The sequence below is a fragment of the Jaculus jaculus genome, chromosome 1, assembly GCF_020740685.1.
Source record: "Jaculus jaculus isolate mJacJac1 chromosome 1, mJacJac1.mat.Y.cur, whole genome shotgun sequence".
NCBI classification, from domain to species: Eukaryota; Metazoa; Chordata; class Mammalia; order Rodentia; family Dipodidae; genus Jaculus; species Jaculus jaculus.
In genome coordinates, this window is record NC_059102.1 from 46,995,108 (window position 1) to 47,139,286 (window position 144,179).

The following is a 144,179-nucleotide window of genomic DNA, read 5'->3' on the forward strand; positions in this document are numbered from 1 at the left end:
GAGAATCACACACCTTCAGCTTATACACCTATATCTGAAATGAAACAGAGTTTGAGAAGTCCACTTTTGGGCACAAAGCAGTTTTGGAATGGGAAAGTCTCCAAATGCAGCCTTTTCAGGATCACAGCCAAATAGTAGGCAAATATTGGCTGCACTGGCAATCATGCTGTATTTCTCAAATTGTTACATGACAGGAATTCTTATGACTCTCCAAGTTTAGTTCCAAAGAAAAGAGATTATCATGTCTTTGAGAGACAGGCTTTAAGTTCCAGGCTCTTAGAAGTTTGTGACATTCAGCAAACATACACCAGATGGCACTCTTATGTGCTAATTATGCTTTTGTTTTCCTCCAACTAAATTGAATGGTCTCTCTCTCTCTCTCTCTCTCTCTCTCTCTCTCTCTCTGTGTGTGTGTGTGGGGGGGGAGGGGCAGGGGCAAATCAACACACGTCAGAATCCTCCCAGTAAAAGAAGTGACACGTGACCAGATCCCAGCTTTTCCTGTTACACTTTTCAAAAGAGACAAATTCCTATGATGCTATTGGTGACTCAGGGCTTGGATGAAGCATGTGCAAAACATGGCCAAGCCCTTGAATGACAATAAATGAGACCTAGTCACCTCCACCTGAGGAAACAAGAGGAGGACAAGACTGAGGGGCAGGAATTCTACGAGACAAGGGTTTGTTTGTGGGAGTGGGAAGAAGAGAAACAGTACCCATAGAAAAGGATTCTATTTTATTCTGTTTCTTATTTATTTGAGAAAAGGACAGGAGGCCAGATAGAGAGAGATAATGGGCACACCAGGGCCTTCGACCACTGCAAATGAACTCCAGGCACATGTACTGCCTTATGTATCTGGCCTATGTGGGTCCTGGGGAATTGAACCTGGGCTCTTTGGCTTTGTAGGCAAGTGCCTTAATCACTAAGCAATTTCTCTAGCCCAGAAAAGTATTTTAGAAAATCAAATATTTGTGGACTCAGTTGAGTGCTTAGGTCCACTTGTCTTAGAAAATAAACAGAGACTTAGAGAAAAAGTAAAAAGATAGATATAGAGGCAGACAGAGAGACTATTTATATAAGTATTATAAATAGGAGGCTATTTATAATTCAAGAGCAGCAGGAATATCTACAGATCATGTTGAATTACTTATCCTAAAGTGAATATATTGGTGAAATTATAACTCAGATCAAGAAATAGAATATTTCTTACATCTAATAAACACCTTAAAGCTTTCTCCCAAATTATTTTCTCTTCTTATCCTTCAAAAATAATATGCAGAATCACCACTCAAAACTTATCTTTAAGATGAGGGCCATAAACTATCATAGTTAGTAGGATAATGCTTGCCAAGTATGCTTGCGGTCCTAGATTCAATTGCTACCACTAAAAAAACAAGCTGTAAAAACAGAATTATACATTTTGAAATTTTGTATTGAAATATTTTGATTTTTCTTCACAAACTAAGAAATATCATATATTCTAGATATTTAAATTTTAACAGTGCATAAAGATTAGCACAGTATATATGTTCTGGTAGATCAGAGACATTATCAGTATTATTTGCTACTGTATTCTGAGCATTTATAATAGTTCCTTACATATAGCAGGCACTGATTACATATTTATGGACTGAAGTAATAATTTGAAATCATGTTCAAGGTTCTCTGGTGATGGGGACAACCTTGCAACTAGAGCATGTGCTTGTCACTTCTGTATTGCTTGTAGCACAGAAAAGCGAAATACTTCATTGAGTCTCAAATTAATCTTAGCCCACCAAGAAGAGGACCCCAAAAGAGCTCCTGAGACCAGAGATAAGGAGAGGTTGAAATGAGGTAAGATTTGTTAAAAGCAGAGCTGGAGAGATGGCACAGCAGTTAAGGTGCTTGTCAGCAAAGCCCAGTGCTCTGGATTCTGTTCCCCAGTTCTCTACTAAAGCCAGATGTGCAAAGTAGTGCGTGCATCTAGAGTTCATTTGCAGAGGCTAGAGGCCCTGGCATGACCATTTTTTATCTCTGTCTCTCTTCTCTGTCTTTCTCTGCTTGCAAATATATAGACAAAAACTTAAAGCAAAGATCTGTTAAAAGTAATATCCAGGTCTGAGGAAATGGCTTAGTGGTTAAGGCATCTGCCTGTGAAGCCTAAGGACCTTGGGCAATGGAAGGCAGATGCACAAGGGGGCACATGTATCCGCCGTTCCTTTGCAGCAGCTAGAGTCCCTGGTGTGCCCATTCTCTCTTTCTGTCTCTCTGCCTCTTTCTCTCTCTCTCAAATAAATAAATAAAATATATTTTTTAAAAAGTAATATCCAAATGTTTTCTGTGGTCTACAAATTTCTGAACATGTTGATGTAACTATGTTAATGACAATCATTCATACAAGCATCTGCGATTGAGCACTTAGAATCCTGGCTCCATTGTGCAAATAATCCAGCTCTAAGTCTAATGGATTGGAGATTTGGGAGCTGAAGGGAGCATTCAGGATCAATGATTGGCTCTTTCTTCCTCAAGCCAGGTTTAGCCTCTCTCGAATCTAGAGAGTTCATTTCATTATATTAGCTCTCCTGCTTCCAGGGGAAGTTTTGGGAATAAACTTTGAATGTAAGTATCACAGTCACATCTCACTCTCTGGTAGTGTTAATTTTTAGAGAAACACTGAAGGCAGGGAAACCCAGTGTTTTCTCATCCTTAGTGTTCTAGTCAGTTTCCTAGGTACATCATAATGAAAATACCTATCATCATTAACTCATTTATGTTTTGCTTCATTTTGTTTATGGGAAAAGGTTTAACTATGTAGCCCTAGGTTGGTCTTGAACTTGTGACCTTCCTACCTCAACTTCCTTACTGGGATTAGCAAGTATGTTCACCATGTACATAAGCTCCTTAATTTTGATTTTGATGACTATTCTTCTTTTCAAGTGAAGAAACTGGTGCTCAAGCCAGGCAGCATGGTAGAGACACGCTCCTGTAAACACGGCACTCAGGAGCCAGTGGTGGGAGGACCTCCAGCCCAGGGCCAGCCTGGGCTCTGTAGCCAGACCTTGTCTCAATATAAGAAATGATGCTCAGAGATCCGCAGGTGATAGCCCAGTGCCCTGAAGAGTGTAATTGACAAGCCAGGGCAGAACCCTGCTGTGTCCCCAAAGACTGATGCTTTCTAGTTATGCTGTAGCATATCTTACCTTGTGTTCAGGATTTGAGAGGGGCAGGGCTTGGATGTAAATTTAATCAAGTGTGAGCTTATGAGCTTGTTAGCTTAAAGCTGGTGAAAGCAAAGCCTTCCATACAGATTTCCGTAGGGTCGGAGCTGGGGTCCCCTGTTGCATGGTGGGTCTGAAGCCTCGCCGGAGCCCCTGTTCCCTAGCCCACCGAGCAACCTGCGTCCATGTCTGTCTTTGCAGGGTTTACTATTTCCTCATCTAGTGTACAACCTCCCAGCCACCAGGCCTGTGCATGTTCCCCGCTAAGCAAGAGCCAGAGGGGAAGTAATGTGGGATTTCCACCTGAACTGTGTGATCAGGAGCCACAGAAGACAGAAAGATCCTGAGGGAGAGAAAGGACTGAAAAATGTACAGAAAATCTAATATTTGCTTCTGGCTAATTCGTCCTTCTTGTTGGACCATTGGCCAAAGATGTTGCCTGATGCCATTTGTCTCCGGCATCAGGAGGGCTGTGCTCTGACAGAGAAGCATTCTGACCCTTCTGGTTTTGTCAGCTGTGACATTTGGACGGCTGGAGTTGAGAGTAGCAGTGTTGTGGACGACAGAACACTAGGTCACCAAACCGACTTCTAAAAAGATCAGGAAGCTGCACTGGGGAAATGACTCAGAGGATAAAGGTACTTGTTATAAGCTTAGCAGCCAGAGTTCAATCCCCCAACAGCCATGTGGAACCAGATGTGAAGGCGCACACATCTGTGATGCTGAAGAACCTAGTCAATGGCAGACAGAGCCAGGAAGAATCCAGAGCTGGCAGGATTAAGTTCTTTAGATATGTCCAGTGGGTAGTAACACTTATTAAAAGCTAGCATTTGTCATTATTACCTCAAGGAATTATTATGTAGATTAAACTACAAAATATACAATGTGGTAGCCATATAGTGGAAAGCTGTCAGCATATGCTAAGTGCTAAGTAAAAGGAAGTTGTTTTGAACATTGAGAAAATACTAGACAGTTACTAAAATGATACCAAAATACTTGTAATTTGAAAAAGATATCACTATTATTTTTGTAAATAATTTAATTGTGTACATATATAAGGAAGATATTGGAAGGATATAGAGGTCACATATTGTAATGGTCAAAATCATAGATTCTGAAGCCAAATCTCCTGACTTTTCTCTCTTATATTGCTATGTATTATGCTATAATAATTTTTGTTTTGATTTTTCAAGGTAGGGTCTGCTCTTGCTCTGGCCCAGGCTGACCTGGAATTTTACTATCTAGTCTCAGGGTGGCCTAAAACTCATGGTGATCCTCCTATCTCTGTGTTGGAGTGCTGGGATTACAGGCATGTACCATCATGCCTAAGTAATAATAAATTTTATTATGAGATAATAAATGCTAGATTTATCAGCTCTGACATTTGGATAGCTGTGAGGCTTTGGGCAAGTTACTTACGCTCTCTGAATCTCAGCTTCCTCACCTATTCAAAGGGTACTGAAGTAATTACCTTCATGTTGCTGGGTCAAAGCACTCTACCGGAAGCAGCTCATGGAAAGAAAGGGTTTATTTCAACTTACAGTTTTGAGGGGCAGTTTCATCATGGCAGGGAAACCATGACAGATATGAGCAAGAAATGTGGGTCACATCTTCCTACCGGCAGGGAGAAAGCAGCAAGTGCAAACTCTGTGGCAAGCTGGACTGGACTGTAACACCCGAGGCCACCGCCAGTGACACACCTCAAACTAGGCTCCACTAGATGGGGAATAAACACCAGGCACATCAAGCTATGAGGAGGGCATTTCACATTTGTTTTCCATTTATTTTACATTCAAACCACCACAGGTAGCACCTACCTCACACCACGCTGGCTATACTCAGGATGTTAACAAGTGTAAAGAGCTCAAACTTGTCCCAGGCACAATGAGCACTACATATGTTTAAGGACTCTATGTGTGTTGTGTTTTTTTGTATGTCAAGATGCTTGGAATTCTTTTCATTCATGAATGTTAAAATTTAAATGTATTGTTGTGAAGTAGAAGGTCAATTAAAATGAGTGACAATTCCATATCTTGTTTTTTTTTTTTTTTCACTTTCTTTCTCTAGGAAGCTTATAGCTAATTTTTTGCCAATTGTCCTTCCTCATGAAAATTTAGTAACTAAAATGAATCAGGATATGCCACCTAAATCAGGCCACATAATATAAAGAAAAATTTAAGCTGAAGATCTTTGAGATTCAATTTGAAATTCAATAGATTTAGTGGCGGGGGGTGGGGGAGCAAAAGTTTTTAAGGCTTCATTTTGAGACTAATGGCACCAACTCCCGGAAAATGAAACTAGTATAAATGCTTCTTGGGACAAATCTACTTCCAGAGAGCAGATTAAAAAATATACACTTTCTTCAGGGTAGAACTATAGTCATAGAGAAAATAGAAATACCATTCAAAACCTACATGGACAAATGTTTTCACAAAAATACCTTCTATCTATTCTCTTGATAGTCTATTTAGTTTTCTAAAAATTCAGTCATTTTCTGTGCTGGTACCATCTCCTCTTCATCTATCATAGTGGCATATAATCTCCCAATTCCAACCACCCTTGAGTTACTTGAGTCTGAAGTCTTTCATGTAAATGCTTGTTCCACAGTAAGTTATTTTTTTCTATGCTACCGTTTTTTATTTTAATTCAAAGCCTTGTGTGACAGAACACAAGAGAACAGAACAATAATGCACGCTCTCCCCATATATTGTTTTCATTTGTGGAGTTGTCCTCTCCTCCTGATGGTTAAGGAGGAAAATTGTAGTGTCTAGGAAATTTACTAAATCAAAACTCCAGTGTCAGCAACTCATGCCTGAACTCACTCTTACTTCACATTATTTATAGCAAGGGATCCTTTTGGCTTTATGCCTGTATCTTGGTATGTAGGCAACCATGTCTCAAAACCACCCATGCCAAAGAGAATGCAGCTGTCAGGGCAGTGAGGGAATGGGCATTATTGTTAATCACTGCTCAGTTTCATTCATGTTATATGAACGATTTTCAGGATATTCTACTCAAACACACTTAAGTGCAAAAACACACTTAAATACAAAACTACCTTTGAAGTCAGATAAAATGGAGCTGGAGAAATGGCTCAGCAGTTCAAGGCATTGGCTTGAAGTCAGATAAAATATTAAATTTGATGTGGGAATGATTAAGGAAAAAAATCTTACAAACCCCTCAAGTGGTCCTGAACTCAGGTTTGGGCTCATTTAGAAGCCTTATGAACAGCTGGATCTCTAAGTTCTAGCTGTGAGATTCTGATTCTTGACCTCTGATGTGAGTGGAAGGAATTCACATACTAGCAAGCTCTCAGCCTATTCTTTGGCTCCTTGCAGGATGGAAGGAATCATACTAATAGCAGTGATAGAGGGTTTGTGTTTTGCAAATACCAAAAATTCCTGGATATCTCAAGGAAGAGGAAAGAAATCCCTGGAAATTGACTGGTACTAGACTTCTTCAAATCCTTAAAAAGCAAGGCTCAAACCACTTCCTTAAAATTGAGGACATGAGCCGGGCATGGTGGAGCACACCATTATTCCCAGCACTTGGGAGGAGGAGGTGGGAAGATTATTGAGACTTTGAGGCCACCTTGAGACAACATAGTGAAGTCCAGGTCAGCCTGGGCTAGAGTGAGACCCTACCTTGAAAAACCAAAAATAAATAAATAAATGAATGAATAATAAGAGCATGAGATCTATCTACTTTAAATGCCATGGCAGATTTCTGTCCCTCACAGTTGCATTAGTCTCTTTAGACACTGCACCACACACTTGGTTTAAGTCATAATTGTAGGTTTAAGAATTGTAAACTAGGGGAGGGGAAGAGAGGTTAAGAACTCAGAGAACATGCCAGCCCAGTGTGGTGGCTCAGATCTTTAATCTGAGGCAGAACAGAGTTCAAGGCCAGCCTGAACTATCTAGTGAAACCCTGTCTCAATAAATAAAACCAACCAAACAAAACCAAAAATGAACAAACAAAAGTAACTGCCAAGCACCTTTAAATGGCAGGCCATGGTGAAGTTCTGGCTGGTGGCTGAATGCTACATTCCTTAGAACAGTCTGAAATACAACATGACAGAATGCTTTATTGCTAGCCCGTGGATGTGTTTGTTTACTTGCTTTGGTGGCGCTGCGATTGTTAGAGGAAAAGATAGGATGTTTTGTTCCAATAGGGTAGAACATTACTTATCCTATGGTAAAAGATTGGTTGAAAAGATGAGGCATCACCTGAGACTGGGAAGAAAATCAGTTTCTAAAGAGCAAGGTGAGGAACTTGGCAACCACCATGACCTTGACACAAATGTCTCTGCCTTGAAGTGAATCGCAAGTTACAAACAGACTAGACCTCATCCACTTTCCAGGCTCAGCACACAACATGATACAGTAAACAAAAGAGACCACAAGAGAGCTGAGCTGCAACATCTCTTCATCCTTACATGACACCAGAAATAATGGAAAGTGATCCTGCAAGCATAGACATTACTCACCTTCCCAGGTCAGAGAGGTTAGCTCACACCGAGTCTCTGCTTGTTTCTGGCTATCACACTAGGCAGCAGAAGCTCATAGGTTAAATCATGGGCTGCTTGCTGAACCACGGGAGAAGTGGAGTGTGCAGAACAGGTTTGAAGAAACCTTCATGCATTGGGATATGATTTATCAGTAGGGGTTTATCAGCAGCAGAGGTACTTCTTAGTTTTCTATTTTGTTTAACAATCTCCCCCTCCAAATGTAAATAAACCCTCTTGCCTCCACCACGTTAAGGCATCTCACGAAGTAGGGAACACAAGTCATGGATTCTAATAACCAGGGATCCGTGCACATGACTTGTTTTCTCTTAAAGTACGCGAGCATAATGCACACCATGGGCACGCAGTAAAGAATGGCACAGGGACAGAACACACCACAGAATTAAGTGCTGCTAAACAATGACGTGACCTATTTAAAATTATTTAAACTTACAAGGTCAGCATTTTTAACGTTCATCCTCCATTATCTTAAATTTCTTATTCACCTGAATAATTTAAATTTGCTTTTTTAAAAAATTAATTTTTGTTTATTTAGTTACTAATTTATTAATTTGAGAGCGACAGACACAGAGAGAAAGACAGATACAGAGAGAGAGAGAGAATGGGCACGCCAGGGCTTCCAGCCACTGCAAATGAACTCCAGACACGTGCGCCCCCTTGCGCATCTGGCTAACGTGGGTCCTGGGGAATTGAGCCTCGAACCAGGGTCCTTAGGCTTCACAGGCAAGCATTTAACTGCTAAGTCATCTCTCCAGCCCTAAATTTGCTTTTTAATAAGACAACAATTTAATCTTGGAAGTACTGTTATAATGGAGCATAGCCCCAAAGAATCCCTTAAACAAACAAACAAAAGCTTATCAAATTTAAATTAATTTGCAAATATAAACAAAATTTAACCCATAAATTCTTTTAATAGATATTTGTGTTAAGTTTTTAATAAACTCTGATTCTAAATAAAAATGAAACAACGTGACCCCAATAGGAAACCACCAAATATATAACTGTAGACTTTCCAGCAGGAGAGATCCAATGCAGCAATTGTGTGATTACGACCAATCCACTCCTTCCTTTGCTTTAGTCTTTGTCTGCCCTGTGAAGGAGGTGCAGATCTTCTAAAGACTCTTTGTACCATTTATGGTTTGAAACTGTCCAATTAATGAATCTCTGTTTGATCAAATGAGCATTTTTCTTGAATCCAGGGCTAAGCAAGCATTCTACCATCTGGCTACATACCCTGTCCTCTTTTTACTTTTATTTATATATTTGACACAGGATCTCACTAAGTTGCACAGACTTACCTGAATTCACTCTGGATCTCAGGTTGGCTTTGAATTTGAAATCTTCCTGCCTCAGTCTCCCGAGCAGCTGAGATTATGAGTCTGTGCCACCAGGTTCAGGGCTCAAATTAACTCTTTGAACATTTTATTGCAGAGGACTGGCAAGATGGCCCAATGGGTATGAGTCCTTGCTGCATAAGCACAAGGATCTGAGTTTGATCCCCAGCAGCCACATAAAAAAGAGCCCACTCTCCATTATCAAGCTCCCACCAATTGTGGGCTATAAGAGGGCCTATACCCATTAAATTCTCTCTAACATCATAATGGTTATCCCATTTATCTGGTGCTGACTTCACTCTCCATTGGAGACTTTGCTTCTCTTTTGCAGATGGACACAGAACCTGAGGACAGAATCAGCCCATCGCACCTCACCAGAGCCCCAGCTGAAACCATAGAGTAATGGGGAAATGAGCAAGAGTGCTGCTTTCTTGGAGAACCTGGTACCAGTACAAGGGTGAAGGAGATAGACACAGAGAACACTCAACTCCTACCAAACCAGATATCCAGAGACACAGAGGCTCCCAAGACCTCATTACTGAAGTAGACCTAAAATGAACCCAACATGGTTCAGGGAAGTTCATGGAAGAGGGGGTGGAAAGATTGTTAATGTCACATGTTGGGACATTATGCACAGAAACAGCACAGAGACATTGCCTCTTCCCCATAACTGATGGCTACCCCCACAATGCACAACCCACATTCCCCAGTGAGGAAGGTCCCTGCAGAAGGGGGAGGACAGGGAGGAGGCTAACAATGGTACCAACAGGGCTGTATAATTGCTGTGTACATAACTAATAAAAAAAGAAAGGCAAAAAAAAAAAAAGAGTTAAACACACACACACACACACACACACACACACACACACACACAAGATGAATGTGGCCATGCATGCCTCTACCCTTAGCATTAAGATAGGCAGAAACATGAAGATCACTGGAGTTCACTGATTAGCCAGCCTGGAAAAAGAAAAGAAAAACAGGAGCAATCTCTAGACTCAGTAAGAGATCCTGCCTCATGGAAATAAGGCAAAAGAGCAATATCGTCCTGTTGCCTTCTCCTGTGTGTGCGTGGAGGGTGCCCATCAGGGAGCACGTGCCCCACGCATCCACACGTCTTCTACATGGACATGCACACCCACGCACTCACACCAAACAATATTTATTGCACCTCAATTTGCTTTTTTTTTTTTTTTTTTTTTTGAGGCGCTCCACCAACACCAGCAGGATGCTGGGTCTCCTTTTTTTTTTTTTTTTTTTTCCGAGGTAGGGTCTCACTCTGGCTCAGGCTGACCTGGAATTCACTCTGTAGTCTCAGGGTGGCCTCGAACTCACGGCGATCCTCCTATCTCTGCCTCCCGAGTGCTGGGATTAAAGGTGTGCGCCACCATACCCGGCTGCTTTTTAAAGGGAGTTAAGACACTATATTAAAGAAGTGGTTATTATTATAATTTTGCTTCTGAATGCTGTATGTAATCTTTACTTAGAAAAAATAAAAAACATAGCAAAAAAATTGCAGCAATCAGTGGCTAGCCCTCAGTGTATACACACACTTTCTTATTAGCAAGAGTACAGGTTTGATTAGATAGCAATCAAGGTTAAATGTATTATAATGGAAAAAGTCCTTGTGTTATCTAGACACATTGTACAACCAAGGACTACAAGAAGAAGGAAAAAAAAAAGGCCTTGATAAGGTATCTAAACCCTTTCATTTCTTACTCTGGGGAACACTAAGGTATAATTAATGATCCTCACAATCTTAGTCCATGGTGATGGAAATACAGAAACAAGTCACAAGCTTCTTACTGATTTCCACTCATACATACTTCAAATATGTCCTTTAGGCAAAATTAATGTAAATGTGAATGGGCAGCTTTCCTCAGACATTTCCTTATTTTGCCTTCAAATACTTGTGTATTTCTGTGAGAAATATCTATCTAAGTTTCCTAGCCAGAGGCATGTCATCCTTGACCTGCCATTTCCCTGGTGTCTGTTTGTGGTACTTGGGATAGAACCTAGGTTGTCACACATGCTGATCAGTTACTCTACCACTGAGCTACCCCTCCAATCTCCAGACATATATATCTTAGATGGATAATTTATGCTACCTTTAGTTCCCAAACACCTTCAGAGCACTATTTTAACCAGGGTTCTGCAAAGAAAACACTAGTTATTTATATAGAATGTGTGCAATATAAGGAGTTGGTTAGGTAGATAATGGATGGCTGAAAAGCAAAGAAAACACTGAGGAATCACAGAGATGAAACTGCAAGAGCAGCTGTCACTCCTTGGGCTTTGGGGACAAAGAACAGAGGTTGGGCTGGCTTATCAAAGTTGAGGGAAAGACCCTGAAATTCCATGACTCAAACCTTAACATGTCATTTTCTGACCCCACTGGGGACTTCAGCATCTTAAAGGAAGACTCACTTGAAGCTGGGTTGGTACTGACAGTTCTGAGAAGGCTGTCGCTAAGCGTGAGGAAATAACTGGACAAGACAGAGTGAAAGACCAGTGCTGAGTTGATACTGACAAGATCAGTGAGCATGCAGGAATCTTCCCTCCACAGCCTTGTCAAGGCAGCGGTGGGGCGGGGTGGGAGGGAGGGGCTGGGGGGTGGAAAGAGTGTATCAATATCAGCAGCACTGAACAAAATATAATAGAATTCACTGGATGCCAGGAAGTAGCAACTCACTGCTAGCAATCTGTCTGTCTACCTTTCCAAATCTGCAGTGGGTTCCCCCTCTTCTGATCCTTGTGGCTATGCTTCAGGTTCAGGCTACCATTATCTCTCCCTTGACCTAATGCTGTCGCCTCTTCCCTGGACTGGCTGGTTCGTCCCTTGTTGCCACACATCCACCCCCATACAACTGTCAGATTGAGTTTATTGCATGACACATACTCCTGTACTTCACTTCCTCTAATGGGAGCCATTGGAGAGTACTGGACAGCCATGATAGGTGAAGTGCTGAGCTTCCATGGATCATACCCCCCTGAATGCTCTGCTGACCCATCTTTGAGGAAGTCTTTGGGGTACAGCTCACTGGGTCATCTCCTTTCTCACAGCCAAGGGTGGCCCCATCTATCGGCAGGATCAAATGGAAGCTTCTAATGTTAATGTGTCAGTGACTGACTCTGATTACTTCTTGACAGAAGACATTCCTAATTGACAGTAATTTCTTGGGATTTCTCTCTCATTTGTCTTTGTAATTAGGGGCTCAATTTGCCAGATAGTGAATTCTGCACATTCTGGCTTTTTATCTGGAAGTACTCCTTTACATTCCACTTGAATACTATAATTTCTCAAACCTGCTTCTTTCATCTCTAATTGACCTGTTGGCTTAGCCCAAGGCTTCTGTTCCTTACCAGTATTTCAGACTGGAAGCCCTTTGCTGTGGGATCTGTCCCGTGTGTCCCAGGATGTTCAGCAGCCTGGCCTCCACCTGTCAGTTAGCAACCTCCCATGTTCAGTGGTGACCACCAAATGTCTTCAGACAATACTGAAGATATTTAGTTTTAAGTGAAACAACACAACATCTTTCAGAAAGTATTTTCCATGTAATATTTCTTAAATTTATTTGAAATTCAAAATTGCCAAATCTGGCAATCTGTTTTGGGGCATACGTTATTGAAATCCTCTGCCCTACAGTTAAATGTGTTTTTACCAATTGTGATAACTCATTGTCTTTTTACTTTTCTTTGGTTTTAGATTTAATTCTATATCAAACAGTTAAGTTTTCATGATTATAAAATGAACATTATTCCTTTATAACTGGATGACATCCATCAAGCAATGCAGAATCTGCTTAGATGAATTGTGATGCTGTTATAAAATTATTTAAATAAAGCTTCCATCTTCTGTCAAGGAGAAAAGTCTGGGTAGGAAACTAGCAGTAACTTTGACAAAGGAGCAGGAAAAAAATGAAAAGTCTGTCCATAAAAATTAGGTAAAATAAGTTATAAAGAAGCCACAAAGGGTTACAAAATTTTTGCTTAAGAAAATGAATTTCTCAATGAAGAAAGCATTAGTGTTTTTGTAACTCAACCGGTAGATACTTAAATGCATTTGGAAAGAAAAGAAATGTAAAATCAAGTTAAAGAGGAAGCCAGCTGCAAGCTAGGTGGGTATTACAAACATGTATTTCCTCTAACTGAAGAATTTGCTAATTCTTAAACTTCTGGAAGGCTGGCCTTAATGGCAATTCTATAGGAGAGTATGTAATTCTTGTTATACCATTATAAAAACAACTCAAGAGGGCTAAAGGTGTAGCTCAGTTATAAAGTTATAAAGTGTTTGCCTAGTGTGAGTGAAGTCCTAGTTTGGATGTACTGCACTGAAGAAACAAAACAAAACAAAACAACTCCCTAAAAAGTACAGTATGTTTATCAGTGAAGTGGGGGGAAATTTCCTGAACAGGTATTTCAAAGGTCCCTAATCTCTGTCCACTAAAGAACCCAAACTGACTGGGAAAATTACATGAATTTGCTTGGGAGGGCCAAGGTATTCCTGAATGAGTCTGTGTGTGGGCTTAGAAAATGTGTTTCAATTCTGGGAAAGTCTGAAACAGTGCCTTGATATGAGTGTATGAAGAGAAAATTATGTGAATAATTCGTAATATACAAATAATATAAAATATAGCATCTAAAGGATTTGGCATATTAGCATATTTGGACAAGTAAATTGATGACTTTATAAGAACATTTATTAGAGAACAGTACTGGGATATTCAAGACAACTTTGTATTTATCCTGTTAGTAAACTGAGATTATTATAGTGGTCACTACGGACCAGGACAGTGTGAGGGACTGGGATAGAAGAGGTTGGCTAACAGGTACCAGAATACATTTACATGGGTGGAACAAATTCAATTGTTCTACACCACATTAGAATGACTCATTCACAGTCATTTGTTACGTAGTTTATTTTATAAAGAACTGTTTTAAAGAGATGGAAATGCTAATAATTCTGGGTTGACCATTATAAAACATACACATATTTCACACTTATAACACAGCACCACACAGATGTATATAATTACTATCTGCCAATTAAAATTGAAAAAACTTACAAGGTAAGTTACCTTACTAGCTTATGAGATCATCTCATTGGCTAGGGAAGTATTACTTGCCAGTAGAGACTGGGAAAATTGGGCATGATTTGTCAAGCCGATTCCTGTGTCTCACAAGTGAATTTGTTGACCAAGAGTCTTTCCCAATGGCCACCGAACAGTAAATTTCAATTGGGAAATGTCCTAAATGCGGTATCTTACTTTGAACTCAGAGTCCTTCCTGCCAATTCAACACTTCCCCCACCATCCCAACTGTGCTGCGAGCCACCACACGCAGAGGACATGTGACTCAGAAACCGGTTCCCCCGGTGTAATCTTGTAATCGTGATACAGCGTTTGGGCCATTACCTGTAAGCCAATGCTTTTGTTTCCTTGGCTAGCCTCTCTGGAAGGTGTGCTGCAGTCGCCTAGGCCTCTAGAAAGATCTCAAGGGTGAGGAAAGACTTTGCCACCGCCTGAACTTCTGTAGACCTTTCTCTCCAGGAAGAATTTTGATGTTCATCAGAAACACCCTCAGAAGATTCCAGACTCTGTAGAGGTGAAGCAAACCTGTAAGGGGCCATCATGGGAATCCTGTATTCGGAGGTATGTCATATTTCTGAACACGGGGTTCCAGAGGTGTTAAAAATAGCTGGTGCTTTTCAAATATAGTGCCTATCCTTGTTAATGCCTTCCTTTCTCCTGCTTAACATTCTGTGAGAACATTTAGTCAGAACACGCCCTGATCTCTAGTATGTTTAATATTTTCCATATTTTAAAGCATTAGTTCAAAATACTAAAATGTCAGCTAGGTGTAAGTCAAGTGTGATATGATACACATTTCAAGACATCATGTTTACAGAGGTAATGTGGACTTTGAAAATCGAGTTTGAGTTGTGTTTTCTTCATACTAGACACCCAGAGATAGTAAAAATTGTAACTAAGCAGATATTCTGAATATCTAAGTGATTGACTGGTTCTTTTTATAAACCCACATGAATAACATAGAACCTTTCAGCTTGGTATTTGAAAGAATGTCCACCTTTTGAAATGATCAATAGAGACCACCATCATGTAGAAGAGGGATAAAAACAATTCAATATTAAAAATTTGAATATTTCCTTTCATATGGCTGATAGATGTGAATATGTTCTCCTATACTGAAAGTACTAGAATAGACAAAAAGCAGTATAGAGAGTGAGGTTTGAACAAGAGTACAAGAGGCATGATGACATTATTATTGTTATTATTTATGACTTACTCCAGCTCCTTTCTGACACAACTTGCTAATCTGCATTCCATTTCCCATGTTCAAGGGTATCTACCTCCTTGCTGATGTCTATCTTTTAACTTTAAAGGTAGTTGTTTGGCACTTCTGGTGTGTGTGTGTGTGTGTGTGTGTGTGTGTGTGTGTGTTTCTTTAGTAAATGTACTGTTAGCTCGTTCCATCATCCTGTGTCTGTTTTGCTCAGTGATTATTTTGCCTCATGAAGAACTCATACACATGAATAGGAGAAAACATATAATCTTCTAAAGTGCCAAGCTTTACTTGCTTACAAGGCGATTTCTGGGGCTCCCACAGCAGAGTCTGACAGCGTGTGGTAGGGTCCAGAAAGCTTTTACAGAGACTCTCAGGTGATTCTGTTGTGCGTGATTGGTGTGCCACCATCCTGGGAGACAGAAATGCTACTCTAGGCTGGTGCTTTTCAAACTTTAATGTGAGTGTTGATGACCCGAAAGTCTTTCTCAGGTGCAGTTCTTATTGTGTAGGTCTAGATGAGGTCTGAGATCATGCATTTCTGCTCCCTACCATTTAAGCTGTTGGGTCATGGGCCATGCTGTGAGGAGCCAGGTGCCAGCCTGAGCTGTGGGAACAGTAACCTTTTCCTTCTAAGTCTCAATTAACAACAGTGCAACCATCTGCCAGTCTGGTGTTGGTTTGCTGATTTAGTGAGTGGTTGAATCAAGGTAAGGCTGGTCCAAGCCAGGCATGTTTAACTATTTGCAAGTATCAATGAGAATATTCCCCAAAGTGGCATAAATGTTTCAGTTTTTACATCTATCAAGAGTAAAGTAACTTGGGATTTTCTTCCCTGCCCTTTTATTGGCTATCTTGAGGCAGGGTCACACTCTATCTAGCTCAGGTTGACCTTGATCCTCCTACCTCTACCACCCTAATATAAGGAGTTAAAGGTGTGAGACACCACACCTGGCTTTCTTTCTGTTTATTTTTAAAAGAAGGTTTATTTGGTATACTGTGTGGGGTAGTGGGCTGGGCTAGAACAAATGTACAGCCTAACTTGGAATTTTCCATTAAATCTAAAAATAATTAAACCATAAACACACACCACTTCAAAAGTGGTTAACTAGAAGCTCACAGGTAATTATTCAAAGCTAATGATTAATACTATTCATGAATAGTATAAAGTATTGTTGCAATAAATGTTGTTGCCATACTATTCAGCTTGGTAAGGGAAAGCAGATTCTAGATCCTTCCCTGTCATTTTGCTCACACAAATCACCTAGGGACTACTAGTCATTTCAGGAAGTTTGATTGCCTAATAATTTCTCGAGGTCAAAATTTCTTCTTGTGGTCAAAAACTTGCTGCCTGAACTGATTAAAACGCAGTGATGAGCTGTGAATGAAAATGCTCCCTGCAGCCCTGGGCTCCCTAAGCCTCACCCACAAGTCCTTCTCTCAGATGAGGGGGTGTTCCCCTTTCAGAGACCTTATTAAAAGAAGAAAGGTGCCCCAGAGAAGAGAAAGAGAGAAACACATACCTCATAGAACAGATGTGAGCTTCTCCATAATCACAGTTGTTCAAGGAAAGAATAAAACACAGGAGCACAGCTGTGGACTGACTTGTCTTCGAGTTGCTGGGGGTGGGGGTGGAGAGATGGCTTAGCAGTTAAGGCATTTGCCTGCAAAGCCAAAGGACCCATGTTTGATTCACCAGTACCCACATCAGCCAGATGCACAAGGTGGCACAGGCATGTGGAGTTTGCAGCTGGAAGCCCTGGCACACCTATTCTTTATCTATGTATCTATCTATCTACCTATTTACCTACCTACCTACCTCTTTTTCAAATAATAATAAAAAAAAAATGTTGCTAGGAAGCTACCCTCCTCTTCAACACTGCTCAATGACATAACTTGTAGCAAGGTTAAATGTTTATGGTTTTCTCTCAGTAAACAAGGGTGTAAGGTAGATGTTTTAAGGATATTGTTTAGGTCTAGGAAAGGGGAGTTCTAGGAACTTAAGGTTACAGGTCATTTTGTCCCTAAGTAAGCAAAATATAATTGCTATCTTTGACAAGAGGTCTTCAGGGAAACATACATAGTCCCTGTAAGCCAGCTGTGCTTATCAGTGACATTTGAAGTTTCCCTGACTTATCTAGAAGAAAAGCAGATCAGATCCTGGGGGCAGAGCCTCCTTTCTCTCCCACTCTCTTCTCCTCATATTTTTTCTTGTCTTCCTGTCTTTCCTAGCCTCCCTGAAGAGAGGGCATGTGGGCTGGGATGAGGAGGGCTTACCAGAGCAGGGCCTACAAGCTCAGGAGAGGTGAGAAACCAACAAGCTGGTAAGGATCTGTTGATAATTTTACTGTGATGGGCTTTACCCTCAGGATCAGGTGGCTCTGAGAGAGAGCTGACTGGTCTGTCTCAGGGGGCAAGAGCATTGAGTGGACCGCTGGATCAGATGCTGTACTCTGGTTCTGCTAAAAGAGGCAGGCACAGTTTTTCCTCTTTGGGCCCTCTCTTTGTTTTGTAAAATATTTTACTTATTTGAGAGAGAGAAAGAAAGAAGCAGGGAGGGCTGGAGAGATGGCTTAGCGGTTAAGCGCTTGCCTGTGAAGCCTACGGACCCCGGTTCGAGGCTCGGTTCCCCAGGTCCCACGTTAGCCAGATGCACAAGGGGGCGCACGCGTCTGGAGTTCGTTTGCAGAGGCTGGAAGCCCTGGCGTGCCCATTCTCTCTCTTTCTATCTGTCTTTCTCTCTGTGTCTGTCACTCTCAAATAAATAAATAAATAAAATTAAAAAAAAAAAAAGAAAGAAGCAGAGAAAAAGACAGGCAGATAGAGAGAATGGGCACGCTAGGGCCTCCAGCCGCTGAAAATGAACCCCAGACACATGTTCCACCTGGTGCATCTGGCTTCCTTGGGTCTTGGGGAATCAAACCTAGGTCCTTTGGCTTTGCAGGCAAGTGCCTTAACTGCTAAGCCATCTCTTCAGCCCTGGCCCATGTCTTTTGACTGGCTACTTAATTCCCCCTCACTCCCAAGCTTTCATGCTTTAGCTGAGCAATATATCCAGCTCAGTGAGTAAGTTCTTTGACTATTTGCTATCTCAACAGCATCACCAGGCTCCACAAGGCAGGTGTTTTGTTGCTGTTGCACCAGAGATTGAACTCAGCATCACCCACATGTTAGACAAACACTCTATGGCTGAGATACAGCCTAGCCCTAAGGCTGTTCATCTTCAGCACTATATTTGTCTGCCAGAGTTCTTCCTTATGAAGACATTGCCCTTTTCCCTTATAAAAATGGGCAAACTTGGGCTGGAGAGATGGCTTAGCAGTTAAGCACTTGCCTGTGAAGCCCAAGGACCCGGGTTCAAGGCTTGATTCCCCAGGACCCACGTTAGCCAGATGCACAAGGAGGCACACGTGTCTGGAGTTCATTTGCAGTGGCTGGAGGCCCTGGCGGGCTCATTCTCTCTCTCTCTCTCTCTATCTGCCTCTTTCTCTCTCTGCCTGTTGCTCTCAAATAAAGAAATAAAAATATAAATAAAATGGGCAAACTACATCCAGGCTTTGGTGAGATACCAGCTACTCTCATCATGTAGAAGAAGGTCGTGATGCAAAATATTTCAAAAATGGGAAGAAGGCTTTGACAATTGAATTTAGAATGTTCAGAAACTTTGACTTGATGAGCTACCACAGTCCCCAGAGACTGTGGCCTTGGGAATGGTGGACACAGACCCAAAAGGAGATTCCTAAAAATCAGGTATGATGAAGTATCCTTTTAAGCTTAAGGAATGCCTAACTACAAGACTGGATATAAGCAGAAAACACACAGACATACAAATAATAATCTTTTCAGAAAGACTCTTTTTGTCAGAGAAGCTAACTAATACTGTAGGAAAAGTGATTATGTTGAAATAAAGAAGACTGGGTTGGGATGTAGTGTCCAGAGAGAACAATTTATATTTGAACAGGTTTTGTTGAAAAAAACTGGTAGAGATAGGGGAATAAGTAAATGACTAAAGAGAAGGCTACTAGAAAAACCTCCAATTTGGGAACTCTGTGGGATCAGAGGTGGGCAAGACCTTTAATCTGTCTGGGTCACAATTCCTATATCTATAAACAAAAGATGGTTTGGAGAGATGGCAATGTGGTTAATATCACTTGCTTGCACAGCCAGACAGCCCAGTTTCAATTCTCCAGTACCAACCTAAAGTCAGATGCAAAAAGTGGTGCATAGTCTGGAGTTTGTAGTGACAAACCCATACTTTCTGCTCTCCCTCCTCCCTCCCCTTTTTCTTAAATAAGCAAATGAATGAATAAACAAATAAAATTAAAAACCTGAACTCTACAGTGATATTTAGAAACAGACCTGGATGACATTTGGTTCAGCACTCAACAGTGGGTCGTCCTGTGGCATGGGGTGGGGGGCAAAGCCCCCTGGCACTCTTCCTTGCTCTCTCTACCTTATTTATTTATATAGCGTCTCTAGCAAGTTTTTGTCATTCCATGTCAAAAAAGAATATAGAGGGATTTCCATTTCCATTGTTTTTTAATTCTTTCCTGGTATATCATAAATAACATTGTAGTAAGTCACACTTCATTTCAGAAGCATTTATAATTTTAATGTAAGAAAAGATACCAGAACTGGCACATTGTATACATGTATGCATTCATTCACCAATCCCTTTACTTAATTGATCACGTACTGAACTCCACAAATGAGATATAGTGTCAAATACAAAAACAATGAGTGTGGGTGTATTGGCACTAATAGTGTAAGAAAATGTATCTGCAAATGAAAACACAATTGCAGATTGTGAAAAGAAAGATTCAAGGAAGCAACAAGATAACAAGATGATGAGAGTATGTAAGACACATGTGGAGGGGTCCATTTGACCTGAAAGACTCCTCTGAGATGCAAGAATCTTGTGCCAGAAAGGCTGGGAAAGGTGTACTCAAGGTCATATGTATATGGAGACTCAGCGAACATAACTAAGTAATGATGTGGAGGAGTTAACTTACCTGCAGGCATTAACAGGTGTGGGGTCTTATGGAATGTAAACATGAAAACAATAAATAACTGACTAAAAGTTGATTTGCCTTTCATGATGCAAGTTCCAGCAATTCTAAGTGGTATTATTAGTATAGAGTTAGTCTAGCAGAACCCTCCACCTTGGCAGACATTGTGTAACAGAAAGTCCTGGTGCCCAGAAACCCTGAGAGTGATAGTCTGCTGAAGCTAGAGGGCCATCAGACACCACCAGATCGTGCAGGCCTCAAAAAAGAAAAAAAAGAGAGAGAGAGAGAGAGAGAGAGAGAGAGAGAGAAATTTCTGTTTTATTCTTAACACGATGTAAAGAAATGGTAGGACTTTAAGAAGGAGAGGAACATAATCTCATTAGAGTTTAAAAAGAGCACTTTGGTAGCAGGGGAAGAATGGGTTGGAGATAGGTGAGAGGGGATGCTGGGAACATAGATGCTAGCTGCTGCCCTAGGCCAGCGTGTGATCAGGATGGTTCTTCTTGATGGGCTCACGATGAACTTTCAGTGAGAAATTGCCAATTTTGGAGGTGAGGTGTAAAGGATAGTTGCTAAAGTTAATACCCAGGATTCCCCCCCCACACACACACACTAATCAGGGAAAGTGGTGCTGAAGACAGGGACAGAATCCAAAGTTCTACTTTTCTATGTTACATTCGAGCTACATGTGAGACAGCTGCATGAGGAGGGAAGAGGGATCGAGGAATGCAGCTCTGGGCAGATGCCGGGCAAGAAGTCATAATTTGAAAATGTGCACACAGTTGATATTTAAAGACATGGGAAAGGATGGATTCAGGTGGGAAACAATGAAGAGGGAAGAAGTGAGGAAGACCAGACCTTTGTAGAATGATGTGGCTTTCTGATAGTAAGGACACATCTGGAACTACTTCCTTTGAGCATTTTTGGAGATTGTAACATTCAGTAAACACATATTCAGCCCTTGGAAGATTTTTTTATTTTTAAAGAGGACACACCCTTCCTTATTCTCAAAATGAAAATTTAAGGGATCCAACTTCTGTATTATGAAATTATCTGTTCAATATTAAATGTGGTAAAGGGGAAGAAACTCAAGTTTCAGTCTTATAAAAGGTCAAACAGTATAGGACTGTGAGCCAGGAGTCATCTCTCTCACCTCCAGGGCCCAGGAAACATTACAGAGGAAGTGGCAATTAAATATGGTGCTCTCACTGCTAGAGCCTCTTCCAGGGAGATGACCAGTCGATGCTGAGGAGACTCAAAACTCATCAAAGCAGAAAATCTGAGGCTGCTAAGAGCTCAACACACTGAAGGAAATTTACGACACATTCTCCCTGGCTCAGGGAACATTGCAGAAGATGGGGCAGAAAGATTGTAAGAGAAACAGGGTGTGAAGGAGTACCCTGAGGCATCGTTCCCCCTGCAGAGACTGACTGACTGGTGCATTTGTGATCCCGGATTAAATACTAGTAACCCCACTGGGGAGGGTTCCCAGTGGAATGAGGATGGGGGAAAGGGAACATAAGAGTGTTGCCAATGGGAATATGACCAGTATGCAATATGTTAAAAAATAAATAAATGAAACAAAAGGCAACTTTCAATTAAGGTGGTGGAATAGGAGTTTCTGCAAAGAAACCTAGGAGGAAAAGAGGCAAGATTACTTTAACAAAATTTGTTGTTTGGAAACCTTCTAAGACAAAAATGATACCTAAAAGTATCTACTGCTTGGGAAGTGAGAATGCACTGCACCGAAACACGGTCCGCAGGCTTTGTATCCGGAGAATTCCAAAACGTGACTTCTAAACCTAAGGTAGATCACGTTAAAACTTTGCTGAATTTTTGCAGCAAATATTAAATTCCAAGTTCTTACAGTGTTCTGCAAGACCAGTGTTCATTGGTCCCCATAGTCTCTCAAATTTCCTCTCACTCTCCTTGCTCACACAGCCATACTGACTATTTCTAGAACTTACCAATGAAGCTCACACAACCATCCTGACTGGTCCTGGAACTCACAGTCAAGCTCCTTTGTCAAAGCAATGACACCTGGGCTCCTGTTACCTGCGAAGTTTTCCTGTGCAGAAATTTACTTTGCTTACTCCACCACGTAGGACAGATCCAAGGTCTCTATTACATTTTCATCTTCCAGAGACCCTGAGAATAATGTCATTTTCTTTGTAGCTTCTTACACTTCACTTTTCTTCATAGTACTAAGTACTGTAATTGAAAATTTTTGCCTTGTTAGATGAATCATTATTTATTTTTGTGTCTTAGGTATTATTATTCTTATGATTCCTAGGTTGATAGCTGTTATAGATGAAGGTATAAAGATAACTTTCCTGGCCCCAAATATCAACTTAATAAACATCCATTTACCTTGCAGAAAATAATATATTGTGCTATGTAAGAGGTAAAAAAATGTGAAAACCAAAATACTTGTTTTCCACCAAATAGTTCACCTGGACCATAAGACCCGGCATAAGACCCTGCCAATCTCTCTTGGGAAAAATCATTTCTTTGTTTATTTTGATTTTGTGAGAAAGTTCTTTATAAAGCCCAGGCTTTTCTCAGCCTCGTGGGGGTCCTTAGCCGTTTCTGTGCCCTGAAGCACCCAGAGGAGGACTGTCAGATAGCAATAATGTCTTTATTCCCCAGTTCTGTGAAATTCTGAATTTACTGCTCAGCCATGTTTCAAAATGTCCCAATTCTTAACCAGGGTTGGTAATCACGGAGTTAAAATACTGACCCGGTTGGTACTCACATGTTACATAACTTTCTAAACCTCAACTGCTTTTCCTAACTCTCAATTTTCAGCCAGTGTGTCACTGTTTCTCTAAGTGATTTTCACCCATGTTGCTAGTGGACATACCTACAAAAGTCCGTTTTTAGGGAAGTTACAACCTAGTTAGGGAGACTGGGTCAAATCTACTAGAAAATAGTGAGGTTCTGTATACTTGGTATGCTGGTAGGAGAGACTGGGGTTTCTGCAGGATAAGCTGGGTTTGGAGAACAGATAACACGGGTTAAAAGGCAGAAGGATTGCAGTCAAGATAAGCCTGACAGAGATGTGAGTTCACGTGGAAGAACAGTGATATATACACAGCTGGCCCACCCGTAGGGCTCTGAAAACCAGTTAAACGTCATGGGCACCTCATTCACTAGGAAACAAGGAATGTAAAAATTTTAATAATGGTAAATGCTACTCAAAACGATATAGCCGAGCGTGGAGGTGCATGCCTTTAATACCAGCACTCAGAGGGCAGAGGTAGGAGGATTGCTGTGAGTTTGAGGCCACCCTGAGACTCCATAGTGAATTCCAGGCCAGCCTGGGCTAGAGTAAGATCTTACCTCGGAAAAAAACAAAAAATATAAAGCAAGGTGATGCGATAGGAAATGCTTTGGTCTGGGAGATGGTCACTTTATACTAGTGGTCAAGAATGCATCCAAGAGGAGATGCAGCCCAACCATGATCTAGCCTCATGGTTTCATAGCTCCTGAGAAGCGCAAAGACTGATTTAAGCATGGAATATTCCAGAACAGTTGGAGTATTGTAAACAAAGGTAAGAGTGACCGATGAGGCTGAAGAGAAAAATTGGTTTGATAGTGGGTTCCATTAATCCTGTGTGGTAGTTCCTCGGGTGTGCAGTGCAGTGCTGTAGAGGGCGCCATCTACAGGCCAGGCCACGAGAGCTCACCCGCACTGTTGGTGACTGTAACAGCCTCCTCAGCTCCTAGGGTGCACCTCATGTCTCCTCAGTGTCTCCGTTGCACTATGGCCCTGACCAGCCCCCTCCCCCTCTCCTGTGGCCGGTGCTGCGTCTATCTCATGCTTGTCATTGCTATTCTTTGACTATCGCTCAATTTCTTGAAGTCTTTGACTTATGACCCTTCCTGTACTTCTCTGTCCCACACTCCAGGACTCAGTTCCACCTTCCTAAAGCCAAATTTTTATTTATTCCTGTTCTTTGCCCTCATTTTCAGTGAACTCGAACTCTCTTAAATCTTCCTTCTCCTTTCTTGCACTCTGTCTTGGCACCAAATCTGCTCCTAACGTGATAATGTGAATTCCCTTTTCAAGAGAAACTGCTTCTGTAACATTTCTCATAATTTTCTTTAAGCAGAAAATACCCTTTACTTTTATCAAATGGAAAGTATTTGATCACACAGAGAACAGGGACAAGGGTGTGTACACAGCAAGTATCGGCTCAGATACTTTCATTTAAGCATATATACCCAGTCCAGAGGCCTGACAACACACACACACACACACACACACACACAGCTACAGCTCTTTGTGAAAACAGCACTTCTGGGAAAGTTAAGCTGCCATAACTTCACAGGACAATCATCCCAAGAGAAGGCTGTCACTGAGTGAGAAATGAGGACCTGAGCGTGAGAGGGATCACAGAGACCTGGACTGTTATTCAGTCATTTCTCCAGAGATCTGCTCATCCTCAAAATGAGAACATGTAAAAATCAGTACAACAGATTTTCACAGAACCTGCAGAACCCCTAAGCCCTGTAGTCTTTGGAACTTACATGGACAATGATGGTTCATTCATCTCCCCTTACTCTACTTTAAATTAAATACAGAATGGTTTGTGCCCCACTAAGAAACTTCAGGGTTAACTGCTGCCTTGAAATTTAAATAGGAAATCTTTTATTTAAAGGAAGATTTTGTCCTAGAATATTCTAGTTCTTGCCAAAGGAAGAAATTCTTACCTGTTTCAGTCAAGAACTTGAGCCCTTTAAGAAATACCTTATGCTGTGTAGCTCATAAAGTAGTCATATTGAGAAATACCCTAAGATGCATGATGACATTTACCCTAGCTAGAATTCAGCAGTTTGCTACAAGCAGGATAAGCTGTGGTGTTTTGAACAATGTTAACTCTACTATGTCTTAACAGAGAGGCAGCAGGCAGATTTTTCCAGAGTTGAAATAAGGCTTCATGGTTTCCTGACATCTGGGCCTTGATTTGGCCATTTTCCTTTTAGACAACACGTCCAACTCTGTTATTATCCTCTCTGCTTCTTTCTTTTTCTTTCACCCATTTGTATCCACTTAATAATGTGCTCAGCCTGAATGCCGTGGTGAGCTGACACTCTCTGGATGTCAGGTTTCTTACCCTTTTCTCTGGACCTCTCCACTTTCCCACAGCCACAGGTTTGCTGACCAGTCACAAAACATCACTGTGGGAGCAGTGGTTTTGGCTTATTTCTCTGGTCTTATAACCTACACTTATGTTCCTTTATATTTTCATTCATCTCACACGGACACTTTTCACTATGACTGTTCTAAACCTTCCCTCACCAGGTTCCAGCTCCTCTTGTACCCGTGTCTCAAACCACTCTCCTATGCCAGCCCATTCTTCGCTGTGCACGTCAAGGCTGTTCCTTTTGCTGTGTCTACCAATCTATAGTCTTAGGACAAATACATATTACCATACAGAGTGATAATCTCAACCCTCTTAGCCTCTGCTTCTGCATCCTGAGCGCTGAGATGACAAGCACTTGCCCCCATGCCCAGCACTACTTTTCAACTGACAGCACATCTTGCCAATTCTAGGTGAGGTGGACATCGCTCATCAGCTCTCATTACTTTCCTGACTCTGAGCTGCCCCCTACTGGAAACAGAATCCATAACAACATAGAATCTTTTCAACTGTGAGTGATACTCAGGAATCAAACATCAACAACTTAGTCAGGTAGATGATGTATGTATGTATAAATGTGTATATCATGTATGCATGTATGCTGGGGAATGAACCAAGTGCCTTTCGTGTACTTAACATGCACTGTAATGCAGAGCTCCTTCTAATCTCCAATACTTCAAAAACCAGCAATTCGGTGTCTAGAAAGCCTATGAAAGATTAAAGGTAAAAATCAGGACAACGTTTTAAGTAATACTGCCCACTTAGGACTGACAAAGCCCCTGACAAAAGTGACTTGGGTTAATTACCCGTCCTGTCTTCTTCTTCTTCTTCTTCTTCTTCTTTTTTTTTTTTTTTGTTTTTGTTTTTTCGAGGTAGGGTCTCCCTCTGGCCCAGTCTGACCTGGAATTCACTATGTAGTCTCAGGGTGGCCTCGAACTCACGGTGATTCTCCTACCTCTGCCTCCCAAGTGCTGGGAAAGGCGTGTGCCACCACGCCCGTCCCGTCCTGTCTTCTAATAAGGCTCCTTCTCTAGCCCAGCCTGACCTGGAACTTGCTTCTTCTATCTCTGCCTCCCACGTGATGGGATTAGAAGTGTGGGCCACCACACCTGGCTTCTTCTACTTAAAAAAAATTTTTTTTGTTCATTTTTATTTATTTATTTGAGAGAGAGAGAGAGAAAGAGACAGATACAGAGACAGAGAAAGAGAATGAGTGCACCAGGGCTTCCAGGCACTGCAAACGAACTCCAGATGCATGCGCCCCCTTGTGCATCTGGCTAACGTGGGTCCTGGGGAATCGAGCCTCGAACCGGGGTCCTTAGGCTTCACAGGCAAGCGCTTACCTGCTAAGCCATCTCTCCAGCCCTTCTTCTACTTTTTAATTTACTCTTAGTAAAGCTCTTAAGGAACCCAAGAAGAGGAGTTGTGATCTTGGAGGTTTGGGGATCAGGCTGGTAGCATGTAACATTGGAACAGACCAGATGTGGCATAGTGGGGAGTTGGGGGGCTGTGGAGAATTGGGAGAAACTGCCATTATGTGCCAGAAGTTTAGTGTCCCATGAAAATGTGAGCTCGGTGTTATCAGATCTGTAGAAATGTAAAGAGCCAGACTAATAAATATAATATTCTAGTGGAATGTGTGTGTACAGGTATACATGGAGGCTAGAGGTCTATGTTGGGTGCCTTCCTCAATCATCCTGGGTTTTGAGGATCTGAACTCAGGTCCTTGAGCAGCAATCACTTTACTGACTGAGCCATCTACCCAGCTCTCTAGTTTTTAAAAACTATCTCTATTTATTTATTTGCATATTATGTGTATGGGAGAGAAGGGAAATAGAGAGAGGCAGAGAAAGAGAAAGCAATTGGGCATGTGATCACCAGGGCATCTTGTCTCTGCAAATGAACTTCAGACATGTGCACTACTTTGTGCATCTGGCTTTATATGGATAATGCAGAATCAATACTGGGCTGACAGGTTTTGGAAGCAGTACCTTTATCTGCTAAGCCATCTCCACAGCCCAATTTTTTTGGTTTCTTGAGGAAGGGTCTCACTCTAGCCCAGGCTGACTTGGAATTCAGTATGTAGTCTCAAATTCTCTGCAAACCACTACCTCTCCCTCCTGAGTGCTGGGACTAAAGGTGTGCACCATCGTGCTCAGCTTCAATATTTTTCTTAAATATTGTAAACAATTTAAAAATTTCAGAAGAGAAAATTGTTAGAACATGTATCTGCTTTTAAGCTCTCGATGACAGACCAGTTTCCCCTGAGGAACAGAGAAAATAGAATTATCCAGAATTTCAAGAGTTTTGGTTAAACAGGCCCACAGAAACATACGTTGACTAGTCCCACATTGTTTATCTTTTGGCTGAAGAGCCAGGGAAATCAAGAGCTGCTCATTCAGGGAAGCTGGATGTCTCAGGATAAGAAGGCACTAATGATTTAGCCCCATATTAATCTGAAGACATAGATTCTCCCTGGAGCATTACTGGATGAATCTGGATTCACAGTGCATGAATCTGGGGTCTAGTATCCCTGGGCTATGGAGGCAGAAAGAAAAGTATTCAAATAAGAAAAGTTGGTCAAGAACACTGGTGCAACTTACACCTTCTGCTTTGTGTAGGTTCCTAGCCTGTTGGGTGGTTATGCCCATATTGCATGCGTCTTCCCTACATGGTTCACTGACTGATGCAAGTCTTCACTGGAAACCCCCTTAGACACCCCCAAATGTGTGCTTATCTTCTGGGTGACTGTCACCCTAAACAAGCTGGCAGCCAGGCTGAGCCATTATTCCCCAAATACTTGATCTGTCACCATGACTACAGTCACTTCAGAATTAAAGTGTTACTGGCTAGTGGTGCAAGTATATAAAATTAAACAAAACAAACAATAAAAGAAAGATAGCCAGGCATGGTGGTGCCCATCTGTAATGGCAATTACTCAAGAGGCTGAGATGGGAGAGTCACTCAAGCCCAGGAGTTCAAGACCAGCCTGAGCAGCTTGGCAAACAATAAAAAAAAAAAAAAGGTCAATGAACTGAATTATTCCATGTAGCTGAATTTATCCAATATAAATAACTTCCTTCATCATTGTATCTTTCTATTTTTTTCACTTTTTTAATTTAATTTTTATTAACATTTTCCATGATTATAAAAAAAATCCCATGGTAATACCCTCCCTCACTTTCCCCTTTGACATTCCAACCTATTAAGTACCCTCCTCCCTTCCTTTCTCTTCCCTTTATATCTCCTTTTTAACTTACTGGCCTCTGCTACTAAGTATTTACCTTCTCACGCAGAAGCCCAATCATCTGTAGCTAGGATCCACATATGAGGGAGAACATGTGGTGCTCGGCTTTCTGGGCCTGGGTTACCTCACTTAGTATAATCCTTTCCAGAGTCTTTCTATTTTTTTAAATAATATCTCTGGTTTATTTTTATACTTCGTTATTTTGTGAATTGATATTATTGCTTCTAATGCATTTAATGCTAGAGTTGGTGATTTTATGTCATCCCATTACATTTAATTTCATTTTACTTGTTGCTGGAATCCTTGTGGCTGAGCATCACCACTGAGACAATAGCAATTTTTTTTATTTGTTTATTTATTTGATAGCAACAGAGAGAGAGAAAGAGGCAAATAGACAGACAGAGAGAGGGTGAATGGGCACGCCAGGGCCTCCAGCCACTGCAAACGAACTCCAGATGCATGTGCCCCCTTGTGCATCTGGCTAACGTGGGTCCTGGGGAGTCGAGCCTCGAACCAGGGTCCTTAGGCTTCACAGGCAAGCGCTTAACCACTAAGCCATCTCTCCAGCCCCGAAATTGCAATTGAGTGGCAGGTTTCAAACACTATTTGTCGGTATAACTCTAGACCCTAGCAGTGATGTTCAGTATGTACTGGTTGAAACTAACATTCCAGAAGTCACAGCTGTGACACAGTCACATATCTATTTGGAGAGAGAGAGAGAATGGGTACACCGAATGCAGGTTCCACCTTGAGTGCCCAGATTTACGGGGGTACTGGAGCATCAAACCTGGATCCTTTGGCTTTGCTGACAAAGGCCTTAAGCACTAAGTAATTGCTGCATCCTAGCTTCTTTATGCTTTATGTCCTTTTCCTTTTTTATTTTTTTTGGTTTTTTGAGGTAGGGTCTTGCTGTAGCTCAGGCCTCAGGCTGACCTGAAATTCACTGTGTACTGTCAGGCTGGCCTTGAACTCACAATGATCCTCTTACCTCTGCCTCCCAAGTGCTGGGATTAAAGGTGTGTACCACCATGCCTGGCTAACTTTATTGATCAAGAACATTGTGACATACTGAGTGGAAGTTCATGGTCACTACAGAGATAGCACCCAACTTACAATCACACTATTTTCCCAACACCAGATAAGTGTTTTTTTTTTTTTTTTTTTCTTTCTGGTGATCAGTCCTTTCTGTATCAGTAGATGGCTCCTTGAGATATCACTCTGACCAACTAAAGAATAACATATTTTATATTCTATTTTCCCAAGTGCACAGCAGAGGTGTAACCCTGTTATTAAAATAAAGAAGGACTTACCAAATAGTAATGACTCTCTAAAACTGAGCACTGCCAATGTGCTAACTATTATTATAAATGCTGTTGCTACAGTGTAAAAAATGTTTTATTATCTTTTAAAAATTCTCCATCAAATCAGTCTGAAAATATTTTGTGTTTACAAGCATTGGGTACAGAGTTATGAATGAATGGAATGGATATAGCTTCTATCTATGTGGTGTTTATAGCCTGAACTTCAACTTCTTCCCTTCCTAGGTGCTGTCTCAACCCTCTCCCACTTCATCTTAGCCTGAAACACATGATTTTAAATAAGTTATGAAATAATTATAGTTACACCAATTAACAGGGAATCGAACAATGAATACTAGTACTGAGGAAATACTATTTTTTATAAAGTAAGAATTAAGTTTTGACATAAAGGTTGAGTTAGGAGTCAGAAAGATGGAGGCTGGGAACTGTTTAAAAATTGGCACCAGGCAGTGCAGGCACCCAAATCAAAGCAGTGAAGTCTGCGTTACTTAAAGAACACAGTCCAGAGGGCCTGAGCAGGGGGAAGTGGACAAAATGAGGCAGCTTAGGCATTGCTGCTAACTTCCCATGGCGCTATGCAAAGCTGTTCTTTTTAAATTTCATTTAAGTAATTTGCATTATATGTGGTGTGTGTGTGTCTGTATGTGTGCATATGTGCATGTGTGCTTTTGTATGTGTGTGGGCCCAGTTGTGTGCATGTCCATGTGGAGGCCAGAGGTTATTCTGGATAGTTTACTCAGTAAGTCTCCACCTTACTTTTTGAGACAGGGTCTCAATGAACCCAAAGCTCACTGGATTAGCCAGCTGGTAAACCTTAGGGATCCCCTGTTTCTGGATGCTTAGCACTGAGTTTACAAGTGCATGCTGCCAAGTCTGGTGGATCTAAACTCAGTTCCTCATGCTTGTCCAGCAATCACTTTGCCCACCAACCATCTCCCCACCCTCTGAAAACCTGTCTATATTTATTTACAAAATCACTTGTATTTGATTACAATGATTTTGAATATCATTTGTCTCTAACACCTATCTTTTCCACTGTGCTGAGTTCTTTAGGTAGTGGAGACATACCACATAGTACCGCCCTGAATTCCTTCCTCTCTATGTGTAACATTTTTGCTCTAGCCAGATGCTGCTTTTCTGACAGGCTTATTTATAATCACAATATAAATCCCTTAGAGGATCAGGTTTATAGCATTTCACCTATTTTCCGTATGTATGTATGTATGTATGTATGTATGTATGTATGTATGTATGTATGTATCTATCTATCTATCTATCTATCTATCTATCTATCTATCTATCTATCTATCTATCTATCAATCAATCAATCATCTATCATCATCTGTTGATCTATTTATTTAAAGATGAGTATTTAGTCCAACCTATCCTTGAACTTGCTATGTAGCCAACGATGATATAAACTCCTGATCTTCTGAGCTCCACCTCCCTGAATTCTGAGATTATAGACATGTACCACCATGCCTGGTTTATGTACTTCTGGGCATCAAGCCCAGGGCTTTGTGCCTGCTAGGAAAATACTCACAACTGAGCTACACCTCTTGCTATCATCAATTAATTTATTTATCTATTCACTATTTATCTAGTCCCACATAGCAAGTAATTTTGGGAAAAAGTAAGAGTATCCTCATAGATTTATTTGTACTTCTTGTAGGTTCAAAGCAAGGCATAGCTGAGTCCAATAAAATATAATCTGCAAAGCAATACTTTACAAGATGGGAGTACTTAAAATGTACAGTGTTGAGAAATGGATTTTTTCTTTTTGTGGTTTATGCCTGTATTTTCAAGAACTGGTTCTGTTTTTCCATTCAGCCTATCTGCCAGGCAGCCTACCAGAATGACTTGGGGCAAGTGTGGCGGTGGGTCAAAGAAGACAACCACTATGTTGACATCCAAGATGGCTTCAATGGAGATACCCCCCTCATCTGCGCCTGTAGGCGAGGGCACCTGAGAATCGTTTCCTTCCTTTTAAAGAGAAATGCCAATGTCAACCTCAGAAACAAGGTGCGTCTGCGACATGAAAAAGCACATGTAAATGTGACAATTCTCTCCTCAAACTGCTGCAAACAGTGAATGTTATTTTTCTCACTGCTCACAGCTTCTAATATCAATGACTGTTTTCTGCCTTACTATGAAAAGATGTACTTGCTAAGGACATTTTGCTAGACTGAAAGGCTCAATGAAACATACAGTTCAATTAGCATGGCATGTTTGTGATTAATTATGTCGTTGCACTTCTGAAGAGGCAGAAAGTGGACCACTCATCTGTAGAGATATGCTTCTATTCTTTTCTTGTGTCACTTCCCAACCCGTTCCTTTCTTGCTTCACTGTTGTAAAGGTAATGAGGAAAAATAATCCTGAAAAAGAAACACTGGCTTTGTGGTGCTATTTCATTATTTACATTATCATCTACTATTTTAGTGCCTTTTATTGTTATTCTTTAATGTTTTTTCATTGCTGTGTACTCACTGGACATGGTAGTGGAATAGAGAGGAATGTTTTAAAGTAAATATCATGTACTTCGAGTATGTTCCCTCCAGTGCCCTTCCTCTACCTCTTCCCACTCCCCCATTACTCACTCCTCTGACCTTCTAGACAGTTTCATTTCTACTTTTACATCACATGTACAAGAATCTCTGTAATATATTGACTTGGAGTCCCTTAGAGGAATCGTATAACTCAGGCTTAGGTTGATATATTTTTAGTTTTTTGAGGAATCTCTATACTGATCTCTATAGTGACTGGACTAATACATATTCCCACCAGCAGCATGTAAGAGTTCTCTTTTATCCACATCCTTGCTAGCACTGGTTATTAGTTTTTAATTAATTTTTTTTTTGATGACTAGCATTTTGACTAGAGCAAGATAGAATCTTTTTCTTAATTTTTTTTGTTTATTTTTATTTATTTATTTGAGAGTGACAGAGAGAGAGAGAGAGAGAGAGAGAGAGAGAGGGAGAATGGGTGCTCCAGGGCTTCCAGCCACTGCAAATGAACTCCAGACGTGTGTGCCCCTTGTGCATCTGGCTAACATGGGTCCTGGGGAATCGAGCCTTGAACCAGGGTCCTTAGGCTTCATGGGCAAGCACTTAACTGCTAAGCCATCTCTCCAGCCCAAGATAGAATCTTAATGTAGTTTTATCATTACTGTGACGAAGATGTGACCTGAACCAACTTAAGAAAGGAAACGTTCATTTCAACTTACAATTTTAGGTAACCGTTTGTCACGGGGTGGAAAGCATGGTGACAGGATCTTGAGTCAGCTGGTCACATTCAGTCCTCAGTGAGGAAACCATGAACGATGGATGCTAGTGTTCAGCTGGTTGCCTCTCATAAGTAAAGTGGATCTTCCTCCTGCACTTAACATCATCAAGGTCATCCCTCATAGGCATGCCCAGATACCAACCTAATCCTGATCATATCTTGTGGGCATGTACAGAGGCTCATTTCTTAGGTGCTTCTAGGTCCTGTCACTATGACAGTTAAGATAAACCATCACAAGGTCACTCCTTGCTAACTTGACACCCGAACACTTCACTTTTATTTGCTTGTTTATACATGTAATGTGATGTGCCATGTGCGTGGCATGTGAGTGTGGCAGCCCATGTGCTCTCCTGCAGCATGGTGTTCTCACCTGGCTGTGACGGCTGGAGGTACACATTGGTTGTCCAGCTGCCTTGCACTCTTGCAGGTTCTTATTTGCTACAGAATCTCTTACTGATCCTGGTGATTGCGGCTTTTTATGGTTCTTTTTGTTCTTTGTTTGTTTTCAAGCTCTGATGAATTTTGGGTCTCTCTTCCTCTATGGGCCTGGGGCTGCAGAAAAGTATGGCCATGCTCAGCTGTTCAGGTTAGTCCTGGGGATAGAATGTAGGCAGTCTTTTAGGCCTCCTCAGGCTTTCACAGGAAGTTCTCTTAACTTCTGAACAATCTCATTAGCCCCAAACATTACTTTTTTGTGTTATTTTTTAAATTATTTATTTTATTTTTATTTGAGAGAAGGAGAGACAGGGACAGAAACACACACACACACACACACACACACAGAAAGAGACAGAGAGAGAGAGAGAGAGAGAGAGAGAGAGAGAGAGAGAGAGAATAGGCACATCAGCAACCATTGCAAACAAACACCAGACACATGTGCCACCTTGTGCATCTGGCTTAAATGGGTCCTGGAGAATCAAACCAGGATCCTTTGGCTTTGCAGGCAAATGCCTTTATTGCTAAGCCATCTCTCCAGCCCCTTATTTATTTATTTTTTTAAGGTAGGGTCTTGCTGTAGCCTAGGCTGGCTTGGAATTCACTATGTAGTCTCTGGCTGGCCTTGAACTCACAGTAATCCTACTTCAGCTTCTCAAGTGCTGGCATTAAAGGTGTGAGATGAGAGAGACAGTGACAGAGAGAGAGAGAGAGAGAGAGAGAGAGAGAGAAAGGAATGGAATGGAATGAGCACACCAGGACCTCTAGCTCCTGCATACTCCAGATGCACATGTTGCTTTCTGCTTCTGGACCCCTCATGGCCTCTTGGGGCAGTTCCACTCTGAATTTGCAGCTTTCCTCAGCAGACACTGTACAGTTATGGCTTTTCTACCATCCTGAGGTGTCCATTGCAACTTACAGTTCATGCTCAGAACTTCATGCAATGGCATTTCAGGGTCTCCTTAAAGGGACTGTGATCCTACCACACAATGTCGAATTTCAGCAACTATCTGGAACCTTGGTGCTGGATTACATGAATCCCTCCCTATTGCATCCTTTGTACCTCTAAAATCTACTGTGTAGATGATACTTGCTGTCAAGTTCTGTTGTCAGTTTAAGGTGCAACCTGGTCTCTTTCAGCCACAGTTGTGGTTACTTCTGTCTGTCTAATCAGTTGTTTTCACATAAATTCCTGTAGCAGTATTTTAAGTTTAGATTTTCTCCTTTTCAATAAATTTTCCTTTTCAGGACACTGGCAAGATGCGGCAAGATTTTTCACTAGACTATCACACAAATGGCCACTAGCCCAGTTCCTGATAAGAGTCCTTGGTCCCCTCTGAAGCCTTATGAGCTAGTCCTCTACTATCTATTTTTCTCTCAGAATTTTTGTTTTCCAAACTTCCACTAGAATGCCTATTAAGCTCTGTTTATATAGTCAAGGGCTTTTATAGCACAAAGTTACAAACTCTTTGACATTCCTCCCACCAACCAGTTCCAAATGCCCATGAAACTCCTGGTCAGGTTTATCATAGCAATCACCCCACTTCTTAGTATCTAATCTCTATGTTAGTTACTGTGGTGGTTTTAAGCATGATGTCTCCATAGCCTCAGGTGTTTGTAATTACATTTTCTACTTAGCAGAACATTTGTGGTATGGAGCCCTGTTGTAGGAAGTGTGTCAGCGGGGTGGACTTTGGAGTTGACTCAGCCCTCTGTGTGTTCACGGTCAGATTTTGCTTGCTGTTTTCTCTCTCCCTGCTGGAGGTGTATGATGAAGTGAGCCAACTTCCTCCACTATGATAAAGCTTCTTCTAGAAAGTGTAAGCCTGAAATAAACCTTTTCCTATCATAACCTGCTTCTGGTCAAATGCTTGCTCCAGCAATGAGAAGGTGAACTATCTAAAATTAGGGCCGAGGGTATATGGGCTGAAGAGGAAAGGAAAGGAAGGGAAGTGGTGGGAAGAGGGGAAATATAACACTTGCTCTGGGAACCCATGTGGGAGAACAAACGTGAATCCTGGAGACACACACACACACACACACACAAGGTGAGAAGCTTTTCTAAAATGCAAAGTGGTGCACTTCCAAAGACACTAAAAAGTAATAAAACAGTAATAACAATATGCCTTGGTGCCAGGAATGGGTCATTCCTGTGATGAATCTGACCATGTGAGTTTTGGTCTTTTGGAATGTGTTTGTGGGAGAACATGGAAGAATTTGGTAGTTTGGACTGAAGAAGCTGTAACTGGAATGTGATGAGCTAGTCGGATAAGAGTTTGAAAATGTCAAAGGTAGGGAGCACTGGGGACTGTGAAGGGCTTGGTTGGTGAACCTTCAAGAGAAAGAAGAGAACTTTGTTGGAACTGTACTCTTGGCACAATGACTAGTTACATAATGCTCATGCCTAAGAATCTGATCAAAGTTGAGTTTGGAAGTAATGGACTGGTGTGCTTTGCAGAAGATACAGAAGATGTACAGTTTCATCACAGGAAAAAAATCAAGATAATTTTAAGTTACAGGCACAGAAACTGGTCTTAGCTTACTTAACCTACAATTGTTAAGATTACCACCATTAGGGCTGGAGAGAGGGCTTAGCAGTTAAGCGCTTGCCTGTGAAGCCTAAGGATCCCGGTTCGAGGCTCAGTTCCCCAGGTCCCACGTTAGCCAGATGCACAAGGGGGCGCACGCATCTGGAGTTCGTTTGCTGAGGCTGGAAGCCCTGGCGCACCCATTCCCTCTCTCTCCCTCTATCTGTCTTTCTCTCTGTGTCTGTCGCTTTCAAATAAATAAATAAAAAATTAAAAAAAAAAAAAGAAAAGAAAAAAAAAAGATTACCACCATTAAGGGTGGACCTACAGTTTTACATTGGGACAATGAAAATGTTGCCCTTTATTTTCATTTAACGGCTAAATTAAAATTGAGAGTAGCCCCAGTTATATGTACTAAGAACATTTGAAATATCTCGGACAACTTAAAATTATTTAAACATGATAGCATCTAACAAACTAACTAGTTTCCCAGTGTTTAGTTATCATGTATAAAAGTTCCTATAATTGTCTTTAAAATAGGTGGCTTGTATACGTACTCAGTACAGAGATCAAAAGGGGTCTTAGTGCAGATTCTGAGAGAACCAGCCCATCACACCTCAAAAGGCCCCAGCTGAAACTAAGAGTATTTGGGGAAATAAGCAAGAGTGCTGCTTCCTTGGTGAACCTGGTACCAGCACAAGGATGAAGGAGATAGACACAGAATACTCAACTCCTACCAAACCAGATATCCAGAGACACAGAGGCTCCCAAGACCTCATCACTAAAATGAATCCAACATGGCTCAGGGAAATTTGCAGACGAGGGGGTGGAAAGAATGTTAGAGCCACATGTTGGGTCATTATGCACAGAGACATTGCCTCTTACCCGTAACTGATGCCTAACCCCACAATGCATGACCCATATTCCCCTACGAGGAGGGTCTCTGCGGAGGGGGGAGGACAGGGAGGAGGCTAAGGATGGTACCAATATGGCTGTATACACCCTGTGTTCATAACTAATTAAAAAATATTTTTGGAAGTGAAAAAAGGGGTCTTAGAAAACTAATAATGGAAGTATATCAGGTTGAAAAAAACCTTTGGTTAATCTGACAATATATTTATGTCAATTGTTTAACTACCATTTTACAAGATTAAAAACCATAGGCATAATGCAATTTTGTATAATTAGAAGAAATTTTTGTAAAATAACTTTTTAAAATTTATTTTTATTTTTTGTTTTTTTTTGAGATAGGGTCTCATTTCTAGCCCAGGATGACCTGGAATTCACTGTGTAGTCTCAAACTGGCCTCAAAATCACAGTGATTCTCCTACCACTGCCTCCCAAGTGCTGGGATTAAAGGTGTGTGCCACCATACCCTGCTCAGGATTATTTTTTTTTTCATCTATCTAATATAAGTTTTGCCTAATGAGAAGACATTCCAATTTAGAATTTGGATATATATTAATATCGGGTTTTCAGTATTCTATTTATTAAAATGTAAAAAATAAAATTCTAGTTTTTGATGCATTTTTGTAGACATTACTAAGAGAAGAACTATATTCAAAAACATGATTTTTGTAAACAGAGTCATGAATTAGTTTTATTCTAGAGTATTGGAATTTTTACCTTAGACACTTAATAACCTTTAATAATAATCAGCTTATTGATAACCATATCATCCTTCTTCCAGTTTAACTCTCATAACCCTTTTCTAATGTATTTTGACCTTGTACTTTGTTTTCCTCTCTATTTCCATTTGGAACAATCCCTTACTTTAAAAAAAGTCCTTTATAATCTAAAAACTTGTGTTTTTAACATTCTTTACTAAAAATCATGCTTTTTAAAAAATTTTATTTTTATTTATTTATTTATTTGACAGGGAAGTGGGGAGATGGGCATGCCAGGGCCTCCAGCCACTGCAAACAAACTGCAGACGCATGCGCTCCCTTCTGCATCTGGCTAATGTGGGTCCTGGGGAATCGAACCTGGATCCTTTGGCTTTGCAGGCCAATGCCTTAACCAATAAGCTATCCCTTCAGCCCACCATGCTTTTTATTTTTATTCTTTTTAATTTATTTTTTTATTTAATTGAGAGCGACAGACACAGAGAGAAAGACAGACAGAGGGAGAGAGAGAGAATGGGCACGCCAGGGCTTCCAGCCTCTGCAAACGAACTCCAGACGCGTGCGCCCCCTGTGCATCTGGCTAACATGGGACCTGGGGAACCGAGCCTCTAACCGGGGTCCTTAGGCTTCACAGGCAAGCGCTTAACAGCTATGCCATCTCTCCAGCACACCACCATGCTTTTTATTTAAAACTGTATAATTATTGCTATTGTCATTACAAAATTTAGAAACCATTTTTTAAATGCCAACCCAGGAGGTTGCATTTAAAACACAGAAACGTGCATATTGTATCTTACACATCTAATAGTCATATAACTACAGGTAAAACATTTCAACAACATTGTGTTTTAGTAATAAACCCAAACTAACCAATTTGTTAAAAGACTTAACAATTTAGAAAGCATGTGATATTTTAACCTTTTAATTGAATTTGTAAGGCTATTTACAAGCAGGATTTAGATTTTGAACTTTTGTTTATCCTCAAAACATCTGTCTAGGCAGGAGTGGTAGGGCATGTCTTTAATCCCAGCATTTGGGAGGCTGAGGTTGGTGGATCCTGTGAGTTCGAGGCCAGCCTGAGGCTAATTCCACATCAGCCTGCACTAGAGTAAGATCTTACCTCAGAAAACAAACAAAACAAAACAAAGCAAAAATATGTCTGTTATTGCAGTAAGCACTTTTCTTTTAAAGCCCAAAGCACAGAGATGAATTATTTTAAATACATTAGAAACACACCTATGGAAACTTGGTATTATCTTAAAATACAGCAATGTACATGTGCACGTTGTAAAATCAGAACACATAATGGCTGTACACTTAGTTATATGGTTTGTGGACATTAAAACATAAATCTACATGGAAAGAACAGTCAGTGGCTTGCCAGCCTTAGGCATTAAATGAAGAATATGCCATATGATTAAAGGGGAGAAAGACATCTAACCTTTTCTTAAACAATCTAGTGACACTGTAAAGTGAGAAGGACTTGGGCTAATCTGGTATTTTTATTTATATGAGTACCCAATAAGCTAATGTTACCATATAAGCAATGTAGACAACAGATGCCACTTCTGATTTCGTCAGACTTATCATTGTTAGTCTTAAAGGCAAACTGCCATCCTGATTATTTCTTGCATATAACTAAACAATCTTTAACCTCAAATTTGTATTTTCGAAAGGATAACTATTCTTAGGGGAAAAAAAAGTTATTCCTTAAAAACAAGGCAACTACTATCAATTTACCTTTAAAAGTGACGCTATTTTCTGTTGACTTTGGGACGGCTCCGCCATGACTGCAGTGTAGGAGAGGCTTGCATGCCCTGCGGGAGGGTGTGCATCTTTAGTTCATGGGTAGGTCTCAATAATTTCACCTGGCATCATAAGAACAATTCCCGTGGCTGCTGCTCTCATGACTACTCAATGTGGGCTCTGTCTGACAGCCTCAGGCACGCACATTTTTGCCTCAGCGTCTAGGGAGAGAACAGAGTTCCCATCTTTCCATGTGGCTGTTAGTCCCTGGCCATTCCCTTATCCCAATGGAAGCCTTAGGAGGAAAGAGATTCCTGGTTTATGACCAGAGGCAGATTTCCGTGGGAAAGCAGAATATCCTGAATATCCTGTAGGTGGCGCTCAAGAGGCACGAAAGACAAAATAGTGCATTCGGAAGGATGGCCTGAAGGTCAGGCTTGAAACCTGTTTGGAACTGTGCAGACATTTTAGACAGCTTCACTAACTTATCCCATAATATCTTGCAGTCTTGGCATAAACTCCAAATGATGTAGGGTTTGAGAGTGCTGGAGGGACTTTTTCAGTTCTTACTGGGCTTAATTTAGGGGGACAGAGTTGGCAAAATCAATGCCTACTAAAGTCCTATCTATATAGTCAGTGGCCTCCAATGGAGGGAGGGATGGGAGAAAAGAGAGAGGGGGGGGGGAGGGAGAGATTTTTACTATTTTGCTGTGACACTGTGAAGGAACATTGTGTTGTGAGATTCAGTGGTCCATTATGGCTCCTAACTCTGGAGTGTGCCCAGTGACTTTGGCTCCAGGAGCGCAAAGTGCCCAGTGGAGCAAGCCGACTTTGGAAAAAGAAACTTTGAGCTGAATTTCAGAACAAGGAGGCCCAGAACTCTGAACCATGGGGCGGAGACAGTTTGAGGGGATGTGAAAAGTTACAAGCTCTGGCAATGCATTGGCAGAGAGGAGCGCAATCATCCTTACCATCTCTTCCATCAAAAGTGTGACTCGAGGACAGCAGAGAAAAAACGTCATTGTTCCTCTATTGTTTCAGAGCAGTGGGGCTGGAGACCTGCCACGTGGGAGTCGCCTGATTCAGTGGTGAGATGTTTTTTCACCATAGTTGTCCTGACCATCTGCTGCGCCAGAAAAGGAAGCCAGGGTTGAGTGTGGTAGCCCTGGCCTGGCAGAAGGGAGGAACAAGGAGTGGGGTAGTGCCCACGAACACAACCAGTCCTGGTAATACTTGAGTCATGGCACCATATGTCAGCTCTGGGGTTTTTAACAGAGAACGGAGTTCGCTCTTAGGTTTAAGGTTTTATTTCATGCCAGGAAAGACTGGCACGATCCAAAGCAAAAGGAGGAGAAGCCTTGGAACCCCATGTAAGGGGCCCCAGGAGATTTTAAGGATTTTAGGAAGAGCGAGGGAGAGAGCTGCGCTGTGAGGGAAGGGTTTGAGTACCTGTGACTCAAGGTAATTAAAACCTGCATGATGGGGGGTGGGTGGGCGCAGTGGGATTCTTTGTTTAGGTCTGGATTTTATGGCCATTTAATCTGAGTGCCAGCAGAAACTCCCTCAAGGAAGTAAGGTTTGGATTGCCATATCCTGATGCCGCGCTACAGGTTGTGGCTGGAAGGAGGTCTCACTTTTGATCCATGCCCTGGGACAGTAAGAATTAGTCAAGTTCCTTCAGAATAGATAGAGATTACGTCTTCCTGGAAATGTTTAGCAGATCTAAGAGGTTTTGTGATGGAATTGTTAAGAATATATATATATATATATATATATATATATATATATATATATATGTATATATTTACATACATACATACATATGAATATACATTCTTAACAATTCCATCATATATATATATATATGAAACATATATATATATATGAAACATATATATATATATGAAACATATATATATATGAAACATATATATATATATATATATATATATATATATGAAACAAATAAAGGTGCTCTGATTTCTTCCTTTCCTGTTTTTATCTCCTTTTATTTCCTTTTTTCTTATCTTACTACTGTAGCTAAGACACCAAGCACTATACTGAATATGACTGAAGAAAGTGGACACCCTTGTTTTGTGTCTGGTTTTGAAAATGCTCTGATTCTTTTACCATTTAATGTTGGCAATAGGTTTGTCATAGGTAGGTTTTATTATATTGAGATACATTTCTTTGACTCTTTTTCATGGCTTTTATCATAAAGGGATATTAGATTTTTTTTTTTTTCTAAAGCTTTTTCTGCATTTATAGACACGGTCAAGTCTGCCCTTTTCTGTAACATTTAGTGATATGCCTAATTTGAACTGTTCGTGTATTTCTGAAATGAAACAAACTTGATCTTTTCTTCCTCCCACTTCTTTATCCTCTCCCCATTTCTGTCTTTCCTTCTCTCTTCATTCCTCCCTCTTTTTCTCTCTCTTCCTTCTGTTCTTCCTCCCCTTCCTTCCTTCCTACCCTCCCTCCCTCCTTCCTTCCTTTCTTGCTTGCTTCCTTCCTTCCTTCCATTGTCTCATTGATCCAAGACTTGCTAAACCGGCTTTGTAGTTGAGGAGGAACATTTGCATGGAATGCAAATTCTGAGTGGAATGCCTCCATAGACCAATTGCTAGGGCAGGGATGCGTCCTGTGTTCTAATTTAGGAGGTGCTGAGGTGCACTCAGTCCCTTCATTATTTTTCTGTCTGTTGACTTAGAGCTTACCTTGCTATTGTTTTCTAAGTCTCTGAGATGCATCACTAATTATTTTTTTTTTTAGATTTCTTTGAATTTTTTTTCAAATGTAGGCACTTGTTGCTATCAACTTTTATTTTAGAATTTCATTATTGTTTCCTATAGATTTTGTCATGCTATGCATTCTTGCTCCTTTTAGTCTAGTGAACTTTTAAATTTACCTATTGATTTCTTTGATGAACCATTCACCATCTATTAGTATGTTGTTTAATATACATGAGTTCATGTATATTCTGTAGCTTATCTTGCTAGTGATCTTGAATTTTATTTTATTGTGGCCAGATAGATTGTAAGAAATTATTTTGGTTTTCCTTTATTTGTTAAGGTTTGCATTATGTCTTATATCATCTATTTTAGAGATCATGTGGCACCATGACTCATGATGAATATTCTGTAGTGTTTGGATATATTTTTCCCTGTAGATATGTTCTGAGGTTAATTTATCCTGTGATGTCATTTAACCCAGATCTTTATTTCTTTATTTTTTGTGGAGATGACCATCTAGTGGTAAGAATGGGTACTGAAGTTACCTCTGAGTGGCAGTTACTCATTTGTTTTATGAAATTGGAAATGCAGAATTGTTGATGTATTGTTCTTTAAATTAGCATTAAGTGACTATGTATTCTAAGTAATTTTTAAATAAAACTATTCATTTTTTTGAGAGAAAGAAGGGGGAGGGAGAAAGGTTGAAAGGCTTTTCTTTATTTGGTGTTGAGGTATATTTCTTGGAGTGAATAAACAGATCCTTTTAATTAATTTAATCTTCTAATCTGTATCTTTTGATTAAGGAAATGAGACCATTTATTTCATCAAAGGTATATTAACTTTATCATTTTATTTTTATTATTTTTTAAACAAATGTAAAGATTTGTTTTATTTCTACTGGGTATCATTTTATTTGTGTGTGTGTGTGTTGTATTTTTAGTCCACATTCATTTATGTACTGTTCTAGCATGGTATATTCTTTCTTATAGCTTCATGGGTATGTTCTTTCATTTTAATCTCAAAGATTCCATCAAGTGTGTTCTGAGGAGGTGGTTCAATAGTTATAAATTCTTTCATTTTTTTTATTATGATAATTTTTTATTTCTCTTCAAGTACGACAGATAGCTTATGTGGATATAGTAATCTAGGATGTCAGGTATCATCTTTTAGAGCTTGAAAGGTACCATTCCAACCATTCTGGCTTTTAATGTTTGGTTAAGGAATCTGCCATTGTTCTGGTAACATGATTTTGTATGTGATTTGATATTTCTCTATTGAACCCCTCAGTATTCATTCTCTTTTTGCTGCAAATTCACAGGTTTCCCTGTAATATGGCATGAGGAGATTCCCTAGGATGGCCATCTATTACTCTAAATTTGGGAAAACTTCTACTAAGAAATTTCTGCTAAGAAATATTGAAAATATTTTCTATGCCTTTAGCATGAATTTCTGCTCCTTAGTCTATCTTCATTATTTGTACATTTGGTATCTTCATTGTATCCCATAGATTTCATCTATTCTGTTTGTTCTTTCTTACTGGCTTATTTTTGTCACTGGCTAAGTGTTCCAATTCACTTACCTTGTCTTTAAGTCCTGATACTTTCCCCTTTATCATTTTTTTTTAAGGTTTTCCTTTGGAGTTTTATTTCATTTATTGAGCATTTCATTTCCAGCATTTCAGATTGATTATTTCAACATTTTTTTAATCAATCTCATTTTCTTGTCCTGTATTGGCTTTTTTATTTCATTATTCTGTTTGTATGTGTTCCATTATATGTACTTTTAATCTATAATGTGTTCCATGATATGTACTTTTTGGTTACTCTGAACATACTCATGGTGTTTTGAATCAGATGCCCCTTATAAACTCATGTGTTCTGAATGCTTGGTCCTTAGCTGGTGGCAACTTGTGAGTTGTAGCCTTGTTGAAGAAGGTGTTGGCGGTGGGCTGTTATAGCTAGCTCCCCCTTTTCAGAGTTCAGGCCATTCTCCTGCTGTTTTTTACCCACTGTGGTAGAGGTCATGTCCAGCCTGTGCCCATCTCATTTTTTTCTCCTGTCATCATGGAGTTTTCCTGCAAGACTGTAAGAAAAAACAACAACAACAACAACAAACAAACAAAACTTTCCTCCTATCTTTTTATCAGGTACTAATCCCAGCAATAAGAAGGTAACTACATTAATACTTAAAATCATTCTTTTGACTTCTTTGTCTGAGATTCTGTCTGATTCAATTATTGTGAAGGCCATCACTATGGGATTAGTAATCTTTGGAGGATTTATTTTACTTTGATTTGCTTGTTTCTTGGGTTTCTGCATTGGTAGTTGCACATCTTGGATTAAGATGTGTGTTTTTGGAAAATCCCCCTTAGTCCTTTTAGTGGAAGAGTGTGCAATGATCAAGAAGGACTAGATTGTGGTCTTGTCAATTTGTTGTTTTTCTGTTCTTCAGTGGGACTTTGGCTCAGTACTTAGCCACATATCCTTCATGTTCATGACACCAGGTTAAAATGTACCAGAATTCCTAAAATGGTAGATCCACTCTGAAAACAAACAATAGTCAAATAAAGGTCCGAAATTTGTCTCATCCAAACTAACTCTTTTTCATAAATTATCAGGTCAAAGTTGTACTAACATCTGCTCTGATTTCTTGTTTTCATACAGTGGGCCTACCTCACATCAGTGTTTTTAAAATAAATGTATTATAGCTATCACAGCATGCTCTTACATACCTGTTATAATCTGCCTTTTTTCCTATCCCTTTCTACATCTACACATACAGTTATAAGGGTTGTATTACAGGATGGCAGAGATAATCAGGACATTGAACTTGTTTCTCTCACAAATTCTGTCATTTGTTGTAGTAATGCAATTCTCATTTGACTATCAATGCCTGCAAGTTGTTCTAAAGCATGAAGAAGATAAATTGAATGGCACCAGTACTATAGGCAAGGAATAAAATTCAACCGCTCACTTTCTACACCTCTTTGATTTACAGTTCAATAATTGCTAACATTAGTCCATTTGACTTAATTAGAGCTTAGAACAGTTAACTGAAGCTTTTTGTATGATGAGAGAATTGTATGTAACAAGTCATGTGATTGTTCCTGAATGTACAGACAGGATTATGCTTGTATATTTTTTCAATTTGAAGAATCTAAGTAGCCCTGTGTTAAGGGAGCATGGCAATGTATATTATGACATGTACTTTATTTTTCTAACACAGAAATTACTTGGATTTTTCCCTGAAATGAAGTATAGTTCTTTCATATCTTGGTCTAGTGATGTTTTATTTCTAGTCAATTATTTCTATTAATTTTTTGTCTGCACCAGAAGAACCTGTCATATGACAAACTTTTAAAATTACTTTTGTTATTATATAAATTATATGGCTCTTATTGGACAGCTTACCTTCCACTTTAAATTTATGGAACTTTCATGATGTTAAAATAAATAAAAAGTATAAAGATTCTTTGATGTTAAAGAAGAAAAGAAAACAAAAGAAGTATTGACCAGGAAGGAAGTTTAAGTTATTAGACTGTTACTGGGGCACAATTTTCTAGTACAAAATGAAAATATAAATACTTTTCATACTTGGAAGTCTACTTTTACAAATATATTCAAAGAGGCTAGAGAGATGGCTTAGCAGTTAATGTGATTGCCTGTGAGGCCCAAGGACCCATGTTTGACTCTCCAGATCCCTCATAACCCAGAGGCACAAAGGTAAGGCAAGTGCAAGGTCACACAAGTCCACTACGTAGGCAGTGGCTGGAGGCTCTGGTGTGCCAATACTCTCCCTCTCTTTCTCTTGATTTCAGAAAAATTAAAAAAAAAAAACAAAACACAAATATATTCAAAGGACAAATATAAAATTGCTGACAAACTTTGTAAATAAAGTTTTGGCATTACTTATGAAAATAATTAAAAGCTGGAAAATTCTAATGAATAGAGTTTGTCAAAATAAATTAGAATAGCTCTGTTCAGTGCAAATCCATGTAGCCATTTCAATCTTCTGCTTAAAAAATGATATGAAAATGTATAATCAGGGTTGGAGAGAGAGCTCAGACATTAAGGCACTGGCCTCCAAAGTCTAACAACATGGATTAGATTCCCCAGTACCCACATAAAGCAAGATACACAAAGTGTCCTAGAGTTCATTTGCAGTGGCTAGAGGCCCTCGTGTATCCATTCTGTCTCTGTGTTTCTCTCTGCTCGAATATAAATAAGTAACAATATCATTATAATGTATAATATTCTTATTTTTTTTTCAAGGTCCAGTCTCACTCTAGCCTAGGCTAATCTGGAACTCATTCTGTGGCTCTACCTCACAGTGATCCTCCTAGTGTCCTTAGTGCTGGGATTTAAGATGTACACTGCTTCACCCAGCCCCTATATATTCTAAATATGCCTCTGTAAATGTAAAAAGAGAACATATAATTTTGAATTTGTAGTATTATCCTACCTTTAAAAATTTTACATGTTTACTTAGAGAGACCTGAAGTAACTATGGCATAATATCAATAATTAACTCTGGATTTCTAGATAATGGTTAACTGAAAGTCTCCCATTATATTATTTACTATTTTCTAAAAATTTTACAGATAAAATGTACACTTTGATATGTAGGAAAACATTTTCTTAAAGAACAGTGCCTCTCTTCAGTGTACACTAACTTCTGCTTTCCCTCTACTGCTCCCTACCTGGTATTTATTTGGTATTCCAGCTGCCTTGTGTTGTGCTTACTTGTCTTGTATTATACTTGTGCATGTTTCTGGCCACCTTTGATCATGAGGCCCTAATGATGCACATTCCCTAGTAGTCCTTAAAGCTCAAGCCTATCACCTGATAAAAACTGACATACACATGAGCAGTTACTTTATTTATATTTCGTTTTTAACACTGCTTGTGTACATGAAGGAACATATTAAAATCACCACATAGCTACATTCTCACTGTGAACAAACTGCATAATGGGTAACTGTCCACTGTAGGGGACTAAAGGGTCATCAGGAGCTTTTCCTGCTAAGTTCATGTTCTGTGCTTGCGTGTCAGAACATTTTCCTCCCAGAAACTAAAACAAGTGTGAGAATTATTCTCTTGATGACTTGTAAAATGCACATTCATTTCTGTTATTTACCTTTGATCCTTCTGTGGTGTTTATTTTGCACTGAATAGCTCAATATTCTGGTACATGGAACACTGAGTTAAGTAACCAATTGTGTCCCCCAAGAAAAATGCCATTGGTACCTTATGTTATGGCATCCAGTGTTGCACAAACAAGTAAGACCATAGACTCACGGAGTGTGAGGCAACGTTTTATTGGGTAAAAAAGACAGAAAAGAAAAAGAAGAAAGACTGGTACTGCTGGACTGTACCCCAGCGGTTGGGATCTCAGGATGAAGCCCCAAATTGCTGGGAGAGTCAGCTTTTATTGGAGAAAACCACAAGACGTTCATCGTAAAACAGGATGGAAGTTAAAACACAAAGTCAGCATTAAGTTGCTGTTCAACAAGGGGCCATCATTACAAAAAAAGCCACCAGGTATTCATTACATAGGTGACGTAGGTGGAACTGAAGTAAGAAACATTCTATGCTATGTAATCACAAAGGTATTTAGAAACAGAGAGGTACATGAAGGTCATGGTACATTGCAGAGGGGTCATCCCATTTCATAGATAACAGAAAACACCTGCATTTTGCAATTAAGGCCTGTGAGGAACAATTCCTGAAACTTCTTCTTTATCTGTCAGGAAGATCAGCTTGAGTAGTGGCCTCCAATATATGTTCCTTAAGGCAAGGGCTGCACAGTTAGATGTTTAAACCAGGTCTATTATGTCCCTTTACATTCTGTTGTCCACATAAAAATGAAAAAAAAAAAAACCCAAATAACAAATATAAACTAAAATTTCTGAAACATGCAATAATCTGAAAATATGAAATTTGAAATAAATAATTCTTTTTCTTAATTGTAGAAAGAGAGAACCTGCTTGCACTATGCTGTGAAGAAAAGATTTACCTTCTTTGATTATCTACTCATTGTTCTTTTAATGCCTGTCCTACTTATCGGGTATTTCCTCATGGTGAGTACTTCTTTTAGGGAAATGGTTAGATGTGTAGGAGAGCCATGGAGTGACTCATCATATATTTCTAGGCAGGGAGGTACTATAAAGAAATGGCAATGAAATAAGCCCTTGGTTTGTATTCCTTGGCTTGGTGTTCCTTGGCTTACAGTGGGGCCACTCCTCAGTTCACCTCTCCTAAAATGAAAATATTGAATGTAGGAAATGCATTTAGTTGACCTAGTCTAGTTAACATCATATGTTGGTAATGATGCAGGATTTGGGGGCTCAAGAGGTGTTTCAGCTAGCTTCACATTGCTAGCAGAAAACACCTGACCAAGAGCAGCTTGTGGGGGGAAAAGGGTTTGCTTTGGCTTACATGTTCAAGCGAGATAGCTCTGTGACTGCAGGGGAAACAATGACATGAACAGAGGGTGGACATCATCTCCTGGCCAACATCAGGTGGACAACAGCAGCAGGAGAGTGTGTCAAACACTGGTAAGGGGAAGCTGACTATAACACCCATAAGCCTGTCCCCCAAAATACACTGCCTCCAGGAATCTTCAATTCCAAAATATTGTCACCAGCTGGGAACATAGCATTCAAAACACATGAGTTTATGGGGGATACCCAAATCAAACCACCACAGGAAGGGTCCCCTAGAATTTATGAACCCTAAATTTTGACTTCTTTCCTCTTTTTAATAAAGTATTAATAAAGACAGAGTCAAGAAAGATAACTCACAAATTAAGTTTATTTAGGGGGAAGTCACAAATTATGGGGTTTAATTAAGGGAGACTGGGATTTAGAGAGGTAGGCTAGAACATAATCAGGAAATGTGGGACATAGGAAACGTACTCTCATGTGAAAAACACTACATAGTTTATAAGATTCCTTTTAAGAGAAGTTGAGGATTTTAGAGAAAGACTGGAGTAGAGCCGGGGGAATGCATAAAGCCCATTTAAGAGGAACTGAAGCTTTCAAGGAAAGATTAGAGTACAGCTATAGACATGTGAAAAAAGCTTACTTCAGATAAATTAAGGCTTTTGTGAGGGATTAGAGTCGAGCCACATGGACATGGAAGATAGAATTTAGAAGCTTGTGTTGGGAGACTTAGGAGGAACCTTCATGGTATCTGCCATGTTTTTTTTTTTTTTTTTGAGGTAAGGTCTCACTTGAGCCCATGCTGACCTGAAATTCACAATGTAGTCTCAGCGTGGCCTTGAACTCACGGTGATCCTCCTACCTCTGCTTCCCGAGTGCTGGGATTAAAAGCACCCGGCCCATGTGCTTTATTTATTTATTTTTGTATAGGGAACTTTAAAGGGCAAATGGTGAAGGTCTAGGAAAATGAAAAGGCAGATATCAAAGCAGAGACCAGAAGATTCAAAGGAGAAATGAGTAATGAAGAGGATTACACTCATAGTTACCCTGAGTTTAAAGAAGTTACACAGGTAGCAAGCCTAGGGTTGGTGAGAACACCCATGTAGTAGATCTAGAGTGTGAGGGAATACACACATGTTGGATTTGGAGATTAAAGGAAAATCATGCAAGTAATCAAAGGGAGAAATTATTTCAAACTATAAATCAGAGACAAGCAAAAAAGCTCAGATCAAGAACCAATGATATACTTTCCCACCGCCACCCCGCCAGGCTGGGTGGAGGTAGAGGCTAGATTCATGGGTGTCTGAGCAGCGCAGTATAAAACCTGGTGAGAGATGCATATCGAGAAGAGAGAGAAAGAGAGAGAGGGGGGGGGGGAGAGGTGGGGGGGAGCGAGCGGGAGGCCATAGCTTTTATAGCATCAGATTCAGATATGCAAGCAAAGACCTGATTGGCTTGTAGATTTGGAGGGTAGACCCCAGGGCCAGCCCACCTGGGCGATTTTATTTAGATAGTGTGCCAGTCTGGGCAGCAGGGGGCATTGTAGATTAGTCTCCATCAGACATGAATTTCATTCCTGCCAAGAGTTGTATTCTTGTGCCAGGGCCAGATGGCACGTGGTACTCTTTGGGCCTCAATCTCTTAACTAAAATTACCTTTTAAAAAAATCAAGCTTTCTTCCACCCTCCTTCATTAGCACATGACAGAGGACTAAGGCTACTATTTCAAGAGCATACTCTGAGGACTGTGGCTTTAGCTGATACTGGAAAGAGTGAGGAGGTGGGGGAAATATTTTTAAATATGCATATGTACATAAAAGTGTGAGACTAAAGTGAAGCCAGTTGATTACTTTTTGACAAGATGGAGAAAATGTGTGATTAATGACTGCTCTTGTACTTACTGTTTGCAACAGGTTTCAAAGACTAAGCAAAATGAGATGCTTGTACGGATGCTCCTGGCTGCTGGTGTCGACATCAATGCTACAGACTGTGTATGTATTTTTAGTCATTTTGGAATACCATCTGAAGTGGCATCTCTACATAGTATCCATGATGTTAATAAAGTTGCATGTTTTAGGTTTCTGGACACATTTATATATAGTCTGTCCTTCCCTCTGTCCCATCTCCTTCCTTTCTTCCCTCCTTCCTCCCCTTCTTTTCTTTCTTCCTTCCTCCCTCCCTCCCTCTCTCTCTTTCTTTCTTTCTTCCTTTCTTTCTTTCCTTCTTTCTTTCTTCTTTCTCTCTGTCATTGCCAGTCAAGTAACTAATGTTATTCTTCTACTAATTTCATGACAGGAAAATCTTAATTCATTATAAGACATTTTAAAAAGAAAGGATTTTGACATTGGTGATATAGAAAGCAAAAGGACAACAGAATGTCATCAGTGTTAAAGAAAGCCAATATCATCAGTGGCTAAGAATGCCTGTATATCTAAGCTCATCACGTTTTACTTATTTGGGTTTTGGCACCTTGTGTACATACACACCTGAGTATTCTCAGTGTGGATTTATGAAGAGATGTGGCGGTAGGGTTGGAACCCAGAGTATCATGCAGCTAGGAAAGTACTCAGTCACTGAGATTAGCTGGCCTTTTACTTTTATTTGGAGGCAAGATCTTGCTAAATTACCCAGGCTGAGCTTGAACTCATACTAGAGTTCTAGCAGGCCATGAACTTGTGATCCTCCAGCCTCGGCCTCCTGAGTATCTGGGATTACAGGCCTGCATCACTGTGCCTGATGCTAAAGTGGGGTACTGATAGTACTAACCCTGCGGGACAGAATCCTGCAGAGCTCCTAGTGGCATGCTTACTATAAAAAATGCTCACTGGATCTTAGTAACTGTTACTTGTACTTATGATCCCAGCCTCCTTTTATAGAGAAAGCCCCATTTATGAGTGAAAACTAGATAAGGATAAGTTCAAAGAAACATCCCAGTGATGGTAGAGGATTGCAGATCTTTACTGAGTTGGTAAAATAATCAAGGTCATTAATCTCAAGCCTATACAATTCTATAAAGAAGTCCTGGCATATTTCAACATAAGGGGAAGATACTTAGGCTTATCCATGCACATATTGAGGCAGAGAAGAAAATGATTTCAGTACAAGAAATATGGCTGTCCATGCATGATTTGCAGATTGTTTTTGTTTAGCTGACCACTATGAAATGTGAGTTGTTGGTAAAGAGGTGGGATCCTGAGGTTTGCAAGGAGTTGACAGACCAATGAGCTTCAAGGTTGGCCCTCTGTGTTTCAGTATGGCTACACTGCCTTACATTATGCCTGCCAGATGAAAAACCAGACACTTATCCCTCTGCTCCTAGAAGCCAGGGCAGACCCCACCATAAGGAATAAGGTAAGGATCTGGGACTTCCCAACAGCACATTCTTATCTAGGCCTTGTGGTGAATTAAGTTCATTATCTCTCATGTGAATTGCAGTATACTTAATTGTTCTTGTTAAGGAAAGTTATTCCATTACTTTTCTTTTGTATTTTTAAAAATATTTATTTCTGATTTTATTATTGATTTACTTATAGTGAGGGTTGAATCTACTATTCTAAGCATGCTGTCTCCATAGTTAGTGTTTTTAAAAGATTTGTTCATTTCTCTTTTTAATTTTTTTATTAGTTATGTACACAGTGCACATGGTCATGTGGTACCATCATTAGCTCCCTCCTTGCCCTCCCTCCTTCACAGGGACTCTTGTCGTTGGGTATTATGAGTCGTGCATTGTGGGGGTAGCCCTCAGTTCTGGGGACGAGGCAATGTCTCTGTGCATAGTGTCCCAACATGTGGCTCTAACAACCTTTCCACCCCCTCTTCCACGAATTTCCCTGAGCCATGTTGGGGTCATTTTAGGTTTACTTCAGTGATGAAGAGTGTCTCTGGATATCTGGTTTGGTAGGAGTTGAGTATTCTCTTTGTCTATCTCCCTCATCCTTGTGCTGGTACCAGGTTCACCAAGAAAGCAGCACTCCTGTTCATTTCCCCAGTTCCTCTATGGTTTCAGCTGGGGCCCTGGTGAGGTGTGATGGGCTGAATCTCTCCTCAGGATCTGTGTCCATCTGAAAAAGAGAAGCAAATTCTCCAACAGAGGGTGAATCAGCACCAGTAAATGGGATAACCATTAATATTTTAGAAAGAATTTAATAGGTATAGGCCCTCTTGTAGCCCACTATTGGTGGGATGTTGATAATGGAGAATAGGCTTGGTTTTTGTATATTGTTCTGACTTGTTTTCCAGATCCAGCTATGGTTCTGTTCCACTGAGTGGATCCATTAACCAAATCAAGAGCAGTTGGTTATCCACCATGGCTGTGTGCCACTATTGCACTTGTGTGAGCATCACATCAGGTTGTTTGCTGCTGAGTAGCTTAGACTATGAGTTTCCTGGACAGATTTTGGTCATTTTCCCCAAGTTGTTTATGTAGCATCTTCTGGCACTAGACAAGCTAACTGGGGCCTGTCTCTCTTCTAGATTCCAGCCAGGTCACTCCATATTCCATACCAACAGCATATGGTATCTTCATCAGTAAGGTCTAACCACTAACCTTTGGTGGGTCATCAAGCACTCTGACAGAAATCTGTCTTCTTTTGGGAAACCTTGTAGGCCTCTCTGATCATCAACTCATCTTGGATGTTAACTGCATTCTGGTGCTGGTAGTTACAGGCTGATGCCAATGAAAAGAAGGAAGAAAAAGATAGGCAATATAAAAGATGAGGAGAGAAGAGGGAGGGAGAGAGAGAGAGAGGGAGACAGAAATATGAGAAGAATAAGGCTGGTCTTCATTTAACCCTCTCCAGGGCCCTGTCATTCAGATGTTCCTGCTAAGGACCTAATTAAGGTTCAACCGTTTAGTCTGTCTTTTAGGATATAGAATTTTTATTGTACCATTGCCTTTTGGGTTAAGTTTTGTGTCCCCACCCTTACCCTTATACACCCCTCCCACCCCTCCCTCCCTATTGTCCAGTCCTCAAGATGTTTTTTAGGTATGGCAGCACCTCAGGCAGATTTAGGTTTGGAGCCACAGATGAGTGAGACCATGCGATGACTATCTTTCTGTGATTTAGTGAATTCACTAAGAATGATCTGTTCCAAGATCAATCCATCCTGTTAGCTTATATCTCTTAATCAGTGAATTATGGCCATTAATATTTAGGATAATGACTTTAAGGTTTAATTTAATCCCAGCCATATTGTGACGGTTTATGTGGTTTGGTGTTTTTTATACTTTTTTTTTTGTGCCTTCTCTGAATTTGGTTATTGTGATCTGCTTCTTATAGGCACTTGAGGTTGGTTATATGATTCTTCTGTGTGGAGAATTCCCTGAAGTACTCTCTGTAGGTTTTGCTTTGTGTTCATATAGTTGTCAAACTGAGTTTTATTGTTGAAACTTTTTTTTTTAACCATCTATTATGAGGGCTACTTTTGCTGGGTAGAGTAGTTTGGCTTGGAAGCCATAAATTTTTAGATTTTTGCAGTGTTCCATTCCAGGCCCTCTGGCTTTCAGGGTTTCCATTGAGAAGTCTAAAGTAATTCTGATAGGATTTCCTTTATATGTAATATATTGTTTCTCCCTAGCTGCTTTTAGGACTTTCTTTTTGTTATTGATGTTTAGAGTCTTAATATGTCCTGGAGAATTTCTGCTTTGGTATAGTCTGTTTAGAGTTCTATTCACTTCTTTAACTTGATGGGACTTTCTTTTGAGAGAGTGGGAAAGAGTTTTTTCTGTTTTTAAATAATTTTATTGAATAAATTCTCTATGCCTTTGTTCTGAATTTCTTTCTTTTCTGGTATTCCCATGATCCAAATATTGGGACATTTAAGGGAATCGCACAGTTCCCTCATGTTGTGTTCACACAAATTTTTGAACTTATTGAAACTTTTGGACTCATGAACTATTTCTTTTGTTTTGTCTTCCATTTCCGAGTTTCTGTCTTCCACTTGTCTGACTCTATTCTTCAGAGCTTCTATAGAGTTTTGGGCTTGTTCATTTTGGTTTGTATTTTCTACTCCATTGTGGGAGTGGGCAATCTTGTTGGATTTACTTGTGTTTGATTTTTCATGTTATTCCTTTTGCGCTGTGGTCTGCCCATCACAGTGGCTTGGAAAGCCTAGGGTGGTGATGCTAGTCTGCTGGCCTGTGTCCACACATGGGGGTGGGGTGGCAGAGGCAAGTGGGACAGCATCCACTTGCCCATGTTGGTGGGAAAGCCTAGGTCAGGGATGCCAGCCTGCTGGGTTGGGCCCACTTAGCCTGTGGTTACTGCAGGAGGAACCTGCAGCTGGGACTGTGGCAAGGACAGCTTCTTGAGGGTATTAGGGGACTGGTCAGGTATCTGAGAGAATGGAATTCAGCAGATTCCCTACTTCGCTCCTCCCCACCTTACCACTGGAAGTCTACTAGAATCAGTAAACCCCTAAATACCCAAATGAACCTTAAGGGTCTTGCCTTTCCTTCCCTATAGGTGAGGTTAGGTGGAAGCCATCTTGACTAGAAGTCCATGGTTAGTGTTTTTGATAAGCTTTGTATTCATGTTTTTTTTTTTTTTAATTTTTATTAACATTTTCCATGATTATAAAATATATCCCATGGTAATTCCCTCCCTCCCCACCCCCACACTTTCCCGTTTGAAATTCCATTCTCAATCATATTACCTCCCCATTACAATCATTGTAATTACATATATACAATATCAACCTATTAAGTATCCTGCTCCCTTCCTTTCTCCACCCTTTATGTCTCCTTTTCAACTTACTGGCCTCTGCTACTAAGTATTTTCATTCTCACACAGAAGCCCAGTCATCTGTAGCTAGGATCCCCATATGAGGGAGAACATGTGGCGCTTGGCTTTCTGGGCCTGGGTTACCTGACTTAGTATAATACTTTCCAGGTCCATCCATTTTTCTGCAAATTTCATAACTTCATTTTTCTTTACCGCTGAGTAGAACTCCATTGTATAAATGTACCACATCTTCATTATCCACTCATCTGTTGAGGGACATCTAGGCTGGTTCCATTTCCCAGCTATTATAAATTGAGCAGCAATAAACATGGTTGAGCATGTACTTCTAAGGAAATGAGATGAATCCTTTGGATATATGCCTAGGAGTGCTATAGCTGGGTCATATGGTAGATCAATCTCTAGCTGCTTTAGGAACCTCCACACTGTTTTCCACAATGGCTGGACCAGATTGCATTCCCACCAGCAGTGCAGAAGGGTTCCTTTTTTTCCACATCCCCGCCAACATTTATGATCATTTGTTTTCATGATGGTGGCCAATCTGACAGGAGTGAGATGGAATCTCAATGTAGTTTTAATCTGCATTTCCCTGATGACTAGTGACGTAGAACATTTTTTTAGGTGCTTATATGCCATTCGTATTTCTTCCTTTGAGAACTCTCTATTTAGCTCCTTAGCCCATTTTTTTTTTTTTTTTTTTTGGTGGCTCTTGCCTTTTTTTTTTTTTTTTTTTTTAAATTTTTATTAACATTTTCCATGATTATAAAATATATCCCATGGTAATTCCCTCCCTCCCCACCCCCACACTTTCCCGTTTGAAATTCCATTCTCAATCATATTACCTCCCCATTACAATCATTGTAATTACATATATACAATATCAACCTATTAAGTATCCTCCTCCCTTCCTTTCTCCACCCTTTATGTCTCCTTTTCAACTTACTGGCCTCTGCTACTAAGTATTTTCATTCTCACACAGAAGCCCAGTCATCTGTAGCTAGGATCCCCATATGAGGGAGAACATGTGGCGCTTATTAGCCCATTTTTTGATTGGCCTGTTTGATTCCTTATTAGTTAACTTTTTGAGTTCTTTGTATATCCTAGATATTAATCCTTTGTCAGATATATAGCTGGCGAAGATTTTTTCCCATTCTGTAGGTTGCCTCTTTGCTTTTTTCACTGTGTCCTTTGCGGTGCAAAATCTTTGTAATTTCATTAGGTCCCAGTGGTTAATCTGTGGTTTTATTGCCTGAGCAATTGGGGTTGTATTTAGAAAGTCTTTGCCAAGACCAATATGTTGGAGGGTTTCCCCTACTTTTTCCTCTAGCAGTTTCAAAGTTTCCGGTCTGATGTTAAGGTCTTTAATCCATTTGGACTTAATTCTTGTGCATGGCGAGAGAGAAGAATCTATTTTCATCCTTCTGCAGATATTTATCCAGTTTTCAAAACACCATTTGCTGAAGAGGCTGTCTCTTCTCCAATGAGTATTTTTGGCATTTTTATCGAATATCAGGTGGCTATAGCTACTTGGGCTTACATCTGGGTCCTCTATTCTGTTCCACTGATCTACATGTCTGTTTTTGTGCCAGTACCATGCTGTTTTTGTTACTATGGCTCTGTAGTATAGGTTAAAATCAGGTATGGTGATACCACCAGCCTCTTTTTTGTTGCTCAGTATTATTTTAGATATTCGAGGTTTTTTATGATTCCAAATGAATTTTTGGATTGTTTTTTCTATTTCCATGAAGAAAGCCTTTGGAATTTTGATAGGGATTGCATTAAATGTGTAGATTGCTTTAGGTAAGATTGCCATTTTCACGATATTGATTCTTCCAAGCCAGGAACAAGGGATGTTTCTCCACTTTCTAGTGTCTTCTGCAATTTCTCGCTTGAGTGTCTTAAAGTTCTCATTGTATAGATTCTTTACTTCCTTAGTTAGGTTTATTCCAAGGTATTTTATTTTTTTTGATGCAATTGTGAATGGGAGTGATTCTCTGATTTCATCCTCTGTGTGTTTGTTGTTAGCATATATGAAGGCTACTGATTTCTGTGTATTTATTTTGTATCCTGCTACATTGCTGTAGGTTTTGATTAGCTCTAACAGCTTGCTAGTAGAGTCTTTAGGGTCCTTTACGTATAGAATCATGTCATCTGCAAATAGTGATAACTTGATTTCTTCCTTTCCAATTTGTATCCCTTTTATGTGTGTCTCTTGCCTTATTGCTATGGCTAAGACTTCCAAAACTATATTAAATAGAAGTGGAGACAGTGGACACCCTTGTCTTGTTCCTGATTTTAGTGGAAAAGCTTCCAGTTTTTCCCCATTTAGTAATATGTTGGCTGTAGGCTTGTCATAAATAGCCTTTATTATATTGAGATATGTTCCTTCTATTCCCAGTCTCTGTAGGACTTTTATCATGAAGGGATGTTGGATTTTGTCAAATGCTTTCTCTGCATCTAATGAGATGATCATGTGATTTTTGTCCTTCAACCCATTTATGTAATGTATTACATTTATAGATTTGCGTATGTTGAACCATCCCTGCATCTCTGGGATAAAGCCTACTTGGTCAGGGTGAATGATCTTTTTGATATACTCTTGTATTCTGTTTGCCAATATTTTGTTGAGAATTTTTGCATCTATGTTCATGAGGGAGATTGGTCTGTAATTTTCTTTTTTTGTTCTATCTTTGCCTGGTTTTGGTATCAGGGTGATGCTGGCCTCATAGAAGGAGTTTGGTAGGATTCCTTCTTTTTCTATTTCCTGGAAAAGCTTAAGAAGCAATGGTGTTAGCTCTTCCTTAAAAGTCTGGTAAAATTCAGCAGTGAATCCATCCGGGCCTGGGCTTTTTTTAGTTGGGAGATTATTGATAACTGCTCGGATCTCCATGTTTGTTATAGGTCTATTTAAGTGATTAATCTCATTTTGATTTAATTTAGGTAGGTCATATAGATCAAGGAAATCATCCATTTCTTTCAGATTTTCATACTTTGTGGAGTATATGCTTTTATAGTATGTCCCTATGATTTTTTGAATTTCTCTGGAATCTGTTGTGATGTTACCTTGTTCATCTCTGATTTTATTAATTTGTGTCTCTTCTCTCTTTCTTTTGGTCAGATTTGCTAAGGGTTTATCAATCTTGTTTATCCTTTCAAAGAACCAACTCTTTGTTTCATTAATTCTTTGGATTGTTCTTTTTGTTTCTATTTCATTAATTTCTGCCCTAATCTTTATTATTTCTTCCCGTCTACTACTTTTTGGTTTGCCTTGTTCTTCTTTTTCCAAGGCTTTAAGGCGAAGCATTAGGTCGTTTACTTGCGACCTTTCTAATTTCTTAATATAGGCACTTAAGGCTATAAATTTACCTCTTAGAACTGCCTTCATTGTGTCCCAGAGATTTTGGTATGTTGTGTTCTCATTATCATTTGACTCTATAAATTTTTTGATTTCCTTTTTGATTTCTTCATTGACCCACTCATCATTTAGTAGTGTGTTGTTTAGCTTCCATGATTTTGTGTATGCTCTATAGCCTTTCTTGCTACTGATTTGTAGTTTAATTCCATTGTGGTCAGATAGAATGCAAGGAATTATTTCAATTTTTCTGAATTTGTTAAGATTTGCTTTGTGTCCTAATATATGGTCTATTTTAGAGAATGTTCCATGTGCTGCTGAAAAGAATGTATATTCTGCAGCCTTTGGATGAAATGTCCTGTATATATCTGTTAGGTCCATATCTTCTATGACCTCATTTAGTCCAGATGCCTCTCTGTTTATTCTTTCCCTGGATGACCTGTCAATTGATGAGAGTGGGGTGTTAAAGTCACCCACCACCACCGTGTTTGGTGTTATCTGTGACCTTAGTTCTAATAGTGTTTGTTTGACGAATTTGGGAGCCCCCATGTTAGGTGCATATATGTTTAGGATTGTAATGTCCTCCTGTTGGAGTGTGCCCTTAATCAATATAAAGTGACCTTCCTTATCTTTTTTGACTAACTTCGGACTAAAGTCCACCCTGTCTGATATTAGGATAGCAACCCCTGCTTGTTTTCTAGGCCCATTTGCTTGAAACACCGTCTTCCAACCTTTCACCCTAAGATAATGTCTATCCTTTGTAGAAAGGTGAGTTTCTTGAAGACAACAAATTGTAGGATCCTGCTTTTTAACCCAGTCTGCAAATCTATGTCTTTTCGTTGGGGCATTGAGACCGTTGATATTAAGAGATATTATTGAAAGGTGTGTATTTATGTTTGCCATTTGTGTGTGTGTGTGTGTGTTACTTGTTCTACCTGTGCTCTCTTCTGTTAACTGGTATTTGAGTATGGCTGGTTTTTTCTAGGTTCCTTATATGTGTGCTTTTCCTTTTGTTCAGCATGGAGGATTCTATCAAGTATTTTCTGTAGAGCTGGTTTTGTCTTCAGATATTCCTTTAACCTGCTTTTGTCATGGAATGTCTTTATTTCTCCATCTATTTGGATGGATAACTTTGCAGGATAAAGTAACCTTGGTTGACAGTTGTTATCTTTCAGAACTTGGAATATATCACTCCAGGCCCTTCTGGCTTTAAAAGTTTGTGTTGAATAATCTGCTGTAATCCTGATGGGCTTGCTTTTGTAGGTAACTTGATTTTTCTCTCTAACTGCTTTCAATATTTTTTCTTTGGTTTGTGTGTTTGGAAGTTTGAGTATAATGTGGCGAGGAGAGTTTCTTTCTGGGTTTTGTCTGGCTGGGGTTCTAAAGGCTTCCTGTATCTGTATTGGCACCTCTTTCCCAATTTGGGGAAAATTTTCCTCTATGATTTTGTTGAAGATGCCTACTATGCCTCTGGAGTGGAATTCTTCTCCTTCTACTATGCCCTGAATTCTTATATTGGATCTTTTCATAGTGTCCCGAATATCTTGAAATTCCCACTCATATTTTTCTATAAGTTTGTCTTTCTCTTTGTTGGACTGCATTAGGTCTGCCACCTGATCTTCTAGCTTAGATATTCTGTCCTCTCCCTCATCCATCCTACTGGTGAGATTTTCTACAGAGTTTTTTATTTCATTAACTGTGTTCTTCATTGCTAGTAATTCTGACTGGTTTTTCTTTATTATTTCTATTTCTCTATTTATGTCTTGTATTGCCTTCTTTATTTCATTAAATTGGTGTCCTGCCTCTTCTTTGATTCCTTTGATTTCCTCTTTGATTTCCTCTTTGATTTCTTCTTTGATTGTTTTCATGTGTTCTTTGACCTCTTTGAACATATTTATAATTATTCTTTTGAACTCTTTCTCAGGCATTTCCTCTAACTCTTTCTCACTGGAGGACATTTCTGATGCATTAATACTTTTAGGTGGATTTATATCGTCTTGCTTTTTAGTGTTTCTTGTGTTATAATGTATATATTTTTGCATCTTGGATTAAGTTAATGCTTGGATTTTCTAGCTAGCTGTGTATTCTTAGCTGTATCAATTGATTTGGTGTAAAATATTTTCAGGGTAGGACCTTAAGGTATTAGGTGTGGCTCTTAAGACTCTCAGAGTATCTACAAAGATGTTCTTAGGGGTTGAGTTTCCCTGCTATAGGAGTATTCAAGCAGGCTGAGTGGAATAATATACTGGTAGATTCTAAAATTTAGCTAAACACTGTACCCATTCCATCAAAAACAGCCCCGAGTATGTATGCAAGAGTAGTTATTATAATGACCAGATCCTCTATCAACAAAGAGGTTTAGATTTCTGGTCTGTTGAGGTATCCAAGTCAGCTTGTGACCAGGTGAGACCCTTCCCTGGTGCAATCCCAGTTACCTTGGGTGATTGTGGTCTCAGTCAAGTTGCTGCCTGGGTCGTCGGGCTGCTGTTCTGATTTCTGGAGCTGGGCACTTGCTTTTCCTACGGGGCAAACTGAGCCGCTGCCGCCGCCTCTGCAGCTGTTGTAGGTGCCACCGTCGGAGCCCCCACCACTGCTGAAGCTGCCGTTGTCGTGTCCACCGCTGCTGCTCAACCCGAAGCCGCTGCTCTCCTTGGTCCGCTGCTGCTGGGGCCACTGGTACCGGTGCTGGAGCCGCTGAAGTTGCTGCCAAATTCTGCTCCTGCTTGGGTCCCGCCGTCAGCCCAAGTTGGTGTGGCCAGGTCCCGGGCTGCTGCTGTGTTCGCTGGAGCTGGGTTCAGGCGGCAGGGGAGGGGAGGGAGCCGCGGCTGTTCTGGTTGTATCGTGTGCTTCTACCTCGCGGTCTGCTCCTCCCTCCGTTGCTCGCTGCCGCTCTCCCCTCACGTTTCCCGAGTTGCGGAGAGCGCGGTGTGAGGGGAAAATCCCGCACCTGGCTTGTCCTGCGGCTCGAGCCAAGAGTCCGGCGGTTTTCTGCCGCTCCGCGGTTGCAGCGGGTAGCTGAGCCGCCCCGGAGCCGCTGTTCCCGCCTGTGCAGGCTCTGGATGCTCTATAACTCTTCCACTTCTCCGCTGCCGCCTCAACTTCCTATACACCTCACTTTTTAGTAAAAGTGTGTATTTTGCTGAGTTTTTTTTGGTCTTTCCCCCCCCAGGCTGTTTTGGCGTGGTACCTACGCCGCCATCTTAACCGGAAGTCCTGTATTCATGTTTTTATTCAGTGAAATTTTTCATGGCCATAATACTTCTAGAGAAAAATAGTGCAGGTTTTTAGGGTCTCGTTTTGACCTACAGCTGCCATCCTTTTATTCTTTTATCCTTTTTTGTTGTTGTTGAGAAAGAGTCTAGCTAGGTCGTGCAGGCAGACCTCTAGCTTGCTTCCCAGTACTGATGTGCCTTTGAAGCTCTTGCCACACCATAGGGTCAGTCTCTCTAAACTGCTTACTAGACATTTTGCATTGGCATTTGTATCTACTGGAAGTAAATAACTGCATTTCTTTTTCTCCACAGCAAGGCGAGAGCTCACTGGATATTGCACAGAAATTAAAATTCTCCCAGATTGCATTAATGCTAAGGAAAGCATCATAATTCTGTGAGCTCACAGTTGGTGACAAGGACACAGGTACAAAGCCGGATGTTGTTTTCGTCATGGACTTCTGGTCTATGGGCCACTCAAGCTGGGAGCCTCCACTCCGGGGACAATGATGGCTGCCGTGGTGCATGTTTTTAAGAAGCTTTGTATTTATGGTGTATTTTATTTAATGGAGTTAACCAGCCATGGTTGTGATTCTTCTAGAGGAAATAATATCTTTGTTGGATCCCCCATTTCAGGAAAAATAAATTGAAGTTTCAAACTTGGTGGCTTCTGAAGAAGCGGGTCAGTCTTCTGGGATAGTGTTCTTGCTTCCCAGTATGTCATGCTTATGAAAACATGTCTCCCTTCACATCCTAGGTGAGACTCTCTCACAGACCTTATTCAGTACTGAGTGGAAGGGCCAAAAAAACACGCACATTTGTATAGCATGATATATGTTATATATACATATGCATAGATAGATAGATAGATAGATAGATAGATAGATAGATAGATAGATAGATATTGGAGAGTGTAGGTGAGTACCTAGAGATTTCACTGTAAATATTCCTTTGAAGAAACATCTTCAATAAAACATTCATCAGTTTTCAGTGGTAATTGTGTGTACACCATAGAAATTGGCAAATGTTACACAGCAGAATTGTTTTTTTGTCATTGTTTCCAGAGGGCTAAATTCAGCAGTGTACATTTATACATTTTGGCCTCACTTTATAAATAAATAACATTTTGAATTGAGGAAGACATGTAACTGTCAAAATGTCTGTTCACAATTATTCTTATGGGGATGGGTGGTGTAGCTCAGTGGTAAAATATACACTTGGTATGTACAAGGTCCTAAGTTTAATTCCAAGCACTAAATGCATGCATGCATGCATACATTCATACATATATATGTGAACAATCCTTCTATAAATATAAGGAAGTAGCTTGCTGTGGTAGTTAGAATAGATAGTCTCCAATATATTCAGTGTTTTATTAGTTTGTAGTTTGCATCTGCACCACCTGGCTGGAGGCGGTGTCACTGGAAGGATCTTAAGGTGTGGTGGTAGGTTTCAGAAGTCAATCTAAAGATATACAAAGTATGCCTAGCTGGAACTCCTGAAGTGTGCTGTGCTGTGTGGCTTTTAGCTTTTTGGCTTGTGCTTCTTTCCTCTGTATTTGGTCCTGTGAAAGCAGGCCAGCTTCTTCTGCCATTATGGAACTTCCCCTGGATCTGTAAGCTTTAATAAATATCCCTTCTTCCATAACTGTTCCTGGTCTAGAAGTTCACCTCAATGAACTTGAAGCTGTCTGCTCCACTTGCCATTCATTTGTTTATTTACTACTTATCTACAGCCTGTTTGTGTGTACTATGTGTTGTAGTTGCATGCATGTGTGCAGCTATGTACACCCGTACACCCTATGTGCACCCATGTGGAATCCAGAGGTAACATCATGTGTCCTATTCCTCTGTCACTCATCCAAATGTTTATTTATTTATTTGACAGAGGCAGAGAGATAGAGAAAGAGAGAGAGAATGGGTGGGCCAAGGCCTCTAGCCACTGTAAACAAACTCCAGATGGGTGCGCCCTTTTGTGCATCTGACTAACGTGGGTCCTGAGGGATTGAACCTGGGTCCTTTGGCTTTGCAGGCAAGCACAACTGCTAAGCTATTCCTCCAGCCCCCCCCCCATATGTTTTCTTGAGATATATTATGTCACTGAATCCAAAGCTGTCAATTTTTTATCATACTGGATGATCAGTGTGCCCCATGATTCTCCTATATCCACTCCATACTGGGCTGGGGTTACAGGCACATGTGGCCACCTAAAGTTTTTCTATGGGTGCTTGGAAATTGAACTTAGGCAAAGAAAGGCTGCTTGGGCTTTCATGCTTACACAGAAAGAGTTCTGTCCCTCTGAGCAAGCTCAATAGGCCAGATAAATTTATTTCTTAAATTTTTTTTTTAAATTATTTGTGTCAGGTAGGGTATATAGCTCTAGTCCAACCTGACCTGGAATTTACTTGGTAGTCTCAGGATGGCCTTGAACTCATGGCGATCCTCCTACCTCTGCCTTTCAAGTGCCAGGATCAAAGGCATGCACCACCTCACCAGCTATTTCTTTTAATTTTTCATGGCACTAGGAATTGAACTTAGGACACCACTCAGGCTAAGCATGTGCTCTACTCCTCCACTAAGCTATACTTCCAACCCTGATTGGTTTATTTGTATTGATAATATTTACAATGTTATTGTAATTTATTTGGAGAAAGAACTTCACAAAATAGAAAAATATCATGTGGTGGTGTCTGGATAATATTTTTAAGTGAAAGACTATAAATACCACAATACCTGTCTTACTTATTTTGTTAACAAGACTGAGTGGAAGTCAATACATTTTATGAGTAAATTTTGAACATCAGTACTGACTCAGGTGTAGCTGTAAATGTGGCTAAGCCATTAATCTAGATAGTAGCAAATACAGTTTAAGAATGAATGACAATATCCTTGAACAGAACAAAGATTTGATGAAGTCAAATCTGGAAATGTTTATTGAGCTATGTAGAAGTGAACACATAGATCTGAAGTACTGAAGTGTCTCTAAGCAATTTAATAGTCATTAGCATTTGACTGAGAGAGACAATGAACTCTTCACATTGTAGTGTACATTCAGTACACACATCTGTGAATGGGTTGAGGCATTATCTAACAGTAATTCTGTTTTGATCACGGGATAAGATGCATGACACTTTATTTTACTGTGCTCATGACAGTACAAAATTTTACTAATAGCTTTTAATTGAGCCAGTGGTTTGTAAATTCTTAAACAAACTAAGATGAGAATCTAGGCACTAAGAGAAACAGAAATGCTATATGCTAATTAATTTATTGGAAAACTAATAAATACCCTAGAAAATATCCTTCTCTGAGATCCATCTGTAATACTTGACACTATTTTGAGGACATTTATCATGCATTTCATTCATAATTACACTATCTCAGTTTTGTTTCTGTTAAAGAAGTTTAGCTTTCTAAGGCACACTCCTGTCTCTATGGCAACAAAGCATCAGGTAACGTCCACTCATTGTCAAGTTAACAATCCAGATATTTACAATTTCAATGCCCCAACTTTCCCTTTTAGACTACTGCTCCAAAAATGTAACCTTAAGTTGTCCTTGAATGATGTGGATGTATCTAGGTATCTTTGTATTTCTCAAGTATGACCTACCTCTCAAGATGATGGAAGATGTAAAAAACAGGAAACCTGTATTCACCAAGTAAGCTTAGTTAAACAATCTGGGAAATAGCACATAGCAGTTTTAGTGTCAAATGAAGAAATCTGAAGGAATGTCCACTATACTCTCTTCTCCTGTCTGCCAGTATAGGTTTCTGCTTCTGCAAATCCTCCGTGACAGCCCCCTGTCACCCCAACAGTGCCATATTCCATGGGGCTGTCACAAAGACTTGTCAAGAGTAGAAGCTTTACAGTGAGACCTGGCAGGTTCCGTGGGAAAGGATGCTCTCCTCCTGCATCATTAGACGGACGATTTCATTGTACACTTGCTGAGGAGCATCCATCCCCAGGATGAAATCCACATGCGCCCACTCAGGAATGTTCTTGTGGTAGATGAGGTTGGTCACTTCCGAGAGCAGGGTTTTCACGTCCTCTGGATTTGAAAGCCAGTCCCGACCTCCTGTCCACATTGCCATTGGGACCTTCATATCTCGAACATTGTATCTTATAGGAGTTGGCTAGATAAAAGGAATAGTTTCAGTTCCATATATTATTTTGACTTCCAAACTCATTGTTTATGTTTCAAATCAATGTAACAAATACACCCTATTACGAAAGGTATCTGTGAGTTAGACCACATGGAACTCCATTCAGAGTTTTTATTCCAGGGATTATTTGGGGATAAAATTACTTAACTTTATTTAACTTCAGTGAGATGGAGACAATATATATTGTAATGTACTGGGTCACTTGAGAAGATACATAAATTAGCTTTCTTTTTTTGATTTTAGGGATTGAACCCAGGGCCTCATGCATGTTGAACATGCATTCTACCCCAGAGCTACATCCCATCCCTTACCGCATATTTTAGACACTGAAATTCAGAATATAGTCTCAGACTGGCCTTGAACTCACAGAGATCCTCCTACCTCTGCCTCCCAAGTACTGGGATTTAAGTCATGTGACACCTTGCCTGGCCCTATATTTTGTATTTTAACTTGAAAATCACATATTCATTAATTTGATTAGGAAGAACTGAAGGATTATATATTTTAATAATGTTGCTCCTTTCAGCGTATCACACACTCTGGCTCTCTCACTTGCCTGTTTGTTTTGATTCTAAAAGGATCCTTCTAGAATCTACCATAGGCTTTGCTTGTCCCTGCACTAAATTTATCCCATCTTGCTCCCAAGAAGCCTAGGGCCTTATTCACCAGATGGAATCAGTAACAGCCCTCCCTTTCCACTGCAGAAAAAGGAGGCCTCTTGCTCAAGCCTCATACTTTTACATTTTAAATTGTAGTCAAACCCAAACTCTGTTTTTCTTTTTGAATTCTTCTATTTAATTCCTATTTCTAGGATAACTTGCCATTGTAACATTGCTGTCACACATTTCCAATGGATATATTTTCAACAAATATTTGACTTTCTTACGTGATTGCATTTCTCCAGATTTTTGGTCTCACTCCCCCAGTCAAATGCCCGAAGTTCCCCAGAATTCACTGCCTAAACAGAAAGAAAAAAGAATCCAAGGTATTCAAGAGGAATTGCAGGGTGCTGAAAATGTGTTACCAACACTGAATTTTAAGCAGAAAACAATACTTTCTGGGCTAATCTTCCTCTCCACATTATGTGTATTTTTAGCAAAGTGTAGAGGCAAGAAGGAGAAAGATGGACTACAGAAATGCTTGGCCATTTCATAATCAGTTCCAAGACATACACATTGGCTGGTGAGATGGCTCAGTGTTTAAAGGCACTTGCTTACAAAGTGTGACACACCAGTTTGATTCCCCACCACACACATAAAGCCAGATGCACAAAGTGGCACATGCATCTGGAGTTTGTTCACGGTGTCAAGAAGTCCTGGTGAGTCCATTCTCTCTCTCATTCTGTTGCTCATTCAGTGTGGATAGGTATAGGTATTTGGAACAATTCAAGATGCCTTTGGATGTGCAATGTGGTGATCCTTAGAGATGATAACCAAAGCCTTATTCAAATCTGACTTTTCTTATGGTTTTAATTACTCCTCACTCCAATCTCACCTCTTGTGCACTCGCATGCACGTGCACAAGTGTACATGTGTACACACACACACACACACACACATACACACAGAGAGAGAGAGAGAGAAAGAGAGAGAGAGAGAGAGGGAGAGAGAGAAAGGGAGAGAGGCTCTTTATTCTCTCCTGAGATTGCAGGTAATGCTTAAGAACCAAGAATGCCTGGAAAAAATCTCTGTACATAATTAGACCTGTCTTAGCATTTTTGTTGCTATTTTACCATTCTGTTAAAGGAGCGAAAAGAGAGTTTTAGAAACTGCATTTTTGGAGGACATGTTTTTGGGATGATTATAGACAGTGAAGGGTCTCCCTTAACCATCATACTTTTCAGATCCACTAAATATATTATTTTGTGCTTTCAATGATTTGGACCAAGTTCACAGTCAAACATCATTGACTGGATTTCATCTTGGAATAAACAGAAACCCCTGGGTTCTCTGATGATTCTAGGCAAAGTAAACAAGGATCCTCATCAGAAACTACAAATTCAGCATTCTTACCTGGCTCCAGTGTAGAATATTTTGAACAGATGTTCCAGAGAAAGTGTGGGCCACATATACATTTGCTCGGCTCTGTAAAAAAAGCACAAGTGGTTTATGAGATCTGAAAGAACTCATCAGGTGTCTACCTTGTCAAGACCAAACCTCCATGGTGTCAGACTAAGAAGTGAGAACATTATCAAATTATCAGCAGTCACCTGCTAATCGTTAATGTTCACATGCACATAAATAAAATATCATTCAACATCTTCCTGGGCACCTATACCTTTCATCTGAGAACAGCTTCTTATGAAAAAGGTGACTGCTTCATTCAAAAGATTTACTAGTTTCAATTCCCAGCACTGCAAAATGAATAAATGCAAATATTTTTTTTAAAATCTTTTAACAATATCTAGAAGGGCCTAGATTTACTGTCTAACCTTGGGCGAATTTATGCATGTTACCTAACAGTACATTTTAATATACTAAACTTTATACTGGGGATATTGACAATGTTTGTATCATAGGCTTATTTTAGAGAAAATGTCCATTAAATAGTAGCTATAAGTCAAATCATTGATATTAACAAAAGAGGAAGATCTGCAGGAATTAAAGACCTCTCACAGCTGCTGTGAATGTTGCGGGTGTATGTACCTCCACTCTGGCCCTCCACCATGAGCCCGAGCTGGGCCTCTCATGGCTGCAGATGGAAGCTGCTGACTTGCCCAGAGTCTCCCTCATGACCAGCGTGGTCTGTGTATCTAGCAATGCCCTAATGTTAACTTTGCATCAACCTCTGCTGAAACATTCCTAACATTTTCCTACAAATTGGAAACTGAGAATTATTGTGTGTAAATCATTTCTCTAAATCCTGACTGGTGTTATCTTGGCTTCGAGGACAAAGGTTAGCAACCCACCAGCTTTGCCTAGGAACTGGAATTTATAAGGCTACTACTTACCATGTTTATGTTGTTTATGTTAAATCCTCCCATGAGTAGTATGGCATTGCTACAGATTTGGTCAAGAAACATCTGGCCACAAAGGTAAATAAAAAACTGCCTGAAAAATCTGGTCTGATACAGAAATTCTTGTTTGCCAAATAATCCCTGTGAAAATATGAGATGAAATAGTAGAGATGACAATATACTCAGTTAAAAATGGCTCTACATTTGAGGAAACTGGGCTGGTAGACTTCCCTCCAATCACAAGGCATTATCTGAGGTGTTACCTACCTTGAGCAAAATATCTGGCAGCCACAGAAATGTTGTCCCAGGACTTTTTGCATGTTTAACAGTGGCTATGGGAGCTAAAGCAAAATATGTTTTGATTTTATAAGCTAGGTCTGGCATTGTGGAAAAAGCAATAAATCCTGCAAAAGAGAAAGATTTATCAGTGTGGATGCTGAATAACACAGCATTCATAAAATATCTACTTCTGTCAAAATATTAATTATGTGTGATTTATGTCTTGGCTTATTTCTATGTAGTAATAGGCTCTGGGGAAGCGATGTGTAATAGCAAAAACTTTCCTGTGTTCCCTATGACACCTATCAGATCCACCTTCAGGTAGTCACTGTTTGTTGAATGGGGTTATTGAATGATTGAATAACATTCATTCAGAGAAAAATATATATTGAAAGTTAACTACATGCTTGACACTTTATTAGCAATCTTACTTAATTTTCAGAATCTTATACACTTAAATCCCACTTTATAATGAAAGAAATTTAGAATTAGGGAATTAGCCTTGTTTGATAACAAGTATGTTTGACAATAAGGGTATGTAAGGGTATTTGGGAGTAGAAATGTTTCTAATTATCTTGGTCCTCAAATTGTCTGGCATACAAATTATAACATAGTCTAGTAGACACATTTTCTCCCAAACGATTCTAGCCGTGTGTGTGTGTGTGTGATGTACATGTGGTACCAGTGTTTGTGTGCATGCATGTGAAGGCTATAAGTCAACACTGTGTGTCTTTTCAACCTCATTGCACCTTAATTTTGAGGCAGGTTTCTCACTGAACCCCAAGCTCACTGATCAGGCTAGAATGAGCTAGACAGCAAGTACCAGGGATCTTCCTGTCTCAGCCTCATCCACACTCAGTTTGCTGGTGTGCACTGTTACGCCCCACTGTTTTTTGTGAGAGTGGCAGATTCTTGGATTCTGTTCTTATTCCAGCCATAGGCTTGGCAAGAGGCCAGGGTTAAATTATTTTATGACTCAGCTTCTATATCTGGGATAAAGAGATAAATTCCCCCAAATACTAGTTTAGAGAAGGTCTCTGTAGAGCCTATGAAAGAAAAGGGGTATTCTATAAAGATGGACATGGTCTTATATTGAAAGTCATATATACGCAATATATGCATATTCTTTCCCTAGGCTGATTTTCAGTTGGGGAGAAAGGCCTAGCAGATGAAGCTTGACTCCCATGACTTCTGTCAGTTCTCAGAAGGTGAATGAGTACGGAAGAAGAGTAAGTCCTTTCCTACATCTGAGTAGGTCTTCCAGCCCCATGTAAAGGCAAGAACAGAAGAGGTTTGTTAATACCTCTTGCTCTCTCAGGTACACTGATAGTAGGAATTAAGCCTAGTCTAGCTCAGTTTTGATCAGATTAAAACTCCCTTCAAATGTCAAGACCTAAGAATCCTAAATAACCACTCTCAGAAGTAGACTCTTTATGAAAAACTAGTTCAAGTTTTCTATATTAATAGCCCAGTGGTTAACCACTAGAATGACCTGACACTTTCCTATCCTGTCCCTCCTCTCAAAATAGCATCTGGCGTCACCCGTATCATTACCCTTATCTTCATATTAAGTTGGACAACTTCGGTCTAATTAAATGGTTTTAAAATGACTTCCAAGTATGAGAGTAGGAGCCGATGTGTACCATTGTACCCTTTCTGTGAAGGGCATACTGAAAACTAGCATGGCTAAACCCCATTAATTTTATCAAAAATTAAGAAAATGAAAATGTAAGACTGAGTCCTTTTATTCTCTAGAGAACAGAAGCTAAAAAAATATACGCCATCTGAATTTGTGCACTGAGTTCTAGTAGTCTTTCAGCCACCAGAATCCCTCATTCCCAATTCAATTTTTATTACATTTAATTTATTTATTTTGGGTTTTCAAGGTAGGGTCTGGCTCTAGCCCAGGCTGACCTGGAATTCCCTATGTTGTCTCAGGGTAGCTTTGTACTCACAGAGATCCTCCTACCTCTGCCTCCCCAGTGCTGGGTGCCATCAAGCCCAGCCCCTCAATTTTATTATTATCATGGTGACATCTGGAACATTGGAATGGAAAAATAGCCCCTTGCTCCATGATTAACACCTAAGAAGCCCTAGTGAATCACATAATTCCCAGCAGTCACTGACAAAAATATTATGACTTATACAAATAAGAGAGAAGGTAGACCTAAAGAAAAATAGTCATCCATGTTGCTGTGTCTATTCATCTTTAAAGTGAGATTATTTTGAGTGAACTGCATGTGCTGTCTATTTAATAAGACTCAGTAGACAGAAGCTGGGCCATAGCAGTCCAGTCAATAGCAGTTAGATAGGCCATGAATCACAGCTTCCTTCCAGATATATGGTCCATTTTCTGGGGCTGAGTTTTTTGCAAGAGAGAGTCTAACAGATTGATACATATGAGGCTTTACTAGAACATGTTAGGTATACACAAACAATAGGTTTTCCCTATATGCTTCTGGCTCCTTTTTCTTTGAAATTTCTCAGAGCAAGTATGTTAAGCATTTCGTTACTAGCTTGAGGACAGAACCTGAACCTGACAAATTTCAGGATGTGGTAAACTGGCCACTGTACTCCCGGGAAATGAAGAGCCAGCATATGGTAAACTCAGCTCCTGGAGACAATGTTGAATGAACACTTTGCAAAAGCAAACCACCTGGTGAGTGAGATTGCTTTCATGACCACAGTGACGACATGGCCCCTGACTCCATGGTGCGTGGCTGAAAAAGGGAAGAACAACTCTTCTCTCGATTAACCTAAAACTTGCTGAGTTGGCCCCAGCATTGGCCTGAATTCATAATGCTTTTAAGTGGGACAACTCATTTTGTAGCTCATCTATGTCTTTTTTTGGAGGATTTGACATATGAGCTGTGGCGATGGTAGAAGGGATTTTTGTATGAGTTAAGGAGTATATGTGTATAATTCGTATTCTTTTTATGGACCTTACTGTATCGTGGTTATTTAGTATGTGCTTGGGGTAAAGGGGTGCAGGTACTGGCTTAGTGGGACACTGTAACTATCTAGCTTTTTCAGTAGGTCATAAGAGGCCTACAGATTTCTCTCACATATTCTTGTTCAGTGATGAAGCAAAATAATGCATATATAATGGTTAGGTATTTAGTAAGCGCTTATCCAAAGGAATCTATAGTTAATAAGAATCAATATTATATGAAGTAATCTGTGATATTAGGTCACAGAGACTAAAGGAGGCAAAGGCTAAGTTGTTTACAAAGCTTCATCTTCCCCTAATGATGAGTATAAAATGTATCTTTCAGTGGATGATTATTCACTATTTTTTTCCTTAGAAACCTATGCTTCAGCTCTTAACTCAGGGTGTGGCTTGAAGACAAAAGTAAGGAGCTCTTTTCTGCCCCACAGAGGCTCCTCTTGGTATATGCTGTACTCTTGGACATTTCTTCCCTCTAATCCAAGCCAACTGCATGATTTCCTATTGCCTTTGGTATGACGTAGAGCCAAGACATCCACAGTCTGCATCTCCCTACGTAAGTGTTCTAGCTCCTGCAAAATCCTCCCGTTAAGTCTCTTAAAAATTCATCCAGACTTCCGGTTAAGATGGCGGCGTAGGTACCACGCCAAAGCAGCCTGGGGGGGGAAAGACCAAAAAAAAACTCAGCAAAATACACACTTTTACTAAAAAGTGAGGTGTATAGGAAGTTGAGGCGGCAGCGGAGAAGTGGAAGAGTTATAGAGCATCCAGAGCCTGCACAGGCGGGAACAGTGGCTCCGGGGCGGCTCGGCTACCCGCCGCAACCGCGGAGCGGCAGAAAACCGCCGGACTCTCTGCTCGAGCCGCAGGACAAGCCAGGTGCGGGATTTTCCCCTCACACCGCCCTCTCCGCAACTCGGGAAACGTGAGGGGAGAGCGGCAGCGAGCAACGGAGGGAGGAGCAGACCGCGAGGTAAAAGCACACGTGGAGAAGCGATACAACCAGAGCAGCCGCGGCTCCCTCCCCTCCCCCACCGCCTGAACCCAGCTCCAGCGAACACAGCAGCGGCCCGGGACCCGGCCACGCCAACTTGGGCTGACTGCGGGACCCAAGCAGGAGCAGAATTCGGCAGCAACTTCAGCGGCTCCAGCACCGGTACCAGTGGCCCCAGCAGCAGCGGACCCAGGAGCGGCTTCGGGGTGAGCAGCAGCGGTGGACACGGCAACGGCAGCTTCAGCAGTGGTGGGGGCTCCGGGGGTGGCAGCTACAACAGCTGCAGAGGCAGCAGTAGCGACTCAGTTTGCCCCGTAGGAAAAGCAAGTGCCCAGCTCCAGAAATCAGAACAGCAGCCCGACGACCCAGGCAACAACTTGACTGAGACCACAATCAACCAAGGTAACTGGGATTGCACCAGGGAAGGGTCTCACTTGGTCACAAGCTGACTTGGATACCTCAACAGACCAGAAATCTAAACCTCTTTGTTGATAGAGGATCTGGTCATTATAATAACTACTCTTGCATACATACTCGGGGCTGTTTTTGATGGAATGGGTACAGTGTTTAGTTAAATTTTAGAATCTACCAGTATATTATTCCACTCAGCCTGCTTGAATACTCCTATAGCAGGGAAACTCAACCCCTAAGAACATCTTTGTAGATACTCTGAGAGTCTTAAGAGCCACACCTAATACCTTAAGGTCCTACCCTGAAAATATATTACATCAAATCAATTGATACAGCTAAGAATACACAGCTAGCTAGAAAATCCAAGCATTAACTTAATCCAAGATGCAAAAATATATACATTATAACACAAGAAACACTAAAAAGCAAGACGATATAAATCCACCTAAAAGTATTAATGCATCAGAAATGTCCTCCAGTGAGAAAGAGTTAGAGGAAATGCCTGAGAAAGAGTTCAAAAGAATAATTATAAATATGTTCAAAGAGGTCAAAGAACACATGAAAACAATCAAAGAAGAAATCAAAGAGGAAATCAAAGAGGAAATCAAAGGAATCAAAGAAGAGGCAGGACACCAATTTAATGAAATAAAGAAGGCAATACAAGACATAAATAGAGAAATAGAAATAATAAAGAAAAACCAGTCAGAATTACTAGCAATGAAGAACACAGTTAATGAAATAAAAAACTCTGTAGAAAATCTCACCAGTAGGATGGATGAGGGAGAGGACAGAATATCTAAGCTAGAAGATCAGGTGGCAGACCTAATGCAGTCCAACAAAGAGAAAGACAAACTTATAGAAAAGTATGAGTGGGAATTTCAAGATATTCGGGACACTATGAAAAGATCCAATATAAGAATTCAGGGCATAGTAGAAGGAGAAGAATTCCACTCCAGAGGCATAGTAGGCATCTTCAACAAAATCATAGAGGAAAATTTTCCCCAAATTGGGAAAGAGGTGCCAATACAGATACAGGAAGCCTTTAGAACCCCAGCCAGACAAAACCCAGAAAGAAACTCTCCTCGCCACATTATACTCAAACTTCCAAACACACAAACCAAAGAAAAAATATTGAAAGCAGTTAGAGAGAAAAATCAAGTTAAGTACAAAAGCAAGCCCATCAGGATTACAGCAGATTATTCAACACAAACTTTTAAAGCCAGAAGGGCCTGGAGTGATATATTCCAAGTTCTGAAAGATAACAACTGTCAACCAAGGTTACTTTATCCTGCAAAGTTATCTATCCAAATAGATGGAGAAATAAAGACATTCCATGACAAAAGCAGGTTAAAGGAATATCTGAAGACAAAACCAGCTCTACAGAAAATACTTGATAGAATCCTCCATGCTGAACAAAAGGAAAAGCACACATATAAGGAACCTAGAAAAAACCAGCCATACTCAAATACCAGTTAACAGAAGAGAGCACAGGTAGAACAAGTAACACACACACACACACACACACACAAATGGCAAACATAAATACACACCTTTCAATAATATCTCTTAATATCAACGGTCTCAATGCCCCAACGAAAAGACATAGATTTGCAGACTGGGTTAAAAAGCAGGATCCTACAATTTGTTGTCTCCAAGAAACTCACCTTTCTACAAAGGATAGACATTATCTTAGGGTGAAAGGTTGGAAGACGGTGTTTCAAGCAAATGGGCCTAGAAAACAAGCAGGGGTTGCTATCCTAATATCAGACAGGGTGGACTTTAGTCCGAAGTTAGTCAAAAAAGATAAGGAAGGTCACTTTATATTGATTAAGGGCACACTACAACAGGAGGACATTACAATCCTAAACATATATGCACCTAACATGGGGGCTCCCAAATTCGTCAAACAAACACTATTAAAACTAAGGTCACAGATAACACCAAACACAGTGGTGGTGGGTGACTTTAACACCCCACTCTCATCAATTGACAGGTCATCCAGGGAAAGAATAAACAGAGAGGCATCTGGACTAAATGAGGTCATAGAAGGAATGGACCTAACAGATATATACAGGACATTTCATCCAAAGGCTGCAGAATATACATTCTTTTCAGCAGCATATGGAACATTCTCTAAAATAGACCATATATTAGGACACAAAGCAAATCTTAACAAATTCAGGAAAATTGAAATAATTCCTTGCATTCTATCTGACCACAATGGAATTAAACTACAAATCAGTAGCAAGAAAGGCTATAGAGCATACACAAAATCATGGAAACTAAACAATACACTACTAAATGATGAGTGGGTCAATGAAGAAATCAAAAAGGAAATCAAAAAATTTATAGAGTCAAATGATAATGAGAACACAACATACCAAAATCTCTGGGACACAATGAAGGCAGTTCTAAGAGGTAAATTTATAGCCTTAAGTGCCTATATTAAGAAATTAGAAAGGTCGCAAGTAAATGACCTAATGCTTCGCCTTAAAGCCTTGGAAAAAGAAGAACAAGGCAAACCAAAAAGTAGTAGACGGGAAGAAATAATAAAGATTAGGGCAGAAATTAATGAAATAGAAACAAAAAGAACAATCCAAAGAATTAATGAAACAAAGAGTTGGTTCTTTGAAAGGATAAACAAGATTGATAAACCCTTAGCAAATCTGACCAAAAGAAAGAGAGAAGAGACACAAATTAATAAAATCAGAGATGAACAAGGTAACATCACAACAGATTCCAGAGAAATTTAAAAAATTATAGGGACATACTATAAAAGCATATACTCCACAAAGTATGAAAATCTGAAAGAAATGGATGATTTCCTTGATCTATATGACCTACCTAAATTAAATCAAAATGAGATTAATCACTTAAATAGACCTATAACAAACATGGAGATCCGAGCAGTTATCAATAACCTCCCAACTAAAAAAAGCCCAGGCCCGGATGGATTCACTGCTGAATTTTACCAGACTTTTAAGGAAGAGCTAACACCATTGCTTCTTAAGCTTTTCCAGGAAATAGAAAAAGAAGGAATCCTACCAAACTCCTTCTATGAGGCCAGCATCACCCTGATACCAAAACCAGGCAAAGATAGAACAAAAAAAGAAAATTACAGACCAATCTCCCTCATGAACATAGATGCAAAAATTCTCAACAAAATATTGGCAAACAGAATACAAGAGTATATCAAAAAGATCATTCACCCTGACCAAGTAGGCTTTATCCCAGAGATGCAGGGATGGTTCAACATACGCAAATCTATAAATGTAATACATTACATAAATGGGTTGAAGGACAAAAATCACATGATCATCTCATTAGATGCAGAGAAAGCATTTGACAAAATCCAACATCCCTTCATGATAAAAGTCCTACAGAGACTGGGAATAGAAGGAACATATCTCAATATAATAAAGGCTATTTATGACAAGCCTACAGCCAACATATTACTAAATGGGGAAAAACTGGAAGCTTTTCCACTAAAATCAGGAACAAGACAAGGGTGTCCACTGTCCCCACTTCTATTTAATATAGTTTTGGAAGTCTTAGCCATAGCAATAAGGCAAGAGACACACATAAAAGGGATACAAATTGGAAAGGAAGAAATCAAGTTATCATTATTTGCAGATGACATGATTCTATACATAAAGGACCCTAAAGACTCTACTAGCAAGCTGTTAGAGCTGATCAAAACCTACAGCAATGTAGCAGGATACAAAATAAATACACAGAAATCAGTAGCCTTCGTATATGCTAACAACAAACACACAGAGGATGAAATCAGAGAATTACTCCCATTCACAATTGCATCAAAAAAAATAAAATACCTTGGAATAAACCTAACTAAGGAAGTAAAGAATCTATACAATGAGAACTTTAAGACACTCAAGCGAGAAATTGCAGAAGACACTAGAAAGTGGAGAAACATCCCTTGTTCCTGGCTTGGAAGAATCAATATCGTGAAAATGGCAATCTTACCTAAAGCAATCTACACATTTAATGCAATCCCTATCAAAATTCCAAAGGCTTTCTTCATGGAAATAGAAAAAACAATCCAAAAATTCATTTGGAATCACAAAAAACCTCGAATATCTAAAATAATACTGAGCAACAAAAAAGAGGCTGGTGGTATCACCATACCTGATTTTAAACTATACTACAGAGCCATAGTAACAAAAACAGCATGGTACTGGCACAAAAACAGACATGTAGATCAGTGGAACAGAATAGAGGACCCAGATGTAAGCCCAAGTAGCTATAGCCACCTGATATTCGATAAAAATGCCAAAAATACTCATTGGAGAAGAGACAGCCTCTTCAGCAAATGGTGTTTTGAAAACTGGATAAATATCTGCAGAAGGATGAAAATAGATTCTTCTCTCTCGCCATGCACAAGAATTAAGTCCAAATGGATTAAAGACCTTAACATCAGACCGGAAACTTTGAAACTGCTAGAGGAAAAAGTAGGGGAAACCCTTCAACATATTGGTCTTGGCAAAGACTTTCTGAATACAACACCAATTGCTCAGGCAATAAAACCACAGATTAACCACTGGGACCTAATGAAATTACAAAGATTTTGCACCGCAAAGGACACAGTGAAAAAAGCAAAGAGGCAACCTACAGAATGGGAAAAAATCTTTGCCAGCTATATATCTGATAGAGGATTAATATCTAGGATATACAAAGAACTCAAAAAGTTAACTAATAAGGAATCAAACAGGCCAATCAAAAAATGGGCTAAGGAGCTAAATAGAGAGTTCTCAAAGGAAGAAATACGAATGGCATATAAGCACCTAAAAAAATGTTCTACGTCACTAGTCATCAGGGAAATGCAGATTAAAACTACATTGAGATTCCATCTCACTCCTGTCAGATTGGCCACCATCATGAAAACAAATGATCATAAATGTTGGCGGGGATGTGGAAAAAAAGGAACCCTTCTGCACTGCTGGTGGGAATGCAATCTGGTCCAGCCATTGTGGAAAACAGTGTGGAGGTTCCTAAAGCAGCTAGAGATTGATCTACCATATGACCCAGCTATAGCACTCCTGGGCATATATCCAAAGGACTCATCTCATTTCCTTAGAAGTACATGCTCAACCATGTTTATTGCTGCTCAATTTATAATAGCTGGGAAATGGAACCAGCCTAGATGTCCCTCAACAGATGAGTGGATAATGAAGATGTGGTACATTTATACAATGGAGTTCTACTCAGCGGTAAAGAAAAATGAAGTTATGAAATTTGCAGAAAAATGGATGGACCTGGAAAGTATTATACTAAGTCAGGTAACCCAGGCCCAGAAAGCCAAGCGCCACATGTTCTCCCTCATATGGGGATCCTAGCTACAGATGACTGGGCTTCTGTGTGAGAATGAAAATACTTAGTAGCAGAGGCCAGTAAGTTGAAAAGGAGACATAAAGGGTGGAGAAAGGAAGGGAGGAAGATACTTAATAGGTTGATATTGTATATATGTAATTACAATGATTGTAATGGGGAGGTAATATGATTGAGAATGGAATTTCAAACGGGAAAGTGTGGGGGTGGGGAGGGAGGGAATTACCATGGGATATATTTTATAATCATGGAAAATGTTAATAAAAATTAAAAAAAAAAAAAAATTCATCCAAAGCCAAAGGGCATGGACACCCAATTCCAGATGCTGGTATTAACAGGAAAAGAGAGGATGGACTAAAATCCTTATCAGTTCTGCTTATAATGCCTTATTCTAATTAATGGTTTACTATATGGCTGGCATGGAACTCAGGTCTTCATTCACATTTATTGAGTGCATATTGAATGCTACGAACATCTCTTATGGCTGAATTTTAGATAAAAATACATTCCTTCCCAGAGTTTATGTACAATATCATGTCTAATAATCCAAACAATTCTAACACCTTTAGAATGGAATTGTCACCATTTTTTCAGATAAGAAAATGAAGACTAAGGTGGTTAAAGAATTTACTTAAGGGGCTGGAGAGATGGCTTAGTGGTTAAGCACTTGCCTGTGAAGCCTAAGGACCCCGGTTCGAGTCTCAATTCCCCAGAACCCACGTTAGCCAGATGCACAAGGGGGTGCAAGCATCCGGAAATAGTCTGCAGTGGCTGGAAGCCCTGATGCACCCATTCTCTCTCTCTCTCTGCCTCTTTCTCTGTCTGTCACTCTCAAATCAAAAATAAATAAATAAATAAATAAACCAAAAAAAAAAAAAGAATTTACTTAAGGATATTGATCTAAGGAGTGGCAGAAACAGTGCTTAACCTACATCTACCTAACTAAATCCCTTGCAGTTAACTCCTTGATCCCTGAGGGTTTTTAGAGACACTAATGTGGAGAAATCCAGATCTAAGGGGAACAAGACATGATGAGACCCAGGCATAACTTATGCCACAGGCTCACATTCTTTCTTTAAATTTATTTTTATTTATTTGTGAGAAGAGAGAGAGAGAGAGAGGGAGGGAGAATGGGTACGCCAGGGCCTCTTGCCACTGTGAACAAACTCCAGATGTAGGTACTACTTTGTGCATTTGGTGTTCTATGAGTGTTGGGGAATTGAACCTAGGCTGGCAAACATTGCAGGCAAGTACCTTTAACCACTGAGAAATCTCACCAGCCCTCACATTTCTTCTGAGTATACCAACCTGCTTTCTTTTGGACCTACCCATGGTGGTGCCCTGTGAATAGCCGACATAATAGATCTTTTCCTGGCCCGTTTTCTGTAAAATAAAGTTTATCACTGCAGGAAGGTCAAACCTAGCCATCTCATCATAACTATAAGGGGAAAAGACAAAGTTATATGAAAAATTACAATACAGAAGAGTACAAACAGAACCCCAAGTCCCAGGGGTTACATACAAGCTAACATAGTCACTTCTAGCTTGTTATGCTCTTCATAATACTAGAGGGACATAACCGCCAATAAATTGTTGTTTTCCTGGTTGTTATCATGGGTGATGCTCATCAGTGAATAGGTACTGAGCACATAAGTTCCTTCTTGGTAGAGGGTCTTCATACCATGTCAGCAGAGCACCATAGGGTCACTCAGATACTTTCATAGGAAAATATTATAGTTGCAACTCTGCTGTAATGAATTATATGAAGAACATATACACATATGTATACTTAATATATATAGACTCAATGTACTCAAATCATTGTGTAAGACTATGAGCAATACTAGGCCAGCTTGTGACATCCAAGGATTAATAATTTTCCTTTACTGCTCTCTGGTCTCATCTCCTTCTGGGAGTCTGTACCATCAGACATAGGGAGTTAATTCCCAGATACTCACCTGCGAGGAAATGGGTCTACTTGTTTCTCATCCCAGTCTCAAGCATCTCATACCAACTGCCACTCACATTCCATGAACCAGAACCAAATTTCTACACGGGAACCCATTATTCCCCATATTCTTCCAAAGAATCATAAGATGCTTAGGACAATTGAGGAATGTCATGTTTTGGACATTGATTGTACAACTGAATGGGTTTTCCTAACTCTAAGAACAATAATTCTTTACCCAGTTCTCCCAGGGACATCCCTATCTACTCTTAATCCCAAGATTTCATATACCTGAAAGCCCAAAACTCATCTTGGTCTATGGAGAGGGTCTTGTGTTTCCTGGACCAAGAGTTTCCTCTGCTGTTTCCCATCCACACATCAAAACCAGCATCGGCCAGAATGAAGCCCAGGCTGTTGTTGGGAAGGTTGGAAATCCAGTTAGTGGCATCTCCAAGAAGACCATGCTGCAGAAACACCACTGGCCTGAAGCCTGCAGAAGAGAAAATTTCAATTGTGTGTAATGCTCACATTTCTTTTAATTGCCTAATATGCATGACCTTGGAAGTCAGAGAAGCCTATGCTTAAATCTTCATTCAACTGCTAGCCAGCATGATTACCATGTTAAAACATTTTTGTTTTTAATTTTTCTCCATCAGTAAAATGGGAGTTCATTATGTTTAAATAAGATAGAGTACACACACAACACTGTCTGGTAAGAAAATGTCAATACAGTACAGATTCCACTGTATTTGTGTGATTATTAAGACTAGACTTGGGGCAGGAGAGATGGCTTAGCTGTTAAGGCACTTGCCTAGAAAGCCAAAGAACATTGGTTAGATTCCCCAGTGCCCATATAAGCCAGATGCACAAGGTGGCACATGCACATGGAGTTCGTTTGCAGAGGCTGGAAGGCCATTTTCTCTTTTGATCTCTCTCTCTCTTTCACTCTGGCCTCTTTCCCTCTCTCAAATAAATAAATAAATAAAACATTTAAAAAATAATGGACTTGTTGGAGTGCCTGAGAACATATTAGAACTTCTCAGCAGAAAATATTTTGAAATCATCAACATATTTTAATATATAATATGTTATATAAGTAAATTAGTCCATGATTAATGTTCCTCCATATCAAAAGGACCCACAAGCAGAACTGAAGGAATTACTTCAAAAGAAGAAAACTTGTACAGCATAATAAAATTAAAAAGTGGGTGTATTGGCACATACCTGTGATCTCAACACTCAGTAGGCTAAAGCAAGAAGATCGTGAGTTTGAGGACATAGAGAGACCCTGCCTCTTAAAAACAAAATAGATGTGTAGATAGTAACAATAAATTATAGTCTATTGAATCAATAATACAAGGGGGCTTCAGAAATTTCAGCACTAGAGATGAGTATTGTGAATTGACTGGATTTGAATTCTAAGACCATGAATGAACATTCTATGTTAACAGCATGTAAGATCATCTGAACTCTTAATCCATCAGTGTATGCTCCAGGTGAACTTTTAACCAGTAATTGCCACAGTCACTTGACTACTTGGAAAATTTATGTTTGGCTCAACTCATAGGACATATGAGGCTTAGAGAGAAATCTCTCAGTTTTCCATGACTACTCATTTAATTATGTAAATTTTATTCATACATCCCACTATACTCTCCTATAGTGGCTGATGTCCCAACCAGAAATTCCTTAGGGTTCTGGTGAAAATGAAAAGCAAGTAATGAAAATAACACATTTAATATTGTACCTGGAATATTGCAAACAGAAACACTATGTTGCCTGTGTACATGACCAATAATGTAGTTACTGTTATAAACAGAGGTAATGTGTTGAAAGAATAAGAAACTGATAGAAATTAGATACAGCAGTACTTTGGTGATGAAGATGAATTTTTCAAACAGAAGTTCTAACTGAGCATTACATATAGAAATGAAATTATGCAACCAGTATTCACAAATAACAAAATTTTAAATTAAAATTAAAAGCATATATAGAGTCTTGTTCTTGAAAAATACTTAGTGAAAAGTGAGGCAGTATCCTAAATATTTTAAGTGTCCTTTGGATGGGGACTTCAGTGTACAGTGGTGAGTAGCAGTCCTATATTGCAGCTTGTATTCTTCATGAATGATTGGTTTGTTCTCTTGAAATAATTGTCAGGGAATGTTCTAGAGTCTACTATATCTACAAAAGGAGGGTTTGTGGAAAGGATTAAGTGCTGGAAGAAGTTAAGAGGTGAACTCTTTTTGAAAGTTCACTTTATTTTATTTTTTTGGTATTGGGGATTGATCCCAGGTCTTTCTACATGCTACCCACATGCTCCACCTCTGAGCTACACCTACCCAGAACAAATGTGATATTTTTCTTTATTTGAGACAGAGAAAAAGATATATAGATGGAGGGCATATAGAGGGATAATAGGCCTGCCAGGGCCTCTATCCACTACAAACAAACTCTAGATGCATGAGTCACCTTGTGCATCTGGCCTACGTGGTACTGGGGAACCGAATGTGGGACTTTAGGCTTCAGAGGAAAGACCTTAACTGCTAAGCATCGCCCCAGCCCCTAAATGTGATGTTTAAAACCAATGCTATGTTTATTTGAGTTAATTTATGGTGAAGGATGTAGAGACAGAACTTAGAGGGGAACTGATAGCATCCTTTGACCTAGTCAATGCCTCTCAGTCCATGTCTCTTCTACACATTGAAATCAGAAGGAAGTCTGGGCTGCAGGAAGACTACCATGATGAATGATATATGGTGAACTATACCTTTATGCTTAGATTTTACCAGTCCTTCAGGAATTCTGTTAATTGAAAGTATATACCCATCTTCAGTGACAACTTCGTACTCCTCACTGGGATAGCCTTGGTATTGGATGATTTCACTCTATGGAAAAAAACACAATTTATTTAGGGTTCAGCTCTATATGGCAGTATCCCAAATGACTGAGAAGAGTCAATTCCTTGATGCTACCCATAGACAAGAAACTCTTTGCTTTTCCATAATAAATCATGTTATGTTAGTAAAATCAGTTTATCTTCTCTAGTCATTTATTTATTATTTATTTATTTATCCATTCTTTGAGTTTGTTTGTTATTGCCATGCTGAGGATCAAACCTGTGGTTGCACACACACTAGGCAAGTTGTATCCCAACCCTTTCACTTCCTTTCTATTTTTCATATAGGGCCCGAAATACTTTGCAGTTATTGGAAACGTGGGCCAAAAGAATTAGCCTCTCCCGGCATTAGTTAGGAATGCAGATATCCATAACCCAGCCGGGCCTCCGGAATGAACTTAGAGGACAGACCTAGCAATCTAAGTTTCAACCAGCTCTTTAGGGTATTCTGATGTCTGACAAACACTGGACCAGAGTATGGATTCCAAAATCTGAGTGTGCCTCAGAACCATCCATGGAGAGTAAACACACAGATTCTTGGGGACCTCATCATGCTAGAGAGACAGGACAATGCTAATGCAAGCACGGGCACACTTGCTCCCGGACAAGGCATTACTCCTAGCTCATGTGACTTAGAAGAATCCTGGTCTATGGGGACCCTCAGGTTTGTCTCAGTTCTAAAACCACAGACTCGGGAAAAGTTAATCTTAGCATTCAGATTGAAGAGGTCTCTGTGAATTTGAGGATGGCTAAAAAATGATACACATAAAATTTTGAATACAAGTTTGAAGTCTTCAGATTCCTTGTTACCTATTACAGAACACAAGTTAACAATCCCTACTCCAAACAATGTTGATGAATATGTGAAGCTGCAGAGACCCCTGCCAAGCATCCTCTCTGTCCTTGCTCCCTGTTATCATCCAGAGGAGGAACTAGTTATCTTAGAAGATTTTTAAAAATGAGCAAGGTATGACAATTATGTACCAATAACTATAAAGCTGGACTCTCAGGCATTTGGAAGGAAGAACAAAGATCCCACTGTCTCATTATAGTACTATTACCCAAATTTGTTTCATGATACTGAGAACCTGAGTTAAATTGTAATTTTTTCTTTAGTTCCTCTGTCATTTATGCTTCACAGGACTGTGGACAGGAAGATACAAATAATACTAAGTACAAATTTTAGCACAGGGTATTGGCACTGGATAGCTATTAGATGCTACTGTAGTTAAAATCCAAATAAGCAAGTATTGTGAAGTATCATGTGTGAGTTTGTACTGTCATTGCATAGTATGGTGGTATAAATATAAAATGACTCCCATAGCCCCCTATGTTTGAGATTGATACCCAGATGGTAGTGCCTTTGCGAGGTAGTTTTGGAGGAGTGTCACTGGAGGTGGGCCTTGAGGGTTTTTTTGTTTGTTTGTTTGTTTTGTTTGTTTGTTTTAGCCCAGCCCCATTGAGTGTTCACAGAGAGCCCATTCTTGCTGCTTTCTCCCAGCTGATGTGACAAGATGTGACACCTGGCTGCCTTTTCTTCCATACTTTTCTTCCCATGAGGAAACTTCCCCTTAAATCTGGAAGGTGAAGTAAACCTTTTCCTTCCATAAGTTGCTTCTGGACATATATTTTTGTCCCAGTAAAGAGAAAGTAGCTACTACACATAGTTAATTAAAAAAAAATCTTTCAGCCATGCATCACAACTACTAGAGGGCTTGAGAAGATAAGGATGGCTGTAATCACTTCTCATAGTCTCGTATGTAGGTGTTAGGTTTGGGGTGAACCCAAAACACTGATATTTCTAATTAGTGTCCATGTGTTGCTATGTTCCTTGCTTGTCTGGAAAACTATCCCTTCAAGAACTGTAGTAGACTTCTAAGGGAATAGAAGTATAAAACACAAGAAGAGATGACAACTGACAGGTGTTTACTGATGATTTATATGTAAATGAGGGTTGAAGGATGTCAGTGAAGGAAGGAGTAGAGGAATCCTGATCAAAAAAAGGTTAGGCAGGCAAAATTTTATGGGCGCAGGACAATTTGAGCTGGGCCTTGAGGATGGAATAAGAGTAACCCCAAAGAATTAAGGAGGTAGAGATGAGGAGAGTGGATATTCCAGACAGAACATAGCTATACACTCAGTGAATATTGTCTACAAATGGTCAACAAACTATATTTGTCAGGAGAATTTATGGAGGATAACATTAGGGCATGAATTTATGTACATAAAAACATAGGCCCAATGTATTCTAAATAATAAATATTGTTTATAAACTTAAAGTTTGCATGGCCATTTTAAAGGCAGTTTATCAATGTATATGTATTATAACATAACCATATATACGTACATACATTCAGGTGTATATACACATACATGTGCACTTATGAACCTATAAATAAATGTGCATATACTTTTTGAGACAGAGCCTCCTTACGAATCCCAGATAGCCTAGAACTTGGAATGCTCCTGTTTCCTCTTTATATCCTGAGTACTGGGAGTATAGGCATGAATGACTTTACCTAGCTTAGATATATATATGAATATTTTAATTTTTTTATACATTGAAAATTATCATTGTATTTAATATTTAGCCTTACATCTAATTTTACAATCCTGAAATGTTAATTTTTAAAATTTTATTTATTTGAGAGAGAGAATTAGAAAGAGAAAGAAGCAGAGGGAGAGAGAGGAGAAAATACAGAATGGTCATGCCAGTGTCTCCAACCACTGCAAAGGAAGTACAGACGCATGCACCACCCTCTGCATCTGGTTTATGTGGGCCCCAAGGAATAAAATCTAGGTCCTTTGACTTTTCAGGCAAGTGCCTTAACTGCTAAGCCACCTCTTCAGCCCCACTCCTGAACTTTTTAACTTTAAGCAAGAAAATAAGAGATACGCATTAAAACAAAACTTTAGGGTAAATGGTATTTTTTCCCCAGTATTATTTGTAATAACATAAGTTATATTGAGAAACTTGTGAAATAAATGTAATGGTGAACACTGTGGAACTCCTGCAAGATATCCTTGCAATGAAGGACTTCGGAGTATAGTCAGCAAAGAGCCCTTGAGGGATAGCCTTTGCTCCTTTTTTTTTTGCCATCTAATGTCTTATTTGTTTGGTGATAAAAGGTTTGTCATCTCAGGCCAACTGCTCTGAAAGGCCTTCTAACTTCAGGGCTCCCACAAGGTTTTCTGAGGTTGTTAGGGAGTTTGTATCACAACCTGGCTTTTCCCACACCCCTTCACATGCCTGCTTCTTCCCTTCCTTTCTACTGGAGTTGACTGTTGATTCTGTCACTTTAACAAGGTATATAAGTCTTAGCCGTCTTAGAAGTTGGAAACACAAGTGTCTGCCACCATATCCGGCTACAAAAGTTATTATATTTTTTTGTTTTTGTTTTACAAAAGTTATTTTTAACAAACATCTTGTACACAAATTCTACTTCAGAGTCTGACTGCTCCCTCAAGCATCCAACCTGAGGCAAAAATGTACACCACAAAATGGAACATAATAACTTGATGAAATTCTTTCTTAGAAGGTTATTTAGAACCTTGGGAAATAGTGATGCAAATTGTTAGTAGAGAAAATGGCTGGAAAACACTATATTTTGAATGGCACTCTTTTGTTTTTGAAAACAAATCACTGATTTAGAAGTAAAAGGACATGACAAAGTGCCCAATAGTTAGTTATTGTCTCTGAAATTTTCAATTTTCTATAAGGTATACATATTAGTTTTTAAAATATTTTTATTTATTTATTTAACAGAGAAATAGGGAGAGAGACAGAGAGGGAGAGAGAAAGAGAGAGAGAGAATGGAGGCTCAGGGCCTCCAGCCATTGCAAAAAAACTCCAGAAACATATGCCCCCTTGTGCATCTGGCTAATGTGGATCCTGGGGAATTGAATCTGGGTCCCTTGGCTTTGCATGCAAACACTTTAACTTCTAAGCCATCCTTCCAGCCCAACATATTACTTTTTTTTCCTTTTCACAATTTTTATCAACATTTTCCATGATTATAAAAAATTTCCCATGGTAATACCCTCCCTCCCCCCTCCTGCACGTTTCCCTTTGAAATTCCATTCTCCATCATATTACCTCCCCATCTCAATCATTGTAGTTACATATATACAATACCAACCTATTAAGTACCCTCCTCCCTTCCTTTCTCTTCCCTTTATATCTTCTTGTTAAATCACTGGCATGTGTTACTAAGTATTTTCCTTCCCACACAGAAGCCCGATCATCTGTAGCTAGGATCCACATATGATGGAGAAGATGTGGCACTTGGCTTTCTGGGCCTGGGTTACCTCACTTAGTATAATCCTTTGCAGATCCATCCATTTTTCTGCAAATTTTATAACTTTATTTTTCTTTACCACTGAGTAGAACTCCATTGTATAAATGTGCCACATCTTCATTATCCACTCATCATTTGAGGGACATCTAGGCTGGTTCCATTTCCCAGCTATTATAGATTGAGCAGCAATAAACATGGTTGAGAACGTACTTCTAAGGAAATGAGATGATTCCTTCGGGTATATGCCTAGGAGTGCTATAGCTGGGTCATATGGTAGATCAATCTTTAGCTGTTTTAGGAACCTCCACACTGTTATCCACAATGGCTGGACCAGATTGCATTCCCACCAGCAGTGTAGAAGGGTTCCTCTTTTTCCACATCCCTGCCAACATTTATGATCATTTGTTTTCATGATGGTAGCCAATCTGAAAGGAGTGAGATGGAATCTCAATGTACTTTTAATCTGCATTTCCATGATGACTAGTGATGTAGAACTTTTTTTTAGATGCTAATATGCCATTTGTATTTCTTCCTTTGAGAATGCTCTATTTAGCTCCATAGCCCAGTTTTTGATTGGCTTGTTTGATTCCTTATTATTTAACTTTTTGAGTTCTTTGTATATCCTAGATATTAATCCTCTATCAGATATATAGCTGGTGAAGATTTTTTCCCATTCTGTAGGTTGCCTCTTTGCTTTTTTTACTGTGTCCTTTGCAGTGCAAAATCTTTGTAATTTCATGAGGTCCCAGTGATTAATCTGTGATTTTATTGCCTGGGCAATTGGGGTTGTATTCAGAAAGTCTTTGCCAAGACTAATATGTTGAAGGGTTTCCCCTAATTTTTCCTCTAGCAGTTTCAGAGATTTGTGTCTGACGTTAAGGTCTTTAATCCATTTGGACTTAATTCTTGTGCATGGAGAGAGAGAAGAATCTATTTTCATCCTTCTGCATATATATATATCCAGTTTTCCCAACACCATTTGCTGAAGAGGCTGTCTTTTCTCCAATGAATATTTTTGGCATTTTTATCAAATATCAGGTGGCTATAGCTACCTGGACTTACATCTGGGTCCTCTATTCTGATCTACATGTCAGCTTTTGTGCCAGTACCATGCTGTTTTTGTTACTATGGCTCTGTAGTATAGGTTAAAATCAGGTATGGTGATACCACCAGCCTTATTTTTGTTGCTCAGTATTATTTTAGATATTTGAGGTTTTTTTGAGATTCCAAATGAATTTTTGGATTTTTTTTTATTTCCATGAAAACTGCCTTAGGAATTTTGATAGGGATTGCATTAAATGTGTAGATTGCTTTAGGTAAGATTGCCATTTTCACAATATTGAGTCTTCCAATCCAGGAACAAGGGATGTTTCTCCACTTTCTAAAAGTGTCTTCTGCAATATCTCACTTGAGTGTTTTAAAGTTCTCATGGTAGATTCTTTACTTTCTTGGTTAGGTTTATTCCAAGGTACTTTATTTATTTATTTATTTATTTATTTATTTATTTATTTATTTATTTGATGCAATTGTGAATGGGAGTAATTCTCAGATTTCAGCCTCTGTGTGTTTGTAGTTAGCATATATGAAGGCTACTGATTTCTGTGTATTTATTTTGTATCCTGCTACATGGCTGTAGGTTTTTATCAGCTCTAACTGTTTGCTAGTAGAGTCTTTAGGGTCCTTTATGTATAGAATCATGCCATCTGCAAATATTGATAACTTGATCTCTTCCTTTCCAATTTGTATCCCTTTTATGTGTGTCTCTTGCCTTATTTCTATGGCTAAGACTTCCAAAACTATATTAAATGACAGTGAGGCTACTGGACATCCTTGTCTTATTCCTGGTTTTAGTGGAAAAGCTTCCAGTTTTTCCCCATTTAGTAATATGTTGCCTACTTGGTCAGGGTGAATGATCTTTTTGATATATTCTTGTATTCTGTTTGCCAATATTTTGTTGAGAATTTTTGCATCTATGTTCATGAGGGAGATTGGCCTGTAATTTTCTTTTTTTGTTCTATCTTTGCCTGGTTTTGGTATCGGGTGATACTGGCTTCATAGAAGGAATTTGGTAGAATTCCTTCTTTTTCTATTTCCTGGAAAAGCTTAAGAAGCAATGCTGTTAGCTCTTCCTTGAATGTCTGGTAAAATTCAGCAGTGAATCCATCTGGGCCTGGGCTTTTTTTAGTTGGGAGATTATTGATAACTGTTCGGATGTCCATGCTTGTTATAGGTCTATTTAAGTTATTAATCTCATCTTAGTTTAATTTAAGTAGGTCAAAGAAATCAAGGAAACCATCAATTTCTTTCAGATTTTCATACTTTGTGGAGTATATCCTTTTATAGGACGTCCCTATGATTTTTTTAATTTCTCTGGAATCTGTTGTGATGTTACCTTTTTCATCTCTGATTTTATTAATTTGTGTCTCTTCTCTCTTTCTTTTGGTCAGATTTGCCAAGGGTTTATCAATCTTGTTTATCCTTTCAAAGAACCACCTCTTTATTTCATTAACTCTTTGGATTTTTTTTGGTTCTATTTCATTAATTTCTGCCCTAATCTTTATTAATTCTTCCCGTCTACTGATTTTTGGTTTGCCGTGTTCTTCTTTTTCCAAGGCTTTAAGGTGAAGCATTAGGTTGTTCATTTGTGACCTTTCTAATTTCTTAATATAGGCACTTAAGACTATAAATTTACCTCTTAGAACTGCCTTCATTGTGTCCCAGAGATTTTGGTATGTTGTGTTCTCATTATTGTTCAACTCTTTAAATTTTTTGATTTCCTTCTTGATTTCTTCATTGTCCTGTTCATCATTTAGTAGTGTATTATTTAGTTTCCATGATTTTGTGTATGCTCTATAGACTTTCTTGCTACTGATTTGTAGTTTAATTCCATTGTGGTCAGATAGAATGCAAGGAATTATTTCAATTTTCCTGAATTTGTTAAGATTTGCTTTGTGTACTAATATATGGTCTATTTTAGAGAATGTTCTATGTGCTGCTGAAAAGAATGTATATTCTGCAGCATTTGGATGAAATGTCCTGTATATATCTGTTAGGTCCATTCCTTCTATGACCTCATTTAGTCCAGATGCCTCTCTGTTTATTTTTATGGGATGACCTTTCAATGGATGAGAGTGGGGTGTTAAAGTCACCCCCCACCACTGTGTTTAGTGTTATCTGTGCCCTTAGTTCTAATAGTGTTTGTTTAACGAATTTGGGAGCCCCCATGTTAGGTGCATATATGTTTAGGATTGTAATGTCCTCCTGTTGGAGTGTGCCCTTAATCAATATAAAGTGACCTTCCTTATCTTTCTTGACTAACATTGGGCTGAAGTTTACCTTGTCAGATATTAGGATAGCAACCCCTGCTTGTTTTCTAGGCCCAATTTCTTGAAACACCGTTTTCCAACCTTTCACCCTAAGATAATGTCTATCCTTTGTAGAAAGGTGAGTTTCTTGGAGAAAACAAATTGTAGGATCCTGCTTTTTAACCCAGTCTGAAAACCTATGTCTTTTCATTGGGGCATTGTGTCTGTTGATATTAAGAGATATTATTGAAAGGTGTGTATTTATGTTTGCCATTTTATTTTTTGTGGTTCTGGTTCTACCTTTGCTGTCTTGTGTTAACTAGTATTTGAGTATTGCTTGTTTTTTTCCAGATTCCTTATGTGTGCGCTTTTCCTTTTCTTCAGCATGGAGGATTCTATCAAGTATTTTCTGTAGAGTTGGTTTTGTCTTCAAATACTCCTTTAACCTATTTTTGTCATGAAATGTCCTTATTTCCCCGTATATTTGAATGGATAGCTTTGCAGGATAAAATAACCTTGGTTGACAGCTGTTATCTTTCAGAACTTTGAATATATCACTCCAAGCCCTTCTGGCTTTAAAAGTTTGTGTTGAATAGTCTGCTGTGATCCTGATGGGCTTGCCTTTGTAGGTAACTTGATTTTTCTTTGAACTTTTTTCAATACATACATACATATGTATGTATATATACATATGGCGGCGTAGATACCACGCCAAAGCAGCCTAGGGAGGACAAAGCAAAAAAAAAACCTCAGCAAAATACACACTTTTACTAAAAAGTGAGGTGTATAGGAAATTGAAATGGCAGTGGAGAAGTAGAAGAGATCCAGAATATCCAGAGCCTGCACAGGCCAGCAGAAGCGGCCCCGACAGGTCCGCTGACCATGGCGGTGGCCATGTCATGTCAGAAAGCTGCCAGGGTGGGCATGAGCTGCAGGAAAAGCCAGGTGAGGGGAGCTTCCACTCACACTGGTGCTCTCTGCAAACTCAAGAAACGTAAAGGGAGAGTGGCAGTGAGCAACAGAGGTGCAGATCACAAGGTAAAAGTACACGTGGAACAGCAAGAGAACTAGAGCAGCATCGGCAGCCTCCCCTCCCCCACTGCCAGTGCCCAGCTCCAGCAAATAGATCAGCGGTCCAGGGACACAGCCACGCCTATTGAACTAACAGCGGGACCCAAGCCGGAGCGGAGATAACTGGGATTACACCAGGGAAGGGTCTCACCTGGTCACAAGCTGACTTGGAACCCTGAACAGATCAGAAATCTTAACCTCCTTGTTGTCAGGATTAAGGGTGTGGGTGGGGCACTATACACCCTAAGGGACAGTTAGAGGATCTGGTTGTCATAATACCAAAGGAAGGGTAGAACTCCTTACAATGTGCTCCCTCCAGCCATAAAATGGCCTGGATATCCATGACCTCATAGTGCCTGACACTACCTACACAAGACCATCATAAGAGGAGGAAAAGATCATGACATCAAAATAAAAGAGAAACTGATGAGAGAGGGAGGGGATATGGTGGAGAATGGAATTTCAAAGGGGAAAGTGGAGGGAGGGAGGTTATTACCATGGGATACTTTTTATAATAGTGGAAAATGTTAAACAAATTGGGGAAAAAATAAAAAAATAAAAATCAACTAAATATAGCTGACTTTCATGCCCTTGAATATGATGGGTTCTCAGCTGCTCCAGTTCCCCAGCATGTAGACTTACCCATCACCAACCTCTTACCCACCTCCCATTCATCCTTTACCCTTCAGGATACAAAACCTTTCCTGAGTTCTAAGTTAGTTCCTCCTGTTTTCTGTTTTATTCTTTTATCTCATTACTCATGTGATTAGTAATTGAGTATTTGTCTTTTGTGCTGAGTGGTATCTCTGTAAATCCAGGGCTTTGGGCATTTTTGATCTTTCTGTCGTCTTAGTGCACAGTGGCATATTGAGGGACTAGTAGGTGCCCAATAAACCCTTGCTAAAATCCTCATGAATGTAGCTATTGGTAGCCGGAAGTACAGGGTAAACTCTGATTGATGTATATGATATTGTATAGAGTCAAGACCAGTTCAGGCTCTCATCAACTTCTGTTGTGTTGAATATACCCAAATAATGACATATATTTCATATTTTAAAGAGTTCCATTGATTTATTTGACCTGGAGCAATAAAGAAGGTGAATAGGCATGCCAGGGCTTCCTGCCACTGTGAATGAACTCCAGATTCATTTGCATTTGGCTTTATGTGGGTTCTGGGGAATCAAACCCAGGCCATCAGACTTTGGAAACAGGTGCCTTTAATTGCTAAGTCATCTCTCCAGCTTGAATTTCTTATTTTTTCTTGGCTCTTCAGATATAATTTCATAGAGGAAAGGCCAAGTTCAATCAGTAAGGTTTTTTTTTTTTTTTTTTTTTTTTTTTTTTTTTTTTTTTTTTTTCTCGAGGTAGGGTCTCACTCTAGCTCAGGCTGACCTGGAATTCACTATGTAGTCTCAGGGTGGCCTTGAACTCATGGTGATCCTCCTACCTCTCCCAAGTGCTGGGATTAAAGGTGTGCCTCCCCCCCCCATGCAATCAGTAAGTTTTAATCATGAGAAACTTCCTGAAATCTCAATAGTTTGGAGGTGTTCGACACATGCAATGAATGGGATCAGGAAGATAAGGTTTGTCTTCAGTTAAAGAGAATCCATGAGCCCTAAAACCAGAAGACTTTGTTTGGGACCTTCTTAGGAATGGAAGATCGGATGCCTAAAGGTTTGCAACACTGTGTAAACTATGTGGGGAAAGAATCAGTTAACCATTTGAATGGTCAGGAGAATCCTGATACTTAGTACTAAGTAGATTCAGACTATCTCTGTGGTCTTAGAAATAACAACAAAAAATTGGAAAATAATAAAGTTCCTGTAACAGAGACTTCCATCTCCATAAATAAATTCTAAGTTTCCTCACTATTAGGCAGTAGATAAATCTGTGGCACATGGACATTGCACATAACCACCTTGCTCATCTGGAGGTAGCCTCTCCGCCCATTCCTTGGGAGGATTTATCATGTAGGAGTTATAATTACAGGCTTGTGTTGCAGCAGGCATGTATTTAAATTGTAAGCTTCCCTTAATTAGCAGTGGAACTAGTTTAGCTTGCTTAACTGCAATAATCTCAGTTCCTTGATTAAAAAAATGTGGACAATCATATCTATGTTATAAGAGCAATGAAGATGAAATTGTATCTCTACAGCTTTTATTACAATGCCCACTATGGAATAAGTGTTAATATACTCTATGCCCCAACTTAGAAACTGAAATTAAACTCAAAAGAGTTCCCTAGGAGACTTAAAGAGATATATCAGCCATTGTGCATTTTACCCATGTACATTTCTCTAGCACTCATAGGGTCCTGCCAATGTCATTAGATAGGATCAGTATTAGAAGTTTATGCCATGATAGAGAGCCAGTGGTCAAGGCTGATGCCTTTACATTATGGGAGAACATGGGATAGAATTAAAATCAAAGACGAAGAAGAAATAATCAAAAGTCTGATACTGGTCCCTAATACCTCAGTTATTTCTTTATTCATAGGGTGAAACTGAAAGTTCAAGGAAAACTTGAATGCATTTGAAACCTACAGCAATTAAGCCCTCCACCCCAAATTACTTAGTTTTTGAGAAGTTCCTAAGACTACTGACACTCAGACTTGCATTTCCAGTTTAGTATTTTCCTTTATCACTAGACTTTTCTAGCATGAATTAGTCTAATATATACAATAATACAACATATAGCTACCACAAAGATGAAAAAGTTAACAATTCTCCCAAACATAAAAACCCCAACTTACCACATTCATGAATGCCTCTGGGTCCACAGCTTTGGTTGGCATATTTCCCGAATTCACATTTCTTTGGAGCAAATAAGCCACAAGTATCAGAAGCCACATCTCCACTCTGTGTGAAATAATCCATGCTCTTGACAAGATTTTCAACATGATGTAACATATATATTTGTTTTTGCCTAAGATATACCATTACATCTAGAGTCAGACGGAGGATCAGTAGGTTTAAAAAGTCTTTTATGTATTTCTCAGCTACAATTATTTTCCCCCAATCTGAGTCAGATTAAGCAAGCTTAGTTGTAGGAATCAAAGAAAATGAAGTTGGCTGCAAACATCGCCTAGAAATGTCACAATCACATCTGGCTCCTCCTGTTCCTCTCTATGTGTAAACACCCAACCCTTCCACTTTGAGTTGTGAAGAACTTTCTCTGATGCAACCTGAAGTCCTGTGCATGTGATACAGCTCATAAAACACTTATTCTCCATCACCACATAATAGGAGCTATTGGGGAACACTCCCCACCCCAAGGTTTTAATCTTTTCTTGATAACATCAAGATCTGGAAATTGCAAAAAAAACTTTGTAAGTTTCCACAGTCATCTTCTGTGCCTTCAGTGCTCACTGTCCTTTGATTGGAGATCAAATGGAGCAATAAGTACTTATATTTAAAATGTCAAAAAAATTAAGGACTTTTTCTATTGTTTACTTAAGGTTGAGAACATTGTAAAAAGCACAAATGTACATTTATCCCATTTCTACCGACTTCAGTGAATAGATACCTACCAAACTCTTAATTTGATTTGAAGTTGCTAGGTAATTGTTGAGAGTTGGACACCTAGTAATTAAATTAGCTGCAACAACCAGAATAATGAGTGGCAGCTTTGTTATTCTCATAATGAAATGTCCTAGTTCTGTGGACTGTGGGGTAATGCGAGTGACTCCTTGACTTGATATTAACTGAGCAGGAAGTTTAAGAATGTGCTACGAGTTCATAAAGTATTGAAGTATTTTCTAATTTTTTTTTTGTATCAGCTCTTCAGAGCTAATAGCATCCATGCCCATTTACACACTTTGCAAATGTGGTGGGTGAAGGTGCCAAGGATAGAACCAGAAAGATGAGTCTGTGAGGACGTGTCTGCAGGTGCAGGCTCTCCGCCTGGGCTGGCAGGGTGTAAAGAGGCAAGTCTCATCTGGGCCCATCCGAGCAAGCATCTCTTATTGTTATCTGCTGCATGCTGAAGAAGGACTAGCTGAATGTTGCTCCCTGACCTCAGAACTACTGAGATTGCTCTGTGTTATGCAAAGTGAAATCATAGGTGAGAACTCTGCCTTCCATGGCTGACATCTTAGGATTTTAAAACACTGTACAGCCAAAAAGAAAACACTTATCAACTAGTTTTCATTTTCATTTCAGATTTAAATGATTCCCACAATATTATGCAGATTGTGACAAGGTTCAGAGTAAAAATACAAACAAATATTTTAATACAATGTTTGGTATTGTGACCACATGAAATGTCATCTCAATGGCTTCTCTCTAATTCAAGGCTGAAATCAGATCTCATATCAGAAAGTAATTGATCCACACTCTGTGATTTGTATGTTAGTTTAATGTTATTATGCTGGGAATTGAATTGGAGGCCTTTGTGTATGTTAGGTAAAGTGGGTTGTTACTTAAAGTTCTCTTCTGGGTTTAAAATTCACAATAATTCTCAATGATCTTACCAGAAGCTTGGCAAATATAAGATACACATATTTTCTGCAAGACTCATGTAAGACAGCTCTCACATAAATAGTTTTTGAATCCTGTAGAGATGAGTTAATGATTTGTTCTGACAAATAAATAAAAGTGGTTTTCAGGCCTGAGAGATGGCTTAGCAGTTAAGACACTTGTCTTCAAAGCATAAGGACCCAGGTCTGATTGCCAAGAATTCACATAAGCCAGATGCCCAAGGGGGCATATGTGTCTGCAGTTCATTTTCAGTGGCTAGAGGCCCTGGTGCATCCATTCTCTTTTCCTCTCCCTCTCTTTCTTTCTCTATTAAATAAATAAAAATAAAATAAAAGTGCTGGAGAGATGGCATAGCTGTTAAACGCTTGCCTTTGAAGCCTAAGGACACCTGTTGGAGGCTCCGTTCTCTAGGACCCACATTAGCCAGATAAACAAGGGGGCGCACGAGTCTGGAGTTTGTCTGCAGTGGCTGGAGGCCCTGGCATGCCCATTCTCTATATATATCTGCCTCTTTCTCTCTGTCACTCTCAAATAAATAAATAAAAATGAACAAAAAAATTAAAAAAATAAAATAAAAAATATTTTTTTAAACTTATTTTCATACTGAAGCCTCAGCATCTCCTCTAACAGCTTCTCCTTTGTATTTGAGCTCCAGAAAAGAGGGTCACAGGTTGATGTTGGTTGAGCTGACTCTCAGAAAAGTTATTCTTTCACATATTATAATTGACAACCTTGAAGTCAGTAGGGGCTGAGCCATGGCAACATTCTGAGAGTCAAAGCCCATGTCCTTGTTTCCGATTCGTCAAGTGACCAAACCATCAAACTCACAGCCTACTCATTCTTAATACAAGGCTACTTCCCGGGAGGTTTTGCGTTCAAGTGAGTGAGCAGGATGTCTGCACATGCACGATTCTCACACTCTCTACCTAGGCTGTGTGCGTTGGCATACCATGGTTCTTCTTGTACTTCGCTCCAGTGCTGAAATATTACAAACCATTATGTTTCAAGGAAGGGAACAAATTTTTCTCTGACTTCTAGCACTAGTCTAGGAATTACTTCAACATCAAACAGGTTATAGCTTTTCCTCAAAGTCTAGGTACTAGCAAATGATTTAAACACCAATAAACGTATGTAGTAATTAAAACAGGCTGTGGAGATGACAAGAAATGTCATTACCCACTGCATATGTGGCTTGGGGACATTTTCTCATGGTCTCTGAGCCTCATTGTCTTTACCTTCAAACTGAACAGTTATGGTACCTTGCTTTTTGGGTTGCTGTGTGGGTTGCACCAAACCGGAGTGTACCTGTCACAGCTCAGCAACTTTGTCCCATGTAAATTGTAGGGATTATGCTTTTGGGCAGTTGATTTCCAGCTCTTGTCTCCTGGTCCTCAAAGCATAGATAGTAAAGCAGTAGTTTTCCATCACCTCGTGACAGTAGGAACTATCACATCACACCAATCACATTCCCACACACTGATTGAAGTGTGAATGCTGTCTCAATCCCTTCCTAGGCCAGTGACCTTGGTCAGACCACTCAGCTGCTCCAAGTACAGTCACTTGAATATTTTTATAAGATTTATGTATAGATGCAGAACACTCTGTGAAGGTATGTACAATCTATACTTTGACATCTACTGCTAAATTGCCCTTAAAATAGTGCAACATTGTGACATAAACATGAGTGTTACTCCATAGTTTCCTTCAGTAGTTCTACATTTCAAAAATATGTTTGGGGCTAGAGAGATGGCTCAGGAGCTCAGGCAAAGTCTAACACCCTGAATTCAATTCCTCAGTACCCATGTAAAGCACAGGGCACATGTATCTGGAGGTTGTTTCAGTGGCTGGAGGCTCTGTCATGCCCAGTCTCTCTATCTCTCTCTGCTTGCAATTACATAAATAATATTTTTAACTTTGCCAGTCTGACAGGGTCAAGGTGATATCTCATTGTGATTTTGCTTTCATTTTCACAAATTACAGTGAGATTATGAATTTCAATTTCAATTTTATTTTAGTTGGCATACAGAGTTTGAGGCATTAGTCTGGCATGTTCAAACAGTGTTTTAGTTTATCGCCCTCCTCATTCACCTCCCTCATTCTCTCTCTCTGCCCCACTTTCTGTTTACTTGCCACATGTGTCCCCCACCCACCTTGATTATCATTGTTATTACTCAGTCTTGGTTATCATTTTAGCGTTTTACGTTTTACCCCTCCTTATATGCAAACATATACTAGTTTACAAGTTGCATAAGAGACAGAAAATATACCCTTCCTCAGAGATACTTGCACATCCATGTTTATTGCTACTGTGTTCACAATAACTAGGAAAAGGACCCAGCCTAAGCACTCATAGACAAAAGAATGGGCAAAGAAAATGTGGTTTGTAAACACCATGGAATTCTTATTCAGAAAATTATGAATTTTTAATGTAGTTTTGTTATTTCCCTTTGTGAAGTGCCTTTTAAACTATTAGCCTGTTTTGTATATTTCTAACATTTTACAAAATGGTCTACCTGGACATTTTCCTAATCATGACTGCTGATCATTAGGTTATTTTTTCACTCTTTCCTTCTCTTTTTAAATTTGGCTTATGGTGTCTTTGATTATTTCATTATAGTGCTCAAATGTCATGGAATTCATTGATTTTAGGTTTTCATTTTTAACTTGTAAGCTTTCTCACAAGTTTTCTTCATCTCATTTAAACATTATATTATTTATATACTTTTTAATATTTTAACATTGGGTCCTAGACCCACTGAAATTTATTTTTCAGTATGAGATGGCATTAAGTCTGAATTGTATTTTTCAAAGTAGTTATTAATTTTACCAATAACACATTTCAGGTCCTTTTTGATAACATTGAGCTGAAGGCCACCTTTATCCTCTCATCTTACATCACAGAAATCCGAAGTCCTGGGGTGATGATATGATTTTCTGAGGGTTCTCTTTCTCAACTAAAGAAATTTATGAGGGTTCTCTTTCACAACTAGAGGAATTTTTCCCTCCAGGGAACATTTTGCAAGGTCCAGAGAATGGTTTGGCTATCATTACCAGAGGATTATGATTGGCATTTAGTGGTAGAGGCCAGTGATGCCACTTAAAATGTGCTTGAATAGCCCTCACTGCAAAATATTTGACCCAGGGTCAATGACTGTGTGAAAGGCTGAGAAATCTTAGGGTCACTGATTCTATGACTCTGTATAAGGGATGAACATCTTACTTTATAAAACAAAAATATTTCAGAAAATATATCTTGTGTTCTTGTCATTTTGTATCTGCTGATAATTTTTTAAAATATTTTTTGTTTATTTTTATTTACTTATTTGAGAGCAACAGACAGAGAGAGAAAGAGGCAGAGGGGGTGAGGGAGAGAATGGGTGCACTAGGGCTTCGAGCCACTGCAAATGAACTTGTGCACCCCCTTGTGCATCTGGCTAACATGGGTCCTGGGGAATTTAGCCTTGAACCAGGGTCCTTAGGCTTCACAAGCAAGTGCTTAACAGCTAAGCCATCTCTCCAGCCCCTAAAGTTATTTTTCATTGTGATTTAGTAACTGTTTTGTAGGTGAGGGAAATATGAACTTTTCTTAATGTCAATGTTGGGAACACTTCTAATTCATTTCTTTCTTTCTTTTTTGGTTTTGGTTTTTTGAGGTAGGGTCTCGCTCTAGCCTAGGCTGACCTGGAATTCACTATGTAGACTCAGGGTTGCCTTGAACTCACGGCGACCCTCCTACCTCTACCTCCCAAGTGCTAGGATTAAAAGCATGAGCAACCTTTTTCTCTTTTATTTTTGCCCAGCTGACACATTTATTAGCACTAAACACAAGATCAACCCCTTTCCCCACCGCCAGGAGGCCACCATGCCCACAGTCCTCGGCCACTTGAAACAGGGTCCTGCTGCCCTATTTGTGCCACACACTCAGGTCTTGGCAGTAGCCTGAGTTGCCCCTAGGGCTGTGAGCTGCTGGAGCTTCTGGTTCATCATCTCTATGACAGCTTGTTTCATAGCATGCTTCTGCAGAGCTGGCTGGATTCTCTCCAGTTGCTTGGTGAGAAAGTCTATCTTCCTTTCGAAGAAGTCCTTAGCGCCCTCAGCTGTCCTTTCCACATAGTAGCCAGTTCCCACGTCAATGATCACATGTTCTATGTCATGGAGCCTCCCAGGGACATACATAGAACTCGTCAGTGGGACCAGTAATTCTTTCCCCTCGTTGCTCTTGCTCAGCACATTTAGACAGTCCTTGGCTTCCACATACTTGGTCTGCACCGCCTTGAGCTGCGCAATGGACGTGGACAAGTACTCCACTTCCTGGTCCAGCTGGTTCTTGAGCATTTCTAGCTGTGGCAGATTCAGCTCGGTGATGTTCATCGGCTGTGCCATGTTGGGAAGGGACTCTCTTTTTTTCTTTTAGCCTATAAGTTTTTATTGAGAATTCTAATATATGAAAATACTGTAATTTGATCATAATCTCCACCAATTCCCCCTTTTATCCTCCCTTTATAGTCCTTATTCCATTGAACCCCCTTCTCCTTTTAATTAATCCTTCTTCTATTTGATGCCTCATTACTTTTGTCCTCCATCATCTGTCAAAATTGTTGACATACTCAATACCATGCAGGTCTCCTGCAGGTGACAATACCCATTGTGACATCATGAAATTGTCAGTCTAATTCATTTCTCTGAGATTTTTTTCTACCCTTATGACATGGAAATGTTTTAGTCACACTAGTTTTAGAAGAGAACCTTTATGTCTCTGGACAATAATACAAATGCTACTGGTTGGTCATTTTCAAAGCACTGGCAACATATCAGATCAGGTGAGATCAGTGTTTTCCAACCTGACTATGGCGATCATAGTCTAAAACGTCAGATTCACAGCCTTATAAATTACATAATTGACAATAATAATTTTAGGCCACAAAACTTATAGTTTAATCAACCAAATTATTCCAGAGTTTTATATTATGGACCACTACTATAACATATTTACAGATATCCTTTCTAAGAGGAGAGATATTCTAATCCCTGTATGGCAAACTCTGAACTTGGCTCCTTCCTCAAAGGGTAATTTTGTCCTAGAAAGTGAAATAAGACTGAGGTTGTCTTTAAGGTTCCAGATTTTCCTGTATTAAAATTATGTCATTTGCAGGAAAATGAAGTAATCATACTAAGTTAGTTAAGTCAGTCTCAGGTAAATAAATACCACATATTTTTCCTCTCATTTGTGGATCCTCAATTTTATATACACACATAAATCATGTCCATACATATGTGACATGCCAATAGATATGAAACTATGTTTGTTACTAACAAGTAGGAGGGACAAAGGGCATAAAGGGAGGGGTAGGGGGTACATTATACACCTATATGAAGCCAAGTACCATATATAATGAATACATACCAAGTGAACATTTTATGAGTTCCTCGCACTCACTAGCATTAAAATGTAATAACATGATGACTCATAATCACTCTAGCTTTATTGAGTTTTAAAAATTTATAAGAAGAATCTACTATGGTGTGAGACCTCCACATGTCTCAGTTACTAATTTCTGTGATGTCTAATGACAATTTAATTATTTCATCCCATGTTTAAGCTTTAATTAACCATCACAAACAATTTCATGTTTAACAAATTAATATAGTAAAGCCTAGAAAGTAAGCTCACATGATTTTGATGTGCTTGTTCCAAACTGGAAGATACTGTCTGTCCCCTAGTGCTTCTCACTCATGGGAGCTTTTGCTACACATGGATCCTCAAATATGTACATCATATACTAAACTGCAAGACACATTTGAGCACAGATTCCTTAATTTCCACTAGAATCTTACGGTAAAACTCCTGTGTTATCTTGTAAATCTGAGGAAAACTGAAGTGGTTTGAAAATTGTAATTCTTTAAAAACATCTATGACTGCCTACTCATCTATACATCTATCCTATCACCTAGTCAAAAAAAAAATTAAAGAGTACTAGGTAATCATCAGAGGACTGCCATATGTAACTCACTCTCCAATTCTAGGCATCAGCAAAACAGTTTTATCCTTAGCACTGTGACTGTTACACATTTGACCACCTTATGGCACCTTTATGCTAACTACTTACTACTCAGTTATCACTATACCTGTTGGAACCTGTGTAATATTTTTATTGGAGAAAAGGTTTCTAAAGTGATATAATGTCTCCCTCTGATATTATATCTAGGTCTTTTAAATGAGAAGATATTTACTTATACCATGGTGCTTTGCTATTTTGAAAATTTTGATGTAGGCTCTATAGAATTTCCCAGGGATTATGTTAGTTTGGGAGTAATGGGAGGCGATCCAACTTGGGGTGGCTTCCAAATTTATGATGTAGGGCTTCTGCACAGCATCATGAGTTACCACAACCCTTCATGAAGGATTAGGTCCTGGGTGGGGTTACTCTAAGACCCTGATGTGGCAGGTGCTAAAACCTCCATGGCTGGGAGGGGGCAGAAGTCTAATTCTGATTGAGTTTCCATCATGCCCTAATTTTGCAAGTGATCACAAGATGTGATTTTAACATGTTGGTGCTAGTAAAAGCCTGGCAGAGCAGCCAGCTTATTAAACAGGTGGAATGTCCCTGGCCAAGAAAAGGGATATAACTTGTCCAACTATTTATGAGAGACATAAGCATGATGGAAATTGAGCTAAGCTAGGGGCAGGAGGAAATGAAAGAAGAGAAAGACTGGAGAGGCTGTGCAGTAAAGAGAGTTACTTGCTATGACTCTCTGGGAACACACTGGGAAACACTCATTCTCTTTCACTACCTGCATTAAGTTCATGGATCCTTCAGAACCTGCTTCATATTTCTGTGCTTCTGGCCTGGGATGTTCATTTCTCATCTACATCACCAGGCTTTCTACCTCACTCTATGACCAACACTGCCACAACTAATTCCTACAAACCTTTTGCCCAAGGTTCCCCCATTAGTGCTTATTTCATTGTCTATGGTATCTCTGGCACATCTTTCCAACAGTAAAAATTTAGCTTATTTTTAGTTACATGAATACATAGCAGAAAAAATAAGTCAAAGTAAACCACATACATCCCACAAGTTTTATGAACACTTAAAATAGTGTCTATGAGAACTGGGGAGATGGACCAATGGTTAAAGAAACTTGCTTGCAAATCCTGCCCCATTCAATTCCACACAACCCAGGTAAAGGTGAGCACAAAGTGGCGCATGCACCTTGTGTTCATTTGTTTGCAATGGCAAGAGACCCTGGTGTGCCCCACCCCCACATATATGCATTACATAAATAAAGTCTTTAAGGTATAGAGGAAAACCAAGGTATCTTCCTCCTCTCCACTGTTTTTTTCAAATTTGTCTAATGTAGGAAGGAAAGACAGGGGTTAGAATAGACTCTAGGCGTCTCTGGGTTTGTTCAACGTTTTTCAAATGACCATCAGGACCGTAAGCACTGGGTTCTGTATGGGCGTGGCTATGACCTCTGGAAATGCCAACTGCAGTCTGAAGGCAAAGGGCTGTCTAACCAGGAGATCCACACAGAAGAAACAAGGAGGTGGTGGAGTCCAGTAGTCCTAGGCTCACACTGCAGCCATGCCTTTCCCCACCTTTGGTCTCTTATATAATTTTTATTGATTTTCAGTGTGTTTACCCACAAACTGATAATACTAACATCTTCCTTAAAGCACTGTTGTAAAGCCAAAGTAAAACATCTGTGTAAGATGCACGGCACAGTTCCGTGCACACAGAAGCTGCTTAATATGTTGTTACCATCCACTGTTGCTGTTATTATCATCATCGTGGGGAGAAATATCCTTCTATAGGCTTGAGGTGGAAAAGGCTGAAGATAAAGGTGATTACTTGGAAGTCTATCTTATTTTCCAGTTAAAACGTATAAAGCAGGTGACCCCAACAATAGACCACTACCTACAGTAGTTACAATTTGCTGCGCTATATCCGGCTAAAGCTGCCTGGCCTACTGGGTGTCTAATTCGTCCACTAGAAATCTGCACAGACAGTTGAAGTGCACCTCCAAGACTGACTGCCCCTAGTGATCCAATCACCCAGTGAAGTGCTGCCTGTGTTCCAGAAGGGTTCTTCCGAAAAGGCAAAGGTTTGGAAAAAGTCTTTCTGCATTTTGCCATGCTAAGGGCTGCTCACTTTCTACATCTTTCCCAACCAGAAAACTCTGACATTAGGCGCTTCTTTAAATTCATCTAGATGGTCCTGGAAAATATTTTGATCATTTATGTTCTCACTATATGAAATTACTCCATTCTCAGAGCATCTGTTTCTCCCCTCTTCTTTCTCCAATGCATGGCCAATTCAAGATGAAGACAAACATGTTTTCTCATTACAAAATACAAAATGCAATGATTCTTCCATCTGTCTCTAAAGAAGGTTACCATTTATAGTCTTATCTACTCACATTTACAACTAATTCTCTTTAAAATGTTCATCGACAGATAAATTTTTGTAACTGCAATGGAAAATTCAGAAACATACACAAAATTTTCAATATTCTCAGTGCAGAAATGTATTTTAGAACCCATAATGCCTAACAGAAATGTCTCCAAGGAAAATAGTGAAGAACTGAAAATAACACAAGTAGCTATGTTGAGTGACGCGGTTATTTAAAAGGCAGTACAGTTCAAGAGCAGAAAGAGCCATTGTAATGACGTACCTCTGCACAGGGGCCATTTGCCGAAGGAGGCCCGATTCAGGATTTTGTCCTCCCAGGTAAGACGCTGTAGTAAATAGGAAGACAGCCCAGGAAGCACTGGGTGGTGTGGGAAGAGCTTCCCTTTAATCATTCATCACCTTAGTGACCAACTTCACTGCCTCAAGCCAAAATTATTCTATGGCTGCTTTTATCTATGGATACCATTTCCTCTGCCTGCCTGAAGAGCTCACTGGGAGCATTAGCTCACCACTGAGGATATGGATGACTTTCGCAGATACCTCATTACGTCCCATACTCAGCTTTCCATTACCGTCACAAAGTGATGGAGAAAATCAACTTTTAAAAAAGAAAGAGGGTTGGAGAGATTGCTTAGTGGTTAAGGCACTTGCTTAGATCCGTGTTCCACTTTCCAAGTCCCACACAAGCCAAATGCACCAGGTGCCACAAGTGCCCAAGGTCGCACATGCGCACAAGGTGGCAGAGGCCCTGGTGCGGGGATTCTTTCTCTTGCTTCCTCATTAAAAAAAAAAAAAAAAAAAAAAAAGGCCAATGTTTGGGGCTTGCTTAAAAAAAAAAAAAAAGGAAAGAAAGAAAGACTGTTTTTTAGCTGATAGGTATGGAAAATCCACTGTTGGTTGACCTTACTGCTTCTGGAGCTGCTGCACAGGAGTTAATCATGAGAGGAACATGTTTGGCAAAGGGCTCCCTCGCCCCAGGTACCTAAGAGGTAAAGAAGGAGGGAAGAGGGAGGTGGATTTCCAATCACTTCTTCAAAAGCACAGCCCCAGCAACCCAATTTCTTCTCACTAGGTCCAACCTCAAAAGTTCCAGCACTGCTACAGGCTAGCAACCCAACATTGAACGCACGGACCTTCGAGAGACAGTCTGAAACGCAGCAGCCGTCAGTGAAGCAGACGGCACGATGATTCCTCTCTGCACATTGAGTTTCCCATCGCTGCGGTCACAAATGATCACAAACATCATGACTTAACAATTATATAAAGGTATTCGGTTATACTATGGAGATAGAGATTCTAAGATCAAGATGTCAGAGGGCTGTGGAGACCTGAGGGGAAAATCCATTTCTTTTCCCTTTCCAGGGTTTGGAGTCAACCTCTTCTCTTGGGCTCATGTGCCGCAACTCTAATTCCTTGGTTCCACTGCTGCATTTTATTTTCTGACTTTGACCTTCTTGCCTCCATCTTACAAGCCCCTGGTAATTACATTGATGTCACATAGCTAATGTAACTCGGGATACCTAACAAACAGAAGGATGATTTTGGTATACGATGTTTTATACACACACATTAAAATACATCCACATATATGATATGCATGTATATGTGTAATTAAATCCACATATTCATAGGTAAAATACATAAGTTAAGGTGAAATAAACAATGCTATAGAAAAATATTCACATAAAATATACACACACATATATATATATTCTATATTTTATATAGTTTTGTAGGTCTAACTTTTCTGTAATAAAAATACAATAGCATGGAGGATAAAGAACAATGGACAAGAAAAAGAAAAAGGCCACTAAACTGACAGCAAGTAAGTTAAAAGACTGCAGGTATAAAGCCTAGATTTGCAGAGAAGTAGGTCCATGAACTTGAGAAATAATTTGCTTATCAAGCCCATCAGTCAGAGAAAACAACAGAGACAAAACTAATGGCAGAGAAGATGACAGACACTGAGAAAAACATTTAAAGTGAGTTTCCTTCACCAGATAGACCAAAGGACCAAGATGAAGGGATAGATATAGCAATAGCCAACGGCATGATGGAAGAAAACTTGATTTGGTGAAAACTCACAGCTGTCGATTGAGACTTGCAAGATTAAAGTTCTGGGTCTCCTTTATAAGTGTATGATTAATAATTTTTAAATTATAGGGTTGAAACATAACAAGACTATAATGTAATATAGTATAATATAAACAAGCACATAAATAAAGAACAAATACTTTTAAAAAATGGCAACAGGTGGGCTGGAGAGATGGCTAAGGCATTTAGCCATGGTTAAGGCATTTGCCTGAGGAGGATAAAGACCCAGGTTCAATTCCCTAGTACCCATGTAAGCCAGATAATGGTGATTGTGTCTGGTGTTACTTTGCAGTGGTTAGAAGCCCTGCTCATTCTCTCTCTCTGTTTTTCTCTGTCTCAAATAAATAAAATAAGTAAAGTGTTTTAAAAAATGGCAAAAGGTTACCTAAAATGATATAAAAGACTACCATGACTTCAGAGCTCTCTGCTGTAATGCTAACCTCCAGGAGGCAAAAGAGAAACTCTGTGAACTTTACCCAAAGAAGATGTGTTGTCTCTTGGTGTTAAAGCCAGAAAACAACATATACAGCCACATAAACTCATATAATGTTCAATAAATTTTCATTTAAGTCATATTTCAAACACTAAGGCATATGTGAAAAATAGTGTGAAAAGGTTATCGTTAGATAAGCATGGAAATGTAGATACCCACTATAGAATTGTCAGAAAACCAACTTAAACTATTAGGACCAAACCATTCTTATAATATTTGCAGTATCATAATTTTATGTCATTCACATGTAATAATTTATGGGCATATTAATAAGCATTTTATTGGTATAATAATACATATTTTGTGATAACTAAAGAGCGTTTTAAGTTGAGTATGGTGGTACACATCCATAATATCAGCACATAAGAGGCCAAAGGTCAGCCTGGCATACTTATGGAGATGTCTAAAATAGCCCAGGCCAAACCAAATTAGAAAACCATCCTCAGGTTCCACACATCCCCATGACAAACCTTGTGGAGTGTGTGACTAGTAACTTTTCTTTTGCTCCATTTTTTCAAATTCTCATGTTCACAGTTGTTTTGTAACTTTTTATTGACAGCTCACGTAAGTACAGGTGATAAAACCATGATTATCTCCCTTCGCTCCCATGCCCCCTCTCGAATCCATCCCCTATCAAATCCTTGTAAAAGGGCCAGTTTTGATGAATATCAGAAAGAACATGTAGTTTTCCAAATAAACTCGCTTAGTTGACTGGCTTGGTTAGCACAACAACTGACCTGCCGTCCCCCGCCCACACCCACTAAAATAGTGCACAAGTGTAGGTTTGACTCCACAGTTGCTGATAGATGGACATTAGGGACCATCTGAATGGAAATGGGACAAAGGGCTTATGAGACTTGTGAAACTGCATTTGTAAAAAGTATGCCATTTTATGGTATTTATTTTTTTGTATCTATAATAATAAAAATAGAAAGATATTTATTGATACTTCATATCCATTATTATTATCTTATTACTTTCTGAGATAGTTTCTCACTTTGGATGGTTTGAAGCTCACTCTGTAGCCCAGGCTGTTCAAAATCATGGCAGTCCTTTGCCTATCTCATCTGAGAACTAAACCCAGGTTACACTTCATATACAGCTTTTAATGGTCACATAAGTTGTTGATATTATTATTGATATTACCCTTTCCATTTAGATTGGCTGTGTGGGTGATCTGGTAGATGATGCTGGCAGAGCTTTTGATGAGATTCCAGGAATGTAGATAGTCAAAGCATTGTATACATCCAGGAATGAATGTAAGCCCTCTACACCAGCACTCATTAAACATCATTAGATCTTGAATAGCACCAATATTTTCAGTGTCTTAAGACTCAGATTAAGAGATGAGTTGACTATTATGTGGTTAAGTCAGAGAATTTTCGCTTAAGGCGGTACCACCATAGAAAATGCTACCACAGACAATGTAGCTTGGGTAGGAGGAGAAATACAATTAGTGAAATTGACTTGAGTGTCTACTTTGTGTGTGGTGCTTGATCACCTGACTGCTTCCCTAGGCCTTGATTTTGTGAAACTGGGTCTTACTATATAGTCCAGACTAACTTTGATCCTCCCATTTCTGCTTCTCTAGTGCTGGAGTCAAATAAACACGCCACCACTTTTGGGTAGTATTTTCTAATTTTATGTCATCTTGCTTAAGTAGTTAAAAGTCAAAAAGTAATGTGAAATCTTGGTAGCAACCCAAATGTTCTTTAGTTGAATAAGTGGCTTAATTGTGTCACACCCATAGTATAGGATACAGTTAGTGATAAAGAAAAGTAAACATGAATTGTGCAATAATTTTGATGGATAGCAAAGATATCGTACAAAATAGGAAAGCCAATTTCAAAGGGTCATATACCACATGATTTCTTTTATACAACATTTTTGAGATGTAAAGATATTAGTGATTTTCTTAGTTCAAGTTAAAAGAGTTAGGGGAGGTGGTAATTGTTGATGCTAAAGGGGAAGCACTTGGTAAATTAATATGATAATAGATGATTAATCATCTTAATTGTGATGGTATTTATGCAATTTATACATGTGATAAATCTGCATTTATTTACACATACCTAAAACGTACACATGCACACACACACACACACCTATATGTAAAAATGGTGAAATATGAATAGGTTCTGTGGATTGTACAAGGTCATTTTCATGGTATGAGAGTATACTCCAATTACTTTTGAAAAGATAATACCTTGGGGGTAAATGAATGAAAGGAACATGGCATCTCTAATATTTTTCCTATGAGTTTATATCTGTCTTAGCTTTTTCCCTGTTGCTATAACTGGATACTATAGATTGGGTAACATGAACAATAGAAGCTTTGGGGGTCATGGTTCTAGAGTTTGGCAAGTCCATTAAAGTGATAGAAGCATCTGCTCAGCTTGTGATGAGGCTGTTCCTACAACACTGTGACAGAGTAGAGTGTATTATCACATGGCAAGACAGGAAGAAAGAGAGAGAAACACTGAGAGACGAAACTTGTATGAAGCAAGTCCTCACATCCATGTATCCATGAACCCATGGGTGGATGAAGCCATGTACAGGATAGAGAGCCTATGATCTAATGATCCCACCTCTGTGAATTTGAGGATTAAATTCCAAAAACATAAAATTTGAGGGACATATTCAAGTACTTTCAAAATCACTTTTAAATAAGTTAAAAGAGGAAGACATGGACTCTGTCACAAACTACATAAAGCTAATTGAAGAGTAATTTTAAAGGAACCTATGAGAGTGCATACAGACAAAAACAAAGTGACCTAGAAGAGAGAGCAGCAATTCTGGAGCATAAAGACCAGGGAAAATTCTAAAGATGTGGCCTGTTGCCTAAACCTTGCAAAGTATGAATATATTTCCTATGAAAGTAAAAAGATATCAAACTGAATGAGGCCCTGGTGGTGAAATATCCAACTTGATTTTTCGCTAGTATGTCTCAGAAAGGACTTCACTCAATGCAAGATTTCTCAAATATTACATGGCTTAAAATCAGTTCACCAATTTTAGAGTAAAAATTACATTTCACATGAATTTATATGGATTGAAGTGACTGGTATCCTTGTAATATAAATGAATGCAGTTGAAAGAAAGTTTAGGATTCAGGAACTATACTGGCCTGGAGAACCAGTGATAGGATTCTAAGCTTAGAGTTTATTGTTTGGCATTAGAGAATGAAAAAAAAATAAGAAAAAAGCCTGTGAATGTTTCCATAAATTAACATTATCATTATGTAGCCAAGATAAGCCAACTCCCAGTGAAGAAAAATTGTTGGACTTTGTATTGTCATGAAAGTGGTCTTATATTTCAGATCTTATTAACAATTTCCCAATAATGTAATATTTATTGTTCATAAATAAAACAATTTCCCCAATGTCTTTTGTCTTAATTTTCCCTTTTATTTTGGTTCAGGAAATACAAATATTTCCTTTACTATCATTTTCCAATACCATTGCTCTACCATTTAAACTTATATACTGTTGGTCAAGGATATGCACCATGTAGTTTTAGAGATGTTGTACTTTCTGAGCTAATATCATGGCTTTCTCACTTGCGTGATCTTAGATAAATTTCTATAATGCCCTTTGCCTCAAAATTCCTATTGGTAAAATGTCTGCTACTTGTTGGCAGCTTCCCTATGATGGCAGAAGTAAGGAAGGTAAGCACATCACCATGGCGTCAAGATTTTCTGGAATGCTGAGCCCAAAGCTCTGGTGGCTTAAAGGTCATTAACGTATTTCTAATTGTTCCAAATGTGAATCAAAAGAGTTCTTATGCCTTAAAAAGTTTAGTTGTCTTTAAATGAATACCTCTAAGCAGAGTAAACCTACACTGCTTGGCTCAAGTGATTCTCTTCCCTTAGCCTTCTGAGGAGCTGAGACAACAGGCCTTTAAGTCTTAAAGGAGTTGTGACATTGTGGACATTGGGCCTAATTTCCACTTGGTCACTTTTACTAGGAAACTTAATTTATTATTGGACATCAAACAAAGGATATTTAAGTACCAGCAGACCATTATTACTAATTTATTTCAGTATACTTACACAGTAATTGTTAATGATATTTACAAAATTTATTAACATTAGAGATATACAACAAATGATTTACATGAAGACATATATACAGCATTCCTTAAAGTACTGTGTATAATTACAAAAGATCTAATCCATTTGAATCTTTGTTTGTAATCATGAGGTAGATTTATTTTGCTTCATATGAACTTGAAGGGATATACTAAGAGTAAAATGTAGAAATGTACTTATAGTATGCCACCATTAGATGTAAAAAGTAAATGAGTATTGGTGGGATATCTGGAAATGCTAATAGAATGCTCAAGAAAGAACACATTACTGAGAAGTGGTGGTGGTCTTCAAAGGAAAGACTGAATGACCAGGGAACAGGACAAAGAGATTTATTTTGTAATGTATTCTCTGTTTGTGACAGATTAATTATTTTTCTTAGTTGTGCACTAAGGGTATATATCTCCTATTTTAATTTTAAAAAAATTTTTGATGTGATTTATACCACTTCATGGTAGGTGAAGCCCTCTTACCCACCTAACTAGAGTCAAGCTTGGGAATATGACTTGCATTAGGAAGGGAATGTCTTTGCGTGTGAAGGAGGTAAATGGCTAGATATGCTAGTGTGGTTCATCTTCCTGTTCTTGCTTTGGTGTTCTATCATGCAAAGGAGAAGCCTGACAACTGATCATTACACAAAAGGAGATGTGTGGGACAGGCTGGCATCTACCCCATGGCTTCCAGCTAAGCCCAGAAGAACTCAGCCCAAAGCACTCAGCCTGGACAAACTGCTGACTAGGGAATACAAAAGATAACTCTGCTGCTGCAGAATCCTGACTTATTCCTGGTTGTTCTTATACCCAACATTTTTGTAATAGGAGCTTTCCTAACTCACTTCCATTTAATCAGATTCTGGGGCTGGAGAGGTGGCTTAGTGGTTAAGCAGTTGCCTGTGAAGCCTAAGGTCCCCAGTTCTAGCCTCGGTTCCCCAGGACCCAGATAAGCCAGGTACACAAGGTGGCACATGCATCTGGAGTTTGTTTGCAGTGGCTGGAGGCCCTGGTGTACCCATTCTTTCTGCATCTGCCTCTTTCTCTCTGTGTCTATTGCTCTCAAATAAATAAAAGTGTACAAAAGTTGAAAAAAAATTCTGGTATCATCAGTGTCCTGCTGTATTCCTGTCAATCATGTCAACTGATGTTCATGGGCCTCATAAATATTCATGACCATTAGCTTTTTCTATGCTGACTGGATGAATTATATGCTTAGTAAGAGTTCTCAAGTACATATATATGTGTGTGTGTGTGTGTGTGTGTGTGTGTGTGTGTGTGTGTGTGTCATTTATTGAAGCATTTGTATTATTTCATTAATTTGGGGTTACTTAAATAAGTGGACATATTGCTTGTGTGAAAACTATGCTCAGAATCTTTTAGAGATTGAAATCAATAGAACAATTTCCATCTGCTTCCTTTGCTGTTCTAAGTCAGGTTTTCTGGAGTTGTTTTAAATATTAAGTGAAGATAAATGAAATAATGCAAATCTACTTGGGTAGTGAAGCAACTATAAGCCAGACAGCTGTCAGTCTGGTTTCCTTTTAGAGCAAAACAAGAGGGAATTATTAAGATTGTTATCTCCCACCAGCCAGCCCTAATATCCTATTATCAGTCAACCTTATTAACTTTTAAGCTGATTTTAGATGCACTGGCCAATAGTGAATAATATTAGAAATTAAAATTTCAGTTTACCCTCATTTTCCCTAATTTTAAATATTTTTTTTGCCTAGTTTGTAGCAGTATAACTAGCTTCTGGAAAACATAAATTTTTATTAGCTATCCATTCTTTTTTCTTCTTTCTGGCTTGCTGATATGGACCAAGAATTACTTTAGGGCTTATTTAGGTGAAAATTCTAATGACTTGCAATTTATGATGTCTGGTAATCCAATAAGTCATAGCCACACATAATATACTCACAAATGGCCAACTTAAAGGCTATCTGTCTAGGTCAGCATTCCTATGCTTACCTCTAATACTTGCAAGAAAGAATGAGGAGTGGGTTTGTTTGCACAAAATCCTAAAATTTCAGTTGCTGACATTTCATTGAGAAAAGAACAGTACAGTTGAGTAAATCCTGAGTGGAATGCTGATTCATGAACGCCTCTATTACGAGAGACAGATGCTAGAGGCAAACCCCGTGTCCACTAGCATTTGTCCTGGAGTGTCCTGGATGCAAATTTTAAGAGAAGAGTAAACGCATTTCTTTTACAGATACTCCTTCATCAAACTTATGATTTCACTATATAGCCGCCGAGGGGCATCAAGGCCCCAGACAAAGTCAAAGTGGTTCCAGTCTGGAAACAGTCTGAAGTAGCAAAGATTGCTGATTTGGGGGAGAATCCTGGCCACATCCTGAGGTGTTATAAGGGCATCTTGTCCTCCTGCCCAGATAGCGGTGGGCACCTTCATGACAGTAAGGTCATAGAGTGGAGGACGGCTCTGTCAGAGAGATAGAAAAGGCAATCACGCGATAAAGCTCTTTATAGCAAGAAGTGAATTTAAATGAATAAAAAGGCTGCAAAATGATTATGGACTACAGTCATAGCTCTGTTAGACACTGAGGAAGATGAAATGTCCCCTGCCTTCAAGGAATTTGCAAAGGATGGAGCAAGATAGCCAAACAAACATTTGTGTACAACATCCTGTACGTTGAATGCTATAAAATATCTCCAATATGCCATGGAAATGAAGAGAGAGAAGAAAGTATTTAAAAACAAATGCTCATAAAAAGGAGTTATTTGAATTGACTCTCACAGGGGTTGGATTTTGAAAGGTGAAAATGTGTGTTGAAGAGCTTCCCACAGAAGGAGGAGTGTGCAGAACATAACCAGAAATAGCAAAGTTTCCATTGTACCTTGTGATCAAAATATATAAGGGAAGATAGAAGGATGTGAAGTAGATGCAGGTGGTCAAGATCTGAGAGACAAGGTAAGAAATTTCTCCATCTTCCAGAAGTTTTGGGCACAAGTCAAGTCATTTCTCAGAGCTCCATCTTCAGACTATTGTACAGGCATCAGTTAGGGCACTTCGGTGGAGAGAAGTGACAAACAGGGTGGGTGAGGAAGGATAAGTGTGGACAATGGAGGGAAAATATGAGCAAAATACAGTGACGTACATGTATGAAAGTGTCCCAGTAAACCCATTGTTATGTATGCTAACTTAAAACGTGTAGAACTGCCTTGTAAGAGCCAGGAAGTGAAAGCTAGGGTGAAGGTGAAGGGCACAAGAGGGTGAGAACTCACATGAGAAGAAGGAAGGAATAAGGAGAGCAGAGACTTTTGGATTTAGCTAGAGAGAAGTGAAGAGTTTTCATTCATGTAACTCATAAATATGTGCTGAGTCCTCTTCCAGCAGAGAAAACACTGGTGAAATAAACTGAGGGAAACCCCTTCCCTTTTGGAGTTTATGAGGATTGACTCTCTGACACTGAATAAAACATGGAGTGGGAACAAAAATAGTGTTGGGGACTTGAAGAGGAGGCAAGTTGTTTTGACTAGTTTATCTGGGGAAATGCAATAAAATTGACTTCAAAGAACCTAAAACCATAAAGAAACTGAGGAGCTTGGAGCAGGCTAGGACCAGATATCTGCTGATGAATTCTAATGGCTCTGGCCTTACAGTAACCCCATACACTACTCATCTCCCTACAACAGTCTTGATTGTTTTACGAATTGTCTTAAGAATATAAACGATATCTAAAAATAATGTTTATTAAAATTAATGTTCAAAAAGGAAAATACTGTAGGTAAAGTCTAAAATGAGAGCTCTTGTGTCTATTTACTAGTATTTTCCTTTTTCTCCTTTCTGAATTAATCACTTTAAATTTGCTTATTAATTTTTCTGTACTTTTCTAAACAGTTAAAGATCTTATATATAAATATAATTAAATACATATGTACATATATATGCATTTTATAGACACACATAGTCTAAGAGGCAGTAGAAACTTTGGAAGGTAATGAAAATATTGATATTTGGATTATAGTACAGATTTACAAATGAGTTGATCTGTGAAAAGTGACTAAAAGGGAATCATAAAATTTATAAATTTTATCATATGTAAATCTTGTCTTAAACAGATTGAAAATAGCAAAAAATCACATTGTATTATAGCCTTTGGGTTGTCTTAAGGCTAGAAGAATCATTCTACCAACAATTTGATTCATTGCTGAGAAATAACTGGTCTGATCAATTGTTTTGTCTCTGTGAAACAATTTAATTGATCTGTATTCACAGTAACAAATATCTCCTAAAATGTTAGTTTGGGTAAACATTGGAAAAATTTAACTGAAATATATTTATTTCATACTTAGAAGCCCAGCCCCTATGAAAATGGCAAAGGGCTTACTAAAAGTATAATGTGACATGATTCTACAAAATTTGTCTACTTGTATAAAGAGAAGTGTGGTTATCAGCTGGAGCATTAATAAAGGTTTTTGGAAACAATTTCCATGTTCATGCACCTGCTATAAATTTTATTGAAAGGCACAGTTTAGTAACATTAGTTATTTCTCATTGTAGCTTAAAAATAAAGAAGATTAAAATTTGTGTAAAACAATAGAAATGCTGATAAAATTCAAATAAATACATCTTTTTAAAATCTTTGAGTAGAAGCTGGGCATGGTGGTGCACGCTTTTAGTTCCAGCACTTGGGAGGCAGAGGTAGGAGGATCGCCATGAGTTCAAGGCCACCCTGAGATTAAATAGTGAATTCCAGGTCAGCCTTGGCTAGAGCGAGACCCTACCTCAAAATAAAACAAAACAAAACAAAACAAAACAAAATCTTTGAGTAGAGGTACAAATGATTTAATCTCCTTTTAATATGTTCCTTTTATTTCTAAAAAAAAAACTACAATAAATGCCTATTAAAATTAGGCATTTACTTAAAACATTTACTGTGTAAATGTGAGAGGAGAGTCCATGCAAATGCCAATAATTAGCAGGTATGATTTTTTTCACTCTTAGATAGTTTCTTATTAAAATTTAAAATTTTTTTTTATTTATTTGAATGTCTCTGTGTGTTTATGGGATCACCAGTGTCTCTTGCCTCTGAAACAAATGCCAGAAGTCTGTTTTGTTTGGTCTGGTTCTGTGTGAGTAATCAGGCGATCAAACCCAGCTGGAAGGCTTTGAAGGCAGAGCCTTTAGCAACTGAGGCATCTTCCTAGCTCCATCGTATTAAAATTTCTTAAAAGTCTCATTATGATGTTTTTCTGAACAGCTCACCTTATTGTAATGATGCATGTTTTCAGCTTCACTTCCCCAGTCATAAGCTCTGAATTCCTCAGATCGGTAAAGCTGAAAGTAATGTGTTTTGGAGAAAGAATATTCATGTTTAGAATCATCAGAGCTACAGCAACTCTGAGAAAAGCACTATACTTGAAAGAAAAGACTTCTTCAGAAAGAAACAAGTATCTTCGTACTACTATAGAGAAAGGGACCCAACAGATAAGGGAAAAAAAAAATGGTCTCCTTTATTTTAAAGGAAAATATGATGGAGAACCAACACTCTTAGAAGAATGTCAAATACCAGATACTTCTCTCTTGAGGGAAGTATAACTCTTCATGCGGTACCTTCAGTTTACCTCTTGCTTCAGTTTAGGACCCATTTTACAAGCTCTGATTTAAAATGGGATTGATTTATGTCATCCACTTGATCTGAATCATCCTACAGTCCAGGGAAACCAGGATCAGGCAGTGGTAATGGGGGCATACTGGAAACAGTAGCTGATCTTGGGGACTTACCCAGCTAAGAGCTGTCCTTTCTCATACAATGAAAGCAAAGATTGGAACTGTTTCCCATGACAGACTCTACCTGTTTGATATGCAGGATATTCTGAATTGATGACCCAGTGGGAGCGTGAGACATGTATACATCCAGCCGACTCTAGGGAAATTGAATCTTTGTTACAGCAAAAATCACCTTCAGAAGCTGAGATCAATGAAACTAAGAATTAATAACAAATACCAGATCCTTGAAAATGACAGAAAAAAATCATCATAAGTACGTATTTTTGTGAAACAGTTGAATATGAGTGCACCATGGGGTGACAAGAGAAAGGAGTTCATGAAAGAAAATGTGCACAGGGTTGACTCTGAAGGGAAATTTGTCCATTCTTGAGGTAGAAGAAGAGGTGATGCACAGCATGGAGCAAAACTAAAAGGAGAGGGGCTCTGTGCAAATGTAAGAGGAGAGTATACAAGCATGGGGGGATGCACACACTTGATAAAACTACCAGGAGAGGGGCTCTGTGTAAATGTGAGAGGAGAGTCCACAAGCCTGGGGGATGCACATGCATGATAAATCCGTTAGTCCTGGATATCAGGCACTTACATTGTGCATCATCAGCTTTATAACTTTGGTTATTTACCTGAATTTTGGGCTTACTCATATACTAAGGCTATGTGGACATGATGGTGCACATCTTTCATCCCAGCACTAGGGGGAGGTACTGAGGTAGGAGGATTGACATAAATTTGTGATTAGCTTGGGATAGTGTATGACACTGTGGTAAATAAATTAAACAAATTGATTAAAAATCAATACCAAATTTCCAGACTCATGTGGAGATAAAATATTGGCAAATCAAAGCTGTAAACCAAACCCTTCCAAAGATTTCTTCAATCTTGTAAATAGCAGAGAATTGAAAATTATGAAGATAAAATAATCATCATAATTATATGTTCTAGACTATGCTGAACTAAGTCAAGGAAAATCATTAAAAGTTTTTACTTTTAAAAAAGCATTCCTTTAACAGTGGTTCCTCATAGGTGTCATTCTAAAATGATTTGGCCTCTTAAAAGAGAGGGATGCAATGGGCTGGTGGGGAACATTTTGGTTCTGGCTTCATGTAACAGTCCAGCTGTCTGTCCTTTAGAATATAGAAGGGATAACTACTCAACAACACTATTCTGGAGATGTAAATCCATCCTTCCTCCCCTTGAATTCTCATTACAAGGAACAGGCTATTGCTGAAACAGGACTGCTACTTCTTCACAGGAAGAAATTCCATCTCCCTATCATTATGCATATATTGTCCAGATGAAATGGTGATGCGTTTTTTTGTTTTTAAAAATCAGTTATCAAAGTCAGAACACACACACACACACACACACACACACACACACACACACACACAAAGTACATTGTTATTAAGGGGACATCTCTCCAGTCCCAGCATTTCATGTTTTAAAAGCAATATATTAAAATGAAGTACTTGGAAATTATTTGACATAAATTGTATCTGCTTGTGAACATGTGAGAACCTACTATTCATTATGGAACACCTATTCTAACTTTGACAAAGGATTGAAAGATACATCTTCTTTTCCCTTCTCCAGTCCTCATGTTCATAGTCTGTTGGGATTTCTCTTCCTCTCTGCATTTCAACTATTGATCTTTAAGGTTGTAGAATACCATACGCAATGTACAATAAATCAAAATGAATCAAAAGAAAGATGAAATGCTTTCAAGTACTGAATGCTCCAATAATTATTATACATACCATGTTCATGTTTTTCTTATTGAATCCAGCCCATAAGGACATAAATTCACGACACATTGGCCGGAGTACTTTATTGTTACAGATTTTGATAGAAGGTATCTTTGCATTCTTATTTTCTAAAAAGAAACCTTTGGTCCCAAACATACCCTGTAGAAGTAAAGAATATTTTTTTAAGATCCACCTTCAAATTTGTTGACATTCTCTTCATTCTAGGAATGAGCTACATTTAGAAGTTTACTTGTATTTGCACTTGTCTTTTCAGCCAAGGAGACTGAGTCCTTCTGCAGAGGAAACATTGAAATCCTTTTCCAAAAAGGATTAGGGTTTGGTCCCAAATTCACTTCATGGTGAAGTGCCCTTGAATTATATCTAGTGAGAAATTATCAGGTTCTCATTCACTGGTAACAGTGATGAAACCATATTTCTTTTTAAAGTGAGATGTGACATGAGATAATAAGAAACATGGGTTTTTGCATATATCTCATGTACCAAGTAGCTAGACTAGCTGGTTTTGATGATGAAAACTAGAGAATGGAATACCAAAGAGAAGGTAGTAGACATCAAAGATGTTGTGATACAACAAAGATAACATGATTAAAACTTCCAGGTCCTGGGAAGGAAACTTGAGAAGATCTCCAGTGGGGTCCTGGAGCTTGTTGGGGGGGGGCACCAGAAAGTAGGACTTAAAGTAGGGGATGCTCACTGAAATAGGACAGAAACATATTTGATTCATATCAGATGTCTGCACGAAGATATATTGGCTACATTTATAGATATATAAATAATAATGATGAAAAGAAGAAGAAAGAGAAGAGGAAGAAGAAATATCCAAATAAAACAAAATGAAGTTAATTTATTCACCCTTGTCTATATGCATATATTCAAAATGTGCAGATGTTAACACATCTTAAAATGTAACTCCCAACCACACATAAAACAGTTACATCACTTGTGCTCACAATGCACAAGACAATGAATTGACATCAAACCAGTCATTTGGACTTATGAACTTTTTTCCTTTTGGTAGCTGGGCAATATTCTTTTTTTCCATTCCTACAACCTATCCCAAACCATGGCTTCATCTTCTTTCATAAGCATTATTAAGACATCTTGAACTTCCTGATTTCAGTTTGGCAAAATCCATTTTACCATACCCAAAACTCATGTGGAAATATTAGTGAACTATCAATATTATCCTCCAATATATACTGTTTGTTGACGTGTCTTTCACAGAGAAACAAAACAAACAAAAAAACAAATTAAAACCAAAACAACCCTTGAGAGAGTAAAACTTCAAACTCACAATGGTCAATCATGCTTTTTCAAAACTTGAAACTGAATACTTGAGCTATAAGATATTGAAGTTTTGGAAAGCATTAGTATTAGAGCAAGCTCCCGTTAGAAAAATCATTGTATATTATACAGGCTTTTCTTGTGTCAAACCATGTGTAGCCATGATCATACATTACTTGAATTATGTCTTTCTCATTGGACATTGTGAACTTCTTGACCTATCTAACTGTAGGGAAGAGGAAAATTGTGAGTAGACTATGCACTAATACAGAACTCAGCTTGTTGTATAATAAATTGCATCTAGGACATATATACACTATGGCACGTGTGCCCTCACACTGCCACATACATCTATGCATTTTACCCGAATTTTCCATTTTATTTCATAAAGATCTAAAAATAATAAGGATCTGTGATACAATATGAGATCCTCAGGTAAGTTTTGGCAAAATGAGGAGCCTACCTTGATTATGGAATTTGGAAGTAGAAAAAAACTGGTAAAAATGCTTGTGGGATATTTGAATGAGACCACAGGACCCAAGGCAAAATTCATTTTGATTCTCTGTGCCAGTTCAGGCATGGTAGAAAAGGCTATAAACCCTGGGGGAATAGGAGACAAGACAACTTTGTAAAAGTTAGATATACTTACACAAATATTCCTGTCAAAAAAGTGGAGCGTTTCTTAGTCACTAATTTGTTTTCTCTTATTGCAGTGATCTTGGGGATGAACTGGCAAGCACTTTTGAGATATTTTGCAAAGATAATCTGACAGGGTTCCTTTCTCCTACCACGTGAGATTTCATTGCTGTTGCTCTCGGTGCTGTTCACAACCCGCCCAGCCTCTTCCAGTCTCTGAAACTAAAGACAGCTTCCTTGGGGCCAGGTGGTTCCAGTAAGAGCCAGGCTGTTTCCTTTTGCTCTGCTCTTTCAAGCAAGAACACTGCACCCCTCTCACCACTGTGAGGACAGCACGCCTCTGGAAAGGCAACAGGGAAGATCTGGGTATTTTGGTTTCCCAGGTGCATTTCTAGGTCTCTGCTAGAGTGTACTTGCGCACACAGCAAGGAAAGCCTGGAATGTTTCTTTTGGGAGAGGAACATCAACTGACTACTTGATTTGACGAAGCTATTTCTACAGGCTCTGAACCTGGTGAATTCCTTCCCCCAGAGGGTGTCTGGAAGTGTAGAGGCGAGTTCCTTGTCATACTAAAAACAGCATGTGGTTGGCTTCTAGAGGCTAGGACCTGGGTTATTAAAATTCTGACAAACACTAGGTCCTTCCCTAACAACAACAACAAAATATTTGCACAAAATGCAACTGAGACTGACTGAAACTTTTTTATGCTCAAATGTAAGCAGAGCAGTGGTGGTTTCTGTTTTCTGTGTTTTCTTCACAGATCATTAACCATAGCTTATCTAAGTCCTATCCCTTTTCACAGACTCCTCAAATTGCTTCTCCTCCTCCTGAAAACTCTCTCCACAGTGCTCATGCATGACTCTGGACTGCATTGAATCTGTGCAGCCTCTCATGTCTGAAGATACCTGGACAAGTCACTTAATTTCTCTGAACTTCCTCCTTCTTCTGGAGATGACTGAGTAACGATGGGTTTGTTCTAAGGATAGATGGAAGAAATGTGTGGAATACAGGGCCCTAAACATCATGAATGCTCAGGAGGTGGTAAGACTTTATGCCTGCCTGCCTCTGGATGTGGTTTTTTTTTTTTGTATTCTTTTATTGGTACTTTGATCCCCCTTTTAGTCTGTGACTTCTCACGCTCACTGCCTCTTTCAAGCTTGTAAAACACCTACCAGCATAAACTACTAACATAGTTTTTGTTAATGATAATAGTACTAATGGAGGTATAGTAAGCAAATGCATTACTTCTTATACAGGTTTATCAAATTTAAAATATCACATTTTCATTCCTTATTCTCTTAAAATTAGATTATAGTGGAAGAGTATTCATAAATTTTTGTTAATATTGTTTTCTTTAAGCTTTTATTTTGAACAAGATGACTAGTTTTCTTCAAAAATATGTAGACACTCATAATATATATGCTTTTAAAGAAGATAAGTTAAAATATTTTAACCTTTCTATTTAGTTAATTGCTAGCCCTTATACTTAATACTTGATTATATAAATAGATAAGTTAAATTTTTTTTTTTGTTTTTTTGAGGTAGGGTCTCACTCTAGCCCAGGGTGACCTGGAATTCACTATGTAGTCTCAGGGTGGCCTCAAACTCACTGTGATCCACCCACCTCTGCCTCCCAAGTGCTGGGATTAAAGGCATGCACCACCACGCCTGGCAAGTTAATTTAATATAATTATAAGTTTTGTATGCAAACTCACAAACAAATGTAACTATATCTTTTCCATTTTGTTCAAATTACAAATAAGCTCCTTCCGTTTATTTTATTTAAATCCAATTTGGGTTGTGAGGAAGCTATGACTAATGTACGCTTACCATTCTGTCACTATATCTTGTATATTTGTGGCATCAAGCGTTATTCTTTCAGCTTAGAGGGAATAGGGAGACTTACACTTTAGAATTATCTTATTGGATTTGGGGCACAGGCTATTATACCTGGAAATTTACAACACCTTTACAGATGTACAGCTATGGTCTGAAATGGAGGAAAGGTTTGTCCTTTATACTCACAGTCTGAGCTTCATAGGTACAATTCACAGAACAGACAGAGAATTAAGGGTTCAATAATAACAAGCAGTGACTCCATTCCAGTTAAAGGTGTGTTCCTATAATATGATGATAACACTGACCCTTGTAAACATACCTATGGTAGTGCCAAGTGAATGTCCGATGAAATACAACTTCTCCTGACCAGTTTTCTTTACAATGAAGTCTATTATTCCTGGGAGATCATATTTGGCCATTTCATCAAAGCTGCAAAATAAATTAGGGGTTTATGAGTATTTGAAGTATAATTTTAAAACAGTCACATATTCATTTTTTATACATAGAAATTCTATGTAGTCCACTTATTAAATGTTTATCTCATCATTTACCCAATTCAATGTAAATTATTACAACTTTATGCATCCACACTGTTTACTTCTTTTTGTTCAATGATTTAATTTTATTTATTTATTAGAAAGAGAGAATGGGTGCTCCAGGGCCTCTAGCCAGTGCAAATGAACTCCAGACACAGGTGCTGCCTTGTGCATCTGGCTGCTGTGGGACCTGGATCCTTAGACTTCAAAGGCAAGCGCCTTAACCACTACACCATCTCTCCAGCCCCCACACTATTTACTTCTTAATAGTAGGAAAGATCTCTGGATGCTTGCCTACTGTCTGAGGATCAGCCTTCTTCATATCCCCCTTCATTTCCTTTTCTGGCTTCTCACTTCCTTCCTTTCATCATCTAGTTTGAAGGCCTCTGTTTCTGATTCCTCCAATGGGATTAATGACTTTTAAGGTTATTCAGTCTCCCCATTGGAAACAGGACTGTTGTCAATTATGTTAGGTTAACTGAGTAACTTCATAAAAGTTACTCAAATGCTCTCTTAAGGCTTTTCCTATTCAAAAAATAATAGGCTATTAGCTGGGTGTGGTGGTACATGCCTTTATCCCAGCACTTGGGAGGCAGAAGTAGGAGGATTGCCATGAGTTCGAGGCTACCCTGAGACTACATAGTGAATTCCAGGTCAGCCTGAGCCAGAGTGAGACCCTACCTAGAAAAGCAAAAACAAATGGATACTGTTTGGTTTATAGGGCTGCTCTAGGACATAGATGGTATGGGACAAACAATTTGGCTGCTATTAGATCCTTGATCAGATGTCACTATTGTTAGTCCATTTGTTCACATAAACATATTCCAATTCTTTATAGTAGTAGAACCAATTTTTTGTTGTCTTTTTTTCTAGAACCAAAATCCTTTAGTACTGGTTCAATCGACATTAATATAGAACAACAAATACTATATAGACTGGGGAGATGGATGAATTGGTAAAGTGCTCCCATCAAAGCATATAGACACTTGTGGGTAAAATAGTGGCATAGGAGCCACATCAAACCAACCTAGGGAGGGATTTAAGCAAAGCCACAGCAAAATACAATCTTCTGAAAAGTGAAGGAGTATAGGTTATTCTTAGACACAGCAGAGAAGCAGGAGAGACCAAGATCCTTCAGAAAGGAGTGAAATGGCCAAAACCCCACAGAGGTGCTTGCGACCCACCACTCCATGCTATCTGTTTACCTCCTCGGCATCCCCTCCCCCAGGTGTGCCAAGGGGCGGCAGCAGCAGAGACCAAACAAGGGGATTTTCCAGCCTCATCAGCCTCCTTGTAAAGTCAAGAAATCTGAAGGAAAGACAGCTGAGAGCAACTAAGGAGCTACTGAAAGGGATTCAGGTGGGACTGTATAAGCAGGCTTTCTGCACCCTCTTATCCCCCCAAACATCAAAACTGGGAACCTCCAGCATTCAGCCACCCTGTGGCAGTGCATCCAGCACAGCTGATAAGACCTCCAACTCTGCAGAACAACACAGAGGGATAGAGGTGGGCACTCAGCATTGGTGAGATGGGAAGCTACCTCAGTAGGTAATGAGGCTGACTGACAAAAACAACTGCATTGGAAGAGCTAATCTTTTGTTCCATGTCAGGGCAGGTTATGGGTTACATAGTCTTGGTTAGCTTTACCATTTTCAAATAAGCTGTATTTGGGGGTTGAATATTGTTGCTTTTGATGCTTTCAGATTTATAAGGCCTTAGTCTTTTGCTTATGTCATTATTGGGGGAAGGGTCTGATTCATATCCAGGCTAACCTGGAATCCAATCCAGTACAGAAATCTCTACCTTCCAGCTGACAAGATTAAGGGTGTAGAGTAGCACACACCCTTAGGGATTTTGGCTTTATAAGACACTCTGTTTATTTTAATACCCACAATTGCATACTCTGTGCTGGTTTTATTGAATGTGTATACTGCAAATAGAATTTGCCATTAAATCTAACCAGTCCACTACAATTTAGGATTACTTCTATGGTTGGATTGGGGTACAAGACCTACAGCTGGCACTTTTAAACTCATATCCTGAAAGTACATAAAGGTGAAATGCAACATCTAAGAGCACTGCAGATAAGTAGAAAACCCAAGCATCAAATCGATCCAGGATGCAAAAGTCGCTACATTATAATACAAGAAACACAAAAATTCAAGACAATACAATCCCACCAAAAATTGTAAATCCATCAGAAATGATCACCAATGAGACTGCTTTGGATAAAATGTCTGACAAAGATTTAAAAACATAAAAAGGATTGTATTTATACTTAAAGAAATCAAAGAAGAAATGAAAGGAATCAAAGAAGAAAATAAAGGAATTGGAGAAGAAAACAAACTCCTGAAAGAAAACACAGGAAACCAGCTTAATGAAATAAGAAAGATGAAAATAGATCCTTGTCTTTCTCCATGCACAAGAATCAAATCCAAGTGGATCAGGGACCTTAATATAAGACCTGAAACTCTGAAATTTCTAGAGGAAAAGGTAGGGAAAACCCTTCAACATATTGGCATAGGCAATGACTTTCTGAATATGACCACAATTGCTCAGAAAATAAAACCACTAATCAACTACTAGGATCTCATGAAATTAAAAAGCTTTTGTACAACAAAGGACACTTTGAATAGAGCAAAGAGACAACCTACAGAATGGGAGAAAATCTTTGCCAGCTACACATCTGACAGAGGATTAGTATCTCAAATTTACAAAGAACTCCAAAGACAGAACAATAAGAAATCAAACAACCTAATTAAAGAAAATGGTTTATGGAACTAAATAGAGACTTCTCACTGGAAGAAATAAAGATGGTATATAAAATGTAAAAAAGTGTTCTATGTCCCTAACCATTAGGGAAATTCAAATTAAAACTACTTTGAGATTCCATCTCACTCCTATCAGAATGGCTACTATCAAGGAAACAAATGACAATAAATGTTGGAGAGGGTGCAGAAAATTGGGAACCCTTCTACACTGTTGGTGGGAATGTGATCTGGTACAGCAATTGTGAAAATCAGTGTGGAGGTTCTTGAGACAGCTGAAAATAGATTTACCATATGATCTAGCTATAGTACTCCTAGATGTATATCCTAATGACCCTTCTCACTACCTTAGAGATACTTGCTCAACCATGTTTATTGCTGCTCTCTTCACAAGAAATGGAACCATCCTAGATGCCCCGCAATTGATGTGCGGATAATGAAGATGCGGTACATTTACATAATGGAGTTCTATCTAGTGGTAAAGAAGAATGAAACTATGAAATTTTCAGGGAAATGGATGGATCTGGAAAGGATTATACTAAGTGAAGTAACCCAGGCCCAGAAAGGCAAATATCACATGTTCTCTCTTATATGTGGATCCTAGCTACAAATGCATAGACTTGTGTGTGAGCTAGAACCAAAAATAGGTAGCAGAGGCCAGTGAACTATGAAAAGGCTATAAGGGAGGGAGGAGAGGGAAGGGCTTAAGGGGATGGCATTGTATATATGTAAGTAGAAGAACAGATTACAGGGAGGGCAAAAGCCTAAGTAAGGCCAGGGGAAGAGATTGTGTAAAAGAAGGGTGGGTGGGAGGGTAGATCAAAATTTAAGATATTCTGAGTAAGACATATGAAAACCTATTTTTTAACTACATATGGAAATCCAGAAGCCATAAATTGTTATTAGAAAATTTTCAGTGCCAGGGATTGGATACGTTCCAGCGAGTTGTTCACCAAGACTATTGCCAAGGCCCTTGGTTTCCCTTGAGTAAAAGATGGAAAGACCCTATTTCTGAAGAATTCACATGTCTATGTGGCAAAGTCACTGAGAAACTAAGCTGGTGGTGAGCAGAAAACCTTCTCCCTGTAGACTAGCCAACTGAAAGCTGGAAAACGCTGCGCTGTATGCCAGAAGTCATCAGTGGTGAAAACAGTAGACACTGGAAGTCTCGAGTTTGGCCAGACAGACAGGCCAAATGACAGAGTGAGTGCCACAGTGGCATGTCTGCTCTGTGGGAAACCAGCTCCTCTCTATTTGAACTAAAGGCCTGCTTTTTGGGAGAGAACACATTCCTAGTACTGAAATCAGAAGTCTATGGCAGGTGAGGTCATGAGCCTTAGAGGCATAAAGCCTGCTCTTGTCTGGATAAACACATATATTATTCTCACCAAATTGCCCTGAAAATACTACACTTAATGTTCATATTCATATATTAATGCTACTCTCACTTCTGGTTAGAAAAGCTTTTTTTTTTTTTTTTCATATGTCTGTGACCACTGGGATGACCCAAAAGGCAATATAGTACTGTGAAGAAGGGATGCAGGAATGTCCATCACTGAAACATCTCTATCACATCCTCCAAGGCTCAGGGTCCTTTGTAGAAGAGGTGGTGGAAAGAATGTAAGAGGCAAAGGAAGGGTACCATTCCTTACGATGCAATTGTCCAGACAGAAATTTGTCTTGATATCCATGACCTTGCAATGCCTAGAAACACCTACACAAGACTCCAATAATAGGAGAAAAAGATGATGACTTCAAATTAAAAGTGAAAGTAATGGAGAGAGGGAGGCGGTATGATGGACAAAAGTGTTATGAAGGGGAAAGTTGGGGAGGGGATAGAAATATCATGGCTTATAGTCTGTAAATATAGAACTTATTAATAAAACACACACACACACACACACACACACACACACACACATATGCATGTAGACCTGAGTTTGATCCCAAGAAGCTATGTAAAAATGCTGGGTGAGGTGGCATGTATTTGTCATCTCAATACTGAAGAAGCAGAGACATAATGATCCCTGGGGCTCATTGGTCAGCCAGTCTATCTTACTTGGTCAAGCCCAGATCAATGACAGAGCCTGTCTTGAAAAAAACGCAGGTGGCATTACTGAGGAACGACACCTGAAGTTGTCCTTCACCTCCATATGCATGCACATACACATGTGCACACACACACATGCACCTGTGCACCAGAAATAGGCACATACATAATCACACATTTAAAAATGCCTACATAGTATACAGTAGGACCAAGTACCCTATGAGCTGACACAACCAAGTATATGAGAATTGTGGAGGAACCTCACAGTAAACAAGCTCCAAGCTTCTGGCTAAGGGCATAAAATATTTCCTGCATGCTGCACCTTCAACAGAATTCTAACCCCAGCAATGTGTCACCCCCACCTTATTTTCCTTTAAGTGTATTCAACGGATGCTGAACATTCATTGGTGCAGTACTCTAGGAACAGGCATGCTAATTAATCAACGAGCCCCTGGGTCCTTAGGAAGGAAGTCCACCACAAGTGCCAAGTGTCCTGTGAGGACAGCGGAAAACAGTTCTACTTGGAACAGTCAAAATATATTCACATTCTTTTTTATTAACAACATCTTGAAAACCTTATGTTGTAATTGCTTGAATGTATGCTGTACAGTCTCTTTTATGTAGTTTATTTTCTTTTAGAAAGAGACAGAGTCTTGTTGTTTTAATAAGCACCTAGCTAGGCTTGCCTGGAACTCATTATTGTAGCCCAGGCTGACTCAGGAAAATCTCCCTGCCTCACCCTCGTGAGTGCTGTAGTTACAGATGTGGCTCACCATTCATGGAAGTAGGTTGTATACTCTCACTCACACTTTCTTCAAATAAATGCAGTACCTATGCACATCAGTTTAAGTGTTCTCTTTAATACAGCATACTTTGTGGAAGAATCAATAAAAATCAGTTTTTTTTCTTATGTCTTTCGAGATCTTAGGAACAATGGCTACAAGAGTTCAAGTACTGTAGACTACTATTAATATTATATTTAAAGAAATTGCCTCCAACTTTCCTATGATGTCTTTGAAGATGAAGTTTACCTGAAGGCCCAGAATTTCTCTTCATCTGTGGAGAGTGTCTTGTGTCTTCTTGACCAAGTGTTCCCTCTACTGTTTCCCATCCACACATCATAACCTGCATCTGCTAGGATGAATCCAAGACTTCCATTGCCATAATTCTCAAGCCAGTAGGCATTGTCTGCAAATAATGCATGCTGCATGTACACAACTGGCCGGGGGCCTGCAGGAAGAGGTATGAAGACAGAAAACAAGAGAAATTTACAATGGTTTATGCCAGAACCCTTACACACCTACAAGCACGATGAAAAGCAAGAAGTTCTCTCCTCCTTGTGTAGAATGCTACAATCACATAATCAGTTCTGGAGCAGGTATCTGAATTTGGAGCTCTGATCAATGATTTATATGCTTAGCTTATTGAAGTCTCACGTTAGCTATCGAAGGGTAGCTGTGATTTTGAGGAACATTTCACAAGTATGGAAACTGAGTATTAGAAGGAATCCACCAACTTTACCCAAAAGCCACCCAGATAACAAATTAGAGAGCAAAGACTGAACACTGATATGTCTCACACAAAGGAAACACTTGTAGCTGTTCTGCTCTATGTTTACATTTATACTCACTAACTTAAGGTGGTGTGACACTGATTTTTCAACTTCACATTAGTGCAAAATTGGTAATCATATTTCAGACTTCAAGTTTTGATTTTGACCCTGTTGTAAGCTAGTGATATGCTATGTGATACTCTTTAGATGCTGCGAGTGGCATTATTAAGCTTCACTTCCTAGGCAACCACATGATCACAAGGTAAACAATGCTTTATAGTATCCTGTGATGCTAAGGTATGGATATTTCATAGGTTAAGACTATTAAATGTATATTGTTTTATTAAGATATTTTTTATTTATATTGTTTATCAGGGCATAATCCCACCCTGAGTTAAATCGCATCTGTATACACATATTCTAGGATTCACCCACAAAAATGTGAAGATGCAAAAGATTTCATGTGATGGAGTTCATTGATCTAAGTAGGAAGAGAGATTGTTATAAGTAAGAATTGATTTGTTCTTCATCAAACTTCCATTGCAGTTGCCAGCCACTGTTTACATGGGGGTACTGGGAGCCTGCAGCAGTCCTTCTCCTTCTGCCCGCTCCCAATGGCAAGACAAGAAACTGGGCTGAAGAGACTTTTTTTTTTTTTTAAAGCACCATAATGTAATAGCTAAGTATATGGGATCTGGAGCCAGGCTGCCCAAAGATAAATCTGATTGTCACTTGTTATGTGTCTTACTTTCTTCCTTCATCGTAACTTGTTCTATCTCTGTTTCATCATATGTAAACAGAGACTGTTAGGATTGCTGATCTTTTTTAAATGATTTAATATAACCTAACAAATGTTTTGTAATTCCACATCTTTCCAAAATTTTATCTCCTTAAACAAAATTGTCCCTGTATTTTTTCTCCTTTTATATTTTCACATCTTTTTTCTTTTACATTGTTTCCTACATGGTTTGTCTTGTCAGTCATAGCCCACTGGACTCTGAGAAGTCATAGGAATATTCAGGCACAGACTCAAAGGCCCAGTTTCATCTCCAACATTGTGTATAGGCAGTGTTCACAATGGGGCAAAGTGCTCTGCTCCCCTAAACCACCTGGACAGAGCCTGGAGAGAGTGTGACCTCCAAAGATATTCACGTTGTAATATTTTTATAGCTTTCTCTCCCTTAAATTTAGTATTGCCAGATTTACCCAAAGACAAAATTAAAAATAAACAAGACTCAGGATGCCCTACTAAATTTGAAATTAATGTAATAGTGAATAATTTTAAGTCTAAAAATATGCTAAAATAAAATTATAAATTAAAATGCACTTGCTGGCTATTTGACTTAAATATAACTGGAAAAACCATATTTTGTATGCTAGATTTACTCACATACTACTTTCAGTTTCCACTTAGAAACGTTTGATTTAAATATTTTTTGAGTGTGACTTTAGGTGGCGCTGAGTGTGAATGGTGAGAGGGAAGGGTAAGCGGCTTCCAGAGAACACAGATGAGTAAGAAGATGGTGTGCAGCTGCCAGTGGACATGGCGGAGGGAGAGAAAGAGGTGGTAAGCAGCGGCCAGTGCAGGGCTTGTAAAGCATTTCTTACTTTTACCTTTCCCTCTGCAAGACTTTGCCACTAGGCTTCCTTTTTAGAGTGTAATGCCATGTTTCTGCATGTTTAGGTCCTCATTCTAGAATTCAGGCCGCATTAATATCATGCTCCTTCATTTCATAAATTATTCCTTTCCTAAATTGTTCCTTTGATCAATACCAAGTTCTCATTCCTAGAGAAATCTCAGAAATGCATTGTCATCAACTTGATTTTGTATTCTGCAGAGACACACTGATTTTAGTAAGATCCCAGGAGGCAGTTTTGGGCACCCCATGGGGTCAACGTCATTCAACCTATTAAAAACCTCCTGCCAAAAGTAAGGAAAGTCAACTTTGCAGAGAAGGTGGTAATGAGGTGACAAAAAGTAGACTCCACCTTGGTGTGTTATACCTAACATGCAAGATAGATTTTCCTCAGCAAGATGTGTCTTGCCTTTGTTTATTTAGTCTCTTGTCTCTCTTCAAAGCAGTGGAGGCAAAAAAAAAAAAAAAAAAAAAAATGAGCCTCTTGGTTAACCATTAAAAGACTGCTCCAAGAATTCAAAGTGATTTTGACACCCCATCCTCTCTCTCAGTGAGCAGCTGACATTTAATTTCAGTCACATACGGGTCTTGTACCTGCTCTCCCAGCCTGTGTTCTCCCGTGGGGTATTCTGTTGATGGCAAGTATGTACCCATCTGCTGTGGTGACTTCATACTCTTCGCTTGGGTAGCCATTGTAGGTGATGATTTCACTCTGCCCGTGGCAAACAGTTATTAGCAGACTGTTTTCTGAAGATACCAAAAAGAACTAGAACAAGGTCTGGAGAGACATCTTAGTGGTTAAACACTTGCCTGTGGTTCCCCAGGACCCACGTAAACCAGATGCACAAGGGGGTGCACACATCCAGTGTTCTTTTGCAATGACTGGAGGCCCTGGTTTTCCCATTCTCTCTCTCTCTCTGTCACTCTCAAATAAATAAATTACATAAAAATTTTTTTAAAGAGAACTAGAACAAAGCAGCTGGTGTATTTATTGGGGCATATTATGCGATATCTAGCAGTAGAACATTGGAAAATTAATTTGCTACATACAGTCTTGGTAATAGAATGCTAGAGAATACTACTAAAATATTTTAGGGGTATTTAACATTGACTTACTTTTTCTAACAACATTATATTTGAAAGTTTCCTGTCTTTTGAGATACACTAGGTTTTAAGGATAGTAAAGCTATATGCTGGGGGAGGATAGTCCTATGCATCATCCAAATGATTTAATATTCTAAAAGGGTACATGTTGAGGAAGAGTCGATGTACATAAAAGACACAATACTTCTGCTTATCATTACTAGAACATGTCAGCTATTCAGGCAGGGGAGATTTACTGAGCTTGCTGCTTATAAAACTGTTACAAACCATCAATCTGTTTCTCTTATTCAAGACTCTCTGCTAACACAAGGACTTTTACAACCCCAACACTGGTTAATCTCAGTTTACTTAAGGCCCTTTATACTCTGCCATTTCTTACAGCATTCATCCATACTTCTGGGTTCACTTCATTTTGTAGATCCAATACTCCATCAGCATTTAATGCTCCATACATTAAGTAGGCTGCTGTTAAAAACAGCCACATCATAGGAATGCCTGGAATAAAACATTTTCATGTTCACTGGTTAATTTTATTCATCTATGTTGACTAGAGAAGTTAAACTAGCATTCTAATAAAAACTTGAACAACATAGTCAGAAAGTGGATAATTTATGGGGAGACAAATAAAACCATATTACTTTCATTATTAGAAATCTATTTTTCTACCCAGAAATTGTCTTGACATGTCTAATTTTAAAGGGAATGTAATCTATAATGGATTTTTTTTTTAAATTTAAAGTTTTATTTTTATTTTTTTACCTTTGTTTAGCTTTGAGTTCAGAGGATGAGTTTCCATCCCATGGCAAAGTGAAAAGCAGAAGTATCTCTCACCTAACTTGGCATCCTACAAAGCAAATAAGAACAATGGACCTACGCTAAACAAACAAGCTTCATTCAGTCTCTAACAATGCAGCTCTCCGACACAGACACCCAAAGGCAGGTCTTGCACATTTCAATGAGGAGTCTCACTTGTCTGCCATGGTTTAAGATTATTCCTTCAAAGGCAGGCCAGCACCATGAGAGCATGGTGAGCTCATCATGGGAGTCCCGCTGCAGACACTTGGTCTGAATACGAAGTTCAGCCTCTTCACAAACAGGATTTCTGACTGGGCAAGTAAGCTTTGTATCAGACTCTTTGTTAGCACCGTTAGTACAATAACTATTAGTTTTATCACAGAGCTACAGTGAAGATGAAGTGACATGCTCTGTATAACACAGTGCAGTGCAAATTCTTAAGGAAAACATTCATGGTTTTCTTAGAACGAACAAGAGGATAGCAGAAATCCCTCAGTGCAGCCAAATTCATATCTGACTCCTAAAAACACAGTTTACTTTTTAAGCTATGTAGCTTCTCATACATTTGCTACCTAGGGCAAAATGGTCTTATAGCTGTAAACATTATACAACCCAAACTTGGGCACTAATAGCCGTACCTTCTGAGCACTTACTTGAGCTAGACCTTGTTTTCCATGATTCAAACATGTTATATAATACTACATAAGTCTGATACTAATATTACCCCCATTTTATAAATAAAAAACCAAAAGCTTAGACACTTATGATCTGCCCAAGGTCACAGCACCACAGGTGACCGGTCTAGGACAGTCATGCAGGTAGCTTCACTGCAGGGCCCTTGCACCTGATGACCATTTTCAACTGCCTCCTGGTTGTGATGAATTTCCATCTTACCTAATTAGGTGAGCTTCAACTGCCAAGAGGACTCCCAGTTGATTAGAAACAACCGAACTTTTGCTTTTGACATCAGGCTGAAGAGTAAGAGATAGCTGCAGTGACAGTTAGAAGGTAGAGAGATGAGAAACAGGAAGCTTGTGGAAATGAGGAAACCTTTGCTTGGAACACTCCCAAGGCGTCTCCCTGACACACCAAATGCATGATGCACTCACAGGTTGAGAAATAGTGGTCTGCATGGTGCCAAGTACCTGGCATGGCTGAGTCATTGATTGCAGTGAATGTCTGTCATTGATGAAAGGGTTCAGCAGCATTTTCAAATCTGTGCATCAAATGGTAAAATATGCTCAGAGCCTTACTGGATAGAATCAGAGACAGTATCCCCCCTCTCAATCCTATAGCATCATTATGAGAATTCAAAGAAATAAGTATGGAAGTAATAGTGTCAGCATGTAGTGTGCAGGGAAGGGTGTGGCTATGCATTCATTGAGAGACATTCAAACTCCTGACATGAGATCAGTGGTTGAAGACACCAATTTACCTTGCAAAGGTTATTGACCTACAGTCAACTTTGGTAGCAATCACAGTGGTTGCTGATCTAGAAACTACTTAGCCGCTCCATAGAGAGGGTACCAGGAAGATGATGGTAATTTACCTGCAGACGTCACAAGAGCATTCATACAATGGAGGAGCGCCTACTGTAATTTTCTGTTTCACTTTGTAATCCTAAACTACCCACACGATAAAGCAGTTTCAGTTATATTTGTTTAGGATTTATCTTCAAATTCTTTGAGAAACAAACTTGATATCCATATCTGTCCAAATTTTAGGATCTATTTCAGTTGAGCAGGAAATTTCATGTTAACCAAACAAATGTGGAATGAAAGGATTCTTAGCTTGTTGGAACAAGCAAGCTGTGAGCATTATAAATTCATTTCTTTGATGAAAGACTCAAACATATTTCACTCTGATGGCAGTATAATGGTAGAGGGATGTAGGCTTGTTTGTGCTGGCCCATAGATTTTTGACCATTAAAAAAAATCCTTCTGATGAAACTAGAATGGAATCATTTGGAAGAGTTATAGATGTGCAATATGATTATTAATGTGGTCTGTTGCCATGACCTAATATATACATAGAATTCAGATTATCATATCTTTACAAATTACAGAACTAGCTCAAGCTGCCAAAGAATTTCTGGTTTTGACTTATATCACTTCCATGACTTTGAGGGCTACCTTAATAATTTGAGGAGTTATTCTAGTTGGATATTTTTACTAGTACATAAACAAAGCCATGCCGAATAAAGGCTAATCTTTTGACAATAGTTATTACATAATTTGCTATTTTAATAAGTATTTAATATTTTTATCTTATATAGTGGTTTATATGATATTTAATATAATTTAATGTAATAACCAATGTTATTATTATTAAATATTAATATTAAATATATTAGATAGTTCAATAATCAAGCTGACCTTCAGTAAAATGAAGTGAGTTGAAACTTCTTCCTTGGTCCTGAAATATAGAAAATGGTACCCTCTAGTGTCTAGAAGTTCAATTATTTCTTTTATTTTGTTTTATGAAGCTAGATGACACTAGAGCTAGAAAGGTGATGATAGGCAAAAATACATACTAAGGGGTAAATATTTGGGAAGGATGTTAATATTTATTGTATCTTGATACAAGAATGCTGTAATCATCTGGTAAATTGTTTAAGGATAACTGCCCATTTAGTAATCAAGATGGCTGAATATATGTAGGTCCTTGACTGCCTATTATTAAAATTTTCTTCAAATCGTCTAATTTGAAACACATTTGCTATGAAAATGTTTTTCCCTTTTTTGTTGTTATCATTTCTTTCCCTAAAAACTTTCTTTTTGCCTGTTTTCTTTTCCCTTCCTTTCTGTTACTCTTTCACATCTCTCTCCCTCTTTTCTCATTCTGTCCTTTCCCTCTTTCTTTTCTTTCATTCTTCTTCTTCCTCTTTCTTTATTTGCAGAAAAGTGCTTGTTATATTTCCACAGCACACCTGAAATTTAGGATTCTCCTATCTTTGCCTCCTGAGTGTTGAGATGAATGTGCTACCACAGCTGGGTAAAGACTAGATTTTCTTAATATATTACTTTGTGTCAAAGTGGATATAATTTTCCTTAAATATAGCACAAGGTTAAAAGATTAAGCCATAACAGAATAGTATATATTTGTGAGGAATTTGAATAATAAATAACATAAAAATTATGTCTCTGAGAGAAATTTTGTTCTAGTGTAAGAGTTTATGTGGTCAGGAACCTGGAATCTGTTCCTTCCTACTAGATAACTTTTATTGTCTTTTCCATCCTAAAATTCAGATGAGGCTTAGTAGAACCATAAGTATATATATACATATGTGTGTATAAAATGATTAATTAACACATTTTGTCTTGTGGAAAAAATATTTTAAGTTACATGTTAAAATTTTGTAAAACAAAGCCTGCAATGATTGTGTGCTTTTTTACAATAAACACTTGTTTCTCAGAGTGACTATTGGAGTGGAATGTGCTTTTGTTTAAATGATAGTGACAGTGATTTTTTTTGTTTTACCACTACTAAACTATACCTGTCTTCAAAAACAATATAACTATGATAAAAAAGCAAAATAAACATGTGAAAATTTGATTTTATCGAAGTAAATAAAATACTAAAGGTTTCTGAAGAAGCAAAACATTAGCTAGTTGAATATATACAGCTGTCCTAATAAAATGGTCTGAGGAAAAATCACTTACATTTAAAGAGAAGTTACACCCAAAAGTACTGGTGGCTGGCCTTGGTGACATCCACCTCCTGAGAGAGGTAGGCTCAGGGTTGTACTTACGCAAAGTTCAAAGCTTTGTGAGAAGTGGAAGGGCAATACCACTGAACAGGAAACTTACACCATCTCCTCTTCCAAGCAGGTTTACCTGCCTATCTTGCTTAATGCATAGGATTTATATTTGGCATTCTCTTTAGCTCATTTATATTTGAATTCTCATAGGCAGTATATTCAAATGAAGACTTTTTGCCCAAAAGGAAGACACACACACACACACACACACACACACACACACACACAACTGAGAATTCAGATTGAATCTGATTTTGTATACAGCCCTCTGTGTAGATAAACAAAATTGCAACTGGAAGAGATATAAAAGAGATAAAATGTGCTTCTTTGTTATGTACTTCTGTGTATTTCAAAAGTTCATATTATACTTTGTGAATTGGCTCATAAATCACCTTCACATCTTCCCAGCATCTTTGAAAATAAGTCAATGATTTCCAGTGTCATAGTTTTTTTTTTAATGTATTTCCTCCCTTACCATTAACATAATCAAAAGTCTTTGCTGAGTTGGTGAATAGATAAATGAACCTAGAAGACCAAGAATATGGGGCTGCCTCCACCTTGTAAGCATGCTGCAGAAGCAGGACCATTGCTCTGCCTTCCTGATTGAATTTTCCCTGTGTCCCTAGCTCCTGGATCTACTGCTACAGAGGGTATGCATATGGAGTAAGTAGTCCTCCAGGTCCCAATTTCTTCCTCACCTTCCAGTTACATGGTCCTGGTTCCCCTGCTACTGGCTTGTGGCTGCCTGGACCCTGCAAGTGTGCTGTGGAAACAGGACCCTTGCTCCACTTTCCATATTGAATGGTCCATGCCCCCACCCCCTTCTGAGTCCCCTGCTCTGGACAGTGTGTGCCCATGGTGAGTAGACCACAGTAGGCAAGCAAGTAGGCTTGCTAGTCACTTTCCAGTTTCCTGGTCCTGGTACCTCTGCTGCTTGCTTGGAGAAGCTTGGTCCCTGTGTGTGTGCTGCTGAAGCAGGCCTTTTGCTCTGGTTTCCTGATTGACCAGCTCCTGGGTCACCAAATCCCTACACCTGTTCCAGAGGGTGTGTGCATGGAGTGAGTAGGCCAGATATCCTGGCATATCACTCACCTCCCAGATCCCTGTTCCTGGTATACCTGCTGCTAGCTTGGGGTGGCCTGGCACCTGCATTTGTGCAGGCCTTTTATTTGGGTTTCCTGACTGATTGGTCCCCAGGTCCCCAAATACCTATTCTTTTGAGCCAGAGGACACAAGGGACACTGTTGGAGTTTGACTATTGTCTGTGACTCCCCAGTTTCCTGGCTTCTGGTTCCCTGCCCCCAGATCCCCTTGTAGCTAAAGAGTTCACCAAGTGGAGTGAGTACGCCACAGCTCCCAGTTCCCAAGGTAAGTTTGATGTACTTGCAATCTCTATAATTTTCCCATTGCTTGTAAAGACCCCATCACACATCAGTCTGGTTCACATTTAAAACAGAACACTCACTGAACATCCTACAAGGCCAAATACTTGCTTCCCCCTAAATAAAATGAAACTTTTCCCCAAGATGGATAGAACACAATGCAAAAACAAAAAAAATCAGTAAACTGAGAGATCTTCACCAAGGATGCCTAGTCCCACAGTGGAAGTCTCCAATGAAATCACAGAGAAAACACAGAAATTGAATCCTAAAATGAAAGCACAACAAGCTATGTGACCCTGATCATTAGACTTTCTGAACTTGAAGCAAGCCATCAAAAACCCAACAACTACATAAATGAAATTGAGCAGAATTATTGTTTAGACCCCTTAGCTTTTGTTACTAGGTTTAACTTAATTGACAAAAACCAGAGAAGCCTCAAAAGAGATATAAATTAAGCCAAAGATAAGCCAAAAATAGAGGATCTAAATAACCTCCTGATTAAGCTCAACAAAGACATGATCAAGTACAAGAATGATTTCGAGAATGTATCAAGAAAATCAGACCTCAAACTAAAACTGTACCTCAAAAAAAGAGATGGACATGATACAAAATAACATATCAGAAAACAAAAATCAAAACAGAGCTTTTAAAAACTGTTCTAGAAGTTCTCACTAACAAAGTCACTCCCAAGGAAGACAGAACCTCTCAGCCAGAAGACAAGACAGAAGAAATTAGTAAGTAGTCCAAAAACTTTGCTAAATTCAAAAATTATATGAACAGAATATGAGGGAACTGTGGGATACCCTAAAATGACCAAACATTTGGATCATTGGTATACTAGAGGCAGAAGAAATCCAGGCCAGAGGCATAGAGCACATATTCAACAAAATTGTTGAAGAAAATTTTCTAAATCTTGGAAAAGAGAGACCCATCCAGATTCAAAAAGCTCACAGGACACCATACAGACAGGGCTAAGGAAGCAACTCTCCAAAGCTCATCATTGTTAAAGCTCTTAACAATTTAAACAAAGAGAGAGTGCTAAAAGCAGTAAGAAGGAAGCAACTCACTACACACAAAAGCATTCCATAAGAATTACCTCAGATTTCTCAATGGAAATCCCAAAAGCCAGAAGGGCCTGTAATGGAACAATTCAAAGTAAAAAAAAAAAATATGGCTTCCAACCCAAGCTAATGTATCCTGTTAAATTATCCCTCATAATAGGCAGTGAAAGGAAAACTTTCCATGAAAAAAGTCATATCTATCATTATATGAACACAAAGCCAAACCTATAGAGAATATTTCAGGGAATACCCCACATAGAACAGTCAAACAACCAATCTCAAGAGCCTACAAGAAGATCATAATAACCCAAACTAGAGCAGGTTCAAAAAAGTACAAAGCACAAGAAAGCACCAAGCCCTGTAAAGCACCCATTCATGGTAGGGATTTCATTGAACCTAACAGTTTTATTTTTTAAATATTAACTGTGTTAATTCACCCATCAAAAAACACAAATTAATTGGGTGGATCAGAAAAATGGACCCTTCTGTATGCTGTCTTCAAGAAACCCACCTCACCACTAAAGATAGACACTTCCTTATGGTGAAAAATGTTATTCTAAGCAAATGGAAATAAGAAGCAAGCTGATGTTGTTATATTAATATCTGATAAAATAGACTCCAAACCAAAAGTAATCAAAAAGGACAATGAAGGCCACTTCTTACTTATCATGGGGATGATCTACCATGAGAACATCACAATCATAAACCTATATGCATCAAACACAGGTGCAACACAGTTTATGAAACAAAACCTACTTGACAAGAAACATAAATAAACATCAACACCATCACAGTTGGGAAATTCATACTCCATTGTCATCAACAGACAGATCATCCAAACAGAAAATCAACAGGGAAATAATAGAGCTCAACAACACCATAGATCATCTAGACCTAACAGACATCTACAGAGCTTTCAACCCTGATTCTATAGAACACACATTCTTCTCAGTAGCCTACAGAATGTTATCCAAAATAGACCATAAAGCATGTCTGTATAAATTCAGGAAAATATAAGTAACTTCCTGTATCATATCAGATCACAATGTTTTAAAGTTAGAAATTAACAAGAGACAAATCAGGAACTCCACTAGCTCCTGCAGACTGAACAACACACTTTTAAACACTGAATGTGTTGTGGAAAAAATAAGTAAAGAAATTGTAAAACTTCTAGAATTGAATGATAAGGAAAACACAGCTTACCAAAACTTAAGGGGCACAATGAAGGGAGTCCTAAGGGGAAAATTTATAGCACTAAATACCTTCATAACAAACACAGAGAGATCACAAATTTATAATGCAAAGGTATTGGAAAAATAAGAAAATCCAACCCTAAGAGCTCCACACAGAAAGAACTAATCAAAATCAGAGGAGAAATTGATGCATTGGAAACTATGATAACAAAATTGATGAAATGAAGAGCTGGTTCTTTGAAAAAATGAACAAGGTTGGTATATCCCTGGCCAATTTGATCAAGAAAAATAAACAAGAAGTTTCAAATTAACAAAGTCAGAAATGAAAAAGGAGAGGTCACAACAGATATCAATGAAATTAGAAGAATCATCAGGATATGCTTTCAAAACCTCTACTTCACGAAATTGAATGATCTGGAAAAAAATGGATGAATTCCTAGCCACATACCACCTACCAAAAGAATACCCAGAGCAGATTAGTCTCCTAAGCAAACCTATCACATTCACTGAGATTGAAAAGGTAATCAAAAACCTCCCCCAAAAGAAAAGTCCAAGACAAGATGGCTTCTCAGTTGAATTCTACCAAACCTTCATTGAAGAACTGAAAAAAAATTTTCTCAAAAATTTCCACATAGTCAGAGAGCAGGGAGATCTCCACAGTTCCTTTTATGAAGCTAGCATGACCCCAAACCAGACAAAGATACAACAATAAAAGAAAACTATAGCCCTATGTCCATGATGAATTTAGATGCTAAAGCATTATCCACCTTGATCAAGTAGGCTTCATCCCAGGGATATTGGGATAATTCAACATATGGAAATTGGTCAATTTAATATACCCCATAAATAAACTTTATCACAAGAACCACATGATCATCTCAATTGATGAAGAGAAGGCCTTTCACAAAATATAATACCATTTCATGATCAAGACACTGGAGAGAATATGCATTGAGGGTTTATATCTCAACATAATAAAGGCTATATATATAAAGCACCTAACGCCCCAATAATACTTAATGGGGAGATATTCAAGGAGTTTCTATTGTGAGTAGGAACAAGACAGGTTTGCCCACTCTCACCACTGCTTTTCAACATAGTACTAGAAGTCCCAGCCTAAGCAATATGACAAGAGAAAGAGATAAAAGGGACATAAATTGGAAAGGAAGAAGTCAAATTAGCCATATTTGCAGAAGACATGATCCTATATATAAGTGACCCAAAAGTCTCCATCTCAAAACCTCTAAAGGTGATTAATTATATCAGTAAAGAGGCAGGATCCTAAATCAACACACAAAAATCAATAGCCTTTCTATATGCAAAGGACAAATACATAGAGAAAGAAATCAGTGTGGCTGTTCCATTTTCACTAGCAACAAAAAATTGAATACCTTGGAATAACACTAACCAAGGGTATGAAAGACCTATATAATGAAAACATAAAAAAACATTCTCAAGAAATCAAAGAGGACTTGGGAAGATGGAAAGATCTCCCTCGCTCCTGGATAGGCAAAACTAATATTATGAAAATAGCAATTCTGCCAAAAGCAATATCCATATTTAGTGCAATACCAATAAAAATTCTAGCATCATTTTTCATAGAGACAGAAAAAATGTTCTCAATGTTCATATGGAATGGCAGCAGGTCTAGGATATCCGAAGATATACTCAGCAAGTACTCAGGGGGCCAAAGTAGGAGGGTTACTATGAGTTCTAGGCCAGCCTGAGACTACATTCCAGATGATCCTGGGCTAAGAGTGAGACCGTACATTGAAAAACCTACATATATATTTGTGACAAAGTATTCAAAATAACTTTTGGATAAATTGCAATGATTTAGGCTATTTAATTTTCAGTGTTGTTGCATTTGTCTTCTCATTGCTAAAATAAAGTACCTGACCAAAATAAAAAAGACTATAAGCTTAATGATTAAGCAATGGTAATAAAATTATCATTAATATTAAAGAGATTATTATTTATTATTTACTTACCATGTGGCAGGTATTTTACTTTGATATATACTAGGTTTGCTATAAATTTTTCTGCATCCCCTGGCTTTATCCAGCAAATTTAACTGTATAGAAGAAAATTATAGGGGAAAAAATCAAGCATTCTATATGCTTTAACAAACTTAATATTATTATTCATAAATTTTATGACATGTTAATTTGATAAAATTTACAATTTGATAAGCTTTTTTTGTGATTTTTGTTTGCATGTTTATCCTCCAAATCATCCTTATATCTATTAACCACTTTGGCACAATATCATAACTTCTATACACTCTATACTATCTCACCTTGCTATATTTAAAAAGCTTTATAAGTGACTTTTTTGTTTTTTTTTCTACAAATGACTTACATATTAGAGGACAGAACTACCATAATATTTTATTCATACAAGCAATGTTCAGTAGAAATGTAGAGTGAACAACATAAGCAATTAAAATTTTCACTCACATTAAAAAATTCTGAAGACATAAGTGAAATCAATTTTACCAATACATATATTAAAAACATTTCAAAATAGCATAATTTCAAGGTGTGATAAGCATTATTACTAAGATATTGTCCTCTCTTATCACCTTTATACTTTGAAATCTGATGTGTGTTATACTTTCTGCTCATCTCAAGTGTCTTTTTTTTTGTTCTTGTTGTTGTTCCTGTTATTGCTATTTTTGTTTTGTTTTTGAGACAGAACCTCTTTCTATAATCCAGACT

General features: G+C 39.0%; 4 protein-coding genes and 1 non-coding gene across 5 annotated transcripts; 1 reads left to right on the forward strand and 4 right to left on the reverse strand.

Annotated features, from left to right (window-relative positions):
• The first annotated feature begins 14,429 nt into the window (after nucleotides 1–14,429).
• On the forward strand, nucleotides 14,430–63,311 carry Ankrd22 (ankyrin repeat domain 22). Its single transcript, XM_045141147.1, has 6 exons — nucleotides 14,430–14,710; nucleotides 31,915–32,106; nucleotides 48,405–48,512; nucleotides 50,788–50,865; nucleotides 52,127–52,225; nucleotides 62,491–63,311. The coding sequence occupies exons 1-6, from the start codon at nucleotides 14,690–14,692 to the stop codon at nucleotides 62,566–62,568; spliced, it is 576 nt and encodes a 191-aa protein (XP_044997082.1). The 5' UTR covers nucleotides 14,430–14,689; the 3' UTR covers nucleotides 62,569–63,311.
• A 2,605-nt stretch (nucleotides 63,312–65,916) lies between these two features.
• On the reverse strand, nucleotides 65,917–95,687 carry Lipm (lipase family member M). The gene is made up of 9 exons (XM_004653008.2): nucleotides 95,541–95,687; nucleotides 83,987–84,104; nucleotides 81,511–81,709; nucleotides 80,600–80,709; nucleotides 69,562–69,698; nucleotides 69,289–69,435; nucleotides 68,351–68,422; nucleotides 67,225–67,296; nucleotides 65,917–66,308 (listed from the first exon to the last, which is right to left on the reverse strand). Exons 1-9 carry the CDS (start codon nucleotides 95,685–95,687, stop codon nucleotides 66,039–66,041), a joined length of 1,272 nt encoding a protein of 423 aa, XP_004653065.2. The 3' UTR covers nucleotides 65,917–66,038.
• A 5,500-nt stretch (nucleotides 95,688–101,187) lies between these two features.
• On the reverse strand, nucleotides 101,188–101,652 carry LOC101601394 (prefoldin subunit 5). Its single transcript, XM_004653007.3, has one exon. The coding sequence runs from the start codon at nucleotides 101,647–101,649 to the stop codon at nucleotides 101,188–101,190; it is 462 nt and encodes a 153-aa protein (XP_004653064.2). The 5' UTR covers nucleotides 101,650–101,652.
• A 12,901-nt stretch (nucleotides 101,653–114,553) lies between these two features.
• Lipn (lipase family member N) lies at nucleotides 114,554–133,755 on the reverse strand. The gene is made up of 9 exons (XM_004653200.2): nucleotides 133,648–133,755; nucleotides 132,759–132,876; nucleotides 130,007–130,205; nucleotides 123,941–124,050; nucleotides 121,610–121,746; nucleotides 119,854–120,000; nucleotides 118,164–118,235; nucleotides 117,575–117,646; nucleotides 114,554–114,787 (listed from the first exon to the last, which is right to left on the reverse strand). The coding sequence occupies exons 1-9, from the start codon at nucleotides 133,753–133,755 to the stop codon at nucleotides 114,554–114,556; spliced, it is 1,197 nt and encodes a 398-aa protein (XP_004653257.2).
• On the reverse strand, nucleotides 131,478–131,684 carry LOC123458373. Its single transcript, XR_006635633.1, has one exon. It is a non-coding gene; the product is annotated as a small nucleolar RNA SNORA73 family (small nucleolar RNA).
• Nucleotides 133,756–144,179: the final 10,424 nt, after the last annotated feature.

Excerpts from the sequence above, each read along its gene's own strand:
- Ankrd22 (XM_045141147.1), top strand. The coding sequence starts at position 14,690 with ATGGGAATCCTGTATTCGGAG. Across the intron at positions 14,711-31,914 it reads TGGGAATCCTGTATTCGGAG|CCTATCTGCCAGGCAGCCTA; the intron begins GTATGTCATATT and ends TTTTCCATTCAG. Across the intron at positions 52,226-62,490 it reads ACCCCACCATAAGGAATAAG|CAAGGCGAGAGCTCACTGGA; the intron begins GTAAGGATCTGG and ends TTTTCTCCACAG.
- Lipm (XM_004653008.2), bottom strand. The coding sequence starts at position 95,687 with ATGTTGAAAATCTTGTCAAGAGCATGGATTATTTCACACAGAGTGGAG. Across the intron at positions 84,105-95,540 it reads CAGAGGCATTCATGAATGTG|AGTGAAATCATCCAATACCA; the intron begins GTAAGTTGGGGT and ends TTTTTTCCATAG. Across the intron at positions 69,436-69,561 it reads TGCCAGATATTTTGCTCAAG|GGATTATTTGGCAAACAAGA; the intron begins GTAGGTAACACC and ends ATATTTTCACAG.
- LOC101601394 (XM_004653007.3), bottom strand. The coding sequence starts at position 101,649 with ATGGCACAGCCGATGAACATCACCGAGCTGAATCTGCCACAGCTAGAA.
- Lipn (XM_004653200.2), bottom strand. The coding sequence starts at position 133,755 with ATGATGTGGCTGTTTTTAACAGCAGCCTACTTAATGTATGGAGCATTA. Across the intron at positions 132,877-133,647 it reads CAGAAGTATGGATGAATGCT|AGTGAAATCATCACCTACAA; the intron begins GTAAGAAATGGC and ends TGCCACGGGCAG. Across the intron at positions 118,236-119,853 it reads ATAAGAAAAACATGAACATG|AGTCGGCTGGATGTATACAT; the intron begins GTATGTATAATA and ends CAATTTCCCTAG.